The sequence below is a fragment of the Syngnathoides biaculeatus genome, chromosome 23 (genome assembly GCF_019802595.1).
Source record: "Syngnathoides biaculeatus isolate LvHL_M chromosome 23, ASM1980259v1, whole genome shotgun sequence".
Lineage (NCBI taxonomy): Eukaryota > Metazoa > Chordata > Actinopteri > Syngnathiformes > Syngnathidae > Syngnathoides > Syngnathoides biaculeatus.
Genome location: NC_084662.1, coordinates 17,051,770 through 17,195,948, shown reverse-complemented (window position 1 = coordinate 17,195,948; position 144,179 = coordinate 17,051,770). Strand labels below are relative to the sequence as shown.

At 42.1% G+C, this 144,179-nt stretch overlaps 6 protein-coding genes across 10 annotated transcripts; 3 read left to right on the top strand and 3 right to left on the bottom strand.

Annotated features, from left to right (window-relative positions):
* Positions 1-14,745: 14,745 nt before the first annotated feature.
* Positions 14,746-26,738, top strand: thbs1b (thrombospondin 1b). The gene is made up of 22 exons (XM_061811972.1): positions 14,746-14,809; positions 14,937-15,496; positions 15,785-15,860; positions 16,040-16,117; positions 16,412-16,521; positions 17,677-17,802; positions 18,504-18,600; positions 19,790-19,963; positions 20,064-20,240; positions 20,343-20,516; positions 20,612-20,739; positions 20,854-21,006; positions 21,113-21,331; positions 21,427-21,534; positions 21,889-22,048; positions 22,169-22,287; positions 22,885-23,119; positions 23,216-23,443; positions 23,857-24,128; positions 24,232-24,329; positions 24,415-24,554; positions 25,034-26,738. The coding sequence occupies exons 1-22, from the start codon at positions 14,746-14,748 to the stop codon at positions 25,039-25,041; spliced, it is 3,504 nt and encodes a 1,167-aa protein (XP_061667956.1). The 3' UTR covers positions 25,042-26,738.
* A 48,142-nt stretch (positions 26,739-74,880) lies between these two features.
* On the bottom strand, positions 74,881-81,768 carry gpr176 (G protein-coupled receptor 176). The gene is made up of 3 exons (XM_061812915.1): positions 81,540-81,768; positions 76,847-77,099; positions 74,881-76,096 (listed from the first exon to the last, which is right to left on the bottom strand). Exons 1-3 carry the CDS (start codon positions 81,766-81,768, stop codon positions 74,881-74,883), a joined length of 1,698 nt encoding a protein of 565 aa, XP_061668899.1.
* A 3,838-nt stretch (positions 81,769-85,606) lies between these two features.
* Positions 85,607-93,092, bottom strand: acot20 (acyl-CoA thioesterase 20). Of its 2 annotated transcripts, none has more exons than XM_061811716.1 (4): positions 92,965-93,092; positions 89,366-89,888; positions 88,957-89,159; positions 85,607-88,593 (listed from the first exon to the last, which is right to left on the bottom strand). In XM_061811716.1, exons 2-4 carry the CDS (start codon positions 89,814-89,816, stop codon positions 88,003-88,005), a joined length of 1,245 nt encoding a protein of 414 aa, XP_061667700.1. In that variant the 5' UTR covers positions 89,817-89,888; positions 92,965-93,092; the 3' UTR covers positions 85,607-88,002. The 2 variants fall into 2 exon arrangements, with proteins under 2 accessions (XP_061667700.1, XP_061667699.1); XM_061811715.1 differs by lacking the exon at positions 92,965-93,092 and adding an exon at positions 92,170-92,328.
* Positions 92,189-128,064, top strand: susd6 (sushi domain containing 6). Of its 2 annotated transcripts, none has more exons than XM_061811719.1 (7): positions 92,189-92,256; positions 104,489-104,674; positions 118,900-119,094; positions 120,111-120,305; positions 120,380-120,518; positions 123,628-124,082; positions 125,943-128,064. In XM_061811719.1, the coding sequence occupies exons 2-7, from the start codon at positions 104,530-104,532 to the stop codon at positions 125,966-125,968; spliced, it is 1,155 nt and encodes a 384-aa protein (XP_061667703.1). In that variant the 5' UTR covers positions 92,189-92,256; positions 104,489-104,529; the 3' UTR covers positions 125,969-128,064. The 2 variants fall into 2 exon arrangements, with proteins under 2 accessions (XP_061667703.1, XP_061667701.1); XM_061811717.1 differs by lacking the exon at positions 92,189-92,256 and adding an exon at positions 93,104-93,327.
* An 839-nt stretch (positions 128,065-128,903) lies between these two features.
* Positions 128,904-136,971, top strand: srsf5b (serine and arginine rich splicing factor 5b). Of its 3 annotated transcripts, XM_061811720.1 has the most exons (8): positions 128,904-129,037; positions 129,270-129,411; positions 130,140-130,210; positions 132,224-132,370; positions 132,456-132,528; positions 133,671-133,744; positions 133,829-133,933; positions 135,305-136,971. In XM_061811720.1, exons 2-8 carry the CDS (start codon positions 129,286-129,288, stop codon positions 135,840-135,842), a joined length of 1,134 nt encoding a protein of 377 aa, XP_061667704.1. In that variant the 5' UTR covers positions 128,904-129,037; positions 129,270-129,285; the 3' UTR covers positions 135,843-136,971. The 3 variants fall into 3 exon arrangements, with proteins under 3 accessions (XP_061667704.1, XP_061667706.1, XP_061667705.1); XM_061811722.1 differs by lacking the exons at positions 133,829-133,933; positions 135,305-136,971 and having other exon boundaries at positions 132,772-133,682; XM_061811721.1 differs by lacking the exons at positions 133,829-133,933; positions 135,305-136,971 and having other exon boundaries at positions 132,768-133,682.
* Positions 136,561-143,453, bottom strand: slc10a1 (solute carrier family 10 member 1). Its single transcript, XM_061811723.1, has 8 exons — positions 143,107-143,453; positions 140,639-140,869; positions 140,471-140,557; positions 139,363-139,475; positions 138,808-139,012; positions 138,540-138,718; positions 137,974-138,173; positions 136,561-137,690 (listed from the first exon to the last, which is right to left on the bottom strand). The coding sequence occupies exons 2-8, from the start codon at positions 140,792-140,794 to the stop codon at positions 137,602-137,604; spliced, it is 1,029 nt and encodes a 342-aa protein (XP_061667707.1). The 5' UTR covers positions 140,795-140,869; positions 143,107-143,453; the 3' UTR covers positions 136,561-137,601.
* Positions 143,454-144,179: the final 726 nt, after the last annotated feature.

The following is a 144,179-nucleotide window of genomic DNA, read 5'->3' as shown; positions in this document are numbered from 1 at the left end:
GAGAACCAAAGAGTTCTGCTATGACCGCATGTGAAAGAGTTTTGGGAATTATTCTCCTTCCTTATGGCTAGTGGACACTTTCAAAGACAAGCTTTGAATTGAGCCAATGGCGTTGGAAGTCAGGTTTTGTTATGCAACAAAAAAGTCGACTCACATCCAAGAGGAAAGCATATTTGGTCAGCCTGACCCCTAAACAGAAGATATGAGGATACGTTAGTGCTCAAGGTCAGATTAGACCCATCACATCATTTTTTGTGGGCCGATAAAGCAAATTATGTGCACCTACTAAAGTGTTCAATGCGCAAGTCTGAACCAACATTACAAATTGTGTTTTAGTTTTTAGATCAGGATATGGATTGAACTCTATTTGAACTATCTTTATGTAGTTATTTGTTCTGCAAAACTACATATCCATCAATTCGTTCTGTCTATGTAATAAAATTATGATAACACATTCATATTTTTTCATTCATAATGTCGCGCTGAGGTAGATAACAACAATGTGGCCCAAAGGTGGAGGACTCACTTCGATCCAAAATGAGTTGAGAGATCACATTAACACCTTAATAAAACCAAAAAAAAAAAAAAGTTTAAAAAAAAAAGAAAAATGAAAGTTGATTCTGGTTATTTTTAAGATCCTATTTATCCTGGTGAGCCAATTTGAACTCAGTGCTAACCAAAACAGCAGCATCTACCATAGGAGGTCAAAAGTATTTCAGTGTGTCGAGCAAACATTATCTTAAAATCATATCACATAAACATTAAAGTTACATGGAGACATGCAATGCAATAATTGCTCTGTATTGTTGACCCCAAGTATTTGAAGTCATCCACCTTCGCTATCTCTTCTCCCTGGAGCTTCACTCTTCCTCCTCTGCCCCTCGCATTCATGCACATATATTCTGTTATACTTCGGCTAATCTTCATTCCTCTCCTTTCCAGTGCATACCTCCATCTTTCTAACTGTTCTTCACACTACAGGGGGAAAAAAATCTTAAAAAAACATGCTAGACTTTTCAATTTGGAATGGTGCGGATGTCGTAGGACAAAATCGTTGGTTGTGGATTATGTCTCACTCCAAGACTTTGTGCTGTTGTCGACAATATATGTCATGCCCAAACTGGGAAATTGGCTGCAATAGCTACTTGGGCCAATGTTGAGGCTAAGATTCTATAACCTTGTTTTAGGCATAAGTCAGTCATTTGTTGTGTGCCCATTTCTGAGAAGGTGCCTTTGAAAATCATTTCCGAATTTGCGGTGGCTTTGTGCTAGCATCAGAAATTTGAAGTCTCCAGAAGCCTCCAATAACTTTACAAAAAGTCACTGGATGTGTTGTTCATCTCTTTTATAATAAAATGTAACTGCTTTTGGTTCGGGTAGTCCGAATAGCCTTCCTTCATCGTGTACTATAGCGCCACCCAGTTTGTCATGGCTACGAAAGCTGCACTTGGTATTTTCAATTGAAAACACTTTTACCATTAACCATAACTGCTTGATATGGTAACCTTATATAAATCCAATTTACTGTAATAATCATATCTCTTTTCCTACCCTGAGGATCAACACGCATTCTTTGTCCATGACCGTGACAGTCAGGAAGGCTCCCAGGGGCCAAACACCGCAGCAGACACAAACAAACGATAGTGTTACCTAATATCGGAAATCCCTCGTTTAGGAAGGCAGCTCAGTGATGGAGGGCCAGGGGTGGAGTGGTAGGGGGTCTTATCACATGTGTATCAAGACAGCACAAACACCTGCATGAAGCACAAAATCGGAACTTTTCGAATGGACTAAAAGTGTCCACCGAGAGATGTGAACACGTGTTCTATATTCTAAGGCGAGAGTTCACCCCATCAACGCAACAACTGGCCTTTTCCAGCGCCATAGTTTCTCCTTGAGGAAGGAGATTGCGGTTTGTTTATTTTGACATCTCCACGGAAAAACATGAAAACGATGCAGATTAAAGGAGCGTAAATAGCGCTCGTAGGCAACATTGCCGGCTCTGCTCTTTCCAAAAACGTCATCCCGTTCTTATGTCAGGGATACTCAAGCCGTTCCAGTCCAAGTTTTTGATTAAATCTTATTTCCTCATTCACTTAACAGTGTTAAGCATGGAAAGAACGGGGGAAGATAAAAAATAATTGTTCAGTCCCTTTGTTGAGGGAAAATACACAGTGAAACGTGAAGAGAATTAGCAAGTCTACAGGAAAATGATAAGACGCTTTTTGTAACGATTCTATTGGTTATGTTGCATATCACCGGCACGGTAGTCAACACAATTTTGTTCTTGCAATGCATTCGTGGGGTTTTTCCAGGTTTTCTGGTTTCCTCTCACACAAAGACTGTGAGTATGAGTAATTTTTATTGTACTTCATGGAATATATGTAATATCTCTTTGGACAAGGTACGTAGCCTTTGGGCTTTAGCATTTTCAATCTTGTTATGAGGCATGAAAGCAGAACCGTTGCCCTCAAAGCAGACATGACAAACCTGAGTCACTCCAAAGAACTTAAAACAAAAGCGCTCACAAGTGTGATCAGGTCAATTAGGATAACAAAATGTATTTATTTTTGCTTCATGATATCTAATGATATCCAAAACGTTTCATCCAAGTCATGGAGGTGAAAGGCTGTGGTAACAAATGCTAACAAAATGCATTTAAATTCCGACTTTAAGAAAGTAATGAGTCTAGAAAAAAATAATCATTGCTCTCGTATTTAGTAATATTTTTAGTAGTCCTGACTAATCTGAAACAGGAAATATTTTGTCAGACAGAGGGGAAAAAAATATTGAGTAAATTATTTGCGTATTGTGGCAGCTTCATGTCATACACCATATATGGTTAACTAAAAATCTACATATAACGAGTGTTAGGGTGATAAAATATTCACTTTTCCAGACAGAAAGTACATTTATATGTTATGAATTACTGATTACTTATTTGATGAAACCGATTGACCGTTACAGTAATGATGAGCCATACTCAGGTCAAACTCTCAGGAGTGGAAATTCACGCCTTTGGCACTAACCGGCATGTTCTTTTGATTCTGCTTCGACACATATTGCGGATCGAAGAGCAGGACTAACCCGCTATTGTCTGCCCGCTGAAGAGATGAAGGGTCATAAAGCGCTCGGCTTACAATTTCATTCAGAGCTCCTCCAGGCCCCACTAAGAGACCACGACGCTGGATTATTTAAGACTTTCTGGTGAGGAGACTCGAACAATAATGGTCAGAGCCCTCAAGGATTTGGGGAGGTGGCATACAATTGTTGATCAAAGGTTTGTGTCACATTGGTTCTGGAGTTTCTCAACAGGGCTATTGCGTTCCCTAAGAAATGAAGGAAACCTTATCATCGGTGATTACGAATACAAAGGAAAAAAATGTGACCTTTACTCCCAAGGAGCGGGAAAATGAGCAAAATGGGAACCAAACTAAAGTAACAACTGACTAGAGTATATGACACAAATGAAGTACAGTAAACCAAGGAACCAACACCAACATCACACCAATAACGTACTACTAAAATCATGTGTTTGTATTCCTGTCCCAACATCCTACCAATCCCCCAATTTCCTTTAAACCTACAGGACGTTTTCATCAATTACGAAGGGAAGTATGTGACCCTTCCAGGAATCACAGTTAGTTTGAGTTTTTTGGGCAGCACGCTGGCACATCTGGTTGCTCAGAAGTTGCGGCTTTCAACCTCAGCTTGCAGTCATTGACAGTTCGGGTTTTTCATGTTGTTATCAATACTGATATACAGTAATTGATATCGCTTTTTTTTTCTCCAAGCAATTTGCGAACAACGCCAATCAACCTCTCACTTTCTATTTCTCAGCCATCGTCATAATGGGTCCGACCCACTGCACTCAGAACCTCTATTGGGGAAATAAAACCCCTAACACCAAAATGTTGAGGCAGCTGGCGAGAAGAACACAACTGAAGCAAGGGAAGACAAGAATAAACAGCAACCCTGTCTGTATCCCAGTCATTATTTTCCAAATGTTTTTATAGTTTAGTGTGCAAGTGTGCACATGAAAATGATTCCAATGGAACGCTCTCATTTTCATACACTCCTTGAAGGCTCAAACTACTTTCTGAGCACTGGCCTGACTTTCACACAGCGCAGCTTTGACACTATTTGTCCGACAGTGAAGAAAACAAGTATTTAAACACCCTGCTGTATTGCAAGTTCTCTCACTTCGAAATCATGGAGGGGTTTGAAATTTTCATCGCAGGTGCATGTCCACTGTGATCGAAAAAGTATGATGTTTTTAACAATTTATTTGTGTGATACAGCTGCAAATAAGTATTTGAACACCTGTCCATCAGCGAGAATTCTGACCCTCAAAGACCTGTTAGTCTGCTTTTAAAAGTCCACCTCCACTCCATTTATTATCCTGAATCAGATGCACATGTGTGAGGTGGTTAGCTGCCTAAAGACACCTGTCCACCCCATACAATCAGCAAGACTTGTAACATGGCCACGACCAAAGACCTGTCCAAAGACACCGGAGACAAAATTGTACCTACTCCACACGGCTGGAAAGGGCTACGGAGAAATTGCCAAGCAGCTTGGTGAAAAAAGGTCCACTGTTGGATTACATTAAAACGTCATGATTTGAAATCATGCATGGCACGGAAGGTTTCCCTGCTTAAACCAGCACATGTCAAAGCCTGTCTTAAGTTTGCCAATGACCATTGGGATGATACAGAGGAGGCATGGAAGAAAATTTTGTGGTCAGAGGAGACCAAAACGGAACTTTTTGGTCATAAGTCCACTAACCGTGTTTGGAGGAAGACGAATGATGAGTTCCATACCAAGAACACCATCCCTACTGTGAAGCATGAGGGTGGTAGTATCATGGTTTGGAGGTGTTTTTCTACACATGGGACAGGACGAATGCACCGTATTAAAGCCCAAGTGTCATCCCTATAAACATTCTAAAATAAATATTGTAATGAAAAATACATAAAACATTATTCACTTCAATGTCTATACGAAAAAATAAATGTGAGCGGAGAACGCGTCATCAATGCGCAAAGTTGTAGAAGTATCATTCTACGATATCCAAGTGGTCGCCATATTGGCTGCATCCTCCGTCCGTGACGTCACCCGGACATTCGCCAATAAAAACAAGCGGTGCACCCTAACTATGGGAGACAAACGCGCCCCTTCTGACACGGAAGCTCTTTTCAAAAAGGACAACACCACACAACTGGGTGAAGTTACCTGGGCAATATTACACTATTGTTTCAAGCCCTCAGGGCAATATTACACTATTGTTTCGAGCCATATTCACATTATATGTGATCACGCCCAAACCGCATCCCCGTCCGATCCACTTCCGCAGCGGAGATGAGCCATCGCAGATGAGCCGGCCGGTGTGGCTTATGACAGAACACCCCCCTAACGCAGGACGAGCCGTGTTCACAGACGCCGCAGTACTGACCAACACAGTCGAGCCGGGGCGCTTTATGTGCGCACGCTGCTGAGTGACGCATTCTCGGCTAGGTTCTTCAGAGCCGCCCCCGTCCCCAAAGCCCGACCCGCAGCCTTTGCAGAAGCAGTGACCGCCGAACGCGGCGCCTCAGCCGGTGTGGCTGATTTTCTGCACCGTGGTGGATAGAGCCGAGCCGTGCTGCTTTTAAGGGGATGTTCAAAGCCACCGCAGTACTTGTTGACCACCGAGCCGGGGCGCATTACTGCCTACCTGTTATTTGGAACCCACGAAGCTCTCGTCCTCTGCACCCATGCAATCCATTTTTCACAACAAACCGGGTCTCTTGCAAATGTATGAAGGCTAAATCCATTCTCCCGAGTATTCAAGCAATGTCCAGCAATGGAACGAGTCGGCATTTTGGCTAACACGAAGGAACAACGAGCAACCTTCCGGGAGGTAAAACTAATGGAAACAAACGAGTCCACTTGGGAGCGCCGCTGTCCTTTAGGTCACTTCCTGCTTCTTCTCGAAAACAAATCCCTCAAGAGGATTTTCATGGCGGGAGTTACAAAAAGCTGTATACGTCAAAATCATGTTTTGTGGTGAAAAAACGCATGGGCCCATATTGGCTGACGTTTTTTCATTAATAACATACTAAAAATCATCCATTTCATGACAGGAGCCCTTTAAGGAGAGGTTGACCACAGCCATGTGTTGTGAGATTTTGGGGAACAACCACTTTCCCTCAGTCAGAGCTTTGAAGATGGGTTGTGGCTGGGTCTTTCAACATGACAATGACCCGAAGCACACAGCCAGGAAAACCAAGGAGTGGCTCCGTGAGAAGTATATCAAGGTTCTGGCGTGGCCTAGCCGGTCTCCAGACCTAAACCCAATAGAAAATCTTTGCAGGGAGCTGAAACTCTGAGTTTTTCAGCGACAGCCCAGAAACCTGTCTGACCTAGAGAAGATCTATGGGAAGGAGTGGGCCAAAATCCGCCTGCAGTGTGTGAAAACCTGGTGAACAACTACAGGAAACGTTTGACCTCTGTAATTGCAAACAAAGGCTCCTGTTCAAATACTCATTTTCTTTACCGTATTTGTTGATTCAACTTCACTGTTGTTTCCGTTACTTTTCCGGAAATGACTGTTCTCTGTTCTGGCCTTCCTGTGTGGAGTTTGTATGTTCATCCTGTGATTGCATGTCTTTCGTCCCAGTCTTTTTCCCACATTCTCTAAACATGCATGATTAGTTCAATTCTCCATAGTTGTGCTCACCCGCACCTTAATGAGGAAAACGCCATTGAAAATGGATGATAGATTATCTAGTGTGACCATGGCAATGACAGAGACGCTACGTTCGTTATTACAAGTCACTGTTGCATTAAATTAATTTTGAAGTCCTTTTTATAAGGTGTAATTACGGCATAATGTATCTATCAGTTTTCAGAGCGCAACCTTTCAGTACGTTTGTTTGACTGGGGTTTTCTCAAAGTTCATGCGATGTTTTTACTATCCCTGACGCAATACAATGGCTGCCTGTGTGCATATCAACATCTAAGGCCTTCTCGTTTGGCTGAAGTCCTTTAGTTTGTGGTCATAACCCCAAAACAGCTCCCCGTGTTACTCTCAAGTGCCCTGCATCGCACCGTTGCTCAGCAACTCCTTCAACACCCAACTTGGTGCAAACCTGCTTTCTATCAACTGGGACTCAAGAGGAGGAACTGAACGAGATAGCCCGGGAGGTATTTATCACTCGGTAGATGATGTGTTTTAAAATAACCTACTTTTTAGCCAAAATAAACAACTGTACATTTCAGGCCGACTTTTCCCTCGCTGATATGAAGAAACGAGAATGACAGAAGAGTAACAGACAGTATTTCTTGAAGGTGATACATGGAGTACTTATATGTATGGAGTTTTGTTTGAAGATTCTGCATTTGCCTCACCACCTCGCGTCCAAAATAAAATGATGGACTCACTTGTGGCCCTCATGAGGACAAGCGCGACAGAAAATTTCTTATAGAAACAAAGCAACGGAGCTAAGCGGATTCAAGTTTCGGTCTGGTTTATTTCGCATTTGTTCATGACGCCAACTCTTGTTTGTTAAATCCAGAAGGCCATAAAGACTTCCTCAAGAATAAAGGCGCTTTTACAGATTTTCTGTTTTGAGGACCTCAGACCTCCTTTCTAATCTCTTAAAACCACCAATGTGATTATGACATTTAGCGCCAATTGATAGTCATAGATGCAAAAATAGAACGGCTTCAACATTTTGTTTTTCCACTTTTTGGCTGTGTGTGTGTGTGTGTGGGGGGGGGGGGAAGACTCAGAATTCAACATGTGCATAGAAAAGTTCTCGAGTGCGACGAAGTACCATGACTGCAGCGTCATTAGCATCTGACAATGAGCCCCTCCCTCTAGCAGATGCTATTGAGACGTCAGTTGTTCGCTCATGCACTAAATAGTTGCTGAAAGGCCCTCTCGCTCCCAACCTCCTAACCTGACGGCCATGACGGGGTCACCGGAGAGGACAATGGTGAGGTCATCAGAAATGGTCTTCTGCAAGAAGACAGAGATGTCTGAAATGGTCTTTGATTCCAAAATGTCAACATTCAGTCTCAATTGAAAGTGAGCGACTGTATTAAAAGAAATCAGTATTACGGTATCCAGTGGTCAACTCTGATGGTGGAACGCATAGCTCACCCAGATGCGCCGGTGAGCCGTAAAAGACGCTTTCAGGTTTAATCTGGATCTATTTGACATGTCTGAGCAGTCCCAACAACTGTGGCGTGAGAATGGATCTAATTTTACTTATTATTCCTGATTTTTTTTTTCTGTATTTACAACATCGACTGTATCTTATCGCATCTATTAGGGTGACAAATACAGTGACGGGCAGAACATTTGAATTCTCTGCCGTCAGACTTTGTAGATGCCAGAGGCTATGTATGTAACTTGCTGAATTACAATATCATGAATCATAGTCCGCACACCCTAGAATGTACATTTTTGTAAATTGCCTTTTTTTAATACATTTTTTGACATTTTGTATGGCGTGCCACGAGATTGTTTGAATGTATTATGCACGCCTCACAAAAAGACTATTTGCCTTTCTGGTTGATGACTCTATAACTTTATAATTGAACTTAAATTGGCATTCTCAAAAATTTTGAAAGCAGATGGCTGACTAGTCTGCGTTGCAGTTTTTTGCACAATTTACTGTTCTCTAATCAAAATTTGCAGTAAGTGTTTGATGTGTGAAGGGACTGATTTGTCTTCATCATGCTGTTCACGTACACTATATTGTTCTATATATTGTTCTGTATCCTCCTGACTGTCCTATACTGTGACCCAGGCCGATTTCCTCCTTGGTTTAGAAGCATCCCTTTTATTGATGTTCAGTTTCGTGTTCAACAACAGCGAGTGCTGCAAAAAGTAGCGGAACACTGAATTCAAAAGTTTAAAGAAGGTGAAATTAAGTTCACCTGATGGTGATAGTGAATTTGAGGTTTATCCTTAAAGGGGAAATCCAGTGGTTTGCATGAACAATGTATCCAATACAGTAGGTCATGGAATATGTACTTTATCTTGACAATGTGATGTTTTGAGAATATTTTTACCGACAATTACGAATTTTCAGGGGCACTGCCATTTTCGCCAGTCACATGACCTACATGGGCGTATGTGACTTGTTACGTGCCGTTTCAAACATTCGATTACATGGGACACCATTATGCCCAGCGCTGATTTCTCGGATTTATCCTCATCTGTTGAAGAAATAGCAGTATCGGTTGATCAGGAAGACAGAGAAATACTTCCATCCACATCCGTGAGCGGCACAGCGAGCTCCTGGCTCGGCGGGGAGTGAGCTCACGGCTCCACCCTTCTGTACGGAAGTATTCCTCCGTCTTACCGATCAACCGATACTGCTATTTCTTTGCGAAAATGACAGCGCCCCTGAAAAGTCGTAATCGTCGATAAAAATCTTCTCAAAACACTCACATTGTCAAGATAGAGCACATATTACGTGACCTATTGGATACATTGTTAATGCAAACCACTGGATTTCCCCTTTAAATTTCAGCCAAAGGCTAGGTGGCGTTCATGGCGGATAGCGTGAATAGCGAAAACCTGCAGATAACTGACAACCGTTATAATTGCATTGGTTTTGTTTTTTGGGGTGAGGACCAAAAGATTTGTGAAATAGCGGAGATAAGCCCCCAATAAGCTGCCAGTGTGGAGACGTTTGGGTGTTTACGTGTGTATGCAAAGCTGCTCCCTTGAACTGCTGCGATCAGAACCATTTTGAGAGATTTTATTGAAATGTGTTTTGCTTCTTCTTAAGCGCTGCAGGTCTGGACAGGAACTCTATTTTCAACTCTTGAAGAATGAGCCTCAGGGCCCCTGCATGTACAGCTCGAAGCATATTATTTCTGAAATGTTTTATACTGAGGCCTGAACAAACCTAATATTTCCCCTACAGACGACAAAGCACTCATTGCATCACGAGACCTAGCGGGCTGTCAGCGTTTTTTTTTCATCCCGACTTTTGGGAATATAAACACGCCATAAGGAAGAAAGCTCCCAGGATATTTATGTACGCTGCAGAGCTATGCTGGGAATGTGAACATGGCAGGTGACCTCTCTATATCTCCAAATAAGGTCAGCTGACAGCTGTTTATTGCCGCCTGAGCCCAGGTCACCGCAGTTTGTGTTGGTTTGTCCGAGGAATGCGTGCGGAGCTGTAAAAGGATCGCTGCTGTTTGAAATTCCCAATGAATTATATTCAGGGTGAACAAAAAAACAAAATTGGTTTTTCTGATTGCCCAACATGTGTGCATGTTCCAATTTATTGGACCCAAAAGCAAGGATTCCTTTTATGGTTTTCGCTCTCTCAGAACTCTCTAACCGAGCTTCACCTGAACAGCTGGTGGTTATTTTTTGTATTTTTTTTTTATTACATTTTACCAGTCCCCTCGTCAAAACTTTCTCAAGCTTTATGGCCATTTAATGCCCAGTCAATAAACGCACAACCCTTTTTTTAATGCTCATTTAGCAAAATGTTCTCATACGCAACTAAAATTAAATTTCAAGCTCCAATATTATATCGCTATTGTCATTATTACAGCAATAAACTGAATAATCTCTTTACATGTTTTACTGAAAAAAAATAGCTGTCTGTTGAATGCTAACTTAAAAGACATTAAAATCAAATTAGCAGTCTGGCTGCACAGCAATTACATCAGAATCTTCGAGACGCCATCAAATCTATTTCCTCCTCTTCCTGCTGTGCTCTGGAATGTAAATGACATTGTCCATGGGCGCACATAAAAAAAAAAGAAGCTGGCGCGCTGTGAGCTGATGATAAGGTGAGCGTCCATTTCTAGACACTGTGCGATATTTAGAAGTCGCAGAGTCAGCGTTTAATGTCACGCGTGAAAGGCACGGTGTGTTTCCGATGAATTTCCGAATAACACAAACACAGCAGGTGACAAAGAGAATCTCAGTGGACATTTTATTGTGTCTGGGCCGTGTGGATTGTGTCAGCAAAGAATTTTGTTGCAACTAAATATTATTTATGTCATCATTCTTTCAATTTGTAAGCAAGGGTTTTTTTTCCAAACTGCTCAAATGTTTGACTGTAGGTATACAGACGTGTTTGCAAAAGTGCAAAAAAATTCTAATTTATTCCACCGAGCGATGAACGGCTGACATGAATGATGACTCTGCGACGACTGAAGCACAAACCTCAACTCAGGCCACGACCACATTTGGATCAGCTCCAAATTGTGCACCTCAGTAGATAGCACATCCTACATGACGAATCAGAATCTGCAGTAAAATTGGGTGGATTCTTTTTCGGGCCATAAATCCACATTATTTTGTGACAATTTTTTAGTTTTTTTGCCCCAAATTCTTAATCCACTCAAACCCTTTCAAAACCAGTATTTAAAGACAAAGGCTGACACAATTGAAGCATCTTTGAGAGGTAGAAATTATGTTTGCCATGATGAGAGGCATATGCTACTAGTGACTTTGGACACCTGATGCTATCTTATTTATAGCATTCCGGCCATCCATTTTCTTAGCCGCTTATTCTCACAAGTAATAACAAATACATAAAATAAGTTGAATAATATTAAGTAATTATAATTATGCTACTTGGCGGCATGGTGAATCAGCTAGAAAGTGTTGGCCTCATAGTTCTGAGGTCCCGGGTTCAATCCCAGACCCGCCTGTGGGGAGTTTGGATGTTCTTCCCGTGCCTGCCTAGGTGTTCTCCGGGCACTCCGGTTTCTATCCACATCCTAAAAACATGCAACATTAATTGGACACTCTAAATTGCCCCTAGGTGTGATTGTGAGTGCGGCTGTTTGTCTCCATGTGCCCTGAGATTGGCTGGCAACCAGTCCCCTGCCTCCTGCCTGTTGACAGCTGGGATAGGCTCCAATCCCCCCCTCCCCCCACCGCGACCTTTGTGAGGATAAGCGGCTAAAATTCAAATATCTGTTTACAAACCAAACACTCATTCAAATTAATTAAGTCAACACAAAAGGTACATGTAAACGTCATTTGGCTAGTTAGCTCGTGTTACACGCTCCTAAAATGTCTTTGTACATCTGCATTGCTAATTTTTTGTGTTGTATTGTATTGTGTGTGATTAAATTGTCTTAAATGCAATATTTTGCTTATTTGACCAATGGGATTTATTCTAAATTCACACGTAACATATGCTATAAACTGTGAGACAAATTAGTCCAACCCCAACTATTGTTTTTTTTTTTATAGCTCTATACACACCTACCTCTCATTTGGAATCCACAAATCTCTTGTCCTTTGCACCTGGGCAATACATTTTTCACGGGGAACCAGGTCTTTTGGAAACCTGTGAAGAGTGAATCCATCCTCCTGAATATTCAAGCAAAATCCAGCAACACAACGAGCCGGCATTTTGGCTAACATGCAGAAAAAGCAGCTAATTTCTCGCCTCTACAAGAATTAAATACACTCGACTCTCCAGCTTTAGGTGTCTGCAAAATACATCACTTCCGGCTTCTTCTTCAACCAAAAACCATCCACAGATTGTTCATGGCGGGAGATTAACAAAGCAATATACGGCAACATTCTGACATGCTGTGGACAAACAGATGATTCCATTCCGGATGATTTTTTTTGGGTTAACAACATACTAAATTTCATGTTTTATGTATGAGTGGCACTTTAAGCACAGGCTACGATAATACATTGACAAACAAAAGTATTTCCATCCATCCATTTTCTTAGCCGCTTATCCTCACAAGGGTCGCGAGTAGTGCTAGAGCCTATCCCAGCTGTCAACGGGCAGGAGGTGGGGTACACCCTGAGCTGGTTGCCAGCCAATCGTAGGGTACACCGAGACAAACATTCGCACTCACAATCACACCTAGGGGCAATTTAGACTGTCCAATTAATGTTGCATGTTTTGGGGATGTGGAAGGAAACCGGAATGCCCGGAGAAAACCCAAGCAGGCACAGGGAGAACACGCAAACTCCAGACAGGTAGGCCCGGGATCGAACTCAGAACTGAGGCCAACACTTTACCAGCTGCCCCATCGTGCCGCCCAAAAGTATTTCTTATTCCTTAATTAATAAAACACAGTTCACTACAAATCCCTCCAAAAGAAAATAAATTCAGCACACACCTTAACAAATATTCCACCAACTCGTTTAAAGAAAACCTATAACTAAATTGCTACTCTATTTATGTGAACATTTAACTGTAGCAATTTTTAACCGGGTTACATAAACATCCATGGATCCACTTTTTATAACAGTTATCCTCATTTGGAGTGACTTTAGGGTGTGAGGTCCACCCTGGACAATTTTAGCCATTTACACTTGCAATCACACCTCTATGGACAATTTCAAGTCCTCAAAGTAAGACGCATATTAACTTTAGAACAATGGAAGCGGATCTGTGAACCACTACCAGTGTGCAAGCAGATGATTGACATTCTGTCTCCGTTGTTATAAAATCAGAAGCCATTTCAAGTGAAGCCGGTTCATTGGTTAATTGAGAATGAGGCCTTGACCGTGGCTCGTGCACAGGCTGCATGCGCCTCCAGTCTCTGTAAGGCAAGAGAGACAGACGGGCACCAGATGATTTAGGTCAGCTCTGACCTCAACAGCCCTGGGGGAGAAGGGGGTGGGGGGGTTAATTTCAACCCTTCAGACGAGTTGCCCCCTCCCCACGCAACCTCTTCGCATGCACCTTGCGCTGGATTGCTCTTTTGCATTCCTTCGAGTTGTCAGCAGCTGGTGAAAATCGCTACGTGAGATGCCAATGCTCAGCTCACAGAACAATCAAGGCAGGAGACTCGTGAACCCAAAACCTGGTTGTGGCCTGACAGCACGTTCGATGGCCTCAGGCTACTGTGTTATGTCGACTCTCAGTGGACACAAACAAAACTGCATCCATCTCGTGTTCTCGTGCTGACTCACTCACCTGTTTGTGATCATGACTTTTTAAATAAGTTACGAAAGCAAAGACGCACTATTATGGATCTTAACCGGACGCGAACCTTCATGTTAGCTCAATCGATCACCAGGACTGAGTTCAGGACCGAAATTGAAATACCGCACACTGTCTACACTGATTGAAGGCAAAATGAGTGTCAATTGCTTTGCAAGCACAGACAATCATGCCGTATATGGATTTTACACTTAATTGATGGTTAAAGTTTTTGGTTATGGGAATCTGACTCATTGAGCTAAAGAGCAAATACTCACTCTTCCCTCTCTCTCTCTCTCTCTCTCTCTCTCTCTCTCTCTCTCTCTCTCTCTCTCTCTCTCTCTCTCTCTCTCTCTCTCTCTCTCTCTCTCTCTCTCTCTCTCTCTCTCTCTCTCTCTCCCTCCCCATGAATGATAAACTCGACCCTTCTCTCCTCACCTCTGATTGGACGAGGCCACTTGTTGGGAATGGCATTAAACTATTTAAATAGCACTTTGTCCCCTTCCAGTTTATAAGGGACTTTTTATTGCGACAGATTCCATCTAGGACACATCAAATGTATCAATGTTGGTGATGTCCAGTGGAACTTTTGTCTTATTTTTCAAAAAGTTGATAAATATCAATTCTTGAGGATTATTTCTGGATCTTTGTTACTTCTGTGTGATTTTTATTCTACTTTTAATCGACTTTTGGGGTAAGCAGGTAAGTTTAAGTGGGAATATTAGATTGTGGAATTTCTACATTAACTATCAACATCAGTGATTGGTTTATTTTTTTTATTTTTTATTTTTTTTACAGTTGTCTGATCATGAAGCTGACTGTGATATTTTTGTTATTGATGCTTTGGACCTGCGAGGGTACCAGAACAGCAGGTGATCCATTTTGAAACCACATTACATTTTTATCACTGAGTATTTATTAAGCCTCGTTTCTCTCAAATTATCTGTGTCCTCTAAAAATAAATTAATTGAGTGCAATTTCTGACCCAAACCCTCACAGAGAGCGGAGATGACAACAGCGTGTATGACTTGTTCGAGCTCGTCCAAGTCCCCAAAAAGAACCACGGAGTGAACCAGGTGAAGGGAGACGACCCGTACAGCCCCGCCTACAAAATCCTCAACCCGGACCTGATCCCCCCGGTCCCCGAGCGAGCCCTGCGGAACCTGATCGACTCCATCCACGCCGAGCGGGGTTTCCTCCTGCTGCTCAACTTCAAGCAAGCCAAGCGCACCCGTGGCAGCCTCCTGACCGTTGAAAAGAAGGACGGGTCCGGTCCGGTTTTTGAAATCGTCTCCAACGGGAAGGCCAACACTTTGGACATCGTTTTCTCCACCGAGAAGAAGCAGCATTTGGTCTCCATTGAAGATGCGGACCTGGCAACGGGCCACTGGAAGAACATCACGCTGTTCGTGCAGGAGGACCGGGCCCTGCTGTACTCGGGATGCGACGAGGTCAACAACGCCGAGCTGGACGCGCCGATCCAGAGCATCCTGACCCAGGAGACGCCTGCGAACGCGCAGCTCAGGATCGGGAAAGGAGCCGTGAAGGACAGGTTCATGGTGAGTACGACCCGCTCCCCAGAACGCACGACATTTACGTTCCTTGTTGCAAATCCGCAAAATACTTATTGCAAGAAAGTGCACGATACAAACGCAGAATTTGACATCGTGTGACAACGCATGCATGAAAAGTAAATAGATAAAATAGAGACAAGTATAGAGACAAGTGTTCATAATTAAAATGCTATGCAATCCCGCAGCGCAATAAAAGCTACGAAACAATAACAGCGTGTCTAAATAAACATGATGCCACATTTCTGTGCTTAAATTGCACACTGGTGCTTGCAGGGGGTTCTTCAAAACGTGCGCTTTGTTTTTGGAACGAGCTTGGCCGCCATCCTCCGCAACAAGGGATGTCAGAGCTGTAAGTAAAACCACCTGTTCAACCCCCGCATGCCTACTTTGCCTCAGCGCTGTCATGTGTGCCCAATGCATGTATAAAACTGTTCCCCGTGACATTTTGCATCATCCCACTTGAGTTATGCGAGCTCTTAATTTCATATATCAAATATGAAATGATATATGTTTCTGCTCAATCTCCAGCGGCAGATTCGATAATCATCGAGAATCTCAATGGCTCCTCAGCCATCAGGACAGAATACACGGGCCATAAAACAAAAGGTAAAGAATCTTTAGAGCGTTACTACTGCTGAACTACACTAAAACACAATAATGACAATCTTTCGTTTTAATTCATAGATGTCATTCCTGGCACTCATGGTCACCAAACAAGCATAGTTAAAAGAAATCAAGTAATAATAGAGCATAAAATATCAATTGGAAAACATCCCTTAAAATGTCAAATGTTAAAATGATTGATGAATTTGTTTTGGAGCTCAGCAGCTGGTGAAAGTGAGTTCCAAAGTTGTAAAGGAGGTAAACATAGAATTAAATTGTCTTTTTTTGATGATAAAGACCTGCAGATGGTCTGTGGCTTCTCCTGTGACGACCTGGTCAGCATGTTCAAGGAGCTGAAGAGTCTCGGCGTGGTGGTCAAGGAGCTGTCCATTGAACTCCGCAAACTGGTGAGCAAGAAACACATTCGACTGTCTGCCTGTGTGTGTCTCCATTAGTGGTAGATCCAGTTGACTGCAGCGTCCACCAAGAATTGCGGGTCGTATGTTTTATTTAGAATGTGTTCATATGGGCGACATACTGGAACCGCTGATAAAATGTCAGCTCACAGTTCTGATGATCCAGGTTCGATCCCGGCCCCGCCTGTGTGGAGTTTGCATGTTCTCCCCGTGCCTGAGTGGGTTTTCTCGAGGCACTCTGGTTTCCTCCCACATCCCAAAAAACATGCAACATTAATTGGACACTCTAAATTGCCCCTCGGTGTGATTCTGATTGTGAGTGTGGCTGTTTTTCTCTATGTGCCCTGCAATTGGCTGGCAACCAGTTCAGGGCGTTCCCCGCCTCCTGCCCGTTGATAGCTGGGATAGGCTCCAGCACTCCCCGCGAACCTCGTGAGGATAAGCGCCAAAGAAAATGGATGGATGGATGGATGGATGGATTCATATTTGATGTTTGTAACAACTATTCAGATCTCCACATGGACAAAAGATGTCACCAATTGTGGTTGATTAAAACTGCAATGTACAACCATTATCTCCTGGTAGAACAACTAAATATTTGCTGTTGTTTTCTCTATGTGCAAAACAGTTAAATTAACCATTGGGCACATTCTGCAAGTCCAATCATATTCGGTACGAATATTCAATTTTGGAAAGATTGGACCTGTTCAGTGCAAGTTGAAGATTGGGAAAGACAGCAACAATACTCTAAATTGCGTTTTAATCCAATTACATTTATGAATGTATGGGAAAGGGGGGGGTCAATACAATTTCTGCCATTGTGGAGATTTTTTAAATGTATTTTTATTGCGGTCCACAATACATCAAACACATCAGTTCTTCATCCATCCATCCATCCATCCATCCATCCATTTTCTTTGCCGCTTATCCTCACGAGGGTCGCGGGAAGTGCTGGAGCCTATCCCAGCTGTCAACGGGCAGGAGGCGGGGTACACCCTGAACTGATTGCCAGCCATCACTTCTTCATATGCATACAAATATTGAGAACCTCAAAACCGTTGACATTGGCAATCAAAAAAAATGTGTTGATCAAATAATGATTGACTTTTTTCAATTGGGTTACAAATGCGTGGTTTTCTCCTGCAGACGAATGAGAACAAGCTGATTAAGACCCGCATCGGCATCCACAGTGGCGTCTGCATTCACAACGGCATCGTGCACAAGAACAGAGACGAGTGGACCGTCGATGATTGCACTGAGTGCACTTGCCAGGTGTGTGCGTGTTTTGTGTAGTACTTGAACTTGCACGTGAGCACCTTCTTGGACGGGCTTGTTCATGCACAAACCCAGATGGACACACTGGTACATAGTGAGAAATACTGCAGGTACACAATTACTGCCACTCAACTGATGTTGGTAATGACAGGTGAAGCCTTGTTTGGTCGTGATGAGAGGCCTGTCATCAAAAGGTCGAAGCAAATTGATGCACTAGTTGTAATTAGGGACATCTCATCTTCAGCAAGAAGAGTCAATCTTGTGATAAAGACCTTGCTTTGTGCAAGAATGATAGTATCATTCCCAAGAAAAGGGAATTGTTTTGTCTTTCACTCATTCAGTAGGTCTTACTGGCTGTCTGGCTAACATGTCTCGGCCTCATTCAAGGTCATCTGTCTGAGACCAACTTCCTTTTATAAGGGTTTTGGCCACATTTCCACCCTCTGCTGACCCAGTAGACGAATTGGTGCCAGCTGGGGTCTACAGTCCATTTGCAGACAGAAGACCTGGTTTTTACTCTCTTTCTCTTCAGGCTTGCTGAATCATGAAAAGCTCAGTTTGTTGCACGGAAATGGATTAGAATCACTTCCGCAACAAACCATCCTGTACATTTTCACCAATATATATTTCCACCACCAGCATTTGAAAACGTCTTTATGAGACAAGACACAACTAAGATCTGTCTGTGTTTATTGCAGAACTCTGCAACGGTGTGTCGCAAGATCTCCTGCCCCCTGATCCCCTGTGCTAACGCTACTGTACCTGACGGCGAGTGTTGCCCACGCTGTGGAACGCGTAAGTGCTTACTTCACGCAATTGAGCATATTTTGTTGGAATTTGCTCTGCTATTGGAAAGTTCGATGGCTCACCACATATAAGGTTAGACGACTTGATATTCAAACCAAATTTAAGGATAAAATACAGATCTAAAGTCACACAGAACTTCATAATTATTAATTAAAATACTCTAAAAGACCTCAGCAAAAGCTAAAATGTAACCGAAGATGTAGGGATTATCAATCTTAAAATATCGTCTTGAAAACAGTTTTATGGTGGTTTCGACCCTGTAACCGATTATTTCATAAAGGATTTTTTTTGTAAATCCAAACAAACCATGCATTCGATTTCAGAGGCTCCACTGTAAACTGCAATTACAGCCCTACAAACCTGCTTTGCAGTACTGTAAATGCTGTGTAAGCTAAACCTTGCAAGGAGCATTCGTTGAGACACTGGCCCAGTGATTCACTAAGGAGAATCTGTGTAATTTCCCGTATAAAAGCCACAAATATTTCCCTACGTATAAAGGTTTCTCTTCAAGAGAAAGTATGTTAATTTTAGAGATGACTTAACAGTGCTCACGTTGGCGTAAATAAAAGGGTACTTCTGTGTTTGGAACATTGGCGGTTTGTGTTCAGAAAGTCCTTTGATTTTCTTGAAGCCAAGATGGCTGCAATTTGCCAAATTGCTCAAAGTGGGAAAGAAAATCGCTTGACTGTTTGGCAAAGGTCTCATCCAGATGAAGACAAGTGACATGTTAGTCATACCTGTGCAGGCTTGGCTGCAACTTTTCCTCAAAACCAAAATAAACAGCAAGGGGCCCACTTTCATGTGCACCTTAGCCACTCGGTGAAGTTATTACAGACCATCACATTGCGGCCAAAATCCTCTTTAGGTGCCTCTTTGGGATGCCCCATTGGCAACACGTCAATGGGGCATCCCTGTGTCTCTCTAGGACAGTGGTACTTTAAGTTCTCGGGCTTTTCTTAGTACGTCAGTCACTGCTCGTCCTGAATAAAAGGCCCTAAATCCAAGATGAATCAAAAAAGTTAGCTCTCTGCCCTAAAACATTTTGCTTGCTCATTTAGGCTTGAGGGTGTTTGTGTGTGTTTGGTGGCGGTGGTGGGAAAGGGGGAGCACTGCATTTCTCCAATAGCTCTTTCATTGTGTCGCTCTCCCATATTCTTGCCATCGCCCTCCTCCTCAGTGAGCGACTATGCAGAGGACGGCTGGTCACCATGGTCTGAATGGACCCATTGTTCCGTGTCGTGTGGGAGGGGCATCCAGCAACGAGGACGTTCTTGCGACCGTATCAATAACAACTGTGAGGGTACCTCTGTGCAGACCCGAGATTGCAACTTCCAGGAGTGTGACAAGCGCTGTAAGTTATCCCCAGTTATCTCCAAACATACGCCACAGTTAATTGCAGGTGTCGCTTCGGGAAATTGCTTTGCAAACTGACTAATTTTGAACGGCTTTAGTCAAACAGGATGGCAGCTGGAGCCATTGGTCGCCTTGGTCCTCATGTTCAGTTACCTGTGGGCCTGGTGTTATAACCCGTATCCGACTGTGCAATTCCCCAACCCCCCAGCTCGGAGGCAAGGATTGTGTGGGAGAAGGTCGCCAAACAGAAAAGTGTCAAAAGTCTCCATGCCCCAGTAAGTTTCAAGTCCACTCAATTGTACTTGTGTGTCCTTAAGCCCATTAAAATAACAACAAAACCCTATCATCATACAACCCTTTTTCTTTGTGTTCCTCAGTCAATGGCAACTGGGGACCCTGGTCACCGTGGGATACATGCACCGTTACATGTGGAGGCGGTCAACAAACTCGTAAACGCCTGTGCAATGACCCTGCACCCAAATATAATGGTAAAGAGTGTGTCGGTGATGGCAAAGAAATGCAGGCGTGCAACAAGAAAACATGTCCTATTGGTGAGGAACAGATTTTTTTTATACTGAAAAAAATATATACCTGGTTATAAATGAAATGATCCTTTAGATATTTAATTATTGTTCACTCTTAACAGATGGATGCCTATCAAACCCTTGTTTCGCTGGGGCCAAGTGCACCAGTTTTCCTGACGGTTCCTGGAAGTGTGGAAAATGTCCAGTGGGGTATACTGGCAATGGTGTCAAATGCAAAGACCTCGATGAGGTAAAAATTCCATTAATTAATTCTTACCTGATTCCATCTGCTTATATCTGAAACCACCGAAATAGATCACCTGTTGACTAATTGGAATTGTTATTTCTCTTAACCTTGAAACAGTGCAAAGAGGTCCCAGATGCTTGCTTTGAGTTTAATGGCGTACACCGCTGTGAGAACACAGATCCCGGCTATAACTGTCTTCCCTGCCCACCTCGTTACTCAGGACCTCAACCATTTGGTAAAGGTGTAGAGGAGGCCGCTGGTAATAAACAGGTGTGTACAACACTCCCCTTTGTAAGCAAAAGCAAATGTAAACTGCAAGCTGGCCTCTCTAAGAGCAGAAAAATGGGAATTTAGAGTCTGCAACTCCCCTCTTCAGGTGTGCTCACCCCGAAATCCTTGCCTGGATGGAAGCCACAACTGCAATAAACACGCACGCTGTAACTATCTGGGGCATTTCTCTGATCCCATGTTCCGATGTGAGTGCAAACCAGGCTACGCTGGCAATGGACACATCTGCGGGGAGGACACTGATCTGGATGGTTGGCCCAATGCTGACTTGGTTTGTGTGGAGAATGCCACTTACCACTGCAAAAAGGTTGGTATAATGTGGTCATGAAGCCATTTGTTTAAGAGTTTGTTTTTTTGTAAAATACAATAGGTGCATGATTCTTTTTTTTAATGTCAATCCAGGACAACTGCCCCAACCTCCCCAACTCTGGACAGGAAGATTATGACAAGGACGGCATTGGAGATGCTTGTGACATCGATGATGACAACGATGGCATTCCTGATGACAGGGTAAGAAGTGAACGAGTGTGTGCATGTGCAATTGACCGAGACTTTATGTAGTTCAATCAGGTGCAATACGAGGCTAGGTGGAGAGGAAGTGGGGCTCAGGTGGGGTAAGCAAATGTTTTCCCTGGCCAAAACCTCAAATTCTATCACTGAGGTACAAGTCTGAAGGGAATCAACTGTGCACAGATTCCAACGGTAGAAGTGGGATATGACCTAAAAATAAAGCACCTTTTCATTCCATGGACGTCCTTCCTTCTAAATAGATCCACTCAGTCAGTCTGATGGGAGATGTTGAAGAACTGCACCTGAACACATAGCCTTAATTTTCCTCCCCATCTCTCAATATCGTCCAAACAGGACAACTGTCCGTTCATCTTCAACCCCAGGCAGTACGACTATGACCGCGATGATGTGGGTGATCGCTGTGACAACTGCCCTTACAATAGCAACCCTGACCAAACAGACACAGACAACAATGGAGAGGGAGATGCCTGCGCTGTGGACATAGATGGAGATGGTAAGGACAGCAACTCAGAGATGGACTTTCAGGATAGCCATTTGTTAGTCGGCAATGAGAAGAGGTCAATGTATTCAACAGTTAATTACTTCAAAATAATGCTTTCTGTTCATTTTCCAGGGATACTCAATGAAAAGGACAACTGTCCCTACGTTTACAATGTGGACCAGAGAGACACCGATTTGGATGGTGTGGGCGATATGTGCGATAACTGCCCTCTGGAACATAATCCTGATCAGGTACGTGCCCAGGCCTCCGTCATTTGCCTTCCAGTTCATCTACCAGCAATGCAATCCATTCATCACTCACTTTTTCTCCATAGCTCAGCATGTCTTTCAATTGCATGTAACAGACAGATTTATATTTAGTAATAAATCCCAAGTGTCACTCTGAGCTTGCGATACTGGAGTAAATTCCAGCTCTAAGGCACATCAGTTCAAAAGGCGTGGTAGGGGGTTAGGGGTCTTTTCAATGGGCCATTGACGTAAAATATGAAAGAAGAGGCTCTCAGCTGGACATTACCGAGGAATGGGCTACGCCGCAGGACAACCCAATGCACCTGTGCCATGCTACACTCGGAAAGAGGAATGCAATGGACAATGGTGCTTGAAATTCAGTTTGTATGAACTTTAAAATCCAGTCTCGACATGGAAAATGCTGCCCAAACAAGAGAAAATAGCTTTTGTTTTTTTTTTTCCAATTGAATTCCAAGCACAATTTTTGATTCTCTTATAATGAAGAATGTCCATTCCACCGTCCTTCCGTTCATACAATCTGTTGATCCTTAACTTCCCATTGTCATCCCTAATTGACTACTGGGCAATTTACCGTTGCAGGTGGATTCAGATGATGACCGTGTGGGAGACAAGTGTGACAGCAACCAGGACATTGATGAGGATGGACACCAGAACAATCTGGACAACTGCCCGTATATCCCCAACGCCAATCAGGCAGATCACGACAAGGACGGCAAAGGAGATGCATGTGACCACGATGACGACAATGATGGCATCCCAGATGACAAGGACAATTGCAGACTCGCACATAATCCTGACCAGGTCGACTCTGATGGTGAGAATAGTGTTGGTTTGGGTTTGGGTTGGAATGTAATCTGTACACTAATCTTTTTTTTTCATCTTCTGATTCATCAACAAATTCTTTTTCCAGGTGATGGCCGTGGAGATGCCTGCAAAGATGACTTTGACCAAGACAATGTGCCCGACATCTACGATGTGTGTCCAGAGAACTTTGACATTAGTGAGACAGACTTCCGCAAGTTCCAGATGGTTCCTTTAGATCCTAAAGGCACTTCCCAGATTGATCCAAATTGGGTGGTTCGTCATCAGGGTAAAGAGCTTGTTCAAACCGTCAACTGCGACCCTGGAATTGCTGTTGGTAAGTAAAAATAATTGAATTTGAAGAATTGATATGGTTTTTAGTAGAACATGGACCTCCAGCAAAGCTGTACAATGGTAGCTCTCTCCTAGGTTAAAATGGAACAGGAAAAAAGCATAAATTGTGCACTTTTTATGCTAAGTCTGAGTAAAATAAAATGAAATTGAACTTGATCAGCTGCAGATAGATAAACCACCTTGCAAAAATAAGGTCAAAACTGTGATAGTGCACTAAAATATGGTTGGCTATTTCATTATCTAGTTGATGTTGTGTAATTCTGGAAACGGGAGACAGTCATGATAAAGAGTAGCTAATTACTCTTGTTATTTTTCAACAAATAGCTGTAGAGAAAGTAGATAATTGAAGATTACCTGGAGCTAAATGTCTTATAAACTGAATTTTTTTGTCTGTAGGATACCATGAATTCAATTCTGTGGACTTCAGTGGGACCTTCTTCATCAATACTGAGAGGGACGATGACTATGCCGGCTTTGTTTTTGGTTACCAATCAAGCTCCAGGTTCTATGTGGTGATGTGGAAGCAGATCACTCAGACCTACTGGTCCAACAAACCCACAAAAGCTCAGGGCTACTCTGGCCTGTCAATCAAAGTGGTCAATTCCACCACTGGCCCGGGAGAGCACCTCAGGAATGCCCTGTGGCATACCGGAAATACTGCGGGACAGGTACACCATGAGCTACTTTGTGTCCATCCTCATGACTGATGACTCCCCTGTGTGAATTACTGAAATATAAAAACATCACTATGGCTATTTATACCTGATTTAGGTCCGGACTCTGTGGCATGACCCTAAGAATGTTGGCTGGAAGGATTACACTGCCTACAGATGGCATCTGATCCATAGACCAAGAACAGGGCTTATCAGGTGGGGAAATTGAAGAAGTTAACATTCATGTTTAACACCTGTTGGGTTTGATCACAACTCACCAACTTTTGTTTCACCCACTCAGAGTTGTGATGTACGAAGGAAAGAAGATCATGGCAGATTCTGGTAGCATCTATGACAAGACGTATGCGGGAGGCAGGCTAGGTCTCTTTGTCTTCTCCCAGGAGATGGTTTACTTCTCAGACCTCAAGTATGAGTGCAGAGGTAAGACCTTGTCTCAAACTATTCAGTGGAACCCCTAAAGTCAAACACAAGCAATTTTTTTTTTTAAATTTTCATTCCTGACTTTTGCAATATTGCACAGAGCAACCAGGACGCCTGCAACATTTTTCGTGGATCAAAATAATTTCTTTCTTTCCATCAGAGGCTCCAAAGTAGTCACGTTACATTCTGTTCAATGGTCATCCTCACGTTTGTCACAGATACATTTTTGTGGTAGCATCCCGCATCACACATAGAAACATGCAGACACGCCCAGAAGAACCAAAAAAAGTTAAATGTAGTTTTGATTGTCTTGCAAGATATTTTTTTGTTTTGTGCATTTTTCCCAATAAAATTGGCCAAATTTCATATTGCACAGGTTCAGGGGTTCCACTGGAAATGCAGGAGTACGGTATCTGATTTTCTAGACCTGACGGGGAGCAATGTCAAACACACCACATGAATTTTCCTTTTTTCCACAGACGCCTAAAGGCACAGTGCTGGATGTTCCGAGGAATGCACCTTGTTGTAGTATGAACTTTTTTTTTTTAATTTTCTTCTAAAGTCCAGGGACCAATTTATCTCCGGAAGTTTTGTATGGTGCGAACACTCGTGGAGGGCGAAGGGCATGTATGTGGGCGGCCTCGGGGTTTAGGCCGAGCACCAAAAGTGCGAGTGCCGTCAGAGGATCAGAGAGTCTCTTCTCCTCCACCCTCCGCAAGAGCGGGGAAAGCTGGAGTGAAAAAAGGAAAATATTCCCTCCCTCCCGCCTTTGCCTGTCGAACACCAGCACCTTTCTGTCCCAGCTCTCCTTGCTTTCTTACTTTCTGAAAGACCTCATTCATCTCTGTGCGGGCAGGGCTCCCCATAGACAACTATGCACTTCCCAACTTTTTACATCACCTCTCTCAGCTTTGCCTCTCCAGCCTGCGTGCCTTTCTGGCTCACCTTCCACACCTTACTACCCTCCGGATGGACATCCCAAAGAAAAAAGACTGAGTAAATATTCCATTTGCTCGACCAGGTTGCACATTCTGAAAGATATATTTCTGGAGGACTCAAACGATGATGGCAGCAGTAACATTTTAGGAATCTTTTTTTGTTGAGGTGGTATGACTGAACAAAACTGCGTAGAGTTTCAATTAAGGCAAACGTAATCTTAATGGCGTTTGTGTTCATGCTTGTGAGCGGAAGTAAAATAAAGGTCAATGGATTCATCTATCGAAGACCCCAAGTAGAGAAAACCCAAGGAAAGGAGAATCACTATCTAAAAGTCAATATAGTTCGATATGCAAAATGGATCTATGTTAGTCTTGTAAGAATCATTGTCTTGAATTGGTTAATAACTCTCAGGTGAAATGAGTGTCTTGTAAAAATCCGAACCTCCATTCCCTCCATCATGTCACATCCAAACCTTGGTCAATGACAAGACTTTGTTACCCTCATCCTTTGAGGTTTGAATTAGGTATTATGTAAATACATGTAATTTATTTACTCTTGCCTACAATGTAGGCAGTAAAAGAAAACATTTGGATACTTTGAAAAAGTACAAAATCTATCGGATTCAACTGAAATGTTGGGAAAATTGTGAGTAGTGTAATCAGGTTTCAGAAACTGAATGTGTTGCTCTTATCAAGTCCCCACTGGCGACTCACAAACAGTTTTGCGTTGGTTTTGATGCCATAGGGCTCCCGAGCATAAAGCGTTTGTGACAGGCGTCCTTTTGGAAAGAAATGCAATTAAATGATGTACAAAGATTACCTCATTGCTGTTGATCAACACAAACACATGCATTTCATTTTCAATTGAAAGGATCATAGTATTAGTGTAGCATGGGTTGTGAAATAAAAAAGATGTTTCATTTAAATACAACCACCTCCCAAAACCACCCTCGTGGGAACGGCAGTTAAATGGGAGAATTTTTTTTTTTATCCTTATTATTATTAGTAGTATTAAAGGATAATTTTGCTTTATCTCTATGTCCAATGCTGTTTTTAGCAGATAAATTATTGTTCCATTTTGTTCTGAGCAGTTTGTGAGAGGTCAATTTGAGTGTGTGCGTGTGTAGATAAATGCTATTTAAAATAATTTATCAGGATTTGTTGCCGTACAAAAGGGCACGTGTCTGTATAAACGGTTTGCACACTGATGTGAGGATGTTGTATTCTTTATCATTTTTACATTTGGGGTGGGGGGTGGGGGGGTTCAATATTATCATTATTTTTGTACAATTAGTTTTGCTTGTGTGTAAACATGTTCTTAGTTGTACAAATGCTAAAATGCTGTTTTTTTTTCATAGTGATTATTTTGTAACAAACGTCAAGATAATAAATAGTTAAAAGTCTCACAAGTGTGTGTTCTTTTCGACTAAGCGGCTAAATTCTAAATTCTTGCTGGGCTTTTACCAGGTTGTACGTCAGGAATGTATAATCAAAATCAAAATTACTTTAATTGTGGGAGGAGAATGAATTTGCACTGTAAGATTAAACATGAGGCAATAGATTGAAGAAGTGGTTAGCATATTTGCTTCACAGTTACATGTAAGAGAGCTCATTTGTGAATTTGGGCTCTTGTGCATGTGTAGTTTGCATGTGTTCCCCACACTCGAGTGAGTTTTTCTCCAAATATTCCGACTTCCTCCCACATTCCAAAAACATGTATGGCGACAAATAAGCATTCACGCTCACACCCAAAGAGAATTTAGAGTCTTGCTTTTATCTAATGTGTAACTCTCGTTCAGTCACTCAGGAGAAAGTGTTCTCTTTCACAGGCCTTCATTAACACATCAGCACTTCAACAAGCTAATATGCCGATATGTCAAGATGCTTGGATGCCGTAAGACCTGTATAGAATACAGAAAACAAATACACATTAAATTCATATTACACAAATAAATGACAAAACACCATTAACAATAAACACACCTCATTGACCTTCTGACCAAATGGAGTTAACTTATTCTTTGTAATGTCTTTAGTTAAAAGATTTGTATATTTCATAAGATAGATACGTTACTTAAAAAGTTACTCAAAAAGTTTAAAAAGTTTATTTCATGATGCGATGTGTTAAAATGTTTTAAAAGAAAAAGCGTCAGAATGACACCTCTTTACCTATGAGGATCATTCAGTTTCTATGCGGAGTAGAATGCTCTGTACACTGGAGAGGATCTTTGACGTATCTCCGTGAAAATATAAGCATGGTGAACATTAAGTCTGAAAACAACTCATAACTACGCTGAATGTGTTCTAAACGTTTGAACCTTGGGAAACTTTTGTCTCTGTAAGTATTGTATGTTCACAGACGTTAGGTTGAGGTCACAATTATATGATGTAAACGAGTGATCGTTGATACATCTATTGTTGTGTTTAGCATGAATACAATAGCTCCCTGCACTTTGCACAATGGCACACAGTGCACAGTGTAATGTATATTTTTCTGTATCTTTCAGTTACGTTTATTAATTAATTTACCGCGAGAGACCTCCATAAAAGCAAGAAGTTCACTGGCAGTCCAGTTTCACATAGTAACGTGTCGTGAGGATAGCACACTTACTTTTCTTGCTATTCTAACTAATGTTGTATCCTTGCCGCCGTTCTAACTCTATGGTGGAAGTGCACAAACATAAATGTCCTGACACCAACAACGGTGGTGAACAATGTACCGCAATATGAACATGAAAAAAACAATAACATTAACGTCTCTTTAATTCAAATAAATCAATAAACAATGAAATTAACTCAAGTAGTATAAGTAACTGACACTTATGGCAGATACATAATGTTCTCTGCGATTGACAACTAGTCCGATATGTACCCCACCTCTTCCCCAAAAGCCAGCCAGGATAGGTTGCAACGCATTCGCTAGCCTAATCACGATATAAGAACTGGATGGATGACTTTAAACTTGTTCTTTGTAGGATATTTAATTTGCTGAGATCTGGTTTGTTTGCTTTAATTTATGTGTTCGCAAGACCCAGAGAGAGTGGCACCATTAGGTCATTCACTCCTAAGAGGTGATGAAGGCCACATAAGGAATGTGACACCCACTTCTGCTCTTTAGTTTGAGCGAGCAAGTAACCAACTTACACAAGATTGATCTTGTGTCGGATGCTTGCTCCAAGACGGCCAAGGTCAAACTATTTGCAAGTTCATTGTCACAAGTGATGTCCAAGGCAAGTCAAATACTTGCAGCATACTAATAGTACTCCATGGGATAGGTATTGAGCCTTACAGATTCTTTTAGGCCACCACAATTCGTACTTGTACACCATTGTGATAGTCAGGCAAAAAAGCCACATCCATTTTGTTAGTCCCTTAGCCTGTTGTGTCTTTATTGGCCCAATAGAGCTCGTGCACCTACATCATAAAATCACGTGACTTTTCTTTACCTCACCATATTTCCGACAAGCTTAGCTTTGCTCAATGTTAAGTCGGTTGGAGACAACATGGAAATATGTTTTGTAGCACGACGCCCAGAGTCTTGTCCGATACCGTCAGATATTTAGAAGGTGAAAATAAACGATAATACGTGGAAAAAGTATATCAACTCGCCATAGAGGACCCGTATTTAATGCCAAAATCGATGTTTTTGCAGATAAGAAATTGGACTGTTAATTCTTGTCCGCTTGGACAACTGGATATACACATGGATCTGGTTAGTAAGTCGACGAGATTTACACGGAAAAGTTTGAAAGCGTATAAAACTCTGAACGCATACGAATACTTTGTTGCCGGATCTGTTCTCATCGGGAATATATTCCTGATGAGCCTGATGACCCGAAATGTGACGGATTTGACGGCTTGTGAATGCGGAAGTGTTTTCGGCGACACGTTAACCTTTGCCGGAATCCATCGATCTTTTCAGCTAGTATTCAATACAAATACCAATATTTACATAAATGACCACTGGTTTTACACAAACTCGCATTCGTTAACTATGATTGAAAAAAAGACGACATTTGACGGCTCGTGAACGCGGAAGTGTGTTCGGCGACACATTAACCTTTGCCAGAATCCATCGATCTGGTATTCCATAGAATGATCTCTTTGAATATCTGTCTCGTCTGTTGTGACAAGCAACAGCACAACAGGTCTCAGGTATTGTAAATAATCTCCTCCGGTTCAATGTCTCCCACAATGTCGAGCAGCTCTGTTTGACTGGCAATATGGCACCGTGAAAATGGTGATGTCATGTGCACCAGCTCTGTACCGGACTTATTTCAAGGTTTTGTGTAATCGTGAAGGCCGCCGATTCCAGTGCCGATAATATCAAGACAAAAAAAATCTGAAGTTCAATTAGTTCCCCTTGCACTGACAAGGCACTACACTGCAACACTTTGACACATCAGCAAATCATTGTGGCTGAGAAAGAAAGAACGGTTCATAATTCACAATTATTTGCAATGGCATTAATTAAAATTTCATGTTTCAATTGTACTAATGATATCCCTTTTCATTACTGATAACAGTGAGTCCTCCAAAGTGAGTACTCGTCCTGGCATTGGTGTGAAAAAAGCGGTATCGAAACTTCCTACTGTGTCCATTTTTTTCTGTCTGAGAAGCCAAATAAAAATGGCCACTGTGCCAATTTAGCGACAGCTGGTTGTTGCCAACACAAGCAAAGATGTGGCCACAGTTTGTCGATTTAGCCATAGGCTAATTCTATTTTATCAAGGTTGTGCCTCACAGGACTTGAGTAATTACAAAGTGGCAACACTAGGGCGAGACTTCTTAATAGCGGCTTCAGTTCTCACACAGGTGTTGACAAATGCCCCCATGTTTACTTTTGCACCATTTAAGGCTTCATGGCTGGATGACAGAGCAAACCCTTGATCTTTGTCACTTAAGTGTAACCTCTAAGGTCAATCATGATCTCTTATGGGAAGCTCAGATTTATTTCAGATTCTGGAAATGTTTTTCTCACTGGCAATAATGGCAAATATAAAATAATAAAATTCCCGAGTGTGCAAAACGACGTCAAGAGGAACAGGGTAATTATTCGTCATTGCTCCTGTATATTTATAAAGGTGTATGGTGAGAACTGAAAAAGAACAGTGCACCGTTCCCTCATTGATTTTGTGAACAGCAGCAACGTTCCAGTCCACACAGCCACACACCCCGTAAATAATGACAGAGCAAAGTTGCAAAAGCCCCACCCAATTACCGCTGAGCTTCTTTGATATTCCTTTAAAACAACGCCTTCCCCCCCTAGTAATAGGGTACGAACTGTCGGCCTCGACGAGCTGGGACAAAGTGCTGATGAATGGAACAGGAGACGTAAAACAGTTTAATTTAGCGCCTGTAATTCTCACAAGTAAGCAGGACAGACTTTGTGGCCACTGAACTGACCTCAAACCTCAAGACTTTGGCTACATGAATTGGTCTCCCTGCCTGCCCCCCCTCATCTATTACCTGACACTTGTGCCCCACTCGTGTGCTTGCGTGTGGTGTTGTGTTAAGAGGAGGACCCCCCCAGCAAATACCACCACCTTTGCACATGAAGCGCTGGGACTGCAGGACACCACCTGAAAATACAGAATTCGACACTCAAACAATATAGACTTGCTAAAAAATAAACCCGGAATGTGGTTTTTCCCCTTTTCTGGTCTTATTTGGAAGAATCGCTACTGTATAGTAAAAAAAAAAAATGCAAAAACACCAATGATGAGCCCACAATGAAATTTCTGAGTCAAAATAGCTAAAGGCATCAAATTGTATAACACGTTATGAAACACCTTGAGCCGTCCAAGCTTCCTGGTTTACGCACAGCTGGGCCTCCTGTTTTCAAAGATTTAGAGGCTGAACAATCCATATGCTCACGAAATCTAGCCACTGAACCAGTAAACCAACATTGTGCTGCCATTTTAGCTTTATATTCCAATTTAGTCGGACAAGCCCCAAATATTTTGTAGAGGTCGCCTTGCCTCACCTGTGAAACTTTACATGAGAATAGATCGTGGGATGACTCCAGTATGTAAGGACAGGTCAAGATATGTGTATATTATTTGTGTAAAAATCTTTATTAGGCGGTATGGTGGCCCAGCTGGTAAAGCGTTGGCCTCACAGTTCTGAGGACCCGGGTTAAATCCCAGCCCTCCCTGTCTGGAGTTTGCATGTTCTCCTTGTGCCTGCGTGGGTTTCCTCCAGTTTTCCTCCCACATCACAAAAACGTGCAACATTAATTGGAGACTCCAAATTGTCCCTAGGTGTGATTGTGAGTGCGGCTGTTTGCCTCCATAAGCCCTGCGATTGCCTGGCAACCAGTTCAGGATGTAACCCGCCTCCTGCCCATTGACAGCTGGGATAGGCTCCAGCACTCCTGCAACCCTTGTGAGGATTAGCATCTAAGGAAATGGATGGATAGTTAGTGGACCGAAAATCAGATTTGTATAACAAAATAAAACAAAGGACATTTTGATTTCAAGGCTGAATCGCAGAGTCCTAAAATAGCAGTGATGGGAGGAAAAGTGTCACGGTCAAGGCAAGTTAATAGGGAAGAAGGCAAGGCGTGGAGGACCCTTGTGAGGATTAGCATCTAAGGAAATGGATGGATAGTTAGTGGACCGAAAATCAGATTTGTATAACAAAATAAAACAAAGGACATTTTGATTTCAAGGCTGAATCGCAGAGTCCTAAAATAGCAGTGATGGGAGGAAAAGTGTCACGGTCAGGGCAAGTTAATAGGGAAGAAGGCAAGGCGTGGAGGACCCAAATGAAGGGAAGCAAGGATGCAAGGCAGGACTCCAGGAATCTCAAAATACGTTTAATTATTAAAGACAGCTCAAGAAAGTATGACTTAAATAAATCTAAACTAGAAACTTGACAAGACCTGGCAATAAGAGATCATGGCATGGATGGCACATGACGACAATAACGCTTCAGGGCATACTGCAACAAGCAGTTTGCAATGAGCAGCATGCAACAAGGACAACAGACAAACAAGAACTGAAAGACACCAAAACAAGGAGCTAAATACACAAACTGACGAGACAACAAGAAATACCTGGACGAGTGGCAGGATGGAGCTGATTGGTCAACACAAGGGAGGAGGGCAAACGCCAACAGGTGGACACAACCAACAAAACGAGCACACGAGACATGGAATGCAGGAAGCAAACAAAAACAACCCAACCAAAACCGAGAACAAAAAGGACTTAATGTTGGTTTAGAAAGTTTACTGTATAAATAAAATGTTATCATACAGTTAGATTGTCAAGAAAGAAAGAAGGAAGTCCGACTGCTGATGCGTGAAATTTGTATCTTTTTATTTGCTAGTTATTTTTTTACATTTAAACATCATTAATTTATAAGTATTTCATCTGTTTTATCAGAATTAGTATCTTTTTTTCTAACAGTCAGTGACAACATATTTGGGACTGAATTACCTGTATAATGCAAGCTATAGATTATTATATTCTGAAGCACGGCTTAAAGAAATAAGGCTGAATTGGACCTTGGTCTCGTGGTTGTTGCAACAGGTTGTCAAGTTTAATGATGTATCCATGGCCGCTCTTTAGGGCAATTGAGTCTATTTGCATCTTTCATTTGCAATTTTGATGATTATGTGGGGGAGGAAAAACAATGGTCCAGCCTTTTATAAGACCAAATTTGACCACCAAGGTCCAGTTAGGGCTGAGAGCACAGCTTTGAGAAGAGAAGATATTGTGAGCTACTGGAACCTGGCAGATCTTTCTGTCTAGTATCTCATTTCTGTAAACAAACTGGCTACGTCACAGAAAGAGATGCTATGTTTGACCCTTGAAAATTGCCACGCTTTCTTCTCGACATATCAGGGCGGAGGTTTTGCAAGACACCAGCTCTATTACGTCAGAGTATCCAAATCATGCCAAGTTCCAGACTGGCATGATTGTAGCCAGTCGTAAAATGGGTCCGGCGTCCTTTGAAGCGACAGAGCCAGCATCTGCCAAAGTAGCGATTTTTATCAGAATCAGAAAATCACTCAGCATTTTTCATTCTTCTCCCGAACTTCAGCAAAACATAATGACTGCTTGTCAAGCTTGATTTGTTCGTATTTTAAAGCTCTGTATTTAGGTTTTATGAGTTTTACTATTTGTGTAATCCATAAATACAGTATGTGGTTGGTTTCCCAAAAAAAGGGTCTATGCTTTTAATCTACCTTTTTTAGATGAAACATCCCGGGATCCTGGTAATGAACCCATTATAAATAAAGAAACAAAATAAAAAATGCAATTTTTTTTTCATTACTTTGAGAATGTAATTGTGACTGATTACGTTTCCAAAGTAATCAAATCAACACTGAGCAATTGGTCTGGAAATTGTACAAACAAACCAGTCTACATTCGCTCAAGCCACAGACGGAGACAATTTTTACACATTGTATACCCACTTTCTTTCAAATGTCTAGCAATCATGAAATTCAATACAGTTCTAACGTTCTTCAGTGTGTGCCGATACCAGTATCCATCCAACAAAGAGCAGCAACCGCAGACACTATCACGGGGTTTTTTTTTTAACTCAACTGGAAGCAGATGAGAGACGAATGAGAGACTGGAGGAAAAAGAAAAGGCTTTTCATTTCCTGCTGTGAGGACGCCCTGCTACTGTTCTGCGTCGTCTGCTGATCCGGCGAGCCTACGATTCCATCTGGCCTTGGAATTGTATTGAGTTACGTCAGCACTGCCGCAGTTAAGATCGCCACTAATTTGCACTGGTACTGCTTGGCTGCACATTCGGGTTGTTGCGGAATCACTTATTCAAGTCAATCAGGGCATGAGAGGATTTCGTAGGTCGTGCAAACAAGTGTAATTAAGTGCTACAACTTACTAGTTCTGTGAGTAACAAGCTGAGGCTTGATCGATTTTGTGCTTTGTATTGCAAGACAAAACTTGAATTGCGAGCAAACTTTAGATCAATGAAGTAAAGGGAAAAGGAGAGCGACAGACAACGATGAACGTTCACCCATTCAATGAACAGAAAGAGCAATCAAATCCACAGGTACAAGATGTGAATACTCACAATCAGCTCGCCACATTCATACGTATAGCCAATTTAAAGTATTCACTTGACCTCACATACATGCTTTGGGGAATGTTGAAGGTAGCTGAAGTACCTGGAGAAAACCCACGCAAGCACAAGGAGACCGTGCTAACTCAACACACACATGCTGACCATTAGTGCTCCCTTGCAGAAAAATTGCAATAAGTTCAAATTCGAAGGCCCATTTTTTACAATGTCAGTTCATGAATGACCTACTGAATCCTGAAAAATAGTCTGCATGCCTTAAACACACACGTATTCTGTTTGAACAGCAATGAGCAAAGATGTCAGCTGCCAAGCGTTTGGGAAGTCCTCCGCGTGTTGTTGACCGCTAACTCGGCGACCTCCTCATTCTTCACAAAGAGGTGTGAAATATTAGAGATAGCTGCTGCAGACACTATTTCACATCACTAGTTAAACTCTAAGGCCAAGATGTAAATAGCTAGGATAGGGACACCTGTGTTGCGTGTCTGTGAGCATGTTGTCAAACACAAGCAGCTGTGTATTGCAGTTGAAATCTATTACTGTGGTGCAATCTGGCCGAGAAACACAGTTTGGGCTAGATTTAAAAAAACAAAAAAAAAAAAAGGTTGAGAATCCGAAAAAGAGCGTAAATTTGATTGCTTATGTAACGGTTAAAAATTGCTATTGTTAAAATAAATAGAGTAGCAATTAGGTTGTAGGTTTTGTTTATACAAGGTGGTGGAATATTTGTTAAAGTGTGCTGAATGTATTTTCTGTCGAAGGGATTTGTATTTAAATGTGTTTTATTAATTTGTGAAAAAGAAATACTTTTGTCATTTTATAGTTGTAACCAGTGTTTGAGAGGACAGGAAGTGAATTGTTGAGGAGAGAGAGAGAGAGAAAGAGAATGAAAAAGCTGAGTGTGAATTAGTTGTTGGTTGAGGAAGAGACAAGTCAAGGGCGGACATTTATCAACATTGATCAACGTGTCCGAGAAGGACTGTTGGCAGTTCAATGGTGATAGTGTGTCGTTTGAGTGGACTACTCAAATCACGCCGTAACGTGGTGGAGTTAGCCGCTAATAAAGAGGCTAAGTGGATGTTTGGAACTTTGCTGGGATGCTAGCGACAAGCTAACGGCAGCTAGCGATCCCTATGTTGGACCACGTGGAAGAAGACGAGGGCACTAGCAACGAGCAAACGCTAACGAGGCCTGCATTGGATTTATTTTCCATCCTTTGTTTTATTAAATGTTCACACTTTTTGTTACATAACCAGGTTTATTATTTTACTATCTGCAAGACAATTTAAAAAAGTGGGGCGTTTATTTGGTAGCTTCTTAACTCATACAGGGAAATATTGTTTCAGAGACCTTTTGAGAGCAAATAAGTGCACAAATATATAGTGAAGTTGTAATAGAAGTTTAGAATAATTACCATTGAGTTAATTGATGAGTTCCTCATTTAGATTGAGGAAAGAACAGGTTAGCCAGCTCTCATCCAAGTATTAAATACTTGAGAGGCGCTACACTTACTAAAACAGATGTGGAAGTTGAGCTACCAACAGTGCACACCCACAATTCCACCACCAAAAGGAGGAAATTGCTGTGCAGTTCATTTTACGTATTCCGGGGTTAGCACATGCAATGTGATTTAAGCAAATCTCAGATGCCTTGCAATTTTTCAAAGTGGACGGCTCGAGCGCCGCAAAACCTTCTTTTGAATGCGATGGTTTTAACAACTTATACACCTGTTGCCAACAAAATCCACCATCTGTTAGAATCAATGAACACGCAATTCAGCGGCTGCTATTTGGGTAGTTAGTTCACGATTGCAGTCTTAGTGGATCAAATGCAGCATTCCCACAAACAGCACAAGAAATCTGTTTGAGTGAGCATGCAATTTACCACCCGCTAATTTGGCATCAAATTAAATCAGAAAAAAGAGAGACTGTAAAGTAACAGTCGGAGGAAGACCTGGGACTGACTTTAGTTGTACTGTACCTTTTTGTTGTTGTGTGTCGTGGCGTTTGTGTCTGTGCTGTAGGTTAATGTTTTTGTGTTGCAGCATTTGCATGTGTTGTGGGTTTTACAATTGTGACTTTCCTGAACCACCATAAAACAATCTTAGAATCCAATTGATGTCTTTGAAAGATTATCCTTTCTTATTTTCCTGGCATGTGGGATATATTGAGGGATTCTTCCGGCCTGATCTGCTTATAAAACAGCTGACAATTTGTAATCTAAATTCTTTTTTGTTCAATACTTACGATTTAGAAATCTGTATGCGTCGTCAATGCCAAATTCACTCCAACCACATGAAGTAAAACAGAAATATAGAGATACGGGAAGTGACCTGAAACTCAAACTGTCAACATACACAAAGTGACTTGTGTTAAGTGTTTGTATAAAGTTTCTCCCAAATTATTCCATCCATACATTTTCTTCACTGCTTATCCTCACGAGGGTCACGGGAAGTGCTGAAGCCTATCCCAGCTGTCAACGGGCAGGAGGCGGGGTACACCCTAAACTGGTTGCTAGCCAATCGCAGGGCACATTGAGACAAACAGCTGCACTCACAATCACACCTAGGGGCAATTTAGAATGTTCAATTAATGTTGCATGTATTGTATGAGGAAACCGGAGTGCCCAGAGGAAACCCACGCAGGCATGGGGAGGACATGCAAACTCCACACAGGCGGGTCTGGGATTGAACCAGCTGAGCCACCGTGCCGCCCCAAATGATTCATCATAATTCAAATGTTTGTAACCACCATGCAGTTAAAAAAAAAAAAAAAAAAAAAAGACTAACTGTAAGCCCTTTAGCAGAAAGTTTGGGTACTACAAGAAATATTTTGTTTGACAAAAGAGATTTGTAATTGTAATTGCGTGTGTGAGGTGCCATGTTGGACAACTTAAATAATCACGTCCGATAAGATCAGTACATACATCTGCTGATTTTCTCATCATGTGAGGTTTCAAAAAATCGTTAAAATGCCAGAAAATGTTTTTTTTGTTTACACCATTGTAGAGTGAGTTAATGCCTGTGCAGTACAAAATTTGATCAGTGAATTAAATCTCATTGAGTACTTGAAGAAAAGTTCTGAGGCAGGAAAGAAAAGATCCAGAAGAAGATGATAAACAAGAAAAGTTCCAATGTCTGAAGATGCTGCCTGAGCCTTAAAAAGTGACTGATGTGGGCATTTGGACTTTGACAATCCAGGTTTCCAATCCCAAGTGCCAAAGACTTCCAAAGCCTTGTGCCATAATGTGAGGGACAATCTGGATTGAGAATAGGGAGGGTGGGGGCTCCCTGTGAATGCTTTTAACTGCCACTTGAGTGCCCATCTGATAGGGACTACCAAAATGGTGAAAACAGGCCAGAGAGATGTTTTGTGCAAGCTTTGGTCTGATAGGATAGACTCCTGTCAGCTGTCTTCATTCAACAGTTCCATATTTAGTCTGATGAAGAGCAGATAACCAATGATGAAGGGTCAGTTGAAGTTGATAATGTCTTCTTTTAACAAGTAATTTAATTCCTTTGACAGTTGCTGCACATGAAATTCTTCTTACTGGCCTGTATAGCTCCAAGGGTAACATGAGTGAGTACTGGTCTACTTGGCAAAACCAAAGTTTTTGGAGGCCAGGAGGCTAAACCCTTGGTAGATTTTCACATTCATTTGAATGGAGGGAAAAAACCCTTGGTAGACTTTACCATTGATTTGAATGGAGGGGAAAAAATAAACCCCTTGGTAGATTTTCCTTTCCACCTCAGTGCTCGTGGGTGTCCTTCCCCAGCATAACAGCCCGCTCGTGGGTGTCCTTCGCCCGCATTCATGCTCATGTACACTCAGTGTGGAAGCCATGGTTGTCGTTCATCCAGCCAGCACAACCGGCGCGCTGCAAGCCCGCTTAGGTGCATCTTCCCCCGGCATTGAAAATGTCATTTCTGTCTGATTTGGTGGATTTAATGTTGTCTCCTTTTTTGCGATGATCTTTCTCAGTTGCTTTCATCATGTTCAAATCTTCAACTCTTTCTGGAAGGGTTGGGAGGCAAGTGTGAAGCAGTTGGAACGGGAATCAGCACGTCCAAATCTGAGGCCTTGGTCCTCAGTCAGAACAACGTGTCGTGCCCTCTCTGGGTCAGGAATTAGGTCTTTATCCAAGTGAATGAGCTCAAGAATCTTGGAGTCATGTTCACAAGTGAGAGAAGGATTCGGCAGGAGATAACAACAGATTAGTCCAGAGTCTGCATTGATGTAGACTCTGCATGTGGTGGAAAAGGAGCTGAATTGAAACCCAAAGCTCTGAAGTGACTGGCCAATCTACATAGGTTCCCACCCTGACCTGCAGTCCCTAGCTGGTTTTCATGACTGAAATAAGATCGAGGATACAAGGGGAAGAAATTAGTTTCCTCCACAGGGTGTCGGCGCTCTCTCTTGGAGATAGCCTGAGAAGTTTACTCATCTGGGAGGTACTCAGAGTAGCACAGCCGCTCCTCTGCATCAAGGGAAGTGAGATGAGGTTTCTCAAAGCGTCTCACCTTGCGACTGAGGTTTTCTGAGCACATTCAACTGGGGCAATACCCAGAACACGCTGGAGAAATTACATCTCTCCGCTGACCTGGGAATGTCTGGGTATCCCTGGAAAAGCTTGATGAAGTGAAGGGAGCTAGAGGTCAGGGCTTCTCTGCTGAAGTTGCTGCCTGTGTAAACTGACTCTGGATAAGTGGAAGAAAATAGATTTATGGATGTGCCAGCACAAACAACACAAAGGTAAATCTTGCTTGTAATCTGGTAAATTGGTACTATCAAGAGATGCCACTATCACAGTAAAGATATTGGACTGAAGAATGAGAAAAGAGTATTTTTTTTAAAAAAACTGTCGCAATATCAGTTGAAGCTGATTCATGAAGATGCCTCCAACATCCAATCAACCACTTGGAGTGGTAGTAAATCTGGGTGGAGAGGGATTGGTGGATTGATTCGGAGAAGGGTTAGGTTAGAGGAGAAGTCTGAGGTGGTAGCCATTGCCAGAGGACTACCTGCATGAACAGATTTGCAAATGAGAAATTAGCAATGTGGATCATGAGAAAAAAAAGATCACGTGAAAAATGTCATAACATTTTGCCTTGTTTTGGAGCTTAAATAATAATAAAAAACAAAAAGAAGCACTACATAAAACTCTAAAACATGGAACTGGGACTGTGCTTAGAATTCAGTGTCCTTTCAGCCTACAAGACAAGTTTTCAAATCTTTTGAAGTAAGGTTCAGATAAGGTGCCACACATATCGGATGACCAAATCAGTGTTTAAAAGTGACATTCTGAAACAAAAAGCTCAAGTTACAAGGCTGCCCCATGACTGGCTAATAGAATATTTAACACCAGTGCTTCAGGGGCAAACTGGTACCCAGCTCACATTACAATACTGGGTCGGAGACACCGTAATACTCAGCAGCCCACCTGAGTGCATTCTTTTTAAGGTGCTGCATTGGATTTCACGTTAATGGGTAATCAATGCAAAAATAAGGATCATAGTACTATTTTACTTGTGCCCTTCTTGTCAATGCTCTTACCAGCAACAAGCTTTGACAGTGCCGAGAGAAATAGGAAGTGTTGGGTTCCCTTAGACCCATTTGCAATTCTCAGTCAGGTGGACCAGACAAAAGGAGCACAGAAACCAGAGCCTGAAGAGAAGAATGGGGTCCTTTCTCCATCAATGCCAGCAGGCTGTTGTGCACCTTGGAGAAGCTCTCAACACCAAGGGCAGATGGGATATCTTAACAATGGACACACAAACACACACAGGGCTTCTCCTTTGGGTGTCCTTCAGCCTTCCAGAGCTCGACAGAGGAGGCAAAGTAAGCGTTTTTGCATTGATGTGTGAATTTTCCCCATCGCTGAGTCACAACAAACAACTTCATATCGGTGTAACACAAATTGCGAGAGTTGGAAAAGTGCTGTCGTCCTTTCCTCTGATGCTGAAGGCTTTTGTGGTAAAGATGAATTTTTGGAGCAGGCACAGAATCTATTAAACGAATACAGCTCGCTGAGTCCACAAAGCTATTGAGAGTCACCATATTTCTGTGGTAATTTCATATGTTTAAAATGACAACACAGTTGAAAGGAGCAAACGTACATTATGATGAAACAAAGGGTAAGAAAAGAAATGATCGGCGGTATTGTGACAGCCACATGAACTTTTCGGACAGGTGCACAGTCATATCGGAAAAGCAATGAGCCTTTTTCTTTCGATACAGATATTATGCTGTACTATCAAGTGCAACAATGTGAGGCAACATCTAACATACTGTAGGTGCAGTAGATGGACTCTGTGTTTCCTCACTTGTGGTGCTTTGCTCGGCCCTCACTTGCCATTTGTTTATGGGTTTTGCTGTCTTCAGTTTAGTTTTCCGTGTTTGAAAAGAATGCTCAATAGGGTTGATATCAGGCCACTGAATTGCTCATTGAATCATATAAAATCTACCTCCCATGAAAAAGTCTACACTTTACCCCATACCTCTACCAGAAGCCAAATCGTCAATAAACACCAGGAAGGATGCTCCAGTAGCAGTCGTGTATGCCCATTCCATAGCACTGCCACCCACCCTGTTTGACACATGATGGGTTGGATTTAGATCATGTCTTTGTTATTTTGTTTGTTTGTTATCTGTTTCTCTTCACACCTTTCTGACCCCGTTTTCCCTTTGTTTCAATCTCATTCTACAACATGGAAATATTTTGTCCCCAACATGTAACCCAACAAGGTCATCAAAATAATAGATACACCTGTCAAGGTGGTGTTGAGCAGTTTTAGACCAGCCTAACCACAATAATCAACATATGGCAAAGTTATACATCCATTTTCTATAATTCTTGTTCTCATTAGTGTTATTGGTGAGCTGGACCATATCCCAGTATACTTTTGGCGGAAAGGCAGGATACACCATGAACTGGTCATCAGGAAATCACAAGACACATACAGGGAGTCCTCGAGTTAAGACGGTCTCGTCACAGGATGTTTTGACTTTACAACCCTGGCTAATCCTTGTCCGTGTTTGTGCGCCGGGTGTATCTTTGCATTTTTCGCCCTCCTTTTTAAACATTATCACCCCAAAGAAGAAAGCTGTGTCTTTCAGTAATCCTTCTGCAGCCAAAAGAAAATCCATTACTATGGAAACAAAGGTCAAGGTCATCAAAAGATTGGAGAAAGGAGAGACACCACCAATGCTTCACTCGGTCGACCGTGGTGACAATTATTAAAGACAAAGGCCGTATTTTAGCGCATTTGAAGGGTTCTGTTCCTATTTCGGATACAATGATCACAAAAAGAGGTTCTTTGATACTTGTCGAGATGGAGAGGATTGAAGACCAGGTTCCTTCGCAATAGCTAAGCACAGCCTCCCTTCTTCTTCTCCATCCACCTCGCAGCAGTAATGCTAAGTACATCATCTTGTTTATTTCAATGTATTTGTTTTTATACAAAGTATTTTTATGTAAATTCTGACTTTAATGGTGGAAGCTGATTTAAGTCGAAATTCGAGTTAAGTTGCTACTGTAGAAACAGATCTCAGTCCTAGACCAAGGAGTCCGTGTTCAGGAAAATAAGCATTCACAATCACAGGTCTGGGCAATTTCTTCAATTAACCTTGAATGTTTTTTGGAATGTGGAACAAAGCCAGAGTAAGAAGAGAGAATGCACCAGTGCACGGGGAAAGCATGCCAACTCCACACAGGAAGACTGGATTTGAACCCAGATCTCTCGATTGTGAAGAATATGTGCATATCCACAGCTCATCGTGCTGTGACGGTGAAACTCATATATTCATTTCTTTGGAACAAAGGTTTTTGATACAGCTCCTGTTGCATTTCATTACACTCTTCAGATGATGCAGATGTAGTCTACCATATAATAACACAAAAGATGCTTAGTGCTAATTTGCTGATCTGAACAGATCCACCTGTTTATTATACCGTATGTGATTGAACTGAGAACACCAGGTGGAATATGTGGAATGCTTGAATAACACGATTGATTTATGTCAACCTCCTGAGAGGGAATACGGACAACTAATATCAATTCATCTTATGCTCATGTGTCTTTCTTTTGCTGGTTTGCTTCACTTAATCTTTGTGTCCAAGTATCCACTTCTTCTGGAGGCAATTCTAGAAATGGTACTCTACCACAGGACACTCTCGAGCTTCGGCGACGAGTGTCAAAGACGTGCACACTGAAGACTTTCACACAGCGATAAAGTCTGCTTTCCTGCAGATTTTCTTGAGCTTATGATTACTGAACTAATTACGGACATTCCATGGATTATTTACAGACTCCGGCTCAGAATGCGTACGTCCAAAAGAACAGTGGGCTCCTTATACGGCGCTGCAGCTGCAGCAGGGCACATGCACAGAAAGAATACACAGGTCGGTCTGACAAGATTTTTTTCTAAAGAAAGATGTTCTGTATAGTTTTTTAATAGCTTGTGGTTGATATACTGTAAGGAGACAGCGGGCAGCACCATTTTTAGAAAGTGGACGTGTCAAACTTTTGTTAGAGGTTTTCACAGACATTTGGGACTTTTCGATTTTGTCATCGTTTGTGTCACTTCTATAGTGGCTAAAATATGAGTTACAGTGGAGAACTCTAGTGGGCGCTATCGAGCAAAACAAAACACCGCAGTTATACCGGCTGCTGCTTTTGGTTTTGTATAATGGCGCTTGGAAACAAAATAAAGACAATTTGATGTGACACACACTCTTTTAAAAACATCATTTTGAATAGCTTCAACCACAAATGCACAGCCAGCTTCGTGTCACAGGTTTTCAAACGGAGACCACTTCTTCCAATGGAAATATGTTTCTCTTAATGGAACGGCCGCAAGAAACGTCTAAAACAGATGACACAAAAGCAACTGTATAGCAATTTGATTTGTGGGCTGCTTTGGTTTACCATCCCGGGATGAAGACATAATTACCAACACAAATGCTTCAGCATGGGAGATATAAATGACTGTGACAGAAAAAAATGCAGCCAGTGAAATATTATCTCGCTGACTTCATCGGCAGGTCTAAAAGATCATTCAAGTACCCAGACAGAAATAAACAAAACAACCTATCCCGCTGACAGACTTTAACTTTATTCACAATTACGGTGGATCTTCCTGAAGCAGGATTGCATATGCGCAGCAAGATGGAATAGTCGACTGTTTGAGACGGAGACTGGTAGCATCTGATCCATCATCGTAAATTAAGCAATTTAATGTGTTTAGGCTCATGAATGCCCAATGACAATATCAGGAATGAGAGCAAGACCCATTTAAATGTCTAGCAGTTAGACACAAAAAAAACCCCATGAATACAAAACAACAAACAAATGATGAGTCCAGAGCTCAAGCCAAAATGGAAAGTTACTGCCACGTATTGCAAAAAGTGCAGCGTGTGGATGTGAAAGCTATATTTGTAGTTATCATAGTCCAAGGAAAACATTAGCAACGTATTATATTTACATTAAATGCATTAAGTAAATCAAATGTACTGGGTCTAAATGAAACCTGGTCTTTTAGTCCTCCTCCTAGGAGCCCTAAAACGACAGCCTCAAGGGACAAGATCAAACTGGTTTCGAAGTGGATTATTAGGACAATCGAGAATAGCATTAGCCTTTCTCAGGACACATCTGTTATAGATAGAAATTACCCATGCCTGCTGACTTCTGGTATTTTTCCAGCCGTTTTTAAGGCTATCAAAAGGATTCATATTTGACCAATGCAGGTTTACAAACTATGCAATAACACAAAAGGATAAAATAGATTCAATAAAACCTCTTCAAAGGACACATCTAATTTTCCTCAAATCGATAATCATATCCTTGGTGTTCCACGCTTTCAACTGAAGCAAAGACATCACACCAAGCTACGAAGTCATCTACAGCAACCCATGGTCCTCCTCAACCCTACGCCCGAGGCCACTGAAGAGGATGGACATGTCACAATGCGAGGAGGCGCCTTGCACAACTCCGGACACGCTGGACGAAATGGTTAGGCAGAGCAAAATCTGAATTTTGCACAAGCAAGGCTGGACCACGGGCATGAGGGGTGTGGCCTGGCAACCGCTCCAAGTGGTTTCATCTCTGACACCTGTCGCCGGTCACAGCTGTGTCACATGAGGCACTGTGATTAGACAATGTATTTAAAATGGTGTTTTGTCACTGGCTTTTGCCACTTCATCGAGTATGCTTTCCCGCATCCAGGGTTACTCCGCCACTGCTCCATTAAAGTCCAGTGACACTTTTGGTTATGCTCTTTAGTTAATTCATAGTTATCTGACATTGTTTCTTGTGTTTTGAATCGTGCCTTCTTGGACTCTGTTGTCGTGCACAACTTTCGTTTATAATAAAACCCACTGAACATCATGTCCTCATCTTGGAGTCCTGTATTTGGGTCCGCCTGTGCACCGTTGGTTCGTGACGGACTTTCCTTTTGAAGTTGCTGCCCCTGCAACCCAACCCCAAATCAGCTGAAGAAACTGAATCCTAAAACTCTTTCAGTTGACAGGGATGGAAGCTGAGATGAGCTGGAATGGTGCAATCCCGTTGGGTCTCTTTCATCTAGCGTACATTTGATTGGCTGTGTCACTAGACAAACAACCCCAAAAAACAATAGGTGCCACCTAGCAAACAATACATAGAAAAAGTGAAATATTACACATGTATGACAAAATGGTATCATAAAAATGGGTCTGGCAGGGCAAGTGGGCAGTGCCCTACGGGTTTCAACCAGTGGCTGTTTGGTGAAGTGGTTGCAAATTCCAAATTAATGTGAAGAAAACACGTCATAAGCCTCCTATTGCTGTTTAGGAGGTTTTTTTTAGTAGCTGTAAATATCCCTACCACCATTCATTTTCTTCCTCTGCTGTGTGAGGCAACAGTGAAATCTTCCACAACGCTTGAAGGTGCCACGAATCCTGCCCAGCAATAAGATGCTCTGAAAACTTGTGAGAATAGGAGCATTTCTTTTTTTGAAGTGCGGAATTGATTGTTTTTATGGTATCCTGCTGCTGTGGCTGATGTCATTTTATGGGAATAGTATCAGTCATAACATTTCACCTTAACATGTACCCCGACCGTCATCAACGGAAAAATTATTTTCTTTCATGGGTAACTGCAAGTTTGAGCAACTCCAATGGTGGCCCCTCCCATCAATTATCCAATTGTGCTCAGGTATTTTTAGGACCCAAAGTGGACAACATCCCCCTTGAGATGTGGGAACTTTTCTTTTTTAATATAAATTGTCTATATTTTATCTCTTCTCCGGTTCCTGTAATTACATTGTTGAACTTTTGAAAGTGTTCTGCTCACTTAGCCACCATGTAGTTATGTTGTTATCTAAACAACTGTTCCGGAAGTATGGCCACCACAAACGGGCAGACTTTCTGTAGCCTCAAATGCTCCCGGTCGCATTGAATTCAGTAACCAGATATTAGGAAGAAAGGAAAAAATATGTATATCCATTTATTGGCCAGTCAGCATCTTTGTTAATAAATCAATATCAAAAGCGGCATGATAGTGGTTAGGTCTGTTAAATGCAATATTTGTGGAAAGATGAATTAGTCACAAAGTGTAATCTAGCGCAGTGATCTTGGTCTTGTCTTTGACTGTCAGTGTGGAAATGATCCTTTTAAATCTGTAGCTGGTATCGTGTCTCGAGTTAAGTGGGCCATGTTGAAGGCAGTGGGTGGTTTCAGTGAACCGCAAATAAGCTTTCGATGGGTCGTAAGAGCTAAAAACAAAACAGCTGTGGGTCTGAGCTGTGTGGTCCACGCCTCTTGGCATCCGGCGCAGACTGTGAAGGAGTCAAACTAGCTATTTCGCCCTATTTCGTCTGAAATGGGATTGTTTCGTTCGGTAGGCAACAACTGCAATAGTTGTGGAACTGTTTTTATAACTGATTCTTCTTCCAGTGTGTGCAAATTTGGGAAAAAAACAACAACGGCACAAGAATTATATATAAAACTCTTCTTGTGTTTGATGGCAGAATTGTCGCAAAAAAAAAATCCACAATACGGCATGACTAGCCAAACAAGACAGGATGATGGGGGGCAGGAAAACGAGTTACTTTTGCATTCGTGAAATAAGTATGCTGAAGTGTTACTGTGTTTCTGGAGAATCCGCTGTAATTCGATGAATTTCTTGAGGAGAATCTGTGTGTAAAAGTAAATAATAGTTTAGAAGACAGAAATTATATGCATAACTTTGTCTTGTGACTGAAGACCAGGCAAACTTTTTTGAGATGGCATTTGATGAAGACATCTATTCATAATAGAGCAAGATGCCAAAATTACAAATTGCATTGTATTCAATTAGTGCCAACCAGTTATCAAACAGTATAGCAAGTTGGTGGCCACCTTCACTCAATCAGAGGAAACTATAGTACCAGCACTAAACCAAAGACAATCCAATGGCCTGATATGTTTAGCAATAATGTAGTTACAGTACGCCATCACCATGACATTAAGAGTCAAACCAGATTTATTTATTGGCATGTCATAGTGGATAGTTGTTGAAATGCATTTCTAATAAAACTTCTTTGGAATCACACCACGGACTTCCATTGGTGGATTTGGTTTATGTTGAATTTCAAGTTTGTGTTACTTTCACCCCACAACCAAAGTGTACCAGAGTTGGTTTGGAACTGGAACCGAACTATAGTCTCCAAACTGTTGTGAAATACAGACACCAGACAGAGTATGTTCGGAACTCTACCATCATCATGTAGTGGTTCGTTGGATCTGCATCAGATTCCGAGTTGGTGTCGCTTTTTCACCATGTCCAACAATACTAGAGTATGTTTAAAACTGTAGGCTACCTTGTCTTTAATCAATTGATTTAAGCTAATGCTTCTTCTTCTTTTTCTTTCATCTTGTCCCGTTAGGAGTCGCCACAGCGAGTCCTCTTTTTCCATCTAAGCCTATCTCGTGCATCCTCCTCTCTAACACCCGCTGTCCTCATGTCCTCCCTCACAACATTCATCAACCTTTTCTTTGGTCTTCCTCTCGCTCTTTTGGCTGGCAGCTCCATCCTCAGCACCCTTCTACCAATATACTCACTCTCTCACCTCTGAACATGTCCAAACCATCGAAGTCTGCTCTCTCTAACCTTGTCTCCAAAGCATCCAACTTTGGTTGTCCCTCTAATGAGCTAATTTCTAATCCTATCCAACCTGCTCACTCCGAGCGAGAACCTCAGCATCTTCATTTCTGCCACCTCCAGTTCTGCTTCAGTGCCACCGTCTCTAATCCGTACATCATGGCCGGCCTCACCACGGTTTTATAAATTTTGCCCTTCATCCTGGCGGATACTCTTCTGTCACAGAGAACACCAGACACCTTCCGCCAACTGTTCCACTCCATTTGGACCCGTTTCTTCACTTCCTTACCACACTCTCCATTGCAAGTATTTGAAGTCGTCCACCTTCGCTATCTCTTCTCCCTGGAACTTCACTCTTCCTCCTCCGCCCCTCTCATTCACACACATATATTCTGTTTTACTTCGGCTAATCTTCATTCCTCTCCCTTGTAGTGCGTAGCTCCATCTTTCTGGATTTAATCTAAGACTGATTTTGACATACTGTGCTCAGGTATAACAAAACTACAGCAGGGAGCAAAAGCAACTAGAAGAAGATTAAAAAATGAACATTTGTGGGACAGAAAAAGAGAGAGAGGGTGAGAGAGAGAGAGAGAGAGAGAGAGAGAAAGAGAGAGAGAGAGAGAGAGCACGCATCTGTTTTCTTCTTTCTGACAACTGCCTGGGAGTGGCTGGGGGAATTCCTCTCGTTGGACTTCTGGACAGTCTGCATGCAGTTAAAATCCAATATGGCTGGCGCTGGGGCAGCCAGACTGTGGGTGCATTGTCCAGGTGTGATCCGTTTGGACTGACCTGGCACAAACCGCGCAATTAATGTGGCTGATGCCGCAAGTTCAGGGTGGTTCAGCCTGTGAATGTGAGCAAATGAAAAAACGACATTTTCTCTCAAGGTAATGGTTAACCCAGATTGTTACTATTTTATATTTTACATTAAAAACAAGTTATACATGGGAGCCCAAGCTAAACTTGGGACAAAAATATCTTGTGGAGACAGCAAATATTTAAAACTGACTAAAGCTACGAGTTTGAACTTCTAGCATTCCATGGCATAGTGTTTCAAACTTATTTTGAAATGTCTGTCACTCGAATTAAATGTTGTTATTCTTCAGTTTCCATAATACAATATAGGGCCAATGCAGTAGTGAACTTCTGCATACTTCTGTCTTTTAAAGGCTTGGTGAGCCTGAATTGGAGGCCCTGATATGCAACAGGAAAGGAAGTGTTTTGTCTGAGAAAAGTAACCCTCTTAAGTAAGATTACGGCCTTTTGTTTCAAGGTACTCAAAAAGCGCAAAATGCTTCTCTTACATGTCATATGAAGGGACTTTAGGAAAAGTACTTCCCTTCGCCAACTCCGGGATAAATAAAGACGACTGCAGCCTGACTAGTTTCAGCAGGGTGTCGGAATGACATAAAACTAAATTACCCCGCGGGAGTCTAATGCTGATTAAATGCGGGATCAGCGCATTTAGCTACCGTAGCAGCACACCTAAGTAGATTTGGTCACTGAAGGCCATAAACAGTCATTTGTCAAACAAAGGGTCATATAAAAGTACAAATCTGTAATCAAGGACCTTATGTCTTCTAATACCTCAGATTGACATAGTTTGACATTTGAGCGCTATTACATCCTAAGTGATGATCAGGTGTAAAATGTTCAATCTAGATGCTGAAGTTTGCTATTACAAAGATAAAGTGCAACACTGATGTTACATTTCAGTCATCAAAATGTTAGAATAGCAGTTAATCCCAAAATAAATGAGACGTCAACATATTGTGCAAGACCCCAATTCGACAAGCATTAACTCTGTTAATGATTCCAAAAGAAACACCAGCAAGATGAGTTAGAAGGGGATTGGAAGAATCGTTCCTTGGAAAAGACAATTTTCATTTTTTTTTTTTTATTTTTATTGCAGCCTGCGGTAAAACTTTAGCAAAAATGTTTGACCAAAATATTTTTGGCAAGTTTAGCGGTATGCTACATTAAAACACAGTTTGCATCTGTACAAGACCAAAATGCATTGAACGCTGTAGGTTTTAGCAATGGTTTTTAATATATGACCAAAGCCAATGTCGCACTGCTGCAAAGCCCCACAGGAAACAGATTTTGGATACCCATTACTTGGTAGACAGATTGAGAGATTTTTAAGCCTTGCAACATGATCTTTTGTGTGTGATGTGTGGAAGAAAAGAAAAAAAAGCTTTGGTACGTCTTTGTCTGAACCAAACCAGCTCCAGTGACAAGAATTCCCAGACAAGGATGCAAACTCACAAATGTCAGCGGAGGAATCAGGTCACTAATCGTCCTTTGTCGCATGGCGACATTCCTCGTGTTCCGCCCTGGCAACCAAGATTTGGGGAAGCTCTGAGATTTTGTTTGACAGCCGTGTCACCCAGTTTAGTGGCCTTTTGGGAGGGGCCGACTAGCTCCCACTGGGGACCCCCTCGGGCTGTGTTTGGGAGAGGGGCCAGAGGCAGACGTGATCTCATATCACAAAACAATGTTGTCGAGCCAGCGTCCATAATGGCTATTCTCAAGACATCAAAACATGGAAGCACATTTGATTAACGAGCTGGCTTTTTTTTTTTTGCCAAATAGAGTAGCTGTTGACAACTCAAAGACTGATGGAGTCCATCAATCTAAAACACTAAAAATCTCTATTTAAACAATGGATTTTTTAAAAATCTGCAGATTCCAGGTTCAACACTCTAAAGCGACTATTCTGGCCTCTTTCCATACAGTGCCTGTCAGATTTGGGTTTTTTTTATGCCTCATCTTTCGCATTTTTCTCTATGTGACATACACATACTCGTAGCTGACAATGAAGTGCTCCAAAACAGACACGCCAGCACGAAGCCCCAGTTCACACATTACCCATCATATTGGGATTTTTTTTCTACCCGTTTATCTCCTCGACCTTTGTCTCTGTGACTTACATGCACTCATATCCAACAACGAGGCACTCTAAACACCAGAGGCCTATTTAAAGAGAAGATGCATTTTTTGGCATGTAGGCATAGCTGGCTAGCTAATTACATGTCTCAACTGTGCAAGGTAACCAAACAATGATGCAAACGAAGGCACTCGAGTTCGAGGTGCAACTCATGCCAGGTCCAAACTGCATCACTGGGCCTCATTTTAGCCTTATGTCACCCCCCAAAAAATCGGGAAAAATAAAATTAAAAAAAGCATTTTATATTTCCACAAGAGTGGTAGTTCTCAGTATTTACACATTTTTAATAATTATCTTCAAACATGACGGCACAGTAGCTCAGCTGGAAAGCATTGGCCTCACAGTTCTGAGGTCTTGGGTTTGATCCCGGACCTGCCTCTGTGGAGTTTGCATGTTCTCCCCGTGCCTGCGTGGGTTTTCTCCGGGCACTCCGGTTTCCTCCCACATCCCAAAAACATACAACATTAATTGGACACTCTAAATTGCGATTGTGAGTGCGGCTGTTTGTCTCTGAGTGCCTTGCGATTGGCTGGCAACCACTTCAGGGTGTACCCCGCCTACTGCCCGTTGACAGCTGGGATAGGCTCCAGCACTCCCCATGAATCTTGTGAGGATAAGTGGCAAATAAAATGGATGGATGGAGGTGGGGGCTACAAAATATCATCTTGCGGGCCGGAAATGTCCCGTGGGCTGCCACTTTGAGACCCTTTCCTACACGCTCCTTAAGTACATGATTTTTTTTTTTCAAGCGGTTTTAATGACTTGTTTCGTCTAAGAAATTAGACAAAACTTTACCACCCTGCCCCATGCCCCACATGCAGAGGCAACACCGTGCAGGTGTACCCACCGACGCTTTGACTGAGCGTATTTGCAGCTGTACCAAAAACTGCTCATTTACCACCAGCTCAGCAAAAATTTAACACGAGCCTTCATGTTCCTATGATTAGAGAGTTCGGAAAGGCTCTGAAAATAGGCAAAGAAGTTGCTGACCCAAAATATCCCCGAGGTCTATGTGTAGCTCCTGTGTGACCAGCAGAGGGCTGTTTCATGTTGTGCTGCCACTGACTTATTCCTGTCCCACGTCCACAAGCTTATGATAAACACTTCCATTCCGCAATCCTAAAGACATAGTAGAAGAAACCGTGATTATAGTCTCCGGAGTGTTGTGTATATATATCTGCGCTGGGAGGGAGGGACTTCCTGGCGACCACAGCTCCACTTCCTTGACTCCATTCGGCATCTTTCTACGTCTCGGCTCTCGTATGCAGACTGACGTGTGAGGTGAACTGTATGCTGTATGTGCACCGAATCTTTTTCACCTATAAGCAACATAACTGAGATATCGAGGCTCTTTTCTTGTGTTTCCTCAGCATCATCATTAAGTGAGGCTTCTATGCTGCCTCAACTGACCGTGATGTCCTTTGCGTTCACACGAGACAGTAAATTTATACCTTGCGGAGACTATATGCATCGTGAAGTTCAATAAATATTATAATTTGCTTAAGGCAAAAATGCAATATATCACTTTCATGTCATTTTAACCGCCGTGACCACGCTTGCAAAGTAATTCTGAGAGCACAAATTCACCACGACACGGCGCGGCGGGGGACAAATTATGAGTGTGATCGCCAAAACCGCAGGTCCAAGACTTGAGCTTTGGTTGCCATGTCCTGGGGGGGGGGGGGGGGGGGGGGGGTAACACAATGGGGAGCAACCAAGCAGTGAGTGGCAGAAGACAAGCCCTACTTCCCTTAAACGTTGAGGCTAACTGATTTATAGGCTGCTACTTCCTCTGGGAACTGGACAAATTCTCGACTCAAGCTCTGGACTGCTAAGAGGCAAAGAGTGTGTTGATTAAAAACTATAAGGTAAAAAGTAACTCAAAGTTACGTACTAAACATCCATCCATCCATTTTCTTAGCCGCTTATCTTCACAAGGGTTGCAGAAGTGCTGGAACGTATCCCAGCTGTCAATGGGCAGGAGGCGGGGTATACCCTGAACTTGTTGCCAGCCAATCGTAGGGCACATGGAGACAGACGCACTCACAATCACACCTAGGGGCAATTTAGAGTGTCCAATTAATGTCGCATATTTTTTGGGATGTGGGAGGAAACCGGAGTGTATGGAGAAAACCCACACAGGCACGGGGAGAACATGCGAAGTCCACACAGGGAGGGCTGGGATTGAACCCAGGTCCTCAGAATTGTGAGGCCAATGCTTTCCAGCTACCCCACCGTACCACTAAGTACGAAACGTTAAAATAAAAAAAAAAAGTTTGGAGAAAAATTGTAATTTTAGTTTTTCAAGAAAAAAATATATTTCACTAATTAGCGCATGAAGGCGTCACTGATGGTGCAGTGGTACACATGCCAGCCTTTGGTGCGGGCAGCATGGGATCGATTCCCGCTCAGTGATGGTGTCGATATCTGCCCTGCGACTGACTTGTCACCAATTTAGGGTGTAGGCTGGCTTTCGCCTGAAGCTCCAGCTTTCCCACAACCCTTGTGAGGATAAGTGGCTTGGACAATGACATGAAGTGACTAATTATCGAGGCACAGAGTCACAGAGATATTAGTGATATGTTGTCTGTAGTAATTTAAAAAGACTGTCTATGCATCACTGAGTCATAAATGTAATAAAAGGGCAAACATTTTAACAGTTTCTATTTCTATACAAGCAGTTTCACTCATCTCACTGCTTTATCAATGACTGAATGAAGTAATACCATAAAAAAAAACTAAATAATATTATTCTGAACATTTGGGGGAAATTCACAGATAGGTGCGTTTTTCTGTAAATAGCTGGAGGTACGTGATATTGAAATATTTGCGAGTGCTGAATCAATGAGGTCTTGTTTCATTTTGTTTAGCCAATTATTAAACCAAAGTAAAATGTCTTTGAGTTGAAATAACACATTACACCATTTATATGACTCCCTGTGTTCCCCGCATCAGTTTGTCTGTTTTTGTTCCGCACTCCCAAGTTTAAAAGCTGTTTTTAGCACATACTTTCCTATGTACCTCTGAGATTTACAAGTTTCCATCCTTTACAGAAATACTGCGCTATTTTTGGAAGCCGTTCTGGGTTTTTTGTTAAATGATATAAAAAGGAAAAGGTCATGTTTTGCTCAGGTTCGATGAGTATTTTTAGATTTTCAAAATCTATATCTGTTCGTCATTATAAGATGAAAGTGGAAATGCGTTAGAGCTCCATCCAGAATTAGTTCATCCAAAGAACACACACAATATGTTTAGTATTTTGCAGCTCTCCAAAACCACAGGAATTGTCCAACCTTGAACTTTGGCTAGTTTGTCTTTGGGAAGTTAGCACACCTTTTCATCTCACATTCTCCGAAAATCAGAACAAAGACTACCGTTGACTACTGGAAGGCAAGTCTAGAACTTCCACTCTTTTACTGTGAAGCTCCAAGGTTTTAGCGTGCAGATCATGTGGCTTTGCATTATCTTGGTGAAATAAGCAGGTAGGTCCCTGAATATGACATTGCTTGGATGGCAGCATACGTTGCTCCAAAACCTGTATGTAGCTTTCTGCATTAATAGTGCCTTCATATATACGTAAGTTACCCATGCCAAGGGCACTAACACACCCTCATACCATCACAGATACTAACTTTTGAGCTTTGTATTGATAACAATCCAGATAGTGTTTTTCTTCTTTGGCCGGGAGGACACAACGTCCATGATTTCCAAATACAAATGTGGATTTGTCGAACCACAGCACCCTTTAACACTCAGGCCCAGAGAAGAGAGTGTTGTTTCTGGGTATTGGTGATATACGGCTTTCAATTTACATAGCACAGTGAATACTCTGTTCTCGAACAAATCGGTTTTCGAATGAAAATTTCAAGATTTTTTTTTTTGCTTTTGTTTTCGAACAAAAGTCAGTACTCGAACGCTTGCCACAAAACCCGGAAATACCATAACACGCGCGGCCCGACCTGCTGATCCACGACGCGCGTTGTTATTGTGTATAAGGCAGCCTGTGTCGGCAGACGTGGGAAATATTGATTCGGTTTTCGATCAAATCGCTTCTTGAACTGGCTTCTGGAATGGATTGTGGTCAAAAACCGAGGTTGTACTGTAGTTCTAATTTGTAGATGTCCCCACGAACTGTCACCTAACAATGATTCATGAGCCCATGTGGCAATATCCTTTAAACGATAATGCCTGGTTTCAATCCAACGCCACCTGAGGGATCAAATGTCATTCAGTACTGGGTTTAGGCCTTACCACATACTTGCAGAGATTTTTGAAGATTCTCTGAAACTTTTGATGAGATTATGGACAGTGCACGATGAAATCCCTAAATCCCGCCCAACTCCAAACATTCTCAATCTTTTGGACAATCTGCTCACGCAGTTGATCACAAAGTGGCGAACCCCCGCCCCATCCTTGTTTTTGAAAACCTGAGCCTTACGGGGATGCTCTTTTAATACCTAATCATGGAAAAATCACTCTTAAAACACCGCTCAGGATGATCTTTCGGGGACAACCAAGAATCAAGTCTCTGCTGAATTTGAGAAAATGCTCAATTATCTTTACGTATATGCACCAGTTCATATGGCATTACTTGTCAGGAAAATTCGCTTCGCGCTTCCACTTTGAGGCAGTTTTCACGTTACGGTGGCCTCCACAGCCCAGATGTCATGTAACCAGCCAAAACAAAATGACCCCTTTTTGTTTGGTCATGCAAGTAGGCTACATGTGAGGTTGAGTTTGGCTGGTTTTTTTTTTTGTGAGCTTTAGATATCTAAATCAAAGCTTCTTGCCAAAGTTAAGTCACTCCTCTTTTAATCATAAATGACCCGCAGGGAAAACACGACCATTTTACCTGCTGCTCGTCTGACTGGATGTTTGCTGGGCCAACAACTTTGACCAGGAAGTTTTAATCTGAAAATCGGCTTTCCCTTAGTGAAAGAAGGCTGTAAATCTCTGTTCAGTAAAGATGAGGACAAGGTGTAATTTTTTTTTATCTCCCCCTTTGGTGTTCTTTTTCTCTTCTGAATAGGACTCGCTGTTCCAGTCCCACCTGCTTACCTTTCCAAGAGACACATAAGGGCGAACTGGGTGGGCAATGACCAAGTCATAGCAACGTCTGTGCCTCTTTACTTCGCAGTGTGTTTCTCGTGGTGTGTGAAGTCGTCGTGACGTGCTGAGGAAAGATTTCTTGATGAGTGCGACTGCCAACAGAATCCGAAGCGGGAGCCACAGGCAGCCAAAGCCTAAATAAACACGACAAGTAGCCCTGTACACTGTCTGCCATGGATGTGACTTTCATTAGAACTTTAAAAAGAGCTACTGGCTGCTTTCATTCTTACAACAACAAACAATGGGCCTCATTCACGAACAGTTCCTCCCAACAATTTGATCTCATTTACTCCGACTTGTGATTTGTCATTCCCTTAAAGTAAATGATTTATGACAAATATGTCGGCACGGTTGAGCAATCATGTTTGCTGCTCTTGTTGAAATTCTACACCTGTATATAGAATCAGAATCAGCTTTATTGGCCAAGTGTGTAAAAACACAAGGAATCTTTCTCGGGTAGTCAGTGCTGCCCTGGTACAACATTCAGACATTCATAGGCCTACATATAATAGTTTTATTCCTGTAATCGTTTCATTTTCATTTGTTTCAGCAGCCAATACAGTAGGATTATGATTCAGTCACTGATGGTGTCGTGGTACACGTGCCTAGCTTTGGTGGTGGCAGCGTGGAATTGATTCCCGCTCACTGATGGTGACTATCTGCCCTGCGACTGACTGGCGACCAGTTCAGGTTGTAGTCCACCTTTCGCCCGAAGCTAGCTGGGATAGGCTCCAGCTTTCCCGCGACCTTGTGAGGATAAGCGGCTTGGATCATGACATGACATATTATTATTCAGGATCAAGCCACAAAATGTCAGGTCAACAAGGCGACATAGCCTTCTGTGTCAAACTCAAGGCCCCGGGGCAAGATACCGCCCGCCCCTTGATTTTGTGTGGCCCGCGATGTCAAATTAGGAGTATCAACTTCCATGGTTTGTGTTAAAATCTGTCCCAAAATTGACATTATAAATGATAACATTGAGATATTGCAAGCATTATTGTGCACCCGAACATCAGCAATAGTTAAAAATCCATTACCCTTGAAATCTGATTCCAAAACTATCTCATAAATTTCATGTGTAAATATGATGAGGTGTAAGATTTTCATGGTTTCACAGTCATAACGGCCCTCTGAGGGAAATCGTAACTACAATCTGGCGAGCGACAAAAATGAGTTCGACACCGCTGGGTTAGAGGGAACGAAAACAAGGTGGTTGCAATTAGCAAAGCAGCTAACCCTGTATTGCTATTTCAGCTTGTCTGATCGCCGCAAGTCTTATAAGATTCATACCAGCTAACTACGTCAATGGCGCTTGAGGAAAAAACATGTATGCTTGCAGATTTTACATCTGAATAAGGCCTCTTCCAAATGTCCTTAAAAATCTGATATATATCCAGTATCACAAGTGCAACGTCGATGCGCAGATCAGATCAGCCCATTATTGAGAGCGTGAAGTGAAAAATTACATCACTGGTAATGCTCAGTAGAAACATGTAGTTAATACCGTAATGACAATTAATGAAAGAAATTAACTTTGTACAGTACATAAAAAGAGAAGTGCAAAAAAAGCTATTTCGCCCTTGACCCAAGTTTAAACCGTAGGACCTCATAAAGACAATTTTCCGACATCCACAAGTCGTGCTAGAGCAGATACAGATGGCGTTGTCGTCTACTTCCTATTTCTATTTTGAGTCCCACAAGCCAACCATCCATTAATGTCAAATGTCTCCATTAAATCATAACCTGCTTCTATCCACGATGGGCCTCAAAACTGCCACATTTATGACAAGGCGCATAACCGCACAGCTCAACATTTAATACCCAAGCGCTTCCAAAAGTCTTGTGGTTATCCGCATATAAATTTACAGCTTTTCAGCTTTTTGGCTCCTTTGATTTTCTCATAATTAGGTTTGTGTTCACCCGAGTAAAAAAAATAAAAAACGTTACTAATTTTGATCATGTATAACAAATAGAAGGATATATTTCAGATCTTATCTATGGATTCAAACTCCTAAAAGGGGCATCGCTGTCATCTTGTGCATGTTATTGGAAAACCTGGTTGGGGCTTGTGTGCCTGCTAACTTTTTTTTTTCCTGCTGATTAAACGTAGGTGACTGATACTTTGATGCTATGTAATATGACTTTGAGGAGTGGGGAATAACAGGGCGTGCTGTCTAAATGTGGCCAGGAGAACGGAGGCCTGAGGGCTGCTTGGTCTTCCATCGCATAAACCGCAGCAGGATACTGGATTAAAGGCCAAGGGTTGGTGTAGGGATGAGGATCCTGTTGGTCGCCATCCAGTCATACAGTGGCTGTGCAAGAACTGATGTCAGCCTCAAGGAATGCAATGCACCCAAACATTTTTTTTTAATTTCATTTAATGTAGAAGAGGGATTAAATGTAAAATGAATGCATATGAATTAAAATGTCGCTTCTCAGAGTTTTTTTTTTCTGACTTCCTGTCCCTGCTGGCTCTCTGTCCAGGGTAGCAATGCCATCAGGCCCTGGTTTGTCATTCAAGCAGCCCGAGTGATGGGAACGACATGTGACAGTGCCATGCAACTGGATGGCAACCAGTCTAGTGTCATCGTCCAAAATCAACTGTGATGGCCGCCATTTCACCTGCGACCTTGGTTTGGTTAAACTCTATTTTAAAAAAAAAGATGGATGGTTAATAATAGAGCGTAACCTCAGAGTTCCAACATAATGCGTTCTTGCGACGTGTTCAATGCCTGAAACATTTTTGTCCATAGCGACTCACGTAAATGAGTTTTATCCGTTCCCAACCTCCACATAGTGAATTCCCATTTGAATTCCTATTTATGTATAAACATTTATTTATTATTTATTTAACAGTAAAAGTGCACAAATGTAAAGCAACTTAATTGTGTATCATGTAGCTTTTCGGTCGCATTGTAATGGAATTGGAGGGACTCGAGATGGAAGGAGGAAATGTTATGCCAAAGTCAACCTCTTATGTGTGGTCTTTGCTTTGTAATGCTCGTCTCGACTTTGGCAACACTTGCACTTTTAGGACATTTTTCTTCTTTAGAATAGTCAAAATAGTCAACATAGCCGTACGATCCTAGTTAGCAAGAGCTGTAACAAACACGCACCCCATTTTCGGAATTAGTGATTATCTCCTTCTTTAAATCCACTGTTCTTAGGAGGATAAGCAGCTAAGAAGATGGATGGATGGATGGATGAAATTATTTACTGCACATGCATTAGTTGCAGTTATGATTTCATAAAATATTTCTTGTTCGTTGTCTGTCTGCTCTCGTATCTGCTAAACAATGCCAGCATAAAGGAGACATATTTTGCAAATCAAAACAGTTTCAAAGTGTCTTCAAAAAACACCTTCTGACATTTTTCACTAAAACTACACAATCGATAAATAATAACAGTGCATTTAACGTCGACTTAAAAGTTGCTCGAGTTTGGGAGCCGGTCATGTCTAAACGCATCCGCCTGGATGAGACCAACAATGGCTGCCATTACCGTGACAACTGGAGACAATATTAGGGTCTCAAACTGGCCAATTAAGTCTGAAGAGAAAAGTGACCCTCCATGAATCTGAACTAAAAGCAACATTCCCCATAATATGCATTATTATCACGTAGACATTCGATTAGCGAGCAACCAGTTCAGGGTGTACCCCGCTGGGATTGGCTCCAGCACTCCCGCGACCCTTGTGAGGATAAGCGGCCAAAAAATGGATGGAAGGACGGACAACCACCCTCTCTCCCTGTAATATTTCCGTTGACACTGACATGACACCTATGGCTCACATTGAGGTAAGGTTTCATCTGACGCCCAATACACTCAATTTTCCATGAACACAATTTTCCCCAGCTATGACAAACGTGTGTGTGTGTGTGTGTGTGTGTGTGTGTGTGTGTGTGTGTGTGTGTGTGTGTGTGTCAACAGGAGGCGCTCCCTTGACCGTGTTGTTTTTCAAAGTACTGAATACACAAGGAAATGAATAGAAAATCAAACTAATCCAGAGCTAACGGCTGGGGAATTGTCCTCACACTTGTTGTTTGTTGTGTCTCCATGAAGACTTAGAACTCCGGAGCTGTCATTATGGTCGACTGTTAATTGGATACTTCCAGGCTGTGGTCTGAGCTGTACACTTATCGGATGACTCTGACTCCAGAGCCACGGATATTGGCATTCAAACAAACACACACGTTTTATTTAAGAATCACTTTTTAGTAATCGGCAAGACCCTGAAAGCACCGCATGACCGTGGTTGTACTTGTCAACATTTGAAATGAGAAAACAGATATGTATGTGAGCAGCGCCGTTTAAGTGTAAACGATTATAGTGCTGCTGTTGTCGCTGAAATAAAAATTTGTAGCAATAGTGAGTTTGTGGGCAGCACGGTGGATCAGCAGGAAAGTGTTGACCTCACAGTTCTGAGGTCCCCGGTTCGATCCCGGACCCGCCTGCGTGCAGTTTGCATGTTCTCCCCGTGGCTGCGTGGGTTTTCCCAGGTTTCCTCCCACATCCCAAAAACACCTAAAATTAATTGGACCCTCTAAATTGCCCTTAGGTGTGATTGTGAGTGTCGGTGTTTGTCTCTCTGTGCCCTGTGATTGGCTGGCAACCAGTTTAGGGTGTGCCTCGCCTTCTGACCGTTGACAGCTGGGATTGGCTCCAGCACTCCCTGCGACCCTTGTGAGGATAAGCGGCTAAGAAAATGGCTGGATGGATAGTGAGTTTGTGCATCAAAGGGTTGAACAAACCTGATCAAAAAAAAAAGAGAAAAAGTAGCACGTCAGGTTCGAATGAGGGCTTGGTCCTTTTTGCGAGATCCTTCATATAATGATGACTTTCCCTAACATGTCACTGATGATTGAACAACTGCTTCGTTATTTGTTGCCAGGGTTGGATATGTTGATCAAAAATAGAACGTAGTCAAAGAGTCATGTTATTTTTGTTGGTTTACTAATACTGGCTGAAGCTTTTATCGGGATTTGGCCGATCAAGCAAACAGAAGATGGACAGATGAATGGAATTCTGAGCAATTCCTCTCCACCTATGAAACGTCACTCCAGCCACGGCCTCTTCTTACTTATTTTGTAGGTTTTGCTGCATTCGCTTGAGTCTTCGGTAAGGGCAAAGCATGTTCAGATGAATTTCTTTGGCTTCAACAAATTCTAAGCTTCTTTCTGCGTATGTTCAGGGCCATTTTCTCTATTCCTCACTATTCATTTATCACATTGTCAGTAAACACCAACGAGCCCTTGCCGTTAGCAGTCACACTAACCCAACGGCCTAGACGCAAAACGCACTCTGCTTTGGATCGTGAGGCCTTTGTTTCCCTTTCAATCCCCATCAGGTTCATCCCAGTGGTATAAATCTAAATAATCGGATTCCAGGACATAGAGGCATTTTTTTGTTTTGTTTTCCGTCTTTCATGATTTTAAATGTTATGCACCTTTTTTGTAACACATCCCAAACGGCAATTCACCATCCTCCTCAGTATAATTTGGACTTCTGTTTTGAAAGTCGCTTGGGAGTTTGCCTTCATCTACATTAGCTGTCTTCTGTGATCTTTTAAGCCTTTTGATCATGTTCAGATCACCAGATAGATTTATGAGCGGGCAGTGTCGGTTCCGCCTCACGGTGGCCTACTTCCCTTAATTTAACATTTATTTGACCTTATGTCGGTGGCACCAATCAAAAATTTGGAAAATGTCAACACAATACAATTTTAGACTTATCTTCTGTCTTGACGCAACAAGGGAGTAGAAAACACATGGCTATAGAAGCTTGCGAATCAATTTTGGGGAAAAATATTGTTTTCAGCAGGTGGTTGTTGCGTCCACCTCACACTCAAGCGGTTCTGTGTTCAAATCTCGACTCAGGCCCTCCGGTGTGCAGTTTGCATGTTCTCCCTGTGTTTGCACTATTTTTTCCTCCCACATTCAAAATCGTGTGCATGTAAGGTTTACAAATATCCATCCATCCATTTTCTTGGCCGCTTATCCTCACGAGGGTCACGGGAGTGCTGGAGCTTATCCCAGCTGTCCACGGGCAGGAGGCGGGTACACTCAGAACTTGTTGCCAGCCAATTGCAGGGCACATCAAGACAAACAGCCCCACTCACAATCACACCGAGGGGCAATTTAGAATGTCCAATTAATGTTGCCTGTTTATGGGAGGAGGGAGGAAACCCACACAGGCACGCGGAGAACATGCAAACTCCACACGGATGGGGGGGCAGGATCAAACCCGAGACCTCAGAACTGTTAGGCCAACGCTTTCCAGCTGATCCACCGTACCGCCAGTTTTATAAATAAATAAATATGAATTGCTCATATGTCGGAATAGAAGTGTAAATATCTGCATGTACCCAAAAGTCATTCGGGATACTCTCTGAAATGGACGGACACATGACAGCTAGCGAAAGTGTTTGAGAACAAGCATCCGCAGAGTCCAGATGTCACAAACCAGTTGTGCAGCTGCGGCCAGACTTTTCCTGGACATCCTGCACGTGCCACCGAAAAACAACTCCAATGTTACACTTACTGGCTTTTACCGATCCACACAAAAATGTGACTTTCATTTTCCCAAATTAATTCAAATAAATGGAACAGCGATTAAACAATGGAGAGACATTAGGAAGTAAGCAAGCAGACCGTTAAGCGTTTGACAGATTTGTCCAATTGTGACTGTGGAAACAAAAATATTGACCAGACTTTTTATTTTCATAAGGAAACACCTGTGCAGAGTGGTCCATTTGCATTTTTTGTAGCATCTATTTAAATGCATTTTATTACATTTTTATTTACAGTACATGTTAATGTTGTATGTGGACAGTATATAGCTATTGAGCCATCCTTTGTTGTGTACAGCTTGTACTCATTAGCGTTGTGGATGAGCGGCAGCCTGATCCAGCTCAATTTAAGTGAGAGGTGGGAACAAAAAAAAATAATTCACATTTATATTTACATGTCTTTTGTAATGTGGGAGGAGGTTGAACATGCCACCGCCACATGAATGGGGCAGATTGGCCTATTACAATTCATGTTCTCCCTCCATCCATTTTCTAAGCCGCTTATCCTCACAAGGGTGTGCTGGAGCCTATCCCAGCTCTCAATGGGCAGAAGGCAGTGTACACCTTGAACTGGTTGCCAGCCAATCGCAGGGCACATTGAGACAAACAGCCGCACTCACAATCACAACTAGAACTGTGAGGCCAACGCTTTCCAGGTAATCCACTGTGCTGCCACAATTCATGTTATCAAAATGAAAATGACATAGTCATGAGCAGAATCTCCTCCCTTGTCCCTTGTACATTTACCGGGTCAGCTGGCCATCATTGTACTCTGAGACAGACACAAAAACATGTCACAACCTGCCTCGTCGACTCTTTCAAAATCCTTGAAACATGAGGAATAGACTGGGAATATGATCGTCAACTGACATGTATTCCCATTTTTGTTATATCCAAGTGCGTCATGCAATGAGTAAATAGCGTGGATAAAAGGGTCGTGCACGGTGATTACTTAAATGTACGCGATATTCAAGTGGCGCTGGAGCTGTCAAAATGAATTCCGGATTGTGAATGAAATTGCTATGCATGATGTGAAAAGGGGTCATTTGAGGTTGGGAACCCGCAGAGAAGCAGTCACTATTTGCAGACATCTAATTTCCTTCTTGGCTCGACTTGAGCGTATTGTTCAGGAGGGCATCTCATACTTAAATATATTTTAGGCAGCTCACAATTCAAAACAGCTTGACACATCAACTTTAAATCAGAATTGTTTACAAAATATTTTGCAGAAGTGGCCTCAAAAAATCAGTCTTTATACTTGTAATGTATTTTTTAAAATCAAATTAGCTGTAAGCCATTTGTTAATGTGTAACATATGATGATTTTGAAATCTTGTTTCCACGCTATTTGTGGGCTATCGGGAAAAGTGAAAATACTTGAGTATTTGGCCCACACCCCCGTCCACCCCTCCCATTTGTAGCCAAATGTCACAAGATGGTTGCAAAGCACTACATGAAGATGCTCAAATCACTTCAACATAGTTTCTTGGCATTAAGATGCCACACGATGGTGCCAAAGCGCTACTTTTATATATGCACAGGCTTTGGTTTGACACAAAAACATCAAAAATAACTCAGTTTTTCAATAAATCATGAAGGGTAGGTTAATTAAAAACCCCATTAAAATGACAAAATTGCTAATATGTGGGGGGACCGTATAATGTATTTTAAGATCAGAGTTTGGAGTTTATTGAAGGGCTTAGTGCCTATCCTTGTTGAATAGTGTGTGTGTGGGTGGGAGGTGTGTGTGTGTGGGGGGGGGGGGTGTCACTGTACAATAATATACTCCGACTTCAAATGTCAATCACCGGAACAGGAACCTTCTCAAAGTTCCTGACCTCCAAATTTCCACCAACTGTGACCGTGGATGGTGAACGCCCACCTACCGTAACTCCCAGCCTACAGAGCACACCTGCTTTTAAGCTTTGGTACACAGAGTTTAACACTAGCGCCGCCCTAGCATTAGAGCGGGGCTAGCGTTAGCGCGGGGCTAGCGTTAAACTCTTTCTGTGTACCGAGGCTTATAACCAGGTGCGCCAACACTAGCGCCACGCTTACGCTACCCCCGTGTTAATGCTAGTGGTGCATCGCCACATAAACCACAGGGTTGGAAGCATGTGAAAAAAGTCACGGCTTGTAGGCTAGAAATTACGGTCATTTTTGAAGAATGGCAAAAGAAAAATCAAATCAATTAATTTAATTTACACATGGGAAGTTTTTTGCACCGCAAGTGATTTTACTCAAAACGTAACCCGGATTGGGGCTTGGTGCATGTTAGCTTCTGCGAAGTACGCTGGCACAAAACAGTCTTTACAGGCCTTGCATCATCACCGGGGGTCCGGTGTGATGGTCTGAGCGCTCCTGGTGCTGCAAAGTCTCTTTGTGAGTAATTCGCATGCGTATATATTAATGGCCTTACCCGTATATTTTTTTAAACTTCCGTCCGCGAGCCGTTAGCCCTGAACGTTGAAGCTAGGCTAAAGGCCTCCACCACCACCTGGAAGCTCGGCTCGCGGCCTACTGCCAGAACTCCCTCGTCACACTCCGCGTCATTCCGGTCCGAAGAACCTTCTGCGGCTGCCGGCCTGGAGCTCCTGGGGGCCTTTATTTATGCACTTATGTCGCGCGTAGGCCTCAGAATAGTCAGACTCCGCATAATTCTGCCCCAAGAACCATCGGAATATTCAACATTAATTACAGCCACAAGTTCAAATCTGTATGGAAGTATTCCTCCGTCTTCCCGATCAACCGATACTGCTATTTCTTCATCAGATGAGGATAGATCCAAGAAATCAGCGCTGGGCATAATGATGTCCAATGTAATAGAGAGTTTGGAACGGCACAGTACACGTCACATAAGCCCACGTACATCATGTGACTCGTGAAAATGGCAGCGCCCCTGAAAATTCGTAATTGTCGATAAAAATCTTTTCAAAACACTAGTAAACGAGAGAGGATTTAACATCACATTGTCAAAATAGGGCACAATTACATGAGCTAATGGATACACTGTTCATGCAAAGCACTGGATTTCCCCTTTAAGTTAGGTTAGGGTAAGGTTATAATGTATGTGAGTTCCCACTATGTGGAAGAAGAGGGACTATGAGACCGGGAGATTTTCCAGTAGACGTCTGCTACCTACCAAGAGTTCCCCTGTTAGTAACGCATGTGTATGAATCACAAGGAGACTTTTCAGCACGGGGGAATGCTCAGACCGTCTCACCTGTCCCCTGTTGAGCGGTTATCGGGGGTTTTGGTGGGAGATCCCGACAATACACTTGTCCGAAACCCAAACCTATGTTTTGCTTCTTCACCTATCTGACGGGAACTTCAGTCAAACTTCATCCATTTAAGATGAAATCTCACTGGCCTGACTCTGCAGGAGGATGAGGATACGCAGGTAGCCGAGGCCTTTGAACTATTTTTGCGCGGCACCCCAGGCATCTGGTCGAACTCACTTTTTCCACCCAAAGCTCGGTGCCACTAATTAGCACAAGAGGCCCTTGCCAGTTAATGAGGGAACCACATTCACATTACGCCGCACGTGTTTGCAATGTTGTGCGGGCATTAACCTTTTGCCTCAGAGTCAGGAACGGTTGACCAATCAGAAAGCGGCTCCTTCACCTGAACCCTGCATGGAAATAACTAGAATAATTGCTCATCCTTCATCCAATAGGACAATTTTCAGGATGATCTAACTTGACATACGGCAAAGAGAAAACACGGCTGTGATACTTTTTTTCCTTCACCGCTCAATAATAACATTCTATTGATTAAAACACGAACACCTCACATGTGCCGCTGAGGAATTAGTGACTCATTTATTCCAAACCAACAGTCAGTTGTCCGTCACTAAATGGCGAAAAAGTTGTGGGAAACGTGACAAATTGATGGTAAAAACAACACAAAGTTGTCAGAAATATGTTGAATCAAAGGCAAGTTCTTTCCATCCTTGCTGATTTAAAAAGAAACATTTTTTTATTTTTTTGACAGTAAATAAACTGCCCTTCCTTTAATTTGTTAGTGCCCATACATGCGGTACTGTTTTCAGCAGACTAATACTGCAAATTATAAGTGTTTTCCAATACGATCCACCACTTATTTTTTTTGCATCAGTCCTCATGAAGGTTGCAGCTGGGTTAGGATCAGAATTTAAATTTCCATTGGTCAATTATTTTTCGCGTCACAGTCAACCTTGGAATTTTAAAAACCAATTAGTAACTAAACAAAAGTTGATTGTTTTCTGTTATTTTTGCCCTTTTTTTGGGGGGGGGGGGGGAGTCCTAAAAAGTGCTGATTTTGGTTGCACTGCATGTGGTTTGGGATCTTTTAGAAAACGAGGAAATTGATTGATTTTATATCCAAGGCTGACGAGATTCATGCATTAACCCATGATGAATCCAAAAAAATTTTGCTCAAAAGTATATCATATCAGGGCGGCACAGAGGATCAGTTGGTAAAGTGTTGGCCTCACAGTTCTGAGGTCCCGGGTTCAATCCCGGGCCCGCCTGTATGGAGTTTGCATGTTCTCCCCGTGGCTGCATGGGTTTCCTCCCACATCTCAAAAACATGCATTCATTGGACACTCTGAGTTGCCCTTAGATGTGATTGTGAGTGCGGCTGTTTGTCTTCATGTGCACTGCAATTGGCTGGCAACCAATTCAGGGTGTACCCCGCCTCCTGCCTGTTGATAGCTGGGATGGGCTCCAACACTCCCCGTGACCCTCATGAGGATAAGCGGCTTAGAAAATGGATGGATGGATATCATATCAGGTCCTCATATCAAGCCATCGTGATGAGTTTTATTCAAATTCCGTTCAATATGCAATTTTAAATCTTTCTATTGTCACACGATGGATGGTACTCAATGGTATTCTAAAAATGTTGTGGCAATATTTTTCATGTTACAATAACCATTATAGGGAAACACACCAAGAGTCGTTTTTTTGGTTTAACTACACATAGTGCCTCCTCGTGATATAAAAAATCTCTCTCTCTCTCTCTCTCTCTCTCTCTCTCTATATATATATATAATATATATATATATATATATATATATATATATATATATGTATATATTCCAGACACTTGGGATGGAGCATTAAAAAAGAAATAACCTTGGTGCATGCAGCTTCACTCTACAGGACTGTGGCTATTATCTGATTACATTTAGTTACATTTAGTAACTTGATTGGTCAATTAGCATAGTAGTAAACGTGTCAACACCCCTCATTCAGATGGAGCTAAACACACTTGCACCATCAGTGCACCAACAGGACTTTGAGTACCCCACCCCCCCCCCCCCCCCCTGTTTGGTACTACCGTCCTGCTATATTTATATGACCGCCTCCATCTGGCCGCTAAACTTCGTGTCCTGTGAGTGTCAGTCCTCCACATTTTGAAGACAGACGAAGGCCCTTCGGTCACGTCTTTGGAGGCGTCACTGACGGAGAAGGCCCGAGAGGGGGTTTTATTGTGACAAGTCATTAGTGCCAGCTGTCTCCAAGCAACACAGCTATAAGTTCTTCTATCCAAGCTTGTTTGTATAGAGCAACATGTCTATAGCTCATTAAATGCTTCCAAATGAGGTTTAAATAATGTGATATTGAAGAGTGACATATGAGGGTTTTTTTTTTTTTTTTTTTTTTTTTTGCAGGGGCTACTACACTTACATATTATGCACTACTACCCTCTGTTGGATGAATGGAAGATTTTTTCCCCTTTCCTTTATTTTAAACCACTATAATTGCAGTCATATAATTTGATGAATAACGGTAAAGACACTTGTAAAAGGAAAAGTCAAATTTACCAATTTTATTTTTAATTGCCTTGGTTTTATGTTGTAAATGTTTCCCATGCTGAAACAGCCATGCTCAATATGTTTTTTTTAATATGGTAATCTAAAATTGTAGGCATTTTTTTGTAAAGTCAACCCTTATTCGTGGTGGCGTCTTCACTGTGACTCAACAAAATGATATAAAATAATTATGCCACTCTCGTTCTCATTGGCTCATTTAAGAAAAATCAGTTGAACAAGGAGACACTTCACAAGAGTGAGTCTCAGGTGGCGGGGTCAGGACACAAATACGGGAGCGTGCAGTCAAATATTTACCACACATGCCAGATCAGACCTGTCTTTCATTTTGAAAAAAAATAATGAAAATTACCTGCGGCAAGGCAAGGGAAAATTAAAGCCCCTGACAACTTCGAGTAGCTCCTCTGATAGTTGGAAGACATGAACCACACAGTAGCACAAGGTGAGATGATGGCTCAGGAAGAACCTACCAACCCCCCCACACACATACACACACACAGCTGTGAGGTTTAATTGAAAGGTGCGAATTAGGCTCCTGCTTTGCTGTCAGGTATTACGAACGTGTTTCAAAGTGTCTTGTGTCAATTTTTTTTTTTGCTGTAACTTCGAGTTGAGTGCGTTTTCTATTTTAGGCGATAAAGGTTGTGACTGGCCGGGGACCATTCCAGGGTGTACCCTACCTCTCCCACAAAATCAGACGGGATTATTCCAGATCGCCTGCCACTCTGCGTGAGTCTAAGCAGTATTTAAAAAAAAATGGTAGGATGGATTTCAGGTTATTAATTTTTATACATGCTCAAGCTCTGTTTCTTTATGTCGTATGACTTGTCATTTGAACTTAATGTACATATGTTTCCAGGGGCTTTTTTGAAGTAATACAATTTGATTATTGAGCTCAAGGCGGCACGGTGGCTCAGCTGGAAAGCGTTGGCCTCACAGTTCTGATGTTGTATCCCGTCCCTCCCTGTGTGGAGTTTGCATTTTCTCCCAGTGCCTGCATTTCTCCGGGCACTCCAGTTTCCTCCCACATCCCAAAATCATGCAACATTAATTGGATACTCTAAATTGCCTCTAGGTGTGATTATGAGTGCGACTGTTGTCTGTCTTTATGTGCCTTGCGATTGGCTGGCAACCAGTTCAGGGTGTAACCTGCCTTCTCCCCGATGAAAGCTGGGATAGGCTCCAGCAATCTCTGTAATGCTTGTGAGGATAAGTGGTAAAAGAAAATGGATGGATCGATGGATGGATAGATATGGTTCTCAAATTCTAAAATGGGTCATTACTCTGTAACAGTAGGGAAATTCAGGTCCCAAGGTGACAAAAGTTGAGTACCACTTACACGATTACATGGGAAGTTTTTAAACATGGCATGGTAGATAGTATAGTATAATCCACATTCTGACATAGTTGTATATCCATCCATCCGTATTCTTTGCCGCTTATCCTCACAAGGGTCGCGGGGAGTGCTGGAGCTTATCCCAGCTGTCAACGGGCAGGAGGCGGGGTACACCCTGAACTGGTTTCCAGCCAATCGCAGGGCACATCGAGACAAACAGCCGCAGTCCCAATCACACCTAGGAGTAATTTAGAGTGTCCAATTAATGTGGCATGTTTTTGGGATGTGGGAGGAAACTGGAGTGCCAACAACTCAAGGGTAGATACAATATCTAAAATATATTGATGGGTGGTGTCCTGTACGCCAGAGCTGCACGAGCTGAGAAAACCACAGCGTATGTCACGTCACTGTTCTCACTGAATCATCGGGCGAGTTGATCACCTCTCATATTTTTCATTGAAGGTGGATTTGAAAAAATACATCAAACCGGCAGGCAAGCGGCACTTGGGTCCCTTTCTTGTTCCTTCAGCAGCTCATCGCGGTCACATGCCTGACCGAGGAGCATGTTGAGAAGGCCAGCTAAACGCGACAAGCTGATGTCTTTCTGGTTTTAACATTCGCTCCATTTGCATTAAAACTACATTTCCTTGATGAGTGGCAGCTGCTCTCTCAGAACAGTAGAAAATAAAATCAACTAGAATTGCTTTCATGAACACGGGACAAAGGTCGGCAGCTCCGGTCATTAGTCTGTTGACTTCCTGGATGCTTGATTTGCTTAGTACTGCCGAACCCGTCGCTGCGTGCAGCGAATCTGGCGAATGTACCGCTACATCATCGGTGACTGCGAAAGAAATGTCCTTTCATTTTCCTTTTTGAGAAGAACAAAGGCAACTTGAACCCATCTCATTTGTAGCTCATCTATGCAATCCTAGCTCTCCTGTGATTTGATAGCGAGTATGTAACAAGCTTTTAGCATTGGTGCTCTTCTCAGAAATAGGTGAGGCGTTGCCATGGGGATGTTATACAGTCACTGTTCACCTGAAGAAGAGATGATTGATCCTCTTCCCTGTCTTCTTTCTGACACACATTCAGCACTTTGCCCACCACTGAGAGTCATCATCCATAATAGGACCCCCCCAGGAAAAAAATCTTTCTTTCACAATATTGCATACAGTATGAGAGCAGAGGCGTTTCTTTGATGATTCAGACAATTTGAGACTCAACAAAAACAATTCTGGGCGTATAGTTGGTGCATATATTAAAAAAAAAGGCCTCTTTTATTACAAAGTCAAAGGTCATATTAAAAATGTGCTATTTATTTGATATAGGCACAGTTCACAGCATCCAATATGTTGGATTGTTTCTGGATAATAAGTAAAAAAAAAAAAAAACGTGCGTTCATAGAAACCACTAACACTGCTTCTGAGGTACAGTAAATGTCAAAATGTCTTCTGAAGGTTTTGAAAAAGCTCAGCAGTTATGAGACATTGTGCTCTCTTAAAACTGTTGTACAAGTGTACATATGAAAATGACTTGACCTGACTTGTTAAATAGTTGTTAATAGTGTAAAAACATTAACACAATCAGTGTTTTTTATTATTGGTAATAATGAGCTCTTTAAAGGTCTTGTAAGCAAATTTGCTATTTCATAAGTGTGCATGTATTGAACTTTTGTATATATGAGACCTCATGAAGCATGTCTCACTTTTGAAAAAGATGGCGATACCTGGTCTAGAAAGTGATGAACAAAACAAACTAAATGATTGATTACTAATGGAAAAAAAATATCAATAAAAGAAAAACGAATTTCACTTTAACAGTGAAAATGCAACAGTGTGGACCAACTGCCCAAGACACATTATTAGGTACAAGTGCATAAGCCAAAAAAAGTTCAATACCAGATCATGTATGAAATAAATTGGCATAATAAATGAATAACCGTTCATTTTAATCCATGAGTGCAATATAATAGTTTGAAGCTGCGCTGCATCAAAGTGAGAAATGTTTCGCCTTGAATCTTTTAAGATGGTGAAGGCATGCATGATGAAGTTTTGAGTAACGTCTATAGAGTCCATTTATTATGAATATGGTCAATATTTCTGCCGTCCTATTTTTTTGTTTCATGTTCGTGCAACCCAAGACTTGCCTCGACGTGTTTTTTGAAGTCGACACCGAGCAGACTGTCGCTGCCACAAAATCTACTCTTGAGTAGCTGGGTTGCTTGTTGCTAAGCAACCGTGCTAATTAACTCACTCAGGGCTTTAGTTGTTACGAGTAATGGTTGGGATGGACAAGAGGACAAGTTGAAAAGAAAAAGAAACTCTTTTATCCCGCATTGTCCTTTTTGTGGAAGCGTTTGCGAAGGACCTGACGACCATGTCGTGCATTTTGAATATTAACATTCGCTAATTAAAATCAGGTTTGCTCGCTGCGTAGTCATCAAAAATTAGTACAGCTGCGCATTTGAATGAGTCAATCACAAGTAATGATGGTGCGGTGTTGTTTTTGTTTTGTTTTATTTTATTTATTTATTTTTTTGGGGTTTTTTTTTTTTTTTTTCATATATACACCCCCAAAAAATTAATCTGGCACTGAAACTTTTTACCAGTCCTCTGAGGATTATTATTGTTGACTACAATGAGCACACGGCACTGTTAACTTGAACAAGAGCCTCCATTGAATTTTAGGGCCGGGCCAAAAAACGCCTTTGTTACGTGACGAGCAGCCACCGAACAAAATATAACTTGAGTGCAGCAATCTTTTGGGAAGAAAAACGAGGTTATGAAAGGACCACTAAACGGGTAGTTATTGAAGACATTTGACCCATTTTAGTTTGCAAGGTAACAAGTGCATAATGGCAGGTCAAACAATTATTATTTTTGTAAACGGTGAGCTTCAACTGCTCCTAAATCTATCTATCTATCTATCTATCTATCTATCTATCTATCTATCTATCTATCTATCTATCTATCTATCTATCTATCTATCTATCTATCTATCTATCTATCTATCTATCTATCTATCTATCTATCTATCTATCTATCTTTCCAGGGTAGTCATTGTTATGAAGTACAGAATTTATTACTACAACACATTGGGCTTTTTAGTATTTGTTTTCATGAAATACATTTTGTCGTCGTTGTTTTTCACCGGTGTGGCGTCTCGTCATTAAAGCTGTCAAAAATTCAAAATCATCAATCAAATTATATAAATGACAACATAATGCCAGTACCCAGTTCGATTACATAAAGCCAAAGCCGCTCATGTAAGCAGGGACTTTTGTTCCGCTCCAGTCGTACCTCAAACATTCCTCATGTGCTCGGTCTTACTGCAAAGAAGATTATCTTAAATGAAGCGCTGTAATTTGCATAAAAACATCAGAATTACTTCGGTGGTCATTTTAAATGCTCAGAAACCGCTGTGGATGGACAAAAAGTTGGAGATCGAGAGCTAAACTCACAAGATGAGGATAGCTGTAAAATATCTAAAACTTGTTTTACAGTATACGGTAGACAGCATTGAAGATCAATTTTCTATTATGTCTGTACGTTTTTGGTGTGTAATAAATCTAAGGTTTGATTTCAACATTTTGAATATGTTGATATACTGTATTTTAATGTGAAGTAGCCAGCATATTGGTCAAAGTTGAAGAACACTCCGTGCTTTTTCAGTGATTTTACAGTATATGTGTATTTGTTTTACTCTACTGTCTGTGTCAAGACGTCTGCATATCTTCCCTCTCTGCTCACCATGCACACCACCACCCTCACTCTGCATTCCAGCATTTTTTTTACTGGCCTTAAAGGTCCGCACTACTTCGGGATGATCTTCCTTCGCACGTCCCGCCCCGAACAACAAACAACGGAAATGAAGTTGAAACCCGACCAGCTTTTTGAGTTTTATATTTTGTACAATTGTACAATTATTATTTTCATTTTCAGGAGTTAAAGTAGGCTAATGGTCATTTAAAAGTGTTCTTTTCTGGAACTCTTACAGGCAGAGAGGTTTATAACAAATGGTCTTTACACAATCCTAAAATTTAGGTTGTGTATCATGTAATTCTGATTCTGATGTAATATACTTTGTATTTATCAACAGGCCTTTTGACAAACTGGAGACCATAGTTTTTCACTAATATCAAAGTGAACAACCCCCTATTTTTATGGTGGGCTCATGTTTCGACCTGATCATTGTACATTTTTTGTCATGTTTAATCCCTTACAAAAACAAAACACAGGGTTTAAGTCTCATTACCACCTGAAAAGCTTCTCGCATAACGTTTAGTCAACCGGCGGTAATGACTATGGTTGACTGCTACGGGTCTCGACCCAGCACGACCCAATAAATCTATTCCTTATCGCCTTCTTTCCAGTTTAATGGCAGCAATGGATGTTGTTCGGTCAGCCGTGTGTGAATGCGCAGTGTGGTATGATAACAGCACGATGCAGGAGCGGGATGTGATGCAGGTTCTTTGTAGTCATAGCAAGGGATTGTGGGAAACGCTGGGGCGAGGCAGGGGGGGGGGTACAGCTTTCTCAGGTGGAGACACGAGCTATGGATGGTAACAATAACAGACTGAAAAACAGATGGAGTTTGTGCAATAGATTTCTGGTTACATGTTAACATCGATTTTTTTTTTTTTTTCCCGGAACGCCTGAGAAGAATCAATAGCATCAATTACAGTTCACTAGCGGGAGCAATCTGGATGATTTGATTTTGACTGTTTGGAGCATAACCGCTCCACAAATTGTACAACATAAAGTAACACCTGAAATCTCATGTTGTTGTTTTGTTTTGTTTTTATCCGTATTTGCATATTGTACATCAGCACTCTTTTAAATTCACAGACATTTAAAGTACAAATGATGACAACAGCTACTACTGTACATTAAGTTTTAAACAGCGATATTAAATGCGGGGTTTGTACACATTATTAGAATAACACAGTTTAAAAAATGAATTATTTCCAAAATGTATTCTCAAGTGACAGTGCCTCTATCACAGTCATAGAATATTTAAACTTTTTTTTCAATTGTTTTGTTTGGCTGAGCAGTCTTATTTTTCACACCATAAATATTTCACATCAACTTCATATGAGCAGTGCTACTTTCAACACATAGTGAAAAAAATGTAAACAGGTTTGGTGTGGTCCAAAGAAAGCAGGCATTCTGCATAGATCCAGTTATAGATCCGGTGTGGAGCGTCAGAGCCACCAGCATGAAAGTTCATGACGAACCAAAATTGTACTATAACCTTTACAGGCGAACTCAATTTGATCTTCTCTAACCTTTTGTATGAGCACTAAAATACTGAACATTGCAGTCAGAAGGTCAAAATGCAGTTAGTTCCCATGTGAAGGTTATAGTGCATTTCAGGGTCATCTTGAAACGTCACCTGAAAGCTGAATAGCCACAACTTTTTGTGGGTATTTCAGTTCATGGGTCCACAGCAGAGATGGTGCTGACCTTGTTGTTCCTGCTTATTCGCCGTTCAGGCCGTGGCTTGGGCAGTTTGGTCTGGATCAGCTCCTCAGGTGTGTTGCCCAATGGCGGCAGCAGCCTCTTCTTGCTGTTCCTTGTCTCTGGTAACCACTGAGGAGGCAGTTCAAAGGGTCCGAACCCAAACTGCGTGGGATCTTCTGTTTCTGTAAGGGTAGCTGGGGCCACCTGCGACGATGAGGTGTAAGCACACGTGTGGACCGGAGATGAGTGCAGTGCCGTCATCGTAGGCGTGCCTTCCTTTATGAGACCGCCACCATGTCCCTGCAACAGATCGTTTTGGGTGATGACATGTGCCCGGAGGCCTCTTGACCCTGAACTGTTCTTGTGGTCCTCTTTTAGCCCCTCTGAACTGTGAGGTGGGATCTCATTTGTTACAATGTCCTCTTCCTCCTCAGAGGGTTGAAAAATGTGCTGCTGGCCGATGTTGAACATCTCCAGAAGTTGGCTTCCGGAGCGACCTGCTGTCTCCAGTCCCATTGGTTCTCCTATCACAACCTCCCCGCCCAGGGAGGCCAGAGCCCCCGTGCTGACCATGTTACGTCGGCTGTAGCGTCGATGGATTCTGGACAGCAGTTCCAGGCAAATGTGGCGTACCGAGTGATTAACAGTCAAGAATAAAAGTGGGTTAGTGAGCAGGGACACCTTAGGGAGCCATAAAGCTGTGAGGTACAGAGATGCTGGCAGGTCTTTGGGCTCCACCAAAAGGGTCCGATAGATCACCAAAGCACCATAGGGGGCGCTGCAGGCAGAAAAAGCCAGCACGATGGCCAGGAGACTGGCGTGCAACTCTGCCTCCCGTCGAGATACATACGGGATGGAGATGCTGTTCTGTGGCGTCCGCAAGGCCGCGATGATCACCTTCTTCTTCTGGCTGGCACTGAGCGCTCTGCGGATTAGCAGCATGAAGAAGAAGACCAACGCCAGAGGGAGGATAACTGTGGTAATGTTGTAGATGGACACGTAAAGCGTGTGCCCCAGGGACTGGGCGTGATCTTCCGAGCAGGATGACGTCACGTACACATCGGTGACGTTGGTCACGGCAAAGACAGGAAGGCTCACCACCACCCCGTGGACCCAAATGTAGATGACCAGATCCCTAGACCTGGCATCTGAAATCTTCCTCTCGAGTGGGTATAGCACCGAATAGTATCTAGAGACATGATGGATATTGAATTAAGCATCAAAACAAACAAATTGCATGAATACAATTGCAATGGCGCAGTCTCTCTTAAGATCAGCGCTACTTGACCAGAGTTGAATGCCTTTGGCCACCAAATCTCAGTTTACTTAAAGAGTATGTCATCCATCAATTGATTTTCGGAGCTGCTTATCCTCACAAGGGTCACAGGAGTGCTGGAGCATATCCCAGGTATCTTCAGGCAGAAGGCAGACAAACAACCATTTGCACACACAATCACACCTAAGGACAATCTAGAGTCTCCGATTAATGCATGTGGGAGGAAACCTGAGTGCCCAGAGAAAACCCACGCAGCCACGGGGAGAACATGCAAACTCCACACAGACTCACGATGCACAAAGTCCTTTGACTTTTTTTTAACTCTACCTTCAAATTCAGCAAATTGCGTGGGAGCTACCCAGCAGCAATTTTCAAATACCATTTCATGGTCAGTAGTTATGACTGCAGAACTGAGAGTGGAGAGTGATTACTTTTGTAACAGGTGTGCAAAAGCTGTATTTTAGGTATCCATTTCTTTTCTATAGCGTTGGTCCTGAAATGGGTTTGTTGGTGAGCTGGAGCCTACGCTAGCTGTTTGGGGGCAAAACGCAGGGTACACCCTACGCCCTCGACTGGTCGTCTGAGATACAGGCAGTCATTTACTGCGGGCAAATAGCCGTTCCCACTCGTATTCGTAGATAAGGACAAATCAAATCAACTGACCTGTCAAGTGCAATGACGCTGAAATTGAGCACGGTGACCGAGCAGAAGAGTTTGTGGAGGAACTTGACGGCCTTGCAGAGCAGCAGCGTGTGAAGCCACCAGCAGCAGTGAGGGCTGGAGCCCAGCGCCACGTCGAAGGGAACACACACCAATCCGGCACAGATACCCGTGCAAGCGAGGTTTTTGATGAAGCGATTGGTCACCGATTTGAAGACGTTTGTGGAACAGGTGCACCACAACACGCTGGCGTTCCCTGTGGACAGCAGAATTTGAAGTCAGATCATAACTTTACCACGGTCCGAATTTGCCTGCTGGAACCACAATGAATCGAGCTGCTCCGTTTTTAGATTATTTTTAGGACTTTTGTATGGAGAATTACATTTATTTTTAGGACGATATGTCTTAAATCCTATTAAATTCATAAGTCCAGTTCACAAGTTTCAAGTTTAATCTCATTATGACAGTCCTTATTCAAATGCCTTCCATTATCTTTTAGAACAAAACACTGAATTAAGGTTTGGCATGCTGCAGGATGTGACTGTTTTGGTTTTTGCCACGGAAGCAATTAAGCGACGTGTCTGTCACATTACGGTGTTGTGAACACTTCCGAGACTCCTCTGCGGGGAACTGTGTGCTAATTGCCAACATTACGTTGCCAACGGGATTGTGTTGAGTAGGCTTGGTATTTATCATGTTCGCATATTTAGATTTGTGCCGACCTTAACTGATTATCGCTGTACAATGTGACTATCGGTACTTGACCAGACTTTACTGTTCGGATCAGTACATAACGGTCTAGAATAGTAAATCCAGATTTGGTTATTATTTCCAGCCCTCAGATTATACCTCAGACTAGGAATGGAAATTTTACAAAAATTCTCAAGATTGACGAGGGGGAAAATGTATCGACCGTGTTCTCTATCATTATGTTCAAGGTTAAAAGGCTAACTTCAAAATGTTCTGGTCACCAGTCAATCATAAGTCATATATAGCAACTAAAAACAACTCACATACACATTTACAGCATCCCTGAGTGCCATAGTGGAGGTCTTCTAATATGTAGCTCAATTTCCCACAACCGATGTGATTTTGGGGCATCTTTAGACAGCAAAGTCGCTGAAAGTGGTTCTTTATTTAACTTTCAGTTGCTTCCAGATGTGATTCAGCAACAATCAATTCCGCACAATCAACTTCTTAAAATTAAACCAATTATTTTGCCCATCCTTCTTCCAGGCCTCTGCAATGAAAACATCTGAAATGACATTTACAAGCGCCTGTTTGTTTGGTGGAAATTGTGTTAAAGTTGCATAAGTCAAGGTTATGGAAGTAAATATGTGCCACCAGGATTTGAATTTGAAATGTAAAGTGATCACATTTTCAATAGTTCCTACAATTGGCTGTCTGAAATTAACTGTCTGTGCCACCAGGCAGGGTTTCTTCAGGTTAGAACCGAACACCCAGCCAATCGTAGTTACGCTTTCTTAGTCACGTGACGACACATACTAAAAAACTGTAACTGGATTGGCTGGCTGTTCGGTTCTGACCTGAAGTAACCCTGCTTGGTGGCACAGACGATGAATTTTAGACAGTGAATTGTAGCCGGTTGAATTTCAAACAGCGAATCGTAGCCAGTTGAATTGTTAACATTGAAAAGTTACACTGAAATACAACTATTGGAAATGTGATCACTTTACATTTCAAATTCAAATCATGGTCTGTGGCATTTCAAATTCAAATCTTGGTGACACAAATTTACTTCCATGGAAGGTTGTCTTTGGTTTATGAAAGCAATTATATATTGTTTGTATATTGTAGTTAATTTGAAAAATCGCAACTTTATATTATAGCTTTCTGTTAAAAGTGATACGGCCAAAAATTCAGGACTTTTCCAGATTTTTAGGTCAGCGGTAGCTGGATGTAGTAATCTGACCGTTTTTAACGAAGAAGAAGATTGATGCAGTCGAGGAAAACATTTTTGTTTCAAATAAAACATTTATTTTCATTCACTGGTGGTTTATGTAGAGAAATTGTGTTGCAGTTCAGGGTATACCCCGCATCCTGCCCGTTGATAGCTGGGATGGGCTCCAGCACTCCTGTGATCCTTGTGGGGATATTCGGCTCAGGTAATGTTGGATGGATGGATGGATGGATGGATGGATGGATGGATGGATGGATGGATGGATGGATGGATGGATGGATGGATGGATGGATGGATGGATGGATGGATGGATGGATAGAGGCTGTTTCAAATGTCTTTATTATTATATCCCACAGGCTGCTGAAAAAATGGATGTCAGGTAGGTAATGGCCCCCAAGCTGTAATTTGGACCCCTCTGATTTGGGGCAATGATGGCTTAAACTTTACATTGAGTAGGTGGACTAATAAATGTATTGAGCACTGTATCTGAAAATAGACAAATAGAGAGAATTTAAAAACGCAAAGGTAATAAGAATCCAGATGGAAATGATATAACTATATCGAAATTTTAATGCCTTATGCTATACATTGAACAACGGGGCTGGTGACTGAGGACTTGAATTGTTATTCTTACAAGTGTACTTCAACTAATCACCTTCCCTCACCTGTTCCATGCAAGTGTCTGGAAAATCTCTGGTGACTTAAAACATGTTAGAAACGTTGTCAAGTCATTTAAGGCTGTGTACCAAAATATGGAGTAGCACTCCAGTGATAATTAATGCTAAATGAGTTTAAACTTGTAAAACTCCCTCCGGGCCTCTGGTTGATTCGAGAGGCAACAAGCAAGAAGATTTCACATAATAGGGTCCATGTTGATATGAACTATTCAAACATAGGTCACTGTCACTAAAGGGAAAAATAAATTAAATGTTATAGGAGGTTGTGAAAGATAGCTATTTGACCCGTTTTATTAAGAATGTTGCAGTACATGCAGTGACGTTTCCTGTTTGTCTTTCCGTCCCTTTGCTGGTTTTTCGATATGCGCGGTGTTACACTCCAGGATATTGCTGAACTGCCGAGAAAGCCGCTAAATGATGGGCAGCACTCCGCATTCTGAGGGGCTGACTCACATGGAACAACTACATGGACCGTTATGTGCATAAATGGTGTGTGTTTGTAGCACTGTTCAACATTATGACGTTTTTGACTTGTGACGAGTACGATATCACACACTCGCACTTGTTACCAGTTATGGTCGCAATGGTTTATATTTGACACAGGAAGCAAATGTCAATTCAATTATGGTATGGCCAGCTGCTGTGCATTTACTCACCATTGAAATTCCTTTTGGTTTATAATTCTCAATTATTGATGGTATAGTATAGAGCTCTTTGATGCAATCTAATTCTAGAGTATAAAAAAAATCCACACAAACATGCAGGGAGAAAAAATAGCGAGATTCAAACCCTCAACCCCAAAATTGTGAGGCAGGGATGCTTACCACAACTCTAGTGTTTCCCAATGTGGCTGTGGTCTAACACTTCAAAGACCAGACGTTTGAACACAAGCAGTGCAGCAACACATGTAGACCGACAATATAACATTAATCACTGGCATATATTCATTTTCCTCTGGACAAAAAAAAGAGTAATAATATTGCACTATACTTGAGCGAAACTCTTTTGTCTATATGACTCCATTATACTGGTGACCAAGTCATGCCCAACAGAAGGAGGTCGAATGAATTAATCAGAATTAACAAACTTTATAATTATTTACATATGATTGAATTAAGTGAATTATGAGTGTTTTTATAAAAAAAACAATATTATGAAGTGACTAGGGTTAAAAAAAATACATTAATAGGCTTTCCATTTTACTCAATAGTATGATGTTTGGGCCTATTTTGTTGAACTCAGTGCTATTGTTCTGGTGTTGGATGGCAAAAAGTGAATACTGAGTTATTGGATAATGTGTGGTACAGGTCCATCTATCCATTTTCAATACAGGTAATCCTGATTAGGGTCACGGGCATGCTGGAGTCTCTCCCACCTAAGTATGGGCAAGAGGCAGTGTACACCCTGAACTGGTCGCCCTCCAAGGCAGGGTACACCCTGAACTGGTCGCCCTCCAATTGCTGTGTGATATTGGCGATAAAAATGAACTGTTATTTCAAGAAAGGAAACGTGGTCAGTAATGCCCCCAAAAATTTGACTTCTTGAATTTAAATTCATTTATCCATCAATACATCCATTTTCTTTGCCACTTATCCTCACGAGGGTCACGGGGAGCGCTGGAGCCTATCCCAACGGGCAGGAGGCAGGGTACACCCTTAACTGGTTGCCAGTCAATCGCAGGGCACATAGAGACAACCAGCCGCACTCACAATCACACCTAGGGCAATTTTAGAGTGTCCAATTTGTGTTGCATGTTTTTTTGGGGAATGTGGGAGGAAACCGGAGTGCCCAGAGGAAACCCACGCAAGAACGGCGAGAACATGCAAACTCCACACAGGCGGGTCCGGGTTTGAACCGGACCTCAGAACTGTGAGGCCAACCCTTTGCCAGCTGAGCCACCATGCCGCCTTAAATTCATTTATTTATCAAAAATATATAGATGCACACTACTACTTTTTGCAAGATTGGTTAGTTGACACAAATAATCAGATTTGATTGTAATAGTGGATAACCGCAATCGTGGAACTCATGTCAATATTCTATTTCTTAGATTATGAGCAATTCCTTTATACCAAATTCACTTTTCCTTTGGACTTACCAAGTAGTGACCCTATGAGGATGAGAACCTGGACGGCGGTGGTGAAGTCGCGGTAGGCTTGCTCCCGGATCAGCCGGTCCCGGTCGTCCAGCGCGGTCCCCTCGGAGGGCGGACGGCCGCTCCAGCGGCTCGGCGGGCTGGAGGAGTTGAAGACACTCAGCCAGATATGGGCAGCTGTCATATTGGCTGCGCCGTCCCCGACCATTGCAGCCCATCTGCCACTATCCATATTGTAGTCTACTTCTGTGTTATTTGTCAGTATAATTTTTTTTTTTTTTTTTTTTTACGAGTGCTGGTGGCTCTCAAACATTATAGGTTGCAGTGAGTGGAGATGATAGCCAAGCACGCATGCACCGGATGGAATGCGTGTATCCACGGAATTGAAATAGGACAACGCCATTGGAGTGCATGAAACAAAAATCAGTCATGTCCATCCAGGCGCACGGGGATGCACGGATGGAGCCGATGCGTCCATTTCGTGGATGCAGCTCGCGTCTCTCTCTCTCTCTCTCTCTCTCCCTCCCTCTCTCTCTCTCCCTCCCTCTCTCTCTCTCCCTCTCCCTCCGTGGCTGTTAGACTCCTGCTGCACCGTGAGAGGTCGCCCATTGGTCGATTGACTAGTGTGGGGAGTCCACAAATAATGAATATTTCACACCGTGACACGGGCGAATGCCAGATTGTGGGAAAGGAGGGGGGGGGGGGGTGATGATCATGCACGTTCTCTTCTGATGGCACCAACTAGCTCCTTCACTCAGCTGCCTCATGAATGATAAGCAGCTACATCCCATAGCCATAGTTGGAGAATTTAATGAATGAATACCAAATCTATTGAATTATAGCAGTGCCACTGTCAAACCAGAAGGTCAGATTGCTTTAAAAACAGAACATGGGAAAAAAGATACTGTACATGCAAGTTCTTAAAGCCGCTTGTTTGAATTAACTTTGACACTTGTTTTGTTCACTTTTTTTTTGTTCATGGTACAACCTCACTTGAAATCCCTTTCAGTACAGTCCAGTGCTTCCCAACCTTTTTTTAAAACAATGGACATAGTTTACATTAGAAACATATCAGAAAACATAAATGTTACCCCAAAAAAGCGTACTGAAATAATTATGTCATCTCGAGTCACTCAAATGACAATCGGAGCGTGTTTAATCATGGTAGCACCATACATGGGTTACTTGTACTTTTTTTGTCATCTCGTGGAAGAGCTTTTAATTTTTCTGCCTGACATTGGTCCTGGTATAGATGGATAAACAAAGATACATTATTTGCTGTTGATAAATAATAATTTAAGGGGAACCTTATTTATCCGGCATGGTCATATTATCATTATGACTTGACATTAGTACATAATAAACACGATGTGTCAAAGCTTCTGGCATCTCTCCCCACTTGTTCCTCTAAATTTGAAGAATTAACCACCGGACCAAGGAAAAACAACCAATCAGAGACAGAAGGCATGTCATAATTTATCATGCACTTGCAGCGCATTCACTGCAGTTTTGCGCTGACCAGAAAAGTTATTCCTAACGGAGTGTGACTATGACACGAAATGTTATTGAGTTGAAGGTTTTTTGGGGGGTGGTACATAACAACTATGTTATCTATTGTCGATATTGGAGACCAGATTAGCTAAATTTGAATTACGTTAGTGTTTGGTTGAGGTTTTGGCTTGACTTGTTGACTGCTTCAAGAAAATACTGCTACCTTGTTCTGTTTTTGCTCTCACAGCAGTTTGTGACATTCCTCTTTGGTTTGTGCAAATGACGGAAATAGGGCACGCATGCTAAGGCCAAAGCGTTAATCCTACACCGAGGGCACTGTTAGTGATTTGGGAGCCTCGTGAAAAGAAAATAACTTTTTTTTTTCGCCCCACCAATTCAAAGTCCCAAAATTCAAATATTTTCAAAGGCTGCATAGCTGACGGGGTGCTGTGTACTCATCAGTTTACGGTTCATAATTTCCTGTATTGAACCGTTTTCAGTGATCACAAAAATTACGTACCAAATCAGCTTAAACACTATTTGCTTTGCTGGAATTGGCCGAATTCGGAAACTCGCCTACAAACCCATTAAGAAAGGGGTGAAAAAGTCCTATTTCAGGAACCTTAATTTTTAAAAGTAATGCTAGGACTCACATGGTAAGTTCACATAGCTGAGAGGAGGGCAGACATTTCTAACCCATATTTGGGCCGTGCTGAAGCACCTCATAGATGAATCCCAGTGCCTCCAAAACCCTACAGGTATGTCCTTTTTAAACAACCTAGAAAACTGCATACTATATGTATGTATATACTAGAGCAGACTGTTTTTTTCCAAAACAAAAATGCATGCTAGAAATTGGAGGCGCTGCTGTATCAAAATGAATTTCTGTTTCCCCAGGAATTAGAGTTGTAATGTGTTTATTTTATGATTCCAATCCATTCCTCTTGCGCCGTGGCTCAACATTTACAGTAGAAGACCTTTTTCGTGTTGCGGTCACGGACTTTCCCAAAACAACCCTGTTTTAAAAGCAACACTGAGATATCATTGTTTGTTCATTTGTGCGAATAAAATAAAAACAAGTTTATGAAGTTACTTGGCGACATGTTTATTAAAATAGTTGAGCAAGATTTAAATGGCAATTTGATGTATGCCCATAGTTGAAGATGGGTTGCTAATTGTTCATGCAGACTAATGCATACTGTAATATAGCTTCAGTGTTTGTGTTTTATCTTAAATATGCCATCTTTTTTGGGAAGCTACATTTAAGTTTTTGTATTGCACTTATTGTGGATATGTACGGTGAAGAAAATAAGTATTTGAACACCCTGCTATATTGCAAGTTCTCCCACTTAGAAATCATGCAGGGGTCTGAAATTTTCATCGTAGGTGCATGTCCACTGTGAGAGAGATACTCTAAAAAGAAAAATCCAGAAATCACAATGTATGATTTTTTTAATGATTAATTTGTGATACAGCTGCAAATAAGTATTTGAACACCTGTCAATCAGCTAGAATTATGATCATCAGAGACCCGTTAGTCCGCTTTTAAAAGTCCACCTCCACTCCATGTATTATCCTGAATCAGATGCACCTGTGTGAGGTCATTAGCTGCATAAAGACACCTGTCCACGCCATACAATCAGTAAGACTCAAACTTGTAACATGGCCAAGACCAAAGAGCTGTCCAAAGACACCAGAGACAAAATGGTACAACTCCACATGGCTGGAAAAGGCTACAGAGAAATTCTCAAGCAGGTTGGTGGAAAAAGGTTCACTGATGGAGCAATCATTGGAAAATGGAAGAAGCTAAACATGACGGACAATCTCAATCGAAGTGGAGCCCCATGCAAGATATCACCTCGTGGGGTCTCAATGATCCTTAGAAAGGTGAGGAATCAGCCCAGGACTACACAACAGGACTTGGTCAGTGACCTGAAAAGAGCTGGGACCACCGTTTCCAAGGTGACTGTTGGTAATACACTAAGACGCCATGGTTTGAAATCATGCATGGCATCCCCTCCTTAAACCAGCACATTGTCAAGGCCTGTCTTAAGTTTGCCAACGACCATTTGGATGATACAGAGGAGGCATGGAAGAATGTTTTGTGGTCAGAGGAGACCAAAACGAAACTTTTTGGTCATAATTCCACTAACTGTGTTTGGAGGAAGACGAATGAGGAGTTCCATCCCAAGAACACCATCCCTACTGTGAAGGATGGGGGTGGTAGCATCATGCTTTGGGGTGTTTTTCTGCACATGGGACAAGACGACTGGACTGTACTAAGGAAAGGATGACCGCGGCCATGTATTGTGAGATTCTGGGGAACAACCTCTTTCCCTCAGTCTGAGCATTGAAGATGGGTCCTGGCTAGGTCTTTCAACATGACAATGACCCGAAGCACACAGCCAGGAAAACCAATGTGTGGTGCCGTAAGAATCATATCAAGGTTCTGCCATGGAATAGCCATTCTCCAGACCTCAACCCAATGGAAAATCTTTGGAGGGAGCTTAAACTCTGTGTTTCTCAATGACAGCCCAGAAACTGTCTGATCTGGAGAAGATCTGTGTGGAGGAGTGGGCCACAATCCCTCCTGTAGTGTGTGCAAACTTGGTGAACAACTACAGGAAACGTTTTACCTCTGTAATTACAAACAAAGGCTACTGTACCAAACATTAACATTGGTTTTCTCAGGTGTTCAAATACTTATTGCAGCTGTACAACAACAAATAAATCATTAAAAAATCATTCTGGATTTTTCTTTTTAGATTATCTATTTTACCAGTGGCATGCACCTACGATGAAAATTTCAAACCCCTCCATGATTTCTAAGTGGGAGAACGTGCAATATATGTCACACCTCAGTGGTAGTCCACTGTAAAAACTCAAAGGATCATGAAAATCCATGAAAATTGTCAGTTTGAGGGACTTGACGCGGAAAAACCGTGACCACACTCTGCTCTGCCTTTAATCTCTTTCCAGTGTTTCTGAACGATTTTCCCACAGAAAATAATCAGACTTTAATTAATAACTTCCATACGCAAACTATCACCCACATAAAACCATTCGTACTGCACCACCGATGTTTAAAAAAGACTTTTTCATTTTGACAAACACGAAAAAAAACTGCCATTTTAATTCGCCCATTCTATATTCTGTTGTATTATTAAAAATTTCCACTCAGCATATTGTACTGTATTGTAAACAACCAATCACGTAGCTAAATTATAAGACATGTTGCTGATGAAACCTATTATCATTCAGGCTGATATATTAATTGAATTAAAAATACATTTTAATTGTTGTGTTTTGTCTTTGCTGGCTGAGAGAAATGGAGAAACTATTTTGAGCCCAGTGGTTGTTATTAATAATCCAAAATGTGAAATACGTTTATACTAATACTATATATACTATATACTATACAAAGCTTTTACAGCACTTAATGCAAAGGGGATTCAGGTGAGTCCATGGACTTTTTTTTTTTTCATTTTTTCCCATTTAAATGACAGAAATTGCACTTAATATTACACTGTTGGGCCATTTACATTTTTTCCCAGTGATATTTTAAGGTTTCCGCTGTCCAGTAAAACATCTGTTTGTGTATTAGCTTCATGGAAAATAAACACCAGTCCCTCCATTTTCTTTTGCACGACTCATCCCGAGTGGGCTGGAATCCAAACATGGCGGTTGAATCTGTATTTCCCCTGTAACATGATTTGATTAATTACGAGATATTTAGGGTTGCGTTTAATCTTCTTTATCTTGCATGTGCAAGTCTATCGTGTGACAGCAAGTAATCATATCCAAAATTGATGATGTGGGTAACAGAGAGACATATTAACACATCATAAATTATATCCCCGACATCTTATCTCAACTCTTTGAGAAATGAATCAAGTCCTTACTCACAGGCTCCTCAAAAATGAACATTTGGAACACGTGTTTCTTAGTAGTTTCACACAAGAGTTATTTACTGTACTTTATCAATCTAATAACTTAAAATCAAAGCAGAATAGTCCAGCCACTTTGTAATCTGATTTGTTAACTAATTTTAAAGCGGTTAAACTGTTTTAGTGTTGTTGTGAGATAAATATAGGATGGAGATTTTACTGCACGGCAGAACGGTGGCGTCACCACTTAGCCTCAGAGTTCGGAGGAACTGGGTTCAATCCTGCGCCTACCTGTGTGGTGATTGGATGTGCTCCCCATGCCAGCGTGGGCTTCCCCCCACATCTCAAAATCATGCCACATTAATTGGAAACTCTAAATTGGCCCTAAGTGTGATTGTGTGTACGACTGTTGTCTGTCTCTATGTGCCCTGCGATTGGCTGGGTACCAGTACAGGGAGTACCCCGCCTCCTGCCTGATGATAGGCTCCAGCATTCCTGTGACCCTTGTGAGGATAAGAAACTCAGTCAATGGATGGATGGATGGAAATATTTCACAGCAATTCCACATTTATTTTTGTCATAAAACAGAAATTAGTCTCTAAATATGTTTTGTATATATTTTTTAATAAAAAGCAATATTATTTTGGGGACATTCATTCATAGTACTGTTAAGCAGTGTACTGCCATCCAGTTAGACCTTTATAATTGTTGAGACAGTTACAGTGAAGAAAATGAGTATTTGAACACACTGTACCAAATATTAACATTGGTTTTCTCAGGTGTTCAAATACTTATTTGCAGCTGTGTCACACAAACAAATCGTTAAAAAAAAAAAAAAAAAAAATCAACCATTGTGATTTCTGGATTTTTCTTTTTAGATTATCTCTCTCACATTGGACGGACATGCACCTACGATTAAAATTTCCGACGCCTCCATGATTTCAAAGTGTAAGAACTTGCAATATAGCAGGGTGTTCAAATACATATTTTGTTCACTGCAACTAACTAGTGTGTGAGAGTCCTTGTTTTATTGACTTAATTTTGTGTAAAATAGGTGAGTCTTGAATGCCTGGCACACTCGATGCTTGCTAATAAGTGTGCTTGTTTTTCAAATGTCTATTAAAGAACTCTTGGACTCGCTCCCACAGGTCCAGCTGAGCCGCCGCGTGGGCCTTTGGCTCCCCACCGAACGCCACAGCTCGTCCCACCGCAGCGTGGAAAGAAGATGGACAAAATGGCATGTGAGGAACTTCCAAGAAGTGTCCAGCTTTTGGATAAGAAACCACCTGAAAGGATTCCTTGCCGTGGGTTTTCAAAATGTCAGCGGCTTGCTTGGCAAAAAAAGCGCTGTTCCAGTTGCGGTCATCTTCTGAAACAGCAAACAGGAAGTGGCAGGTGGCTCGCTCGATAGGAATCAGAGATGCACGATTTTTGTTCAGGGTTGGATCCGGTGTGACGTCGCGTATATCAATCAACCAAGATTTCCTAATTTTGGTTTTCCATATGACAGGTCGGAGTGGGGGCATAAATATGTCTTTGTAGTGTAATGGAATCACAGTATTTCCACTGCAGCCATTAATGCAGACAGTTGCTGCGATTCCTGGGAAAAAAGAGGCCATCGACAAAGCCAAAGCCCCGCTATGGGACATTGAAATGACGCCAATCCCAGGACCGTGAACCTGCAAAAAAAACAAGATACAGTATGCTCTGCTGTATGATATTTCTACATAATCATCGACTAGACAGCTGTTTGTTTGTTGAATGGACATCAGAGGAAATCAAATCACACACATACGAGGAAAGTGTCAGTGTGAAGAGGCACATAAACAATACTGTATCACTTAAGCTCAGCTGAGGTGATGGAGGCAGGGCTCTGTAATGGGCACCCCAAAATTTGGAAGGCTACTTGCATCCCTTCAACATCTAGTTGCCTTTTTCTATTCACCGCAGGACTTAAACCGCGACACCGTAGTCCTTACACATTTTCTGAATTACAATTCACATTGTATATTGCACTTCTCGTCTAATTTGAATTCACTAACCTCTGGATGTTTTTGTAGAAAGTTTGCAGCCTCTTCAAAATATTCCAAATCCAAGTTCTTGGGATTTTTGGGTAAGTCATCATAGCGATAATAGGCTAGTGCCAGGACAACAAAACCTTTGTTTGCCAAGAGGCTGGCTCGCTGCTCATTGAGGCCTCCACCTAGAATATATAAATCTATAATTCCAGGGAACGGCCCCTTGCCTAAAAAACAAAATAAAAGGAAACAAAGGATGTCACATTGGAAGAAATACTGAATGGCTAGTTGTTCCTTAGCCAAAGTATTATCATTGTATCAAGTACAACCCTTACGCGTGCCTTTGTAGAGCAGACACTTCCTTAAAGGAAACTCCCGCACTGGAGCGATTGAATGTCCCTCTTTGAAGAGGAAAGAAAGGAAATATACTAACCTGGTGGTATGAAGAGAACTCCTCGCACACGTTCTTCTCGGACAGGAATCCTCCTCATCCCCTCCATCATGTACTCTCTCTCATTGGTTTCAGAGGCTAACACTTCTCCAGTACCTCCATTGTGGACCGCTATCTCCACGAGAGTTGGGCTCAGCACATTCTTCTTCACAAGTTTTTTGTGCGGGCTGTCTGGCGCCATGGACCACCATAAACCCATGGGCTCCACTCCAGTGTAGCTTCCTCCCAGAGAGGGGGCCCTACTCACATCTATCAAGCCTTTATCGTCCGCTTGGTAGAGGGCGGAAGCTTGGAATACCACCCCTTTGTCATCAACCAACCTCGACCTCAATTCCACCTGTTTGTGGGGAGCGAGACCCTCGACTTTGACTTGAACCAGTTTGTCAAAGAGACAACGAACACAGGGGAGAATTTTGAGACGGATCTGAGCCATTTCAGTGTCAAGGCAGCTTCGTGACTGACAAATATGGCCTGGACGTTGCTTTCATTCTCATGGCCGCTTTGCCTGTGTTAGCAAGAAAAAAGGACAAAGGGAGTTTCACAAGGTGAAATTCATTATCATTTCACATTTTTACAACATTTACAGCGATGGTAAATTGTGGATTTTTGAAATACTCCCGTGACCCTTGTGAGGATAAGTGGCTTGGAAAATAAACGGAAGGATAAAAGCTTAGTTTGAAAAAGAGAGTAGAGTTGAAATTACAAGTAAACAAAATATTATGAATCATAGTTAGTCCCCAATAATTGTATTGATAAGATGAAATGGAATCATCTGGTTTGTGTTTAAGAGATTCTTTTTAGCCTGAGGACAACAAGTAGCCAATGTGTGCACTGTGTGGTGAAATCATTTTAATATATGCCAGGCATATGGAGACATGCATGCAAAATTAAATTCTTAAATTGATGTTATGTGTTGCATCATAATAGTGTAACCTGCATCTTCTTATGGAAGTTAGTCAGGGCCTCAAAGTTGCCACAATTGTTCAATCCAACTATCCATTTTCTTTGCCGCTTATCCTCACGAGGGTCGCATGGAGTGCTGGAGCCTATCCTAGCTTTCAACAGGCAGGAGGCAGGGTACACCTTGAACTGGCTGCCAGCCAATTGACCCCTCCGTGGATATTGCACAATCCGCGTCACTGACCAATCAGAGGCCAGAGATCTGCATAGACCAAAGCCCGTTTTTGCTCCCGCCATTTTCTCTGACAACATTGCATGGTCCAGTATAGGGTTAGTTAGCGTTTTATCGCGTATTTGGGTTATTTAACAAAAAATATGGTTAAGAGGTGTAGTCACGGACTTTGTAATAGTGACGACAGGTATCCTGAAAGGGTAGTTGGTGGAGTTCGATTCGTACCCTTTCCAAAACCCAAGACCCAGTACGAAAAATGCCTTCGATGGATCAAACTTTGTGGAAGACCGCATCATCATCAAAAGACGAAGGTATGCCCTATATTTGATTTTCAATACATGTCTCTTATAAATGAATTTGAAGTTCTTCGCTAGCATAACACTGCTGCGTGTGAACGATTGACAGCCTTATTCTTTGTTGAGCGATATTTAGCGATGATCGGACTGCACAAACGTATTGATTTTTTGCTGGCTCGCGGCCAGAAGCTTAACCAGACGGCGTTTGCACGAAGATATGCCCTAAATTTGATTTTTAATACACGTCTCGTATAAATGAATGAGACGTTCTCCGCTAGCATAACATTGCTACGTGTGAATGATTGAATGAAATCAGAAGCATGGCGTCTCTCTCAGTTAAGAATGTATTGTATTTAGAATCTATAATATATCGTTGATTATTTGAATGAAATCAGAAGCATAGAGTCTGTCTCGGTTCAGAATGTATTGTATTTGCCATTTTTACTGTTTGTCTTACGTGAGCGCAAGTGGCGTGACGTCACTTCGGGAGGCGTGGTTAAGTGCTCTGTACGGAGGGGTCAATTGCAGGGCACACGGAGACAAACAGCCACACCTAGGGGCAATTTAGAGTGTCCAATTAATGTTGGGTGTTTTTGGGATGTAGAAGGAAGCCGGAATGCTCGGAGAAAACATGCAAACTCCACACTGGCAGGGCCGGGATTAAACTCGGGTTCTCAGAACTGTGAGGCCAACGCTTTACCAGCTCCTACAATTGTTCCTTCCAAGGTTATCACTTTGGAGTTCCATGTCGGATTCCCTTTATAGTAATCGGATATCCTAATTAACGACATTAGTAACAGGAGACATGCTGCCTGTAGTAGTTTGTCTATGGAGTGAGACTCTTTTATATAAATTTGACAGACTTTAATTCAAATCTTTGTTTTTTTTTTTTTTTACTTTATTTTTAAGTAATTGTAAATTACTTGATGCAAACGGCGTTATATTGTTTAATACGCTAATCGTAAGGGGGATACACTAGCAATACATATTTCCCCGATGTACTCATGAATGATTGTAATTAACGTTCAGAAGGCCAATTTTAATCTCGCTCAAGGGTATAAACAAAGACCCAGTGATGTTTAACTAGGTGAAAGGTTACACAGTTCGCTACTGTTTTACCGATCAATTACAAAAAGTCACAACTATGAGAATCGGAGTTTTACGTGGTGCAAAAAGTCGAACATTGGAAATACACTTTTGATCTAGTGTGCTCGTTTCATGGAAAGTGCAAGTTAAAGCTTGATTATCGTTGTTTTTCGACGTCCGTGGGGGGAAATGGTTTAAGATTACTTGAGACGCACACTGAAAATCTACGAACACACCCACTCAACAAAAGGATAAAAAAAAAAAACCGATACCTTTCAAACAAATATTGGTGGATAAGTCAGGAGGGAAGCTCCGAGCAGGACGCTACTGGAAGGAACCACTTTACTGGAAACAAAAAGGTTGGCGCTGGTTTCGAAAACGCAACTTTTTCTTTCGTTGTTTAAGTAATTAAAAGCGTTTGCTCAATTTTCGCAACATAAAACATCATGTTTTTTTAAACCACTGTATATTTTAATTTCAAGAGGGGGGGGTAAATGTTGTGTATTTTGCAAGATAGTCGTGGTCTCCACCCGGAAGTATGAAGCCGTCTCCTTTTGTAGACCTTTTTTTTTTTTTTTTTTTTTTCCAAAAACAGCCACTGGAGGACAGCATTGGACGCAAGATCTAGCTATCAAATTAATTCAAGAACGTGTCGTGTTCAAACTTGAAAAAATACACAATGGTACCAAACAAGTCATTGTAATAACCGTAATAAGCACTTAGAAGCACGCATCAAATATTGATTTACAAAGACTTCAATGCTATTATCAAAAATGGGCGGCTATATAATTTTGTTCTCAATTTTTATCTATGAAAAAGAACGCTGAATTTAGACGGTCGAGACTGACAAACTAAGGAATAACCGTGGCAGTCCATCCTATTTTGTTCTTTTTTCCGTGTGCTATTTACGAAATAATGGTTTATTTATGTTTGTGTATGTTTACCTTTAAGAAACCTAAAAATGGCAAAAGTAGCAAGATAAAAGGATGTTCATTGGCATACGGTTACTACTTCAGCCCTTTGTGTGTTTTCCTCTCATTTTGTCTCGCCACTTGATGCACCATTACCTCTTACTCTGAAGGGCCTTGCTTGCTTTTACTTTGAAAGACGCCGGCGAATGATTTGACAAATTAGGACCCGCCCTTTTCACGGAGTAGCCATGGAAACCGCGCGAGAGCCACTGAGCGAGGCAGTTGGTCGACTTCTCAGTCGCGCGCTGAGTCTTTCCGCTCACCTAAAAAAAAAAAAAAAGAAAAGAGCTGTGGCGAGACGAAGACAAGGAAACACACGCGTACATCGGTGGGGAAATACGTGGACAGCATTCGGTGACATTTGCCCACGAACTGCGTCGTGTGTGTTCGTTTACGCCGTCGTTAAATGCGTCGAATGTGAACAAGGGAGGAGGGCTCGCTGCTGGGAACCTTTTGTCGGTAAGTCGTCTTTTATTTGGCGAGCTACGCGCAGAAAGGCCACGACGAGAGCCCCGTTCGATTCCTTCGTCGTCGTCGTTTGCTGGCTCATCAACGGGGATAACATTGCGTATTTTAATAGAACGGTGAAGAATATTCATGCTTACACTCGGAGGATAAGTTTCCTATTTATAAACTTAGAACAACAAGTAGTGCTTCACAACGTTGACATTTTTTTTCTTGTTGCTTTTGGATATGTATAACACTGTAATTAATTGTATTTGGCACTCAGGATAAGGAATTGGTGACGTGGAAATAAGCAGGTTTCAGTGTTCCTTGTGTATTGTTGCCTTTTGATCACGTGAACAATGATATATTTACAGTATTGTCCGTGCAATGCTATATTTAAGCTTCTTGGTATAGAAATGTAAGCCTTTCTTTACCACATTGTGTGTTCGCGGAGGTATGTGTGTGTGCTGTTTTGGCAAGCCGTCACGGTTTTTTTTTAAATATCTCGCAGTACATTTTCACGTGTCCTGGCGTGTGACTTGACTTGACTGTGCCGCTGCGAAGGCAGCTGGACGTCTTCAGAGAATCGAAAGCGATGTGTTCTGTTGTTGATTTTGGTGGGGTTGCTCACACATTCCCCCCGAAGCACTGTCCAAATCCACCCTCGCTTTTGTTCCAATAATACCTTGAGTCGTTTCCTGTTTGTTGGAAAGGACAGCAACGTCACACACTTACCGTACTCAAGGATGGAAGTGATTAGTCCGCTTGTCATAATGTAGTACTGACAAAAAGAAGAGAGAGAGAGCAGGAGACTAAAACATGTTATGATGAAATATGTTAAAGGAAGGGTTCTTAAGATTGTGCCACATACTTTTGGGGTGCTTCCTTCTGGTGCAGTGGAACCTCAGGCTGAACATCAATTCCGCGGACATTGTTGGTCTGCAACATGTTGTTTTGTTCAAACCATTTTTCTCATCTTGTTTCATGGCTCTGGATCAAACTGTCGCCATCCGGGAGTTAACTGTGTAGGTATTTTTAAGTGGCATTCAACATTCGCAACTGTCAACCACTGTGACTGAAATATAAAACCAATAAAAGTCTCTTGTCTCAGCTGGAATGATGTCTCCCAGAACTATCAAAATAAAATGGGAAAGTGTATCAAGAACCTAAATGTTAATAGTAAAACCAGTACATTTGGATGTCAGTTTACGAAATTTTGTGATTAGTAATAGTGGACGGCAGAAGAATGTGTCATCAATCGGAAGTAGATGTTACACTCAGATACTGGTGTACTGACTGGTTTTTATTTGTGTTTTATATTTATGGCCTATAAGTGCTTTTCATTTAATTATTTACTGGTATAAATTGTACTGTATATTAAATTATACTCCTGTGTTCTCTTAACAAGCCTGGTTGTGACATAAAAAGCAAAACATGTGTAATTTAGTCAGTCCTCTTTTGCTGATGGTTCGTGTGTTGTCTGCTGTCAAATCTTTTGGAAAAGACAGGGCTCTTATAAGGTATGCGTAACAATTAGTATTGTTTTAAAATAGGACAAATTTTCTGCAAGACTATTTTATTTGGTTTCCCAAAAAATACTGTGGTGACACGACAAGTAAAAAGTTCCAACAAAAGGTTCTTAATGCTTATTTTAAGCTAAACCACACTGTGGTTGTTTTACACCTCCAGGCCTAGACTTTAAACACAAGGGTGTTTTTTTTTGTATGGCTTTCTGTGATTCATACCATTTTCAACATTATACAATGATCCTTGTAATCTTTTTTTTTCCCTCTCTTTTCTATTACTTTATGATTTGTCTGTCACGTTCCTTGAGGTAGCCGACTGGGGATTACCAGGCACTCTAGGGCTTAATATCGCTTCGTACCTCATAACAAAGAGTGACTAGTGTGTGGCATGCAGAGGTCTTGTCGTTGGGCTAACTCCACAGGCCCCGACGGCCTCTACCAGCTGCGGTAGCATTTGGGCCTATTGGGTGGAAATATCCTCTCGGCTGTTTCTTTGACACAATGAGTGCTTTCTGTCCATGGACACATGCCTCTGCTGCTGCTTTCCTTGGACTCCTTTGCATTCGCGGAGCTGCAGACAGCTGAAAAGCCACAGTAACAGCCTGCTGGATGGATGCTAGTCAGACTAGTGTCTGAAGTGGACAGTTGCCTAGTTTTCCTCTCGTAATTGTAGGGCTTAACTTCTTGTACCAGACTATTACCTAGCCATCCATTTTCCGTATTGCTTACCTTCACCAAGGTCATGGGTCATACGGCCATGCTACCTTGAGAACCCCCGATCTTGGAAGCTAAGCAGGTTTGGCCCTGCTTAGTACTTGGATGGGAGAGCGCCTAGGAATACCAGGTACTGTAAGCTTCTCTCCCTGGCTAGAACAGGGGGGGGGGGGGGTGGAGTTTACCCCAGCTGTTTTTGGGAACCCTGAACTAGTCTCCAGCCAGTCACAGGGCAGTGTAAATATACAACCATTTGCACAATTTAGAGTCTTCAATTACTCTATCATACAAGTTTTGGTGATGTGGGAGGAAACTGGAATAACTGAACAAAACCTACACAGGCTTGAAGAGAACATGCAAAGTCCTATTTGAACCCTGGTCCTCAGATCTGTGAGGCAGATGTGCTAACCAGTCATCCACTGTGCCGTCTACGGACTATCGTTTGCTAGTTTATGTGTGACTATCGATTGTTCAACCTTTTATTGGTGTCAATTCAGTCATAAGGACTGACAATGTCGCTAATACTATACCACAAAAATCAGTCATCTTGTGGCGTCACATCAGATATCAGCATAATGTACAACACCCAAGCAATCTTGCAGCACCTCAGCATACTTCACTCGAATCAATAACAGCCAATATCCAAAGATCGCTTGTATGCGCTTGCCTTTTTCATGTGACTTTTCTGTTAACCAACAGTAGCACTCAGCATTATTGAGAATAGCTAACCTTGTGAGGCAGCCAAGAATACTGCGAGCTGGGGCAAGGGGGCTAGCAGCTCTATGCCAGCATTTGTTATGATGAAACTCTTTTACCGTATTCCAGTTTTTAAATTGTAATCAATTACTTGTAATAATGTATTTAGCTCTGTGAGAGTCGTAGATGTCTTCTGTAGCTGGCTTCTTTGTATTCTGTGACACAACACAGCGAGTGGACAGTCGTGCAACGACTTTAGCGATAGCATCAGCAGCTAACAGGATGAAGTGATACGTTAGTGATCTGCTCCCACGATGCTCGATAATCATTATGGTGACCTAACTGCATGTGAACAGAAGGGACGGTTGATATCTTTGGATCAGCATGTTTGGGGTTAGCGTCCCCAAACATGCTCAATATATGTTCCCTTGAGGTGTGGTAGGAGCAGCACAAATTATTTTCACCATGCGGGCAAGGGTAATGTATTTGAGTCGTGCTTTTCAAGTGAACTTTTCTATTTCCTTGTGTTTTATGACCCACTCGGTTGTCCAAATGATCAGGGAGAGAGCCAGGGAGTCTGCAGGGATGTTGATGATTGGGTTTTCAAGAGGCAAACTTTTAATTAGCAATGCTCCCCAAACCTTCGCCACCCTCCTGAATTTTCTCTAGCTGTGCCACTGCAGATGATTACAATCATTTGGTATTCATTTTATTTTCTTATTGTTCCCATACAACAACACTTCCTGTTCCTTTATTTTAACAAGAGAGACCAGAGCATGGCCATGTATGTTACACTTTAATGCATTGATCATTATCAAGACATAGTTGCAATGCAGAATTTGAATTCAAGTTATTAATAAATTTCACGTTAACACATAAATCACAATTCCTCAGAATTGTCTTATATTAATATTCTTCAACAATAAGAAGAGCTATTGGACATTTCTCAAACATAGATGACACATGCAGAGGATATTGTATATAATGCAGATCATAGACTTTACTCCTATGGTCAAATCCTGCTTCCTGAACGACCCGAGGGAATCATATTTCTCTCTGCACTCCCAATTCTTCTGTTATGGATGCCTGGATGCCACTCAGCATGTAGCTGCATGAAAAGACAATTTAAATGAAGTGGCAAGTGGGAGTGTTTACCCACACCCACACACAGACTTCTTCATGTACTGTCAGCAGACATACTGTGGGTTCAAACAATATATTTCTTCTTTCTTTTTTTTTGTACAGCTGTGAACCTAGAACCTAGGAGTCTCTTCAAGTACATGGCTCCAGTACAGTTGACTGAAACAATGGTGGTTGATTACATTTTGCACTTGTGATTTAGTTTCATTTACACACAAAGTGGGATGAGGTGGTCTTCCTCCACCACAAAATGCTAAATTCTTAGCAGTTGGTAATTTACATATGATGTTATCTGCACTTGGTATCACCACAACCGTTATCAAAAACTTGACTTTACGCCCATCTCTTCAGGATGATCGGTATTGGTCGATAATTAGGATTTTATGCTGATTGGCTTTATTGTCATATTTCACTGAGCCAATCAATGACCTCATTGATAAGGTCTGCAAAGTCATTTACTCACCGTTGTGTACAGAATGATCTGATCCAAAAGCTAGTTTATTTTTAGCCTTGTCGCTTGTGTGTCTTTTGACAAAGTACTGTAAATATCTGACCACCAATAAAGATATTTTTTAATAAAAGATGTTGGTGAGATGGGACAGACATGCCTGGATCAGACTACAAGACAATTCACAATTGCACTATGTCAGACTACCGCAGAAAAAAATCTTGTATTCCACCACGTCCCATCTTTTACAATCTTTGGGGTATATCTTGTCAACTCAAATGTGACTGAATACACTCGTTACGATGCTGACGATGATAGCAATGAAGGGTGTGTGTATTGTGTTGGTCGAAAAAGAACAAAATGTGGGGAAAACATAGTGGTGGTGGTCCCTGGTGCTCTGGAGCATACGTTCATTAAAGTATTGCTTGAGGTATGTTCCCATACTTTTAAAACGATATGGCTCACAAGCAGTCAACAAAACGTTATGTAGCCTAGCAAGCTAGTACTAGCTCTAACTGCTGTACGTCAACGTACCAGCATTCTTTTGAATCATGCTCTTTCAGTGTGGGTGGAGTAACTTAATTACATTAAAGTAACTTAATTACAGTAAGTTAGTGCCCATTATGTTTTAAAGTCAGTGTGACCACACTGCTTACAATATATGACCTGACGGGAATATTTTTGAAGATACTCACTATGCAGTACACGAGCATACACAGTACATCAATATTTAAATAGACACAGTGCTCCATCTTGTGATCGGATCCTTGATGAGATCTGTATTTTTTTTTTTTTTAATCTCGCTAATCGGTGCCCAGCCCCAAAGATGCTGATCACGTAAACCATGTAAAAGCAGATAAAAGAATATCTTGGAGCAGCAGGGCTGTGTAACTAATTTTTTTGTCCCAGACCACATCATAGTTTTGGTTTCAATACAAGGGCCGTTTTGACTTTGAACACATATAAATGCACAATTGTCTCATATTATTATTATTATTCTAGGCTTGGAACTAAGTGATGGATGACTAGTTGTGAAATCAGAAGGCTGTAAAACATTTTGACTCTATTTTATTTTTTTGGTACTCTTTCTGACTTTAGTTTGTCCTCTGTATTGCAAAGGCTTTTTGACGGTCTTTCAGTAACACCTGGCAAAGATTTTGAATCTCCTATCATAGGGACACAGTAACGTCCATGGTTTCAATGTTTGGCATGGGTCCTTTTGCGTTTTTGTTCCCTTTGGCTCTGTCTTGTCACGTCTTGTCTGCGTCATTCTCTCCCACTGACCTACACAGCATGCACATATCCGTTGCCATCGATCAAACCCTCAGGAACATAAGGAAGATGGTGGGCGGCCGGGTGCCTAACCCTGCTGGTTGTGTATTGGAAATTTCTTGCTCCCTTCATATTTCTTTATGCTTCAATCATGTGAAACAGTAATAGGTTAAAGCATGTACAACCAGCTCAGGTATGGTGATTTACTGGAGCACTGTAATCTATGAAAGTTTTACATTGGACACATTGAGATTGTCAATGCAAGCATTTTTATATACAGTCCAGGAAATAATCGCTATCTCTCAGTGAGAGTACGTTTACCCACTGGCAAAGACTTGAAAAGTCTCTAATTTTAATGGTAGTTTCATTTAACATGGAGAGACAGAATATCAAAAAGACAATCTTGAAAATCACATGAAAGAATATTTTCCAAACTTTTGAAACAAGTATTTGGTCCTCTATCAAAACATTGCTTGTTACTTGGTGAGAACCCTTTGTTGGCCAGTACAGAGGTCAAACCTTTCTCCTAGTTGCGGGCTTGCATGGAATTTTTATTCCTGGAGAAATTTTGGACCAGTCTTCTGTGCAGATCCTTTCCAAATTCTAAAGGTTTCAAGGCTGTGCCTTAGCAACTCAAAGCTTCAGCTCCCGCCACAGATTTTCTCTGGGATTTAGATCTGGAGAGTGGCTAGACCACTCCTTGACCTCAATGTGTTTGTTCTTCAGCCACTCTTTCATTACCTTAGCTGTATGCCTTTGGTCATCACCAAGCTGGAGCCCCCATCAATGGCGTATTTTAAGTTTTCTGGTAAAGAGAAGGAGGTTGTCAGAGAGGATTTCACAGTACAAGACTCCCTCCATAGTTCCCTCAATGTGGTGAAGTTGACCTGTCGTTTTTGCGGAGAAACACCCCTAAAACATAATTCTTACACCTCCATCCTTGATTGTGTGGATGGTGTGCTTGAGGTCATAGTAGAACTTCCTAGCTCAATTTTTGTCTCATTTGACCACATCTCCTTTTCACAATCATTCTCTGAATCATTCATGGTTTCTTTGGCAAACTTCTGACGGACCTGTACATGTTCCTTCTTGAGCAGGGGAACTTATGCGCTTCAGGATTTTCATCAGAATTGTTTTATTCGCCAAGTATGTAAAAAAACTGAATTTGTCTGTGGTAGATGGAGCCACTCTGGTACGACCTCAGTTTTCGCTCTCATGCTACCGGCCAATATGGAAATTTGTTGAGCTGAGTTCTGGTTTGCATTTTCACGCGACATGAAAGTAAATTCCGCAAGAAGCTGGTCAAAGAGCCTCATGCGGCACCCAAGCCACAAACGTAAAGGCTCCTTTACACGAATGGTCCCCAGGCTGACGTCACTGTGGCTACTGTGGCGATTTTCCTTTACACTCAAGCGCAACCCAGGCTCATTTTTGAAAAAATACTGCAGTTCTCCTCCAAGTCAGAGATGTCGCTACAGACGGTATTGGCATGGACACCACAGGGTGGAGTTTGCTCTGCATTTTTTCCATTTCCAGTACCGTTTTTCCTGTCCTTTCTTTAACAACGAACAAAGCAACAACAATGGCGACCGTGGAACAGTGTCTACTAGAATAGGTCTAGATGACAAAATTATACGTTTAATTATGGTGCAAAATCAGTGGAAAGGCTGGTGGCAGAGATGGTATGTGGAACCAAGGAGAATGGTGAGGATATCATCACACCATGTGACTAAAACAGACCAATCACAAGAGATGATCTTGGCATCATTCTACGTGCAGCAACAATTTTTCTTGTGTGTGCCTCAAGTGACACGGGGGATTGTGGGGGCAATGGGTCGGTCACATGATGCAATGCAGGCATCGTCGGCTGTGCGAGTACGAGCGAGTAAACAGAGGCCTTAAGAGTTGCAAGAGGCTGTCAAAAAACTGCATGCTGCTCCTTGGCCACGAATGTAAGAGCTGCAAGAAACTGGTCAAAGACTCGCCTGTGGCTCCTGAGCCGCAGATTGGTCATGGTTGCTCCATCCTGTCTTCCCAATAAGTCGTAGACTTTCACATGCAACCCTATAATTTGTAGTCAGGTGTTTACAGTATTTCCATCAAAGGAGCGGTAGGTCATCTGTCAGTGGCCATGCAGCAGATCTGCAATCATATCCCCTGCCCTCTAAATGTAACCTTGGTATTGCATTTGCCATTAGCTCAGCAGCAGTTTGTCTCTCTCTCTCTCTCTCTCTCCTCTCTCTCTCTCTCTCTCTCTGTTTCTCTCTCTGCCTCCCTCCCTCTTTCTCTCTCCCCCCTCTCTCTCTCCCTCTCCCTCCCCCTTTTGTAGAGAGCAGCCTTTCTGCAAGTTCCCCATATATAACATAAACTGTTCTCACTTAACAATCTCGCAGTAGCAAAACAGCCAAGATTTACAGTACTGTTCACAAGTCTCACCAATGTTGCATCCTCTGAATGGGAATCCCACTCCTCCACTTGATTCAATTTGACTAGAATTCAATTACGGATTTTCGATGCGTCTTGAATCGATGGACATTCATTTCGATGCCTGCATGCTACTTTTAAAACCCTATTTGTAATGACTCATATTTGCATGTTTACAATAAATTAGTTTCATTTGCTGGTTTAATATTTTTTCATTAGACATAGTTGAAGAAATATATAAGTTAGAATGTAATATTTCAAAGTAAATCATGTGTATTCAAATTACAGGTTAAAACTGTTGACTGTGAAAATATTATCAATAGGGTCTAGCACAATCCTGTCACATATCAGCCCCATCCATAACAATAAATTGTGCCTTCAGCCTCACGCTATGATGTGACATCCCTGATGTGAAATGGTCACCTTCCTCAGGGCCACTACACAGCCACAGACATACAAAACTCAAGATACAAAATGTCATATTTTCTAGTTTATGTGGGTTGGGTTTTGCTTCACATGCTGCCGCACATGTATTCATTGTGCTAATGTGGGGCGCTAAGAGACTTTACACCTATCTGATCAATATTGGCCAATAGTATTTTATACTGATTGGGCAATTGGGTTTCACGTTATAATTCGTAGATCTAATCAGCGACATCATCGATCGGCTCCTCACAAGACATTTACTCACCATCGCCCTTGCATATTGTTCCAAAACTTAGTTAATTTTTAGCCCTCTCCTGTGTCTTGTAGCATAATACTAAAACTATCTCAGGCGTGAGCATTTCAGGGAAATGATTGTTCCGTTACCGTGTCGTTACCCAGCCTGAGAAAACACAGAACCGAAAGTCTGTTTCCCAGATCTCAGGGCTTACTTTCAACGAAATACAACAATCTGTATAAAACGAACCTACTTGAACCCCTTTATTTTTAATGATTAAAACGCCCAGCTTTGTCAGTGTGGTTTACAAACGGCACCGGTTTCCGCTTCTGCGCTACGCATGCGCAAGGTCGAGTTATTCATATCCGGGTCACTCAAACGCTAGTCAAACATGTCGGTTGCTAAGCGTAAAAGACAAGAGACTGTGTCCCTAAAGACGTTCCAAAAGTGGACTATATCTGAAGAATTTATTGACGAAACCAAAGAAGAAGGTGCGGTGATAAAGCTGAGGTGCAGAATATGAATATAAAATCGTTTCCCAGGACAAAAATCAACGGAACCGAAAGATCGGTTACCATACTTGCCGAAATCCTCATGCCTGTATCTAGCGACGAAGAGTTTTCAATCTGTCAGTGAAAAAACACATTGTCACTGTGGAACTATTTTGCAGTGTCTCAGACAAACAACACGCCTGTTATTTGCATTCTGTGCCCAACTGAAGTACGTTGTGGAGAACGTCATCTAAAAAATGTTTCAACATAATAAATTTGATCGAACACCTGAATCATGTACACAAGGAGGAGCATGCCATGTTCAAACACCCCAGTGTGCTTAAAAAACAACAACCAAACAATGGAAAAGCCAAACAGACGCAAAGTTTGGATAACAGCCGTCCATATGCCTGGGACAGTGTGAATGTTATAGTAACCATGTCTTTAACAGTATTTATTAATGCATTGTAAGCGCAAGAAAGTAGTTTTAACTATAGTAAGTTGGCACCCATTATTTTTATTACGTTGATGCTATGTTTATTTGAAGTAAACCTATATCATTGGCCAGTCCTTGAATGTCCCCTGAAAGACGTTGTTCTAGCATTTGTGTTAGAATATACTCAAGTATAAATTATACAAGTTTATACAATACATGAACAAGTCATATAAGTGGACACATTGCTTCATCTTGTGATTCAATCGGTGATCGGTTACTATTGCATTTGCTGAACTGTGATTGACCCCAAAAATCGTGATTGTGTAAAGCCTAGTATCAAGAGTTTTTTACCATTTGTGCTTTAACCCTTTTTGATTCAAATTAAAAAATATTTTTCAGTAGAGGCTGACATTATATTGTCAGATGGGTTGCACCTTGACGATTGTGCGCACCTGAGAATCAATTTTTATATTCCATGGACTTCACTTTCAATTGCAATACTAGGACATTGAAAAAAATCCTCGGTAAAGTCTCATAAACGGAATTTTAATGCCTTTGACAGTATTTCTCCTGGTTTCCTGTATTTTCATCCTGCTTGCTTGTGCATTTACATGGGCCTTACACCATCTTTCATGGCAAGAAGACGGTGTTGTCAATGTTGTCACACATCTTTGTATAAACATAATTTTCACATGCCAGATTTCACAGCCCAATAAACAATGGACCGAAACTAGGAAGTATTGTTTGATAATAGGTTTAGAGAAAGAGGACACACCCGTCACACAATGTTTCACGTCTTTTCATCTCGTTATCATTTTACACAATGCAGTGTTCCTGTCACATGCTCCACCTCCCACCTCAATAATTAGCTCCAAAGAAAGCATGCTGGTGTCTGTTAATTGATCGCCTCAGAGGTATAGGAATCAGGTAGATCAGGAGTCCTGACTACCTTTCACGTGTCTGTATTGCTGCGTCCTGATTGGAAGCAGGGATTTATTTCCCTGTTGCATCATCTCTACCAGGGCATTAACAGCTAGTTTATTTAGATCTTGGTGCAAAGCCAAGGCTGCGAACAGAAGGGCTATTACAGGAATTTTCATGCCGTTGTTGTCGGAAAGGAAATCAATTTGAAAATTGCCGGTGTTGTGGAACCTAAGTATGAGCCGCTGGAACTCAATAGCAACTCATTCGGTAATCAGATAGGTTTTTCATGATTCACCGAGAAAGCCCCTTTCAATGTCACTACGGCTTATAACCTTGATATTGTTCACCGTGCCCTCTGTGCGTTGTGGCTTACATAATGTCATGCTGAATGTGTTCAGTAATCCATGTTTCCCCTCCTTCTCTCCAATGTGGCTGGAACAGGTTAAGCCCTAGAGGACCCTTGCCGGTTGTTGGAGGAAAAGATGTGCAATGGAATGGTAGCGTTACATACGAGAGCCCCTTCCTCCTTCTCCTCCTCCTCCTGCTCCTCCTCTCTAGCCCACAGGCTGGCCGCCTTCCCCGCGCTTCTCCTCTTCTTCACTGTGCTGCCCCATGCCCTCGCATCAGGTAAGACGCTCACAAAAACATGCTTACTCCCCACTTATCCTCTTACACAGTGCAGATGGAATAAATTGCCATTCAACCTGATTCCACTGGCTCGTTGATGTTATGTTCCGCTCGTCTTGCAGGCCAGGCAGAATTCAATTGGCTTCCTTTCACCCTCTGGTTGCTCACGTTACTGTCTTGCACGTTCCATGGTTCTGTTCATTGCCAAAAATGAATCACAGCAGTTCCCTCAGCCATTGAGTGAGACAGAGAGATAATGTTTACTGCAGTCATGTTACTGTTATAAGTTTATAATCAGATTTGACAGTTCATGCCCTATAAGAGGTTTTAACATAGCCAGCAAGTGTTAGTTTTTAGCCTGCACCGCCCTTCAGGTCAAGTTTTGTACTTCAGTGGGAAAATAAGTAGTTTATTCTTCATATTCAGTTGTTGCTAATCTGATTTTTATCAAAGACTACACATTCACTTGTTTACAACCAATGCATTGATGACATTGCATACTTGGAAGCCTTTGCTTGTGCCAGCTTCCCGTTCACTTCAGCTCTCTGATGTTCTGCCTACACACACAAGCACACACCATCTGTAAATACAGACCCACGCACACACAAAGCCAGCTCGTGAAATGTGCCAGATGTCCTTGCAGCCGCCGGGTTCAGGCGACTATGTATGTGTTCTTTTAAATGGGTTGGAGATGTAGTGTTTGCCTGTGAGGTGTGCTGGAAGTGTTAATAGGTTTACTTTCTTAAATGCCTTGAATAAATAAATGTGTGTTCCTGCCCATAGGTGTGTAAGCAACACAATGGAAAAAGAGGAAGGTGGCACTGCTGATCCCAATTGTATTTCCTGATTTGCCTCTATTATGTAACGCAAGATTCGTGCTGAGCCCACAGGAGCTGTTCTGACGCTCACATTCAGGGTCCAATACACTGCCAAGCTAGTCCGGCTCAATGTAACCTTAAATCCGTCGGTCACGTGCAATGGGTGTGTGTGTTTGTGTCTGTCTGTGCTCAGCTCTGGGTGGTGCATCTCTTTCCTCACCTAGCATCACCCATGACAGATTTCAAGCCTTAAATTTGTTTTGAAGAAATGTGATTTTTCATCTTGTGTAATACGATCTAAACCAAACTGCCTTTTTAAGTATTTTTAGATTATCGTTCAATAGTTGGGGCTCTTGCTATTTAGTGTATGTCACAAATGATTTCTAATACTTGTTTTTCTATTTTGTAGCCGTAGTGTACACTCCAATGACCAAAGTCTTCAGCTAATGAATGTAATTATCAATTTTATATGGGACAAACTGCTTTACGTCACGCAGATTAGAGCAAAGCAGGCTATGTTTAAATGTTGTCACCTTCGAAGTCTCTGCAACAAAATCTCATTCCAACATGGTCATTTGTTTGGAAAAGCGAGGATTACACAGCATAAGACACGCCATTTTACTTTTGTATTTTAGGCTGTTGAGAGGATCGTGAGGCCTCACGCACTGTGCTTTATTTTTTATGGCCCAGTAATGTTAGATGCAAGGAGTTCCAAGTGAACATGAGCAATCTGGAGGATGTTTTTAATGAAGGCCTCTATCTCAGTATACATAATTCACATAGGTAATCCCCTGATGGATTTCAGCATTGGAGATTGCTCTGGACATTTTCATGAATATGAAATTTCATCACTGCTTGGAAGCTTTTCCAGTCCCATGTAAATCCAGCGTGTGGTTTGAATAGAAATGCAGACTAAATTGTATGACAATGCATTTACCTAAAGGAGACATTTTTTTGAGACGAGTAGAACATGCAATATTGCATCAAGCTGTATCATTCTGAATATATTTACTGTATGTCAGGTTTTTCTGAAATACGTCTGGTTTCGTTAGGAAATATGATATCCATAAAGTTTATGAGTATACTTTAAAGGCACTTTAAAATAACCTTGGCATGAAAGATTGTGAAAGTGATGTGTTCAGTCTCAACATACACAAATGTGTCGCAATCAGTCATCAATACTTAACTAATTCTTCTTTCGTGTCACATTTACAGCTGTTTGTGATTGTGAACAGAGAATTTTTCATCATGTTTAAACATTTTTCGTGTTTTTGTAGTGTAAAAATACTCTTGACCTTCCTCATTCTTACAACTGAGGTGGATCCATAGAAGTAATGTCTCGCAGTCGGCCTTTGTGGTTTGTGACACAAGAAACAGGCATGGACAGTGAGTCAGAGCTGCAAGAATAAAGACTCAACTGGGCGAATCAAAGGTTTTATTCACATCATTGCGTGCCTTGTTTTCTGCTGTAACAGCAATATGTTTTAGGAGTTTCAAATCATTTCCATGGGTCCAGTTAAATCGACAAACAATACCCAGTGAATCCCTGGAGTTACAGCTGTTTCTCCGAATATAATCGAGGACCAGAAGTCTCCCACAAACAGGCATGTTGTGGACTCTCAATGGCGCCAATATTTATATATGTTCCTGTGTGAGAACAGGAAATGGCTGTCCCTGGGCCTGAGCAAAAAGTGTCGTCATAGGTCAGAGGGGCGTTGGATTATAGCCTTTCCAATATACTCCTGGATTTGTGTATTTTTGAGAAGAGCTTATCATAACATGCCTTAGGTGCTAGCCTATTTAGTTACCTCTCACATTGGAGTACGGACCCAACTCAAAGATATAAGGTTCTTTCCTTGAATCTGGACTTATTCAAGGAAACAGTTGACAACTCCTTCTGTTTAATAACACCGTAGTCCACAGAGGCTAGTATAGAAATATTCCTTCAACTGCAGAAGAAATTACCTGAGCCATGAGCCATGATTTACTTACTTGCTTAAAAAGCAACTTTTTAAAACATATTCTATATGGTATCCAGATGAAAAGTTTTATGAATAATACACGTCGGCATCAGAGCATGCTTTCTTGGACACTCAAGGCTTGCAGCTTTTCTGAAGGCTGTTTTTACAAACAATGGAGCCTGGGGACAATGGCTCCTGTGCAATTAACTGTGGAGGATTGTTCCCTGATGTCCTGTTAGCCCTCGCAGTTTGTAGGCATGCAGGAGTTATGGCTTCTTTATAGTCACACAGACCGAGAGCACGCTGATGTCACTGATGCTATCCCGCACGAAGTTTGCCTTTATACTGGGGTGCAGCTCAGGCGCACAGCATTTCATCACAGCACGTCACTAAAACGGACCAATCACAAGAGATGATCTCCATGGCATTCTGCGAGGAGTGACAATTTTTGCCGTGTGCGCATCAAGTGACGCAGAGTGGGCGTGCGGTCCAATGCATCGGTCATGCAAGGCAATGCAGGCGTTGTCGGCCGCACAAGCATAAAGAGGCCTTAAGGCAATATGTCAACTACTGGCCCTCGCTCTGAAATGTGAGAACAAAGAAGGCTTTGAGGGGGGTGTTGGAAGCCACAGGCCAAACCTCTGCAAGCTGTAGCTCCACTCCATCACCAGCCTGTAATTAGCACTGCAGTGAACACAGTGCTGCCCTTACCCCCAAGATGTCTGTCTTCTTTTTCATTTCAACCTATCCAGGTGAGAACAGGGACCCTTTTAGGTCAGTTCTGTTCAATCCTTTCGCCTCTCCATCTCACTATATCTGTCTGCTAATCACTTGAGCCACCATTTTTTTGTTTTTACCCCGTGCCATTGAAAAGGTTTCCCACTCATTCGAGCCCTAAAGTGAAGATTCAAACACCTCGCTGGACAACAAAATGCTCCACCGAAGCAGATAGGACAGCGTGGCAAGACATCAGATGTAGCATTTCATTCACTGAAAACAGTTGAGCAGATAGCTCAGTCACGGCTTGGATATCCCCTATGGGCAGAGAGATTGCTGGCTGTGCAGTTCTACCACCCCGGCTGTTAACATAAGATGTAATTTTTATTTTCAGACCATAATTTATCACTTTTTAATGTGTCTGCAACTGCTTTTTTTACATTAAGGAAGCCAGTGGACGTTACGGGGCATTAGTTAGTCTTGTAAATTGATTCTGGCGAACAATGTGTGGTTGAAGCACAAGGAAGTAATAATAATTTCCAATGGGCGTCATCTAAGGGATCAGCCTGCTGAGTAGAAGACATCCCTGACTAATGAGCTGTTATATATATCCCCCAGCTTCTCTCTTGTCTTCTTGCCTGCATTTGGTCTTTTTTGTCAGGGTTGACATTGATATTTCTTTTGTTATTGGTTCTTCTGTTTACTTATGAGGATTTTGTATGTATGAGTCTTCTTTGTGGGTTTCATGTTGTTGAATTTTGGATAAAATACATGCAGGTTTTTAGTATTTAGACCTCCCATTTAGTGGAGCCTTCAGATGCCCACTGAAATAGCAAAGGTATGAACTTTGATCATCCATTATGTCAACATGAGCACCTTGTTCAAACAAGTTATCAGGCTTTGCAAGACACCAGACCCTGACACCGAATGCTTTAGACATCTACATTTTGTAAGGCCTTGGGCAACAAAAATGACGCATAGGCTCCAGCTGACTTCTTCTGCTCCCACTAGGTGGTCGCGTTCTTAATTTAATATCCTCCAACTGATCGCTAAATGCCCCAAAAAATTCACTCAATAGTTAGAACTGCTTAGTCTCCACATAAATGCCCCAGTAAGACCTAATCGACCACAGTGCTCTGTACAAGAATGCAAATCAATTCATCCTTCTGTTAGTTTTTGTCTGGCATCAGCATTGTCGGAAGCTTTTATCATTAAAACGTGCTCACTATCAAAGTTGAAGCCCTCCATAGTGCATAATGGCATAGTCAGATGACTGCACAGTGCATGTCGAGCGAAGCACTCTTCTGACTGCTTGATAATAAGCTGAGGAGAAGGGCAAGCCCGTACATGCGCTATCTTGCTGCATTTCTGTTGATTGCTGTCATGTGACAAGGTGGTGTGCAGCTGATTCTCTTTAACTCATTGCTTTGCTATGCAAAGTTCTAGCCTTGCTGCTTATTTTCTGGTTGTTGTTTTGTGTGTGTGTGTGTGTGTGGTGTGTGTGTGTGTGTGTGTGTGTGTGTGTGTGTGTGTGTGTGTGTAGTGAAATTAATCTGATTCCAAGTTAAAGACCACATAAACCACATAACTACCTAATAGACATCCATGATACTCTCCTTTTATAATATGCCTTGGAGCATAGGTTGGCCATGTTTTTTTGAACTGCACACTCCTCCAACCAATATCATGTTGTCTTCTAACACATCATCATCTAATGTGTGGCGTATGCAGAGCTGCCAAATATTACGTAATGTCCGTAGTTCGCCTCGGAAATTACTCACTGCTGACTAGTTACGGCACTAACACTGATTGTTCCGTATTTTGATAGGGAACCAAAATCTGACATGACCGGCTTCTATGGCGCTATGCCTGGCCAACGTGATGAAAATATCACAAATGAGTTTGATGAAATAAACACTATGGCGCATGCTATTTTTCTGAAGAGATTAATGTAAAATAATTCACCGCCTTACAAAACTCCCCTGAACCGCAAATGAATTAATACGTCACTGGAGATGTCATCTGAGGACAAGGTTGGGTCCATTATCTGAGCCGTTTATCCTCACAAGAGGCACATTAGTGCTCGAGTCTATCACAGCTATCTTAGGGCAGGAGGTGGACTGGTTGCCAGCCAGGAAATATAAACCAATAACCAGTCGCACTCACAATCAAACCTAAGGGCAATTTAGAGTCATTAATTAACGCATGTTTTTAGGATCTGAGGGGGAACCGGAGTGCCTGGAGAAGGATTTGGGGGGGAATCGGAGTGCCTGGAGAAAACCCACAAAGGCACAGGGAGACTATGCAAACTCCACACAGGGAGGGTTGGGATTTGAACCCCAGAACTCAGAACTGTTAGACTGACGCGCTAACCAGTCGTCCACCGTGCCACCATTTATAATATATATAAGCTCAGTCTCACAATGGAGAGATTTCCGTCTTATCAGTAGTAATAGTGGATATAGGAAATATATAATATAAATAGCATGCAAGAGAAGACATCTCTACAAGTGCATTCCCAAAATAGAAATCTACCCGGTAAACGATTGTCCATGCATCAACAATCTAATTCTGCTATTCCAAGTCAAATCTATCAATGGCTTCCAGTCAGCTTTAGCATAGATTTTAAAGTTATGTTACTGGTCTGTAGGTCATTAAATGGTTTATGTCCTGAGTACATGAAAGAGATGCTTTTGGAATACAAACCCAGTATGGCTCTCTACCGGCTCAGATCAAATAGTTCAGCGCAGAGTCCAAAGCAAACACAGTGAAGCAGCATTTAGCTATTATGGTGCACAAAAATGAAATAAGTTGCCAACAAAGGTAACGTCAGCCCCAAATGTGCATGTATTTGACGTGTTTTAAACTAATTCCACTGTTATAAATGTTTTAATACATTGTATTTCAATGTTTTTAATCCTATAAAGCACATTAAGTTACCTTGTGTATGAAATGCGCAGTACAAATACATTTGCTTTGCTTTGACATTTTGAAAATATGGAAATTCACACAAAGTTGGACAAATTGTTCTAGGAGTCAATTTATGTGGGTTTGCTGTTCTGTGAATACTAGTGTCTAGTTCTTTTTTTGGCTGACTTATCAACACGCATATGCACATGTATTTCCTGTAAACATCTCGTGTATTTCCTGTTTCTATTACGTCCGGTTTAGTCTTTCAGCTGTCAACTCTCATTCATTGTGAAATCTCTTTTATGACGTGTTGTCTCTGTGTTCAATATTGTTAAGTAAACCACATCTTATCTTGATTCGCTCTAGCCTCTTTTACACAGAGATCCAGCTTTGATACAACTTGAACTTTTCATTAGCAACCAGCGACACAGGATGTTGGTGCAAATGTGTGCACTTTCACACAATAAATTGCATCCCCAATCACATAATTACAGGTGTAACATTGTAAACCCGGTGTGATGCCTTTGTCAGGGGTGATACTACCTCAAAAGGAAAGATTTGTAGTTGAGTTCACCTTACAACTGGCACTGTGTGTGCATCTGAAGACTCCCAGATTTTTGGAGTAGCAGGGGATGCGATGTAGTCTAAATCTAATGCTCACATCAAACTTGTCTTGCTTCACATATGGTGTATCACACCCTTTGTTGATGAGCTTTTTGTCTTTTTGTCTCGGAAAAAAAAAAATGAGGGGGGATAGGTTCAGCGAAGACAGGGACACACTCCCAACACTCACTCATACAGAAGTTACAGTCTTGTTTTTTTGTTTACCAGTTTTGGCATAAACAATATTCAAACATGCAGACAATAAATAAATATATATATATATATATATATATGTTCTCTGAGTGTAATACTTATATCTTCAAAATGACTACTTTTTAGGAAATAAAAAAAAATACCATATTGCCTGAGTTACCAAATACTGCATCGTTAAAGTAGGTAGGTATACATCATATTGGTGTCATGCATGTTGTACACTAACATCAAATAGAATGTTGTCATTAATTAGAATGTTACGGACATATCGCCGCCAGCCGGACCATCAATGTCAGCACTCACGCTAAGCCCCTAACAAGAGATGAGGCTTTAATACTTAACAAAAGCTAACAAGTGTGGTTACGTCACCTTCCCAAACTAAATAGAAAGTGTATACCACTCAGTATATGGTGTGGCCTTCATTTGGCAGAAACACTTGTTGCTGCTTTTTGTTCAGCCTCTTGTCAGCAGTTGCTCTTTCAAAGCGTAACAATCATTCAGCGTTCCCACTGCAAACCCTACAGCTATACCCTAACAGAGAGATGATGTCGAGTGGGGTGCAGTCATTTTTTTGTAAGTGGTCTTTCCCTCTTTAGGGCAGCATATTTATATACTGTTTATTACTCCATAAATTTAAAGGAAATTAACAGCTTCACAATGATTCATCCAACACTGAATCCCATGCATTTTGGTCACCACATTGGACACTTTTTCTTGCTCCTTTTTTTTTCTTCTTTTTTTTAACCGTTAATAATTTGCAGATGTCGTTTGACTTGGATACCTGAGGTGCCAGACTCAGATAATCACCCCTTCACCTTCAAAAAATGTCCTCAACTCTTTACTGCCTGGCAAGGTCTGCCTTCTGAAATGTGATCAGCTCACAGTTGTCAGTTGCAGTGACAGTGTGGGAGGGGGTTTGGTGTGCCTCAACACATGCACATGTGCAAAGGAGAGGGGTCCCCTACACTCTCTTTTGTTTTCCCCCTGTAAACTGAGAGGGAGGAATGTTTGCCTCCCAGCTGTCCTCAGTGGTGAGGATGATAGAAAAGCATAGGGACACACACTGTTACCCTTTATCCCATCTGTTCTTCAGGTCAGTGTGCGTGCGCAGATTGCGGTCAAACAATAGTGCCCTCCTCCCCTCCCCAGCCCTCAATCGCCTTGGCGTCACATGCATATGCAGCCCTTCAAATGCAAAAAGTGTCTGTCGTTGTTTTGGGAAGAACACTGCGGCCCATCTCTGTAGGCCGGAACAATGGGATGTAATAACAGCACACGTTGCTCGCTTAAATGTATTGCAACACTACAGGGCGGATGACGGGGAGTGGGGGATGTTATTTTTCTGTTTGAGACTTCCTTCTCCCTGGGTGGATGTATTGTGGTTTCACATGAATCACCTACAAGCAAAAATATGGTTCTTTGGAAAACTACAGCTGTTTAACTGGAGTTTCTGACCTTTTTACGTGGTGACCATAAGGATAAGTCCCATCGGTATGCATTTCTGCTTATGATTGTTTGGATAATACGGAACACAGAATGAATTATTACATATGTGCTGTGGGACTACTTCAACCTACATTTATGAAAGTTCTATAAAAGTGCCAGCTCCCCCATTATCATCATGGACCCCCCCCCCCCCCCCGCGCCCACACAGATCAGCCATATTTTTTGGCAGAAGAGGCGGGTTCTGATCTTCCGCTTAGTGGTTCAGTCAAACATCATTTTTCCTATTCTACATGAATCATATTGCATTTTTTATAACCAGACTACTGAAATCTAAGAAGCTTTAGTTACGATTTTAGAAATTCAATTCTTCTTATTTATCCTGGAGACATTATTCTTTGTGTACTGTACTGAACTCTAATTCCAACATTTTGGTTAACAATCCATTGGATTAGTAGGATAAACTGTCAAATCGAGAAATAAACAAAAAATAAACCTGATCTAAAACATGACTGGTATTTCATTGAAAACAACCGCAGCTTTAGGGAGAGAACCCACCAAAGGAACAAAAAAAAACATATTTACAAGGCCAAAGAGAGCATCATCATCCCAGAGATTTTAATCTTAATCCAGCCCACACACAAATTCCCCTGGTTCACAACACACATTTATGGCCTATTGTTCAATAGAGCGTCTAAACAGCTGGTCGCAGAAGTCATCAGTATCTGATCTGCTTTAGAGCACTCACAGCTCGTAATAGAGGATAATTAGAATTTTAATTTGCCTTGGGGAGGAAAGACCGTTTTAAACCCTTCTTCTCCCCCCAACTGTGTTTTCCCCAATCCACCACCACCACCCCACCCCAGCTCTGCGTAGGCTAGTGCCATTGGTAACAGATGGGGAAAGGGAGATATTCACAGCCAGGCAGGCTCTTCAGAATAAATCAGGGGATTTTAACGCCTCCCCCCCCCTCTACGTCCCCTTCGATGCCCTAAGGTGCAGGATGTTAGGCTTAGGAATCGTCCTCATGAGTGTTTTGGGTCTGGTGGGTCTTTGTTCTTGTCCTATGTTCATCCAAACTGTTTAGCTATAGATGGGTTTCCAATTACCGGTAGTGACACACAAGATGGCAGACAAGGGAATCCTGGGACTGTGGTGACGTCATCGGAAATCCATGTATTAAACTCATTGGTCAGCTGTCATCAGTGACATGAAAGGTTGTGTGCACAAGTACAATTTCTGTTTGAAGGCGCAGCTATCACCCATTTTCTTTATCGCTTATCTTGTTGAGGCTCACAGCAGAGGCTGCAGCCTTTCCTAGCTGACTACACCCTCGACTGACCACAACACAGTCGAAGGGAACTTCTCCATTGTTTATCAGTGATCCCACCCCAAATGCACGAATATTTATGTGAACTGGGAAACTACTAATGGCCAGTCACATATATTTTTCTAGCATTTCCTTTGTTTTTACATTAAAATTCTTACTTCATTTTTTTGTTCATCAAGATGACTTTAGACTTGTTGGATAACTTTTTGTGTTGAACTGTCCCTTCCATCTTGGAACAAACCAGGATGAAGTGGACTTGTTTCCCCTCTGTTTAAAATAATGTTTCCACAGAAGGAAGTGATGGAGACTGGAGTATATATTTACATAGTTGGCTATGGTTTATACAGTCGTGATCAAAATATTATAAGTCTAATGTGACTAACCAGATTAATCCACGTTTTCAGTATATTTTTATTGCTTGTCAAACAAGTTACCAGTAAGTGCAGTAGATTCTCAGAAAACCAACAAGAACCAGCATTCATGATGTACACACGCTTAAGGCAGTGGATTAGGGCAATTTGCTGAAAGGTGTGTGTTGAAAAAAAATAGCAGTAGGGCATTCAATAAGTGAGGTCATCAATTTTGTAAAAAACAGGTATGACTCAGGCGGCCCTTATTTCAAGATGAAGTCAACGCTTGTTGAACATGCATTTCTCCTTGAAAGCCTGAGGAAAATGGGTCGTTCCCTACATTGTTCAGAATAACAGTGTACTTGGATTAAAAGTTTGATTGTTCCAAGGTTTACACTGAGGCAATTAGTCATTTATTTAAAAAAAAAAAACTTAAGACAGACTTTTGTTCATCACCACTGTTGAGTATAGGCTTGTCTTTGTGCGCTTTCTTTTTTGTTGATTTTCCCCACGGCTTTTTTCGAGCTCGGCGGACTGTAGGCATCGAAACTGGGAACCAACGTTTTTTGATTTGAACAATTCCGGGAGAACCAGGAGTCCCAGTTGCTTTCGGTTCTCGATCCCCGACCCTAGTAGCCACCTACTATTTGCAGGAGGTTAGGGACCGGGCCCAACTGCAAATCGTGAAAGTCTGTGGATAATTGGCAGCCGTTGTATTTGCAAGGAGAATTTTTTTTTTAAAAGTTCGTTTTAACCCCAAAATCTTTAGTAAGCATTTCCACCAAAAATGAGCATTTGTTTCCCAACCCCAAAAAGACTGACAATTTGGAAAAAAATAATCTGTGAATAGGTAAATCTGCAAGTGCCGACCCACACATAAGGAGGGGTCCACTGTACATATACATCCATCCATTTTCTTTGCCGGTTAACCTCACTAGGGTCACGGCGAATGCTTGGAGCCTATCCCAGCTGTCAACGGGCAGGCGGCGGGGCACACCCTAAACTGGTTCCCAGCCAATCGCAGGGCACATCGAGACAAACAGCCACACTCACAATCACACCTTGGGGCAATTTAGAGCGTCCCGTTAATGTTGCATGTTTTTGGGATGTGGGAGGAAACCGGAGTGCCCAGAGAAAACCCACGCAGGCACGGGGACAACATGCAAACTCCACACAGGCGGGGCCGGGATCAAGCCCGAGTCCTTAGAACTGTAAGGCCAACGCTTTACTAGGTGATCCAACGTGCCGCCCCACTGTACATATATTATTTATAAATTTACACAGATAAAACACAGAAGATGGGCCACTCCAAAATGAAAACTTAATTGTTGCAAGTTGAAATGTTGCAAATATTAGTACACACAAAGGAAGGTCAGGCATCGCTAAATTTTGGATGATCTTTCCAAGTGGGTGGAGTCATTTAAGTTGAGCACCGTATACAGGAAATTGCCATCTGCACTGTCGCGTTACAATTCACTTGAAGTGTATATATTTTTATGAATTCATGTGATGTGGTCTCTTGGGCTAAATTGTCCAGTAATATAATGAGATTTGCTTCCCAGATCCTTTCTATGAACAGCACAAGCTTTTCCTGGCATGAGAATGGAAGCTTGGCTGACTGTGCTTCTTAAGGACCACTAGTTTTAAAATGGATCCACATTTTCCTGGCTTCGGGGTTAGTTTCGACTGCACCCACTAACCTCGATGAAATGATCTGTGTGCCTGACTTACCGTAAAGCCCTGGGGAGTTACCATTGTCGTCTTTTAATACAGGACGCTCACTCTACTGAAAGTTAATTTATCTTCTGGAAAAAAATGTTTTTTTTTCCGATGTGCTATATATAGAAGCTCTGAACTAAGGCAGCTAGAGTTCTGTTAGTAGCAAATAATGAATACTGAAATACATTAGCATTCCTTTGTTGTTTTTCAACAAGAAGTACATTTACATGTAGAATAGACATTGTTCTGATTACTTTTGAGTTTTTTGGGGGAAGAAACGGCCCCCTGATGCTCTTTTGTGTCCTCTGCAGAATCACAGCCTCGGGTCATCGATTCATCAACTTTCCTCATTCCATTAGCACCCTCTGTGGTTTTCAGTGAGCCTCTACGCATTACAACCTCCTATTACTCAGCCCTTAGTGGCGAGGAATTGAATGAGAACCACTTATGACCCACGAATCTTATCAGGTTTTGTAAGATATCGGTTTATGTTTGAGGTTTTTTCCATGTTTGTCTAAGGGGATTGTTATACACAGTACTGTACATGTAAGCAGATGGTATTTACTTGTTTTGTTCCATTTATTTTTGGTACACAAAGACACCAAAATGAGTCCCAAGACGGAGTCAGGAAATACAGTCAACTGTGACCTGGTCCAAGGGCTCACGCTACATTTAATTTTTGCTTACAATCTTGCGCTGCTTGTTTAGAGTCTAGTTTTTCCTCTGAGATTACGGGAAGTAGGGGGAATTGTTTTTGTAATAGTGTCTTTGAGTCATAAACACACCACCAAGACAAATGGGTCTATCAAGTTGAAAACTTTGAAAGACATTTTGAGATAGATCTCTGATCTTGCATTTTAGTGTACGAAATTTTCTTCTCAAACAGCTGCTTCGTCTATTCTCCTCACAGAAGATCCTTCTCAGTGCAACTTTGTTTTTCTCGATCTTTAATTTAGTCACAAATGTCAAGCAGTTTAAGATGAGTAATAATTTAAAATAAAGTCATCGTGCTGTCCTGCCGTTTGCACAGATGCTTCGATATCAAGTTGGACCTGCTTGACTAAGCAGCAGATTTGCAGCTCCAAATGTGTTTTATGCTTGTCTTCTTTGGCAGGCACAGAGTCTCAGAGCTGCCACACAGTGTAGGAGATATTACTGTATGCTACAGTGGAACAAACACCGTTTAAATGTGCTATTAATCAAGTGAAACTAAAGATATAACATGGGGCTCCTTGTCACGTGAATTCACCCAATGTACTTGAGGTCACAATGGGACACAGCAGGGCGGTCTCCACCACACCTGCCATTTTGATACAGAGCCTCTCCCTTTGCTGTGTCAAATGCAGCCTAGATTCAAGGAACAATTCCCCTGAGCTGTAATTATCTGTTCCACTTGTCACCATGACTGAGTTTCCCTGTGAAAAGTTCTTTGACCCATTGGCAGCAACCTACAGAGACAAGAAGACATTCAGTATAATGAAGTACTATACACATTCATATTCATAGGTAAAGTCAACAGCCTTTCAGCACGCTTAAAACCTTTAAAAAGTCTTGTTTTCAAATTTCATTTCACATGTAAATCGTAAAAGATAATGACTCAAGTGTTCACATTGTGAGTCGGCTTTACACGGTCAGGATTTTTGGGCTCGATTACCGTTCAGTGAGTTAAAAAAAAAAGATCACCATTCCAGTCACAAGATGGAGCAATCTATTTAAATGACTTGTGTACTGTATACTGAGTATTTGCAAAAATATTTTCAAATCAGGTGATCTATTCTAGTCAATAATTGTCAAAACAACACTACAAATAATAGTTGTGTGTATGCGTGCGTGTGTGTGTGTGTGTGTGTGTGTGTGTGTGTGTGTGTGTGTATATATATATATATATATATATTGCCACAGAAGACCATTCAAAACACAATTTGAAATTATATGCAGGTGGCCTCTTCCTAATTTTTCGCTCCTTTTGAAATGTCCTTACCACACTGTTTCTTTTAAATATTGGTCCAGATGTCTGAATACGTTGCATAATAACTAGATTCATGAATGAAATGCTAATTGTCACAATTCCCGACAATGTAAATGTTACCAATTGTTGTTCTTTTAGGAGGCGTAGCAGCCAACTAATTCCTATTCCTACCATGTTTTTGTTTTCATGTAGGTTGTGCTCAGCCACCTGCCGTGCAGCATGGAGACCTGCTTAACCAGACTGAGGGTAACAGGGACTCCTTTCCCATGGGCACTGTTTTGACCTATGCCTGTGATCCTGGATACACTGCAGATGGACCTACAAGCATCACTTGTGACGGTTCTGGATCCTGGTCCAATCAACTCCCACGCTGCATCAGAAGCAATGGTGAGGAGTCAGGACAGCCAGGGTTTCATGGAAATTCTATCTGAGGTTTTGAACTTTCAGTGGTGCTTTGGTCGCCATCCACGGTCCAGTTCTATGTGTCTAAAACTGTTTTGTAGAGACTATCTGCGACCGTCCATGTGTAATAAATCCTATTTTATGATAACGATGACAACAAGCTGAATCAGATGAAGCTCTAGCCTTGGTCTCTAAAGGGCAGCAGTTGAAACTATGTTGACCTCAATAGATTGCTGTCACATTTTGTACAGAGCAGGCTACATATTTGTCATAACCTTCCATCCATCCATTTTCTGAGCCGCTTATCCTCCCAAGGGGCGCGGTAGTACTAGAGCCTATTCCAGCTGTCATTGGCCAGGAAGCAGGGTACACCCTGAACTTGTTGCCAGCTAATTGCAGGGCTCATAGACAGACAACCGTCGCGCTCACACTTACACCTACGTGCAATTTAGAGTCTACAATTATACATGATTTTTGGGATGTGGGAGGAAACCAGAGTGCTCAGAGAAAACCCACGAAGGCACGGGGAGAACATGCAAACTCTACACAGACAGGGCCGGGATTTTAACCCCAGTTTTCAGAACTGTGAGGCCAACGCTCTAACCTCCTGCACCACCGTGCCTTGTCATAACCTGATATATAAATTAGAAACCACTCATATTGTCTTTTAAATGCATCATTATTTTGTTGGCAGTATTAGTCAACTACTCTCGTCAAATTGTAATTTTTTTTCATTTAGTTGAAACACTGACTGTATGTTTGTATTTATTGTATAGAGTGGTACCTCTACTTACGACCGTCTCTAGTAACGAAAAATTCAGATTACGATACGCCTCCTCCTTGCATAAAATAAAATATATGACATTTCTTGTGTTATCGCAACACCAAGAGTGCAATTGTCTGTGAACATAAGAAATTTTCAGTGAGTTAGATTTCTGCAACGTACAGATGCTGTAAAGTCGGTGACAATTGTGAAAGTGCGTATCCGCTGCCTCCCCCAGTGTGTTCGCCCCCCACTGAACCGGAGAATGGTGGCTACCGGTGTCACCCGCCTGGCTGCCACCGTCTCACCCATAAGACTGTCATAGAGTACTTCTGCGATGAGGGCTACGCTCTGAAAACAGACTACAAGTTTCTCACCTGTGAGAATGGCGAGTGGGATACTCCCATGCAGATCAGCTGCCGACTAACCCAAGGTTTGTGACTTAAACTGCCTTTTGATTTTGGGCTATAGACTACTTGTGGTTCATTGTCCTCTTTCATCCCCCAGACAAGGAGCCAAGCTCTGAACTCGGCATACCAGCTCTGTCTATTGTGGCGTCAACTGCTAGCTCGGTGGCGCTCATCCTACTTTTAGTTGTGCTTTTTGTGCTCGTCCAGCCCAAACTCAAATCGTTCCATCACAGCAGGTAAGCTGAACAAGCTTTAAAACTATTTCACCCTGAATATCGGCAATTTAATGTCATACCACGCTAACTGTTGATTGTTGTATTTTTTATTAAAAGGCACAGTATCAGTTGCGGGTGCAATTTCTGTATTTAACCCATATATAAATTGCATCGTAGTATTCAGCACTGGCATGGTTGCGTTCTCAAGACAGTGAGGCACAATTGTACCTTTATTTTTGTAAGCAAAAAACAAGCTTATACTTTACTTTTTCCCCCACTACGATGGGTGCAAGCAAGTCACCAGTTAACACCCCATCCTCACGCACAGTGTCACACCAAACCAAAATCATTACACCACAGCAAACAGAAGAGCACAAACAGCAGACAACAAAATAACCAAAACGATGAGCGAAGAAATAATTAACACAAAACATGCACCTCAAACGTTATTTACGTATGTTCAGCGCCGCAAAGTATATAGGTTTTTAGCGACACTGGCTTCAAACATAAGGTAGCATGCATCCACCCTCTTGAAAAACACCGGGAGCAAAACTGAGTTCATTTTACTTTAGTGAAGTATTTAACAATGTAAACAGTGAGTTAGTTCAGTTGTACTTTATAGAAGTATTTAACAATCTATGTACCGTATTTTCTGCACTATAAGGCGCACCGCGTTATAAGGTGCACCTCCAATGAGTGGCTGATTTTAAAACTTTTCCCATATATAAGGAGCACCGGATTATAAAGCGGATAGAATAGACACTACAGTAGATGCTGGTTTTACGTTATGCATCCATTAGATGGAGCTGCACTAAAGGCTCAATATTGATCCACGTAGTATAAGGTGCACCAGATAATAAGGCGCGCCGTCGGCTTTTGAGAAAATTAAAGGCTTTTAGGTGCGCCTTACAGTGCGGAAAATACGGTACCCCCAATTTTATATTAATCCTCATCCACAAATCCATCAAACTTCTTATCTTTTGTATCCAAAGTGAACAGCTGGGCAAGTTCTCCATCAAACACGCCAGGTTCCCTCTCGTCATTGTCAGTCTCGTTGCCATGCGGCTCCTCAGATATGATGCCGGCTTTTCGAACAACAGTGAGAGCTGACGTGTTATCTCAAGCATCCACAGTCCATTCACAAATTGTGGCCTAACTAGCCCGGCGCTGCCTATCAGTCTTTATGAAGCTGTGTTCGCCATTTGTCATCCATCACTCCCATGCTGCTCGCAATTTCACTTTGTACACATTGTCTACACCGATGTCCAGCGGTTCAAGTTGCTTCGTCAAGCCTCCCGGAATAATAGCCAGAGTTTCCATGAGTTCCTATTCCAACTAGGGCCACCTCGCCTTGTTTCCGCGGAAACTCAGCTTTGTCTTCTTGACTTGGCGAAACTCACTTTCTTGCTTCCTGAACTTTAACACCATGGATTCGTTGATCGTGAATTCTCTCGCGGCTGCTTGAGCCCCATGTTTCCCCCACATAACTCATAGCTTGCAATTTAAACTGTGCTTTGTAAGCGTATCTCTTCATTGGCACTATTTCTGGGGGTTCTTAGGCAAAACGATGTTGTTTAGCACAAAACACATACCGGCATTAAATACCTTCTGGGGGCGTGCCTTTAGCGTCCTCTCCCACGCCCCCACACTTTTCCTCTATATAAATAACGTGTCGGCAGGAAATTCTCCCAGTCAGTAACAGATTTTGGCCGTCCGTGCGCGCACAAGGCGCTCCGCAGTAGAAGCCGCCCCTTCAATTTTGGAGAATATTTAAAACTTTTATAGTCATGAAAATACGGTACTTAAGAAATCTGAGACAATGGAAAGTCCCTGTGTCACGCCAGGGATTGCTCCTGTTGCTAGTTTATGTTTAATACAGTTTTACAGTCTTGATTTATTCCCCGGTCTTAAAAAGCACAGAGAGCGGCAATGACTGCAACTGGCACAGATTTGCACATTATTCCTATGTGAAAACAAACCATCACAAAGTGTGAAACATTGCTTCACACTCGTGATAAGCACTGCTTAAATATGTATGAGATCAAGCTATCAACATCCATCCAGCCATCTTCTGAGCTGCTTATCCTCACGAGGGTTGCAGGAGTGCTTGAGACAATCTCAGCTCTCATCGGGCAGGAGGCGGGGTACACCCCGAACTGGTTGCCAGCCAATCACAGGGCACCTGGAAACAGACAACAGTCGCAGTCACAATCACACCTATGGGCAATTTAGAGTCTCCAATGAATGCATGTTTTTGGAATGTGGGAGAAAACCAGAGTGCCTGGTGAAAACGCACGCAGGCACGGGGAGAACACGAAAACTCCACACAGGTGGAACCGGGATTTGAACCACAGTCCTCAGAACTGTGAGGCCGGAGCTCTACAGCTGTGCCACGGTGCCCCCAGCTAGCGACATATTAAAGAAAAAAATACTGCAAACTCCTTGTAAAGCAGTGACTCCTTGTGTCGCTTGCCTTAATGGACCCGACTGCAAATCCGTTGCCAGTAAAGCTGTCTTCATCCAACAGATTGCTGCAATAAAACTGCTAAATAAAGTGTCATGATCATTCGGGGTCACATTGCCCATCAGTTTGGATCTCTGGCTGTTTCTTGTTTTATCTTTCAAGAGGCTAGAACGTTTTTTTGTGTGTTTTTTATCGAAATGTTCACAGCACAAAACATCACTGCTTGAGTTGTTTTTTGAGGTATACTGACTCCAAAACAATATAGGTTCTTTTGAAGTGCCTCCATTCTACCACACAGTGACACAACAAATCTGTTTGTTAAAATACTGTACGGGTTTGAAAGAAAAGTTGCTTACCTGTTTTGCAACATTCTTGAAATGCCGGAAAAGTGAAGGCAGAATGTGAGTACTGAATTTATCTCATCTGTAACTTCAATCATTAAAGGTCACTCTAATTTGATCCAGCACGGGTTAACACCCTTGTTCATTGTAAAACAGGCCGGAGAGCTGCAAAATAATTGGATAAATAAAGTGACTGTACAGTCAAGGCTAATCACTCACCTCTGCGATATGAAACATATTACTGCTCTGTAACTTTCCACGTGACTTTGCTTTTGTGATGCTGTGTCTGGCCTGCTTTCACCCTCTTTGTCTGTCTACTCATCAGGAGGGACCAAGGAATCTCAGGTCAATCTGGTTCCATCATGGTCGAGGGGGTTCAGGTGGCACTGCCCTCCTATGAAGAAGCTGTGAACGGAAGTGGTTCAGCACCCCCTCCTCCTTCACCGCCTCCTCCAGCTCCTCTGGAGTCCAGAGTCCCGATTGTTCTGTCTGAGGGTCTCCCTCAGGGGGCCACAGGAGGCGAAGGTCCCAGTGGAACCCACCACCACAGAGACTTAGACTTCTGTTTCCCATCCACCTCATCGTCTATCCCCTCCCACCATCACGCAGAGAGGGTGCTTGTTCATCAGGCTCCGTCTTCATCCTCCTCTTCCTTATCATCGTGGGCTACAGAGCACCCTGGCGGTGCGTGCGCGGCCCCTCTACCTCTCCGTAGAGACTCTGAGAGCAGCGACCAGCACAGTCTGCTCTCTGTGACCTCTGCAGATGACTTCTCTGATGGTAAGTTGTGGTGACGATAGCACACCATCAGTAATACCTAATACAAGTTTTGTTTGTGTGCCAATGAATATATACTAAAATGGTTGACAGCAGACAGTCATCCGAAATCTAATAAAACCATTCAGTTTTTATAAATTAAGATGATTAACCATAACCCCAGTGCAAGCTGAGTTTAAATGTAAGTAATGCATTCAGTTGTCCTGTTGTGGTTTTGGGCCTGATTGTGGCAGTATTATTCTCCACGATTTCCACTTTGCTACAGTGGTCTGAATTGTTGCTGCTGTCCATTCCCTCAAATGAAATTCATCATCCAACTGCAGATGTACAGTTAATATGGAAGACGCTTGTTCTTCTGGGTTTACTAGCACCTCGATTCTGACTCATCTGTTCAATGAATCCTGTTTTTTGACGTTTCCCGTTGCACATAACTGCAAGACACTGTAACCCACAATCCATAACTGGAACTGTTGTGTCCTTTGCGTTCTTTTCGTGTCGTGCCTGACCAATCTGGTCAACAAATTTTGATAATGGAAACACAAAACGATTACAAGTAACCCCAGTTCATCACGGAGGATACATTCCAGACATAAATTGCAATATAGAAAGATGTCAAAAACATTTTTGTTATGGTTTTACCTCTCAAACAGGCTTTAAACACATTGAAACTTACGTCTATCCATTTTCTGAGATGCTTTTCCTCACAAGCGTCCTGGGAGTGCTGGAGCCTATCCCAGCTATCATCGGGAAGGAGGCAGGTTACACCCTGAGCTGGATGTTCGCCAATTGCAGGGCACAGAGAAACAGACAACAGTCACACTCACAATGACACCTAGGAACAACTTAGAGTCTCCAATTCATGCATGTTTTTGGGATGTGGGAGGAAGCTGGAGTGTCTGGAGAAAACGCACGCAGGCACGGGGAATACATCCAAACTCCACACAGGTGGGGCCAGGATTTGAACTCCTGTTCTCAGACCTCTGAGGCCAGCGCTCTAACCAGTTGGTCCACTGTGCAGCCCATTGGAACATATGTTTAAAATAATTTTTAAAGTATTCCTTAGCATCTGGTCACACTCTGTTTAGAATTGGAAGATTATCAAATCATAGGAAATGAAGATTTTCTTGCTCAAATGCCCCAGATAAGAGTTCCAGCTTGCTTGATTCAAGATATTTACCACTCCCATGTGAGGATTACTGTAAAACTGAAACAAAAAAAGATAATTAAGCACTGTATATTTAAACAAAATTCATTCTACATGGTTGGCACATCTGCCTCACAGTTTGCATTTAGACTTTTCTCTGGGTACTCTGGCTTCCTCCCACATCCCAAAAATATGTATAGTAGGTTGATTGAAGGCTCTAAATTCCCAGTAGATGTGAACGTGAGAGTGAACTGTTGTTTGTTTCGATGTGCCCTGCCATTGGTTGGCAAATAGTTCAGGGTCTTGCCTGAAGAAAGCTGGGATGGGCTCCAACAAGCCCACAACCTTAGGGAGGAAAAGTGGTACAGAAGATGGATGGATGGATGGATGATGGATGGATGGATGGATGGATGGATGGATGGATGGATGGATGGATGGATGGATATTCTACATGTACTGGTAGAGTACCTATATGTTGCACTACAAAGTGGTACTCCATTGAAGAGGCGCAACTCTAATTTGAGAGTTGCCTGTGTAGGCCTACTTTAAAAAACATTAAAATGGTGCTTAAAAATCTGCAGTGCAGCAGGGATGTGAAAGATTACTGTACTTGGTGGAAAGTTGGCTTCAGTTATTTACTACTGCTTTGTAAGGGATGTTGTTCTGGATGATTTTATAATCCCAACTCACTTTGAATATAATGTTCTGCCTCCCTGCAGATATTCCCTTGCTGAAGGAAGCATGAAGCCTGCCAGCGTGCTAGCAGCAGTCTCCTGTCTCTCTCTCTGCTGACCAGGACAGAGTGTGGCTGTCAACCCAACTTACCCAAACAATCCTCACAGGCCAGCAGAGACAGAACTAAAACTATGCCCAGCGCAACCTCTTCAGCCATTGCTACAGACAAAGAACAAAGCCATCAACCAGTACATACACCACCACGGGCAGTAATGGAACGCCAGGAGAGCCGGCTCGAGACTAGACAAAGTGGTGCCATCGTATTAAAAATCGTCACAGCCGTCATATATGCTTCAAACATACATACCCAGTCAAGGCTCTGTGCTACAGGCTATGTATTATCACACACACACCTCCTTACTGGTTTCACCCTATATATTATAGTTGACACAGGCTCCATTTGAAAATGGTATTAGCCATCAATGGATTTAAAACGAGAAATCTTAAGTTTGCCAGTGGCCCTGTAGTGCTCCAAATCGTCTTCCCGCTGTACTTGAGTTGTGAGTGACAGTTGGGTGTTGTGGCCCTCTTTGTGAATGCTGCATGTCGTTTTTAGTGATGGCTGTCATTGCGCCGCGGCCCACTCTGAATTAAGCATGAAGCCTCCTCTGCGTGTCCTTCTTTTTCCCTCTTTTTTAGCTGTCTCTGTATCCAGGCAACATCCAAGAATACTGTATGGATGAACGGGATTAGTTGGGGAAGAGTACAAAGCAGTGTGGCCACGTCTTTGTAGAACCTGAAAGAGAGCGTTCCATCCTCTTCTCTTGCATGAGTAGGATTGATTGGTGTTTCGGATCTAAAACATCTGACTTAAAGCAACACACGAGATCCCGCTTTATCGAGCAGCACAGGAAGAGCTGTCCATCAGGCTGATTGGTCAAGACAAAATGTTAAAGTAGCGCCAACAAAATGCTCCTTCCTGCCGTATTTTTTTGTTTCATGTGTGGCTCACTTTGTTTTGATCCGACGAGTTTGACTTGACGTGTGTGCGTGTGTATGAAGCAGGACAGGGCATGTACTCAATAAATTGCACCTCATAACAGACATTTCCTGATCACCCCCGCCCCAGATTAGAGGCAGCCATCACCCCGAACATTCATGTTACTAGACCAACGTTGATTGAAAAACAGCAAAACGCAATTATAATCCAGCAATAAATTCAGTACACGACTGTCTGAATTATTAATATTTATGCTGACTGGCATCTCTCTAGAAAAATAGCTTTGCACCCGTTGTCAATCACACTGAACTGAAAATAAAATATCTGTGGATTATTGACAGAACTGCAACTGGTTGCAGTGAAATAAGAAATTGAACAATTGTTTTACACACCGCGCGTCCGAGCGCATATACTCATATAATCTTCTAAAGACAAGAGATTAAAGAATCATGGTTTTCGTCATCCTCCTCCTCATCGTCATAAGGTGTTTTTGTGGTTGAGCTGTCCCCCATGAACACAGCATGACTCCAAAAAAAATCAAACCTTATGTGATTTATCTTTTTTTTTTTTGGGGGGGGGGCTCTTCATTATTATTGCGAACAGAATGTTGCCTTAGACCTGTACATTTTTTTATGTATTATCTAAAGTATCCGCTTTGGTGGTTGCTTTGTCACCAGTGCAACGTTTTCTGTTTTCCCAAAGGCCTTACGATGTTCTTTTCTATGCATATAAATTGTCTTTATTTATCACTGTTCATTTTGTCGGCAAAAAAAAAATAATAATAATAATAATGTCCAACCTTTTCTGTTCTTTCCATGCTTTCCAGCTATTGTGATGATGACACTGATTTTTATGCGCCTCCGTGTTTCATATTTGCTTTACTTCTCTTTACTACCTGGCGTAAAATGTTATGGGGTTAAAGGTTTGTTGTTTTTTTTAAAGCAACTAATGTTAAATTCAGGGACACTGTTGTACAGTGTCTCTTCCCTGGAAATAACAGGTTATAGTACACAGTTTCATTTTTTGGTTTGAATGCTTTTGGCTTCTAATCTTCCCCTGTACATGGCAGTGGGTGTGAGAATATTAATTTAATATTTGTATAAAGGTTAATTTAATTTTACAGTGTGTATATAACTTTCTAATTAAAGCTTTCTTTTGAATGTGAATGATGTGTCATTTATTGAAGTGAACGTGAGCCTTAAGTAAGACAGCTGGAGTGTTTATTAGCTGTCACTTTATTACAGTTATATTGAAAATATACTAAATAGAAATTAATAATTCATCTATTGCCTCGCTCTTGACCTACCCTGGTGTGGTAGACAACCATAAACACTCAAATTCAGCCTTATGGACAATTTACTTCAATAGACCGGTGGTTGGTCTGGGAAGGCTGGAGCTGAGGTTCGAACCCCAACCTCAGAAACCATGAGCCAGACGTGTTAACCACTGCTCGCTTTGCTGACTGAAATTTTAACAATAGTGATCATTTTATGATTGTTTTCTCAACATACAAACTTCACAAAGCTTTAAGACAGACATTATCTCTTGTTATGGCACTTATGTCACAATATTCATAGGGCTCCTGTTGCGATAAATGATTCGTTCGCTCAGTATGAATCATTGTTATTTTTACAATAACAGGCGCTCAACTATGTACTATAATCCAGTACCGGGATTAAGGTCCAAAGATAAAACTGACTATGTTTAAAAATGGCTTTGAATACTGTCGTTGCTTCCTGTTTGCATCAAATTTTGTATGGGGAGGACACCTGGTGGTTTATAGATGAAACGACTCCATGGTCCACGTCCATTTTCCAAGCCGGTTATCCTCACAAGAGTCGCAGGCGTGCCGAACCCCATTCCAGTAACACTGGGTGAAAGGCAGACAGCCCGAATTGGTCACCAGTCAATCACAGGGCACATATCGACACTAACACTGAGCGAGAATCGACCAAACACTGCCCGCACCAAAATGTGGGGGAAATAATACAATAAATAATACATCCCGTCTCGGGACTTCGTCTTTTTCCGGTCTTTTCCGGTTTCTGCAATGTCACGTGGGACGCTGCCATTTCGTGTAGTCTTCAGTGTTTGTTGTCTCTCCTAGGAGTTCGACAGTCCTCCAAACACTCGGTTAAGGTAATTCCTAGTTAAACCCTATTTTTCGTAAGAATATGTGGTTTATTATTGAAATGCTTTTCATCGTTTCTCACACATGTTACTCGCTATCACCGTTTTTGTGTGTGTTTTATTATAACATACTAAGTTAGGCCGCGCTAGCGAGGGTGCTAAACGATAGCAGCTTGAAAATGACAACTGAGAACAAAGACCACATATTAACTTCTAGTTATATTCGTTTGCTTATCGATAGGGTAACTGCCTTCAAGATGAGTGGAGCTCGTATATTCATCGGCCGACTAAACCCTTCGGCCAGGGAGAAGGATGTGGAGAGATTTTTCAAAGGATACGGACGTATCCGGGACATCGACCTGAAGAGAGGCTTTGGCTTTGTGGTGAGTGGTGTACAAGAATCGGATATGTTCATAAAATGTGGATTAATGAACTACTTTTAGGTGTTGGTAACTTAAGAGTTCTTATAGGTAACAGCTCTCAGTACGTAGGTAGACGTACAGATACTTGACTAAAACTAATAATAGGGTGAATACGTAAGTGCAGAATCAGATATTTTACTTGAAATACACAATGTTATTAAGCAGTTTTCAAATAGCTAGCAACATTTGAACGTAGCTGCATTTCAGTTCCCTGCAACGTCCCCTTGCGTCGCAGCCCAGAGAAATTTCTCCAGATCATTAAAATTGAACAGGAATACAAATCCACAAAGAGACCGATAAGTCGCCCTCAGGGTGCACCTCAGACAACTGAGTGCGTTGACACCCTGTTCTGCAGGAATTGTTCCTGGAGGAAGGAATCACTGTGTCATACCTCAGTAGCGTGCGAGCGTGCAAGGTTATGCATCAAACAAATTTTTGTCTTGGATCACGAGGTCATTACGGTTTCCTACAAAGAGCATTATTACTTTGAAACCATATTAATGTTTAATTGCCTCGTCATAAATAACACATTGATAACGATAAGAACATAACAATAGATGGATAGTTTTCTAATCCTAAAACAAGTATATTAGTTTATTCATTTAATTCACCCTCTCACTCTTATTCAGCATTACAACAAAGACAGTAGAACAGCTTTAATCAGAATGCAATGTGCTTTTTTGTTGTAGGAGTTTGAGGATGCCAGAGATGCTGAAGATGCTGTGTATGAACTCGATGGCAAAGAACTTTGTAATGAAAGGTGAGCAGATCTCCTTTGCTGTCAATGATAGCAAACTAATATGCAACATCTTGTGCAGGGGTGGGAAACCGCCACCTCTTGGAATGTAGATGATCTGCCTGATGTTTTAAAAAACAAACCCCCAAAAAATAAAGTTGTATAAAAAAATTTACGAGTTTCAATTTGAAGATTTCTGCATATGGTGAACCCCCATCAAAAGTATTCCTTAAAACGGCTTCAAATTATTCTTTAGTGACAGTTTTCAAGGGCTCAGACGCGCACTCTGAACCCTCATTCAATGTTTTTATTTGTGTATCTTATGACTATTGAATTTTTACGCTTCATGTTATGGGATTTTTTTTTTAATCTTAATGCATAGACCTTAATGGTGCTACATTTGGCATTGCAAATAGGATTGGCCTTAAAAAAAGGTTCAAAATCATGAATTTGTATTTTTTTTAAATGGACTGTTGATGCTTTTGTAAGAAGAAAGTCATTATTATGGTTGTCTGATTTATTGGGATATGAATAATAAATGTAAAAATTGTGACTCAAATGCCATTTCAAGTCACCATCAAATCTGACTTAGCCCTGTTTTCATTTTCTTGCCCAGTTTTCCAAAATAAGAGGCAACTCATGCACGCTTCAAGCTATTTGTCACTCCCAGTTGAAGTTTAATTTACAATTGACACATTAAACAACAGAGAATTAAACATCTATTAATTATTTAATATTCAAATAAAATATTCAAGCTGATGATATAAGTTCATCTAACAAAAGTGAGCTAGCCTCGTGTAAACAATGTCAAATGCCATAGGTAGGCTAACTGAAATTAAGATGTAATGGTAATTATAAACTTTCAAATATCAGCTATCCTAACACATGCAGCAATACATACAAATAACATACAATACTCACAATTATATATTGTAATTTCTGGCCTATAAGCCACAATTTTTTTCACACGCTTTCAACCCTGCGGTTTATGCTGTGATGTGGCTAATTTGTGCTTTTTTTTTTTTTTTTTTTTTTTTTTTTTTTTTTTTGCTAATGGCCACAAGGGGGCACTCGATAGGAAAAGTAAGAATGAGACCGGTGGAATATGTGTGCCGAGGAAGTGACTTTTACCGGCCCTTTTAGCGCGGCGTTAGGACCGTATTAGCTTGTTGCTGCTGTGTTACTAGCATGTCTCAGTGATATTTACTGGTAAGTTTTAGTTTAACCAGCCCTGTTAGCGTTAGCGCTAGCAGTAGCTCGGCGCTAGCGTTAGCACCTCTTTCTGTGTACTGTCTTTCTTCGTAACTATCTCGTGTTTCAATATGGGCACTTGCGGATTTTACACAGCTGCACTGTATGTATGTCCCAAATGGTATATCCTTTACAAATGTACTCGGTGAGGCTTGTAACCAGGTATACTCTGTAGGCCGGGAATTACGGTACATTTTCTCTCCTCTCTGGGAATAATGAAAATTAAAATGGCAAAACATTGGCCTGTATTGCACTGAAGGGGGACCCAGTGATTGCTTTGAATTACTGCAGGCCGGATGTGTCGACCTGGGGTTTGACATGTATGCAAAGCCATAAAAATGCTCCCCTAAAAATGTATGATACAGTGGGTCCACAAGCAATGAACTGAGATAAAAAGGGGGAACACTTTATAGCCTCTCTTCTCATGTGGCGAATTAGTGCAGTGATTCCCAAACAGTGTGCCGTGGGAGGTTATCCAATTTTATGTAATTGCTAAAAAAAAAAACATATTTCCAAGAAATAATAGATCTTTATTCATCTACTTATGCCAGTGAGGCACAATGACAGACAGAACAAAAAAAAATCCTCTTCTATTAGATGGCAGGAAGTACATACAGTAATTAATCTATCCATTTTTGGTGACATTTACATTTTGATGTACCGTAGGATTTTTAAATTTTGAAATATGTGCCTTGGCTCTATAAAGGTTGGAAATCACTGAATTAGTGAACCAAAATCAACCACCTCCACACAACATTCCATCATTGTTTTTGTCTGTGATGTCAGGGTGACCATCGAGCATGCTCGTGGACGTCTGCGTGCTGGCAGAGGAGGAGGAGGAGGAGGAAGAGGAGGAGGTGGTGGTGGCGCCGGTGGAGGAGGAGGCGGCCACTTCCCTGATCGTTATGGTCGAGGCGCTCAGAACAATCGGAGGTATTTTTACACTTCACCCTGAACTTAGAATCTTATTTGCAGCAATCTACTTGAATGTTTGGGTTTTTTTTTTGCCACCTTTCAGTCGAAACCCACCTCCGATGCGCACCGAGAACCGCCTGATTGTGGAGAACTTGTCCTCCCGTGTCAGCTGGCAGGTCAGTATTGCCAAAATTTAAGTTTTCCATTCGCAGCACATACACCAGAAATGCTATGAGAACAAACATCATTAGGTCTCCATAATTATTTCTGTAAATGTGTCATTTTTTCCTAAATTTGGTAAAACTATTGTTTGGTTATAATGTTTATCAGTGCAAATGAATTGATTTCACAACAAAACAAGTCATTTGTTGCTATGTTCCAATTTTAACCAATTCTTCACCCCTTTATTTGCCAGCCAGACTGTTGTGTCATGTGGAAGAGCTCGCTTATGGTGGAGTTAGCCCCTTCTGGGTCCTTCTGTCTGGGTTGAGCCTGTGGTGTCAGCCACTCTGTCCTACTCCTACTAGTTGAAGCCTGCTGGTCATGTGAGCGTTCGCCCCCTCACTCGGGGGGAAGCGCTGGCGGCCCCTTCGCTCGCTCGCAACGCCCTCTGTCCAAGGCATGGGGTGCCAGGCGGTGTGGCTGAGAGCGAGGGAGAGGAAACAGAGTTGACAGAGAGAAAGCAGAGGAAAGAGTGCGAGGCGATGGCCGCGTTGATCGATGCTTGGTTAAATTGAGGGGCTTCAATCGAATCGATACTCCCCCCCTCTCGTCCCCACTCTGGCGTTCCCGCACATCGCGAGAAAGAGAGAGAGCGAGCATGTGAATGCATCCCCCGGTGCCTGTGGATATAATCTGCTGTTACCCCAAAGGGTTTCGCTCTCAGGTAGTAGTTTCCTCTCTTCCACCCTGTTCACTCTCTTTGCTGAGGCGGGGTGCCGAGGCAGGGGCGGTCCCGGTGCGGAGCCCTGAGAAAACAGGGCTCATTGCGCCTAAAGCTGCCCAAGCGGCACCACTGCAGTGTATGTAATTGATGCAGATGGTGTTCGTGTCTCTGTAGTTCTAATAAGAGGGTGGCACAAGAATCTCAAAACTGCAACAAATTGGCTGATCCTAAACTTTGGAAGGTTTTGTTTCGGTGCTAAAAGTGGGCTCTTTTTAAAGAGGCAACTGGTTGAAGGGTTTGAGGTTCTTGGCCCCCTCACACAAGCCTCAGTATTTACAATCTCTCCTTTTTGACCAAATCAGTCCTATCTCATATCTTGTGATTGACTGTCCCGAGTCTCTCCCCCGTGTTGACCTCCTTTTACGTGCGTAGGACCTGAAAGATTTCATGAGGCAAGCTGGAGAGGTGACATTTGCAGATGCACATCGACCTAAACTCAATGAAGGGTGAGTCGTTGTAATCTCTTTGTCTCTGGGACAAAGTCTATTAGTGTGAATTTACCCAAACGATGTCCGTCAATATCTTTCCAGGGTGGTTGAGTTTGCTTCTTACAGCGACCTGAAAAATGCCCTTGAGAAACTGTCTGGAAAGGAGATCAATGGCAGGAAAATCAAGCTCATTGAGGCGTCCAAGAGGTGAGTTTTACATTTATTAGTGAGGTCATCAAGAAATGTGGTCTTTTTGTTACTACTTACAATCTAACAGAGATGTCTTGCAATTCACCGGCTGACACGTGAAGTGTCCAGTTGATTGACTGACAAACCTACCCATCTACTGTCTTTAGAGCTACATATTAAACTTAAAATTAAGTGGTCTACCTTTTGACTATTTGGCCTACGTACTGTCCAAAGCCCACCACATAAAGAGGATTGTGGTTGAAGCCGACAACATGAGACATCATGGAAAAGAATAGTTGGTGACTGCACTTTATTGCTAAGATTTGCCACTGTTGGCAACTACTCGCTTATACCTGGAAACATATACAGTGGTGCCTCGGTTCTCGAACACAATCTGATCCAGAAGGCTGGTTGAAAACCAAAACTTTCAAAAACCGAAGCCCGTTTTGCCCTTACAATAAATAGAAAGTTAAATTATGCGTTCCAAGCCTAAAAAATTGTTTTTAAGCTTTTCCTGATGATAAACTCCAGAGTAGAAATACATGTATAGTTTAAACATTTTATATAATTAAATCATTTAAGAAATGTATTTATTTTTTGCTTAAAACGTACGCTTTAGCCTAGTAGAGAATGCTAGGCTGGGAGTGCATTGCCATATCAGCCTTTTTTTAATTAACAAAAGTGCAGGATATCTTTAAACAAGTAATAATAGGGGTGGGGGAATCAAATTGTTTTTTTTATTTGCACAAAAAGTAGGTAACGTGTAAAAAGAAAAAAACTTGTAACGAGAGGTAGGGTTAATGGAACAAAAGAAAAAAGCAATGCAGAACAACAGTTTCAGATGTCTTCAGTGGGGGTGACTCGCCCCTTTTTCACAAATAACAAATCTGTTTGTTTCTGCGATCTTTTAAGCACTTTTCTGAAGTGGCTCATAACAACATCTTTAAAATGTTGGAGTGCTCTGTAACATCCAGCTTTATTCAGGTGATGAAGTTCTACAAAATTATGGATGTCGTTCCATTTAGCGCAGATAGCTTTAATATCGGCACTCGAGACATCCTTCCTGCCTTCAGCCTCATCAGACGACATCTCGAAAAAAAAATGCAAAATTTTCGTTCGAAAACCGAGATACCACTGTCGTTTGGTCATGAAAGTGCACGTGATGTGGCATGACATTTTTGTTTGCGACACTGCTCACAAACAATTGAAATCTTGGATGACCAACGGTCCTTCACTCGTGAAAACTGATGACGGAACCCCACTCATTGTCTTCTTCAGCCACATTGCTTGTTAACATAGCAGACTATTTGAACCAGTACCGACCTGTCTAGCTGACTGCCCTGCTTGCCTGCCTCGATAGTTACTCTTCACTGTTGTTGCCTTCTGAAGGTCGCGAAGTCGTTCCCGCTCCAGGAGTTCATCTCGCTCCCACTCTGGCTCACGCTCCCGGTCCCGTGATCGCTCTTCATCCGGCAGTCCCCGGCGCTCGGGCAGTCCCCGACGCTCAGGCAGTCCACAGCGCTCGGGCAGTCCACGGCGCTCGGGCAGTCCACGGCGCTCGGGCAGTCCCCGGCGTTCGGGCAGTCCCCGGCGTTCTGGCAGTCCCCGGCGTTCTGGCAGTCCCCGGCGTTCTGGCAGTCCCCGGCGTTCTGGCAGTCCCCGGCGTTCTGGCAGTCCCCGGCGTTCTGGCAGTCCCCGGCGTTCGGGCTCCAGAAGCCCAGCCAAAACCCGCAGTCGCTCCCGCACTAGATCCCCCTCTGGCAATGCATCCTCCCCTAACACCAAATCACTGGATCCAAACAAATCCTCCGTGTCTCCTACAGCTCCTGCTTTGTCTTCTCATGATAAAGAGCCTGTCTCTCGTTCCCGTTCTTGTTCTCGCTCTCGCTCCCGCTCCAGGTCTCCTTCCGCTGAAAGCCAGCATTAAGTCACCTACTTGTGTTAGGAAAATTCTTTTGTCAAAGCTCAGTTGTGTTTCTTGGGAAAATATCTAACTTGGATGCCAAGGTCTGTTTTGTTTCCCCTCTTCCACCCCCCAGTGATGATTCAATGTATTTGGTACGCAAGCAAGGCCTCCGAATTGTTGCTCGAGTCACTTCACAATGTCTTCATCATTGCCATCTTTTCGTTTCCTGTGCTTTTGGGGATGCTTGAGTTTATTTTTCCCAACCTTTGAAATCCATGTTAACCCGAGAGAACCCAGAGGGTCACATATGACCCAGTGTAATGAAGGGCCCACTGCCTAAACACAACGCACCACAGTTACTCTTTTTACCCTTAAAGCCCAACGTCTCACTTGTGTCTGCATTAAATTCTTCGGTTTTTTGGTAGTTTACGGCCTACTGGGTCACATGTGACCCAATATCTAAACTGGAAGTAAATGAGTACGTTTTTCCAAATGTAATGCTTTTGTGTTCCTTTAATTTTTATTGATTTATTTAGTTAGTACATAACATTTTAAAAGAGGATTTGGATGTCTTGGGTTCTCTAGGGGTAAGTTCCAACGTCATAATTTCTCATTGTGACAAGAATGAATCAATGTTCAAAACATTTTGTGATGACGTGGACACAAAATTTGCTAAATACTGTTCACGTTGGGCTTTGTTCCTTAGACTCCCAAAAATTATAGTGTCGTGAAAAGTATTTCTCTCTCTCTCTCTCTCTCTCTCTCTCTCCCTTCACCCCCCCCCCAAAAAAAAAAAAACTTTATTTCTGAGGGTTTGAAAGGTTGTTGTTTTTTTTGGGTGCCTTAGTGAATTGTCATTGGAAAACTGGGTTGTCTAATATTAAAATTGGTTTGATGATTTGAAACCTGTGAGGTAGATATGAAAAAAATCTACAGCGCAGTAGGTCGCTTAGATTGTCATTTCTTAATGCAATTTTTTTCTTTAATTATGTAGGTGATTTTTTTTTTGTTTGCGTGTGTATGTAGTATCTAATTTGACACTGTGAGTGATGTTAATGTGGTTTGGAACAATACAGGCTTTTGTACATAGAGGTTTTTGTTGGTCAGATGTATTTGGGGCATTCCTATTAAAGTGGTTTTAAGAATGTTACACACACTCCCTTTGTTACTTTCTGAATGTCCATCCACTTATTTTACTGTGGGAGTCAATCATGGGGCATTATAGTACCAAGTGAATGTTCACAACCACATTATCAGTCCCTGAGGGTAAATGGAATGCACTGCCTGCACTGAAGTCATTTCAGTATGTACCCTAATTTCCAGCCGACGATCTTTTTTCACACGGTTTCGACCCTGTGGTTTATGCGGTGATGTGACTAATTTGTGCATTTTCTCGAACGGCCACAAGGGGGCACTCAAGCGGAAAAGGTAAGAATGAGACCGGTGGAATATATGTACCGAGGTAGTGACTTTTACCAGCCCTGCTAGCGCTTAGCGTTAAACTCTTTCTGTGTACCGTCTTTCTTCATAAATATCTCGTGTTTCAATGTGGGCACTTGCAACATTTACACAGCTGCGGTGTATGTATGTACCAAATGGTATTTCCTTTACAAATGTACTCGGTGAGGCTTGTCACCAGGTGCGCTTTGTAGGCCGGGAATTACGGTAATGGAAAATTACTGCAAAAGTGTAAACTCCGCAGAATTAAAACATTGCTTCAAATACAACCTAAGTCCCGCGGGCTTGAAAAGATTTGATTTCCAGTCCATACAGAAGTTTGTTATAGAGGAATATTGCGGGCGACGGGTCCTACAGTCCCTTCGGAAAGTACTTTGAGTCTGTCATCAGTCGTGGCAGGCTGGTACACATCTGTTGATCACATAGCAGATGGAGGAAATTATCAGTTTATGCACAATGCAAAAGATGACTACCTGAAATACAATGGAAATAACAGGAAAAAGGTAGAGGTGAAGTTGTGTCACTGCATTGAAACTTTTGAATCCATTTTTCTCCAGAAAATAGCCTGAAAAACTACTAAGGATTATGTAATTGCTCCATGACTAATAATCCTTACTGGATTCATGGTTTAAAAAAAATGATGTTAAAAAGTGTGAAGAATCTGCTTGTCATGCACCGAATGAGCTTTTTTTACCTTTCTGATTTCTGGTGAGCCTCCGGTGGCACCTGTAGGTCACAATCAGCGCCGTGGCCTCCAGCAACTGGAAGGTTATGTAGACCATCGGGAAGAGGAACAGCGGGCCGATCACATCCGGTGGAAAGGCCAGCTTCAGGATGGTGGAGCACAACTGAATGTTCTGGCAGCCCGTTTCCATAGCGACAGTCCTCCGCTCCCTGATTCAGTCACGGAAACATGAGAGTGGTTATAAAAACCAATCGACCTTTGACCTGCATGACTTAAAAACAACAATTTTGGGAAGAGAAGTCAAAATTAAAACTCAAGATAATGGGGTTGCATAAGTGTGCACACCCCACTAGAGAAGTGGCTAAGAGAAGTAAAACATTACATTCTAAATGGAAGAACATTTAGGACAAAAGTGACATTTGTTTTTACTTTCTTGGCTTTGAGCTTGTACGGTGAAAGCTGCAGTTTTCTTTTTATTTTCCATTTTGAACATATTTTGCTGGGACTGACGTGTTTCTTTCCTAATTCCCTCCACCTTGACGAAGGCCCCACCCATTGGTCTCCATCTGACTTACGCTTGGCTGAGTCCGAAGACGGCCGAGATGACGTAGCCGAAGGCGAAGCCAACAAAGGGCATGACGGCACCAGTGGCAAGGAGGGGAGGCGACATCACTGCCAGCACAGCGCCGCGGATCGCCACGGCGGCCACGACAGCGATCGCCACGGAGGAAATCGACATGACGGTCAGACCGACCTGAGTGCAGACGGGTTTATTTCCTACTAAACAGGAGAACACACTGTACCTGTTACGGCTTACGGAACCCGCCCCCCATTTTGAACCACCTTGGTGATCATCTTGGAGTAGCGCGGCCTGTAGTGGTTGATGAATATCCCGACGCCGCAGGGCACGAGGATCATGGCGAGCGACACGGTGATGTCGACGTAAGGCACGGCGTTCGGCAGGTCGCCAAAGCCCTGGCAGTACAGGTAGAGCAGCAGGGGCATCATGCCCAAAGCCAGCAGCGTCGAACAGGACGTCATCACGATACTGTGGACGCGAACACGTCGACTTGAAATCAATCGATAAAACGTTCCGAATAAAACAATATGACTTGCAGGCGATTATCTGTAAAAATGTCTTACTTTATGTATCACCTTGCTTGAAAGTTCCGACAAAACAACACGCCAGCCGCACAACACATCTTGATAAAGACGCCGGCCCTTATCGGGGTGAACGGCTGCGCCGTGATAAATATTACAGTATCGTCGTTTTATGATCGAGCAGGTCAGTCAACTCTTACGGCGACGGGTAGCGAGAGTGTGTGCTCGTGAGGTTATTGAACTGTACAGTACGGTGAAATACGCGATAATCAACTCCTGCGTGCGGGTGTGCGATACCTGAGGTTCATGTCCCCGTTTATAGCCAAGGCCAAGATGTTGGAGAGGGTCCCCCCTGGGCAGCACCCGCAGATCAGGACCACCACAGCCGCCATGTCGGCCAGATGGAAGCCCTGGGAGCAAAATTCATATCAATGCAGTACAAGCAAGATCAGCGTTATACGGTTGTCACTCTCAAAGTGGACGACAGGAAAGCATCACTTCATTTCATGTCCGGGGTCTCTTTCCGGTGGGACATGCCCGGAACACCTCACCGGGGAGGCATCCGAATCAGATGCCCCAGCCACCTCATCTGGCTCCCCTCAATGCTGCGAAGCGCTCCAGTGAGAGTTGGAGATTACGGCTTGATGAAGCCAACAGAACGACATCATCCGCAAAGAGCAGAGATACAATGCTGAGGCCACCAAACCGGACACTCTCTACGCCTCGGCTGCGTCTCGATACTCTGTCCATAACAGTTCTGAACAAAATCGGGCAACTTTGGTTGACTCCAACTCTCACCAGAAAAGAGTCCGACTTATTGCCGGTAATGCCGACCAAACTCTGACAAGGGTAGGACAGGGACCGAACAGCTCGTCTTCTCCAAGTCCAGAAAACACATGTAGACCGGTTGGGCGAACTCCCATGCACGCTCGAGAATCCTGCCGAGGGTGCAGAGCTGGTCCACTGTTCCACGGCCTGGATGAAAACCACATTGCTCCTCCCGAATCCCATCCACCACGATAAGGTGACGGCTGGAGAACGGGGGTTTTCAGTCGCGTTGATGTTAAAACACACTTTTTGACATTTTTGATGAACATTTACTGTAAGCCTTCTAGTTTACTGTATTTTAACCTGAGGAGTTATGACGTTACTTGGGGACTCGATGTTTTTTTAGATAGTACTTTGTACTTTTAAATGTGTACCTTTATAAGGTACAGTATTGCCAACTTTTTATATGAATGTAGTGTTGTCCTCGATAGACTGTACAGTACCAATATGTACAGGTATGATACTAAAAACTGCAGTCGGCGTCTTGCGGGAAAACAACACCTCCTTCGGCTCATTTCGTTATCTAATCAGTGTAACGGGAACGGTACAGAACAGAATGTGTGAACGCGGAACCAACCTTGGCCAAGCAAAAAGCTGCGAGCGGCATGACACAATACTGGGCCACGACTGCGATCAGAACCCCCTTCGGTTTCACGATGTGTTCCTGCAAGTAGAAGACCGACACAGCGCCTCATTTTGCAACCGTCACGAGTTGATCCAACCCGGAGCGAGGAACAGAAGTCACCTTGATCTTGGACACCTCCATGGTGCACCCCAGTGAGATCATGGTGATGAACAGAACCAGTACCATGAGCACATTGATAGTTTTGTCCACCGCGGGCGACAAAAAGGGTTTAAAAACGACAGCGCTGCTGTTTGGGGTCACGTTTGAGGTCAGCATGCTTTCCTTCCGCTCGGGGTCGGGATGCCACGGTGTGCGATTCAGGATCCAGTCCTGCGATATCCACTTCGATATCTATACGGAGAAAAAAAAATGAGTGTCATTCACGCACAAAGTTGCGGAAGTCTCACTCGACATCCCGGTGGCAGCCATATTGCCAGCAACGTCATCAGCAGATGTCACACTGGGACAGTCGCCATTGAGAAGACGCTGTGCCACCCACGATGGGAGACGAGCGAGAGAGATTTTCGGATTTTTCCGTCGCCCCGTCTGACACGGAATCTCTTTTCGAAGAAGAGAACATCTCACAATCCAGTGAAGTGACCGGGGTAATATTACCCAATCGTTTCGAGCCATATTTAGATAATATGCGGATCACTTCTAACTAACAACAGACTCCCCGACAGACAAATGAGGAATCCGATGAAATCTTCAAAATGACAGGCCTATAATTGTTCGATTTCCTAACTCTTTTGCAAGTCTTGTGTATGTAGCGTACTGAGGAGGACCCATGCCGGGCGAAGTAACTACTTCAGGGGTGCCCAGACACCAATGACTGTTGAAGGGGGGAGGGGCACCTTTCTCCTACCCACGCGCGGCCAAACCACCTCCCTGCCTGATCCACCTCCGCATCGGGGACAACGCCACGGCTGCCGTCGAGCAACAACAACGCCACGACTGCGCACATCCAACTATTTAGCACCCCTGACTTACGTAGTTTATGACGTTATTATGACGCGGATCTTTTGTTACATTCTGAGAGGATTATGTCATCGGACGTAAACAGAGCAGTTTATGATTGCTGATCTCTGAGAAGTTGTTTGAGTTTGGTGACTATACGTCTAGTTAGCTAGTTGACTTGTGTTACATGCTACTAAACGGTCTTTGTACTTCTATTTTATTGTTTTGTGTTGTATTGTATTGTGTGTGTGTGATTAAATTGTCTTAAACGCAATACAAGTGCTTGGTTACATGTTGCCGGTTTGACCAAGGGGATTTATTCTAAATTCACACGTAACATATGCTATAAACTGCGACACAAATTAGTCCCCCCCAACTATTATTTTTTTAGTAGCTGTATACACACCTACCTGTCACTTGGAACCCACAAAGCTCTCATCCTTTGCACCTGTGCAATCCATATTTCACGACAAACTGGTTGTTTTGGAAGAGTGTGAAGAGTAAATCCATCCTCAAGAGCGTTCCAGCAATATCCAGCAATACAACGAGCCGGCATTTTGGCTAACACGATGAAAAAAACGAGTAATTTTTCGCCGGTACAATAGGTATAAACCAATATAAACACTGTGGACCCCGCTACTGTAAAAAAACGTCACTTCCTGCTTCTTCTCCAACACAAATCCTTCGAGAGAATTTTCATGGCGGCAGATGATAAAATCCATATACCACAACATCCTGACGTGTGGTGAAAAAAACAGATGGGTCCATTCCATGTAAGTTTTTTTTTTTTTTTTTATTAAAGCATACTAAAAATCCTGCTTTACGTGTCGGTAGACTTTTAAGTGCGCCTTATAGTCATCAAAATACAGTACCGTGTCCTCCTGTATTTATGGGTTATATTTAATCATTTAGTAATTATTATTTATATATTATTATTATCATATTGTATTGTTATTATTTATATTATTTATTATTTAGTGAAATATATTTAATAATAATAATTTAATTATTTAGCATTATTGTTTTTATTTTACACAGAATTTTGGTTGTGAGCGCCGACTGTTCGGTTGTTTGGGGTTTTGTCATATTGAATAATAACCAAGCAAGTATTCCCATTATTACTAACGTGTGCTCACTGATTTACAAAATCAAAATTTGTCTGTCTGTTGATGACATGCCAACACTAAATATTTACAGGACTCTTACAAAAAAAAAAAAAAAAACTGCATATACAGTAACTGGTTGTGAGCGCCGACTGTTCGGTTGTTTGGGGTTTTGTCATATTGAATAATGACCAAGCAAGTATTCCCATTAATACTAACGCGTGCTGATTGATTCATGTTGACTAAGTATCTTCGAGTACTTTCAAAGATAAAACGAGCTTTTTTTTATTTTTTATCCTGCAGTGGGTAGAAAGCTCACAACTGTATTGATAAGCAGTACTTTCTATCAGCTTCGTAATCACTGTCCACCAGTTCATAGTACACAGTATATAGTGCGGCGGCCCTTTCACCTAATATTTATTGCGCGCAGTTTTGTTACTTTGCAAATATTTTGTTGGGAGTGAAATGAAGACATCCTTCACTTAACAAGTAAAAAACCTGAAGAGTAGAAGAATACAAGTGTCTTACCCGTCAACACACTTGCGCCTCTTCTCTCGTTCTATTCTCCCCAAGACTAAATTTTTCTCGCGTGGCTCCTGCAGGGGCTTTGAAGTGTGGCACGGATGCCAAGTTCCCTTTGTGGTTGTGCGCAGGTGACATCTAGTGCATGTTTTGCCGTGGGCGTATCTGAACGGATACGAGATAGTGCAGCAGTGTTTCATACGTAAGGCTCACAGTTCAGGTCCCACAAGTTCGAAACTCCAATCCCGCGATGCTGATCAATTCTAGTTTTCACTGACGTCAAGTGACCAAAGCGCTTCATCGACATTTTACAAGGTATTAGAGTTCTCCAGTTCCACTTTTATTGGCCCAGAGAAAATTAAGTATTGGGGATAACAACTGATATAACGACTGAAATATGAAATATGGTTAGAAAAAATATTCTTTGATCAAAATCAAAACAACTAGGATCCAAGCACGTTAGTGCTTCAGAGAGTTGCGTGAAACACTGGAAACACAGCGGAACTAGGAATAACTTTTTTTGTTTGCTTGTTTGTTTTTTTACTTGAAAACATTGTTTATCACACGATATTGTTGGAAAAAAAGCAACCCTCGTGAACTTAAATTCATGTCCATGCGATGTCAACGTCGACCTTTTCAACATGGCCGCCACATGGGAACGTAACCTAACAAGGCTGCTACGGGCACGTAGTTTAAAGGGGCGTGGGCGTGTCCCATCTACCTTGCCGTAGCTCTTGAGATAATTGTTAAACTTGTCCAGCAGAAGGTAAATTTGCAGATAGATAGATAGATAGATAGATATAGATAGATAGATAGATAGATAGATAGATAGATAGATAGATAGATAGATAGATAGAGATAGATAGATAGATAGATAGATAGATAGATAGATAGATAGATAGAGATGCCCTCAGCGCACGAGCAACAATGATTGGATAGAAGCCACACGTTCTTGTTCTCGTCCTCATGACAATGATGCACCAACTGTGATATCATCATCTGGTCGATATTTAGGTTCTGATTGGACAAAAAATAATTACTTAATAATTGTCAGTCTTCGGAGTTAACATGGATATTTG

Excerpts from the sequence above, each read along its gene's own strand:
- slc10a1 (XM_061811723.1), bottom strand. The coding sequence starts at position 140,794 with ATGCTGACCTCAAACGTGACCCCAAACAGCAGCGCTGTCGTTTTTAAA. Across the intron at positions 139,476-140,470 it reads CAGCTTTTTGCTTGGCCAAG|GGCTTCCATCTGGCCGACAT; the intron begins GTTGGTTCCGCG and ends TTTTGCTCCCAG. Across the intron at positions 138,719-138,807 it reads ACTCCAAGATGATCACCAAG|GTCGGTCTGACCGTCATGTC; the intron begins GTGGTTCAAAAT and ends GTCTGCACTCAG.
- acot20 (XM_061811716.1), bottom strand. The coding sequence starts at position 89,816 with ATGGCTCAGATCCGTCTCAAAATTCTCCCCTGTGTTCGTTGTCTCTTT. Across the intron at positions 89,160-89,365 it reads AGTTCTCTTCATACCACCAG|GCAAGGGGCCGTTCCCTGGA; the intron begins GTTAGTATATTT and ends TTTGTTTTTTAG. Across the intron at positions 88,594-88,956 it reads TTCTACAAAAACATCCAGAG|GTTCACGGTCCTGGGATTGG; the intron begins GTTAGTGAATTC and ends TTTTTTTTGCAG.
- gpr176 (XM_061812915.1), bottom strand. The coding sequence starts at position 81,768 with ATGGATAGTGGCAGATGGGCTGCAATGGTCGGGGACGGCGCAGCCAAT. Across the intron at positions 77,100-81,539 it reads CCTCATAGGGTCACTACTTG|GGAACGCCAGCGTGTTGTGG; the intron begins GTAAGTCCAAAG and ends TGCTGTCCACAG. Across the intron at positions 76,097-76,846 it reads AGCGTCATTGCACTTGACAG|ATACTATTCGGTGCTATACC; the intron begins GTCAGTTGATTT and ends TCATGTCTCTAG.
- susd6 (XM_061811719.1), top strand. The coding sequence starts at position 104,530 with ATGTGCAATGGAATGGTAGCGTTACATACGAGAGCCCCTTCCTCCTTC. Across the intron at positions 120,306-120,379 it reads CAGCTGCCGACTAACCCAAG|ACAAGGAGCCAAGCTCTGAA; the intron begins GTTTGTGACTTA and ends TTCATCCCCCAG. Across the intron at positions 120,519-123,627 it reads AAATCGTTCCATCACAGCAG|GAGGGACCAAGGAATCTCAG; the intron begins GTAAGCTGAACA and ends TCTACTCATCAG.
- thbs1b (XM_061811972.1), top strand. The coding sequence starts at position 14,746 with ATGAAGCTGACTGTGATATTTTTGTTATTGATGCTTTGGACCTGCGAG. Across the intron at positions 16,522-17,676 it reads CCATTGAACTCCGCAAACTG|ACGAATGAGAACAAGCTGAT; the intron begins GTGAGCAAGAAA and ends TTTCTCCTGCAG. Across the intron at positions 19,964-20,063 it reads CCAGGAGTGTGACAAGCGCT|TCAAACAGGATGGCAGCTGG; the intron begins GTAAGTTATCCC and ends GAACGGCTTTAG.
- srsf5b (XM_061811720.1), top strand. The coding sequence starts at position 129,286 with ATGAGTGGAGCTCGTATATTCATCGGCCGACTAAACCCTTCGGCCAGG. Across the intron at positions 129,412-130,139 it reads AGAGAGGCTTTGGCTTTGTG|GAGTTTGAGGATGCCAGAGA; the intron begins GTGAGTGGTGTA and ends TTTTTGTTGTAG. Across the intron at positions 130,211-132,223 it reads AAAGAACTTTGTAATGAAAG|GGTGACCATCGAGCATGCTC; the intron begins GTGAGCAGATCT and ends CTGTGATGTCAG.